At 52.6% G+C, this 140,043-nt stretch overlaps 3 protein-coding genes and 1 long non-coding RNA gene across 11 annotated transcripts in view; 2 read left to right on the plus strand and 2 right to left on the minus strand.

The window, feature by feature from the left end:
- The window catches only part of Diras1 (DIRAS family GTPase 1), a 7,101-nt gene extending 2,909 nt beyond the window's left edge, over positions 1-4,192 (plus strand). Inside the window, exon 2 of one of the 2 annotated variants that reach the window (XM_004865783.4) lies at positions 578-4,192. In XM_004865783.4, the coding sequence (XP_004865840.1) occupies positions 637-1,233 (597 nt within the window). In that variant the 5' untranslated portion in view covers positions 578-636 and the 3' untranslated portion in view covers positions 1,234-4,192. Of the gene's footprint in view, positions 1-522 lie in introns of both variants that reach the window. The other variant, XM_004865784.3, reaches the window with a different exon arrangement.
- Positions 4,193-9,427: 5,235 nt separating this feature from the next.
- On the plus strand, positions 9,428-119,881 carry Gng7 (G protein subunit gamma 7). Of its 6 annotated transcripts, XM_087201550.1 has the most exons (7): positions 9,429-9,531; positions 39,329-39,384; positions 65,148-65,238; positions 90,627-90,662; positions 112,424-112,539; positions 116,230-116,341; positions 119,434-119,881. In XM_087201550.1, the coding sequence occupies exons 5-7, from the start codon at positions 112,459-112,461 to the stop codon at positions 119,469-119,471; spliced, it is 231 nt and encodes a 76-aa protein (XP_087057676.1). In that variant the 5' UTR covers positions 9,429-9,531; positions 39,329-39,384; positions 65,148-65,238; positions 90,627-90,662; positions 112,424-112,458; the 3' UTR covers positions 119,472-119,881. The 6 variants fall into 6 exon arrangements, with proteins under 6 accessions (XP_021100524.1, XP_087057676.1, XP_087057675.1 ...); XM_087201549.1 differs by lacking the exon at positions 65,148-65,238 and having other exon boundaries at positions 9,430-9,531; XM_021244865.2 differs by lacking the exons at positions 65,148-65,238; positions 90,627-90,662 and having other exon boundaries at positions 9,428-9,531.
- On the minus strand, positions 64,506-65,837 carry LOC110345919 (uncharacterized). 2 transcript variants are annotated; one of them, XR_002389560.2, is made up of 3 exons: positions 65,665-65,837; positions 64,843-65,059; positions 64,506-64,661 (listed from the first exon to the last, which is right to left on the minus strand). It is a non-coding gene; the product is annotated as an uncharacterized LOC110345919 (long non-coding RNA). The 2 variants fall into 2 exon arrangements; XR_015447533.1 differs by having other exon boundaries at positions 65,556-65,837.
- Positions 119,882-137,463: 17,582 nt separating the features above from the next.
- Gadd45b (growth arrest and DNA damage inducible beta) lies at positions 137,464-139,526 on the minus strand. Its single transcript, XM_004865781.4, has 4 exons — positions 139,219-139,526; positions 139,013-139,114; positions 138,459-138,681; positions 137,464-138,199 (listed from the first exon to the last, which is right to left on the minus strand). Exons 1-4 carry the CDS (start codon positions 139,260-139,262, stop codon positions 138,086-138,088), a joined length of 483 nt encoding a protein of 160 aa, XP_004865838.1. The 5' UTR covers positions 139,263-139,526; the 3' UTR covers positions 137,464-138,085.
- Positions 139,527-140,043: the final 517 nt, after the last annotated feature.

The following is a 140,043-nucleotide window of genomic DNA, read 5'->3' on the forward strand; positions in this document are numbered from 1 at the left end:
AGCTCCAATTTGCAATCCTCCTGCTTCAGCCTCCTAGAGTGCTGGAATTATAGCCATGGGCCACTGCACCAGCTGACTTTAAGTCACCCCACCCTGTGGCTCCCAAGAGATGTAGGATGCTGTGAGCTGAAGAGCAGGGAGTTGTGGTTGTTGGGGACACACCGAGGCACCCATTGGGATAGGAGCAAGGGGAAACTGAGGCTCAAGATGGTGAGGTCTCAGAGCCAGGGAGGGGTGCACTGGCTGCCAGGAGCCCAGGGCCACCCTGGAAGAGAGCAGAAGCTGGCAGAGCCTGATGGGGGTCAGGTCAGCACATGTCCTGGCATCTCCATGCCTCCTCCAGCTCAGAGCCCCCTGGGGAAACGCGGGCCCCAGATTTCGTCAGGGTGAAGCAGCGCAGAGCCTGGCAGGGAGCCGGGCTGTAGGGCGGAACCGAAGTCAGCCACACAGCCGGGAAAGGGCCTTCCAGGACTCGGGACCCATGCCACTTTCTCCCCTCCGCCTGTCTCTCCTGGGCTGCAGCGCGGTCCCCTCCCTGGCCGGTGGCCTTTGGCGTCCGACTGTCCTCTCCGCACAGGGTCGGTCCGGGGTCCCAGCAGCCGGTCCGTCCCCCCAGCCAGCCGGCCAGCGGGGAAGATGCCGGAGCAAAGCAACGACTACCGTGTGGTGGTTTTTGGTGCCGGCGGCGTGGGCAAGAGCTCGCTGGTTCTGCGCTTCGTGAAGGGCACGTTCCGCGACACCTACATCCCCACTATCGAGGACACCTACCGGCAGGTGATCAGCTGTGACAAGAGCGTGTGCACCCTGCAGATCACAGACACCACGGGCAGCCACCAGTTCCCGGCCATGCAGCGGCTGTCCATCTCCAAGGGCCACGCCTTCATCCTGGTGTTCTCCGTGACCAGCAAGCAGTCCCTGGAGGAGCTGGGCCCCATCTACAAGCTCATCGTGCAGATCAAGGGCAGCGTGGAGGACGTCCCCGTCATGCTGGTGGCCAACAAGTGTGACGAGGCCCAGCGCGAGGTGGACACGCACGAGGCGCAGGCCGTGGCGCAGCAGTGGAAGTGCGCCTTCATGGAGACGTCGGCCAAGACGAACTACAACGTCAAGGAGCTCTTCCAGGAGCTGCTCACGCTCGAGACGCGCCGCAGCGTGAGCCTCAGCGTGGACGGCAAGCGCGCCGGCAAGCAGAAACGGGGCGAGCGGGCCAAGGGCAAGTGCAGCCTCATGTGAGAGCCGCCGCCGCCTCACAGCGACACCGACACCGACACCGGCACCGGCACCGGCACCGGCACCGGCACCGCCACTCGGACCTGCTCCTCCGCCGCCTGGGCCTCCTACTCCTCCTCCTGAACCGCCATCACCCGCCCCCCCATTTCTTCTTCCTCCTCCCGCATCCTGGCTGGAGAAGACAAGGCTGCCCACCCAGCCCTCCGCAGGCAGCTCGGGGGGCTCCCACCCGGCCCCTCCTGATGCTACAGCTCTTCTTCCTTCCCACCCCTCTCTCTGCCCTCCTGACCGATCTGGACTCCTCCCAAAGCCTGGAGCTGGAGGGGACTCCCGTGTCCTGCGGATGAGAAATCGGGGAGTTGGCAAAAGGAGCCTCTTGTCCCAGCGGGGACCAGAGAGGCTCCCTTTCTGAGGACCCGCACCTCTGTCCCCTGTCCCTCCGGTGCCCCTGTCACACCTGCATCCCTGCCCCCCACATTTGATCACTGTGACCTCCCAGGGGAGGGGGCTGAAATGCACATCGACCTCAGATACTTTTCTTCTTCTTTCTCCTCCCTGGTGTTAAACACGCACCCTGTGCCACCCCGTCCCCCTCGACCTCTGCCCGACCTGTGCTCCTCCTCTGGTCCCTGTCTATACACCAGGTGCAGGGGCCCGCGGGATGGGCCTCAGGCCACCAGGCAATAACCGCAGGGCCTGTGCAGCACCCCATCAGCCTGAACCCCCCGCACCCCGGGACGAGTGGACAGACACAGCACAAACCCGGGATGGTCCAGCCAGGGCCACCCCGGAGCCTGGAGCCTCAGGGCTTCCTGGACACTGCCCACTGGGGCCTGGCCCTTCCACCAAGAGAAGGACATTGGCATGGCAACGTGGCTACACCAGCATCCTGGTTGGGAATCTGGGGTGCTGGGGAGGGGGTGGCCAGGGAGATACCACCTAAGCCCTATTCAGGGCCAGTAGTTGGGACCTAGCATCACCAGGATGCATGGGGGCCCCGGTGGGACCCGCTTCCTCCTGCCAACCCTGCCCCAGAGATGGGGCCCCAGGAAGTGTCCCAGAGTCTGGGGTATCTGCAGCCATGAGAGGTAGGGTGTCCGTCAGTGTCTGGGTGACACTTCCCCGTGCCAGGGCTGTCGGGAGCCAGGTGAAGGTGGCTGTGGGATGACGTATTTGTGCACCTGTGTGTCTGTCCTCAGGGTGGTGTGTTTTGCACCTGTTATAAAGGCCCTGCTCATGTGTAGAGTGGGTGGTGCGGCCATTCGTGTACGGCTGTTGACAAGACTGGGTATTGGTGACTTATGCGTGTGAGTCTTTATACTTGTATGAACATGGCTGTGTTTTCAGGAGTGGGTGACGTGATTTATCTGTGAACCTGTTGTTCTGACTCTCTGAGGATCACTGTGTCTGCTCTAGTCTTGTGCAAGCTGACTCTGTTCAGAGTGTATCAGTCAGCCCGTGAAATCCACCAGTATGGCAGCCTGAAGCGACACACTCTTATGGTCTTCCAGCTTCTGAGGGTCAAGACCTGGGTGGGATGAGTTGAATTCTTTCCTTGGGATCTCACAAGGCCACAATGAAGGTGTTCACTGGAGCCAGGTGTGCTGGCACATGCCTGTCATCCCTGCATTCTGGGAGGCTGAGGCAGGAGGATCATAAGTTATAGCTCCCTTGGGCAACTTAGTGACTTAGCAAGTCCCTGTCTCAAAATAGCAAAATAAAAAAGGGCTTGGGACAGAGCTCAGTGCAAAGGCCCTAGATTTAACCCCCAACACCCCCCAAAAAAGCGCCAACTGAGCTGCGGCCTCATTTGAAGCCAGACAGGGAGGACCTGCTTCTGAGCTCGCGTGGCTGTCACAGAAGGTAGTGCCTTGGGGTTCCAAGACTGAGGACCTCAGTTCCTCAGTGGTTATCATGTGGGCCCCTCCATGGGGAGGGGCCCAGTGTCTCAATGTGGCAGCTAAGCTCGTAAGGCACAGTGTCTGGGAAGATGACCATTCAACTATTTTTTTTTTGGTACTGAGAATTGAACTTGGGTCCTTGCACTTGCGCAGCAGGCAGTGAAACCACTGAGCTAAATCCCCGGCCCATTCAACTTTTTATTTTCTTGTAGTCCTAGGGGTTGAACCCAGGCCCTCAGCACTGATCTCCATTCCCAGCTCTTTTTTATTTTGTTATTTTCAAGACAGGGTCTCGCTAAGCCACTAAGTTGCCCAGGCTGAGCTGTAACTTGGGATCCTCCTGCTTCAGCCTCCCAGAGTGCTGGGATGATTGACCATGTCTGACCTCTTAGAGGGGGTGAGGAAGCTGTGTGAGTGCGCGCGCGCAGTGTGTGCACCTGGCCTGTGAGGGAGATCTCGCGCGTGTGGCCGTGCGAAGAGGATGCAGGCAGAGAGAGCCTCCATGTCTGGCCTGGCATCTTTGTGATTGGTTTTCCTCATATTCAGGGGATTGTCCCCTCCACAGATGCTTCCCGGGCACACCAGAGAGGCAGGGAGTGTGTTTGCCTGTGAGGGTACCTGGGTGTGTATGGGCCCCCGAAGACCTTGCAGCCTCGTGTTGCAGCAGAGCTGAGCCCTGATTTCAGACGGGCCCAGGGACCCTGGCAGCTCCTGCTGTCCCCTCTCCTGGCCCCGGGAGTGGCTCCTGGCTGGACAGGGGTCCCAGCCCTTTCTCAGGGACACACCCTGATAGCACAATCCCCATGGGGCCGCCTGTCCCGGGCCTCTCCCATTCCTCACCCCAGGGTGAGGACATCTGCAATAGGAGGGGCTGGAGCCCACCTTGGCTGCGCCCATCCTGCCCGGGCATCCCTGGTGCTGGGGACCCTGCCAGGCCACGCTTGCTGTGATCCTGCCCCACCCTCCCCTGCATGTGGGAGCCCCCGCCGCCCGCCGTGGGGTCTGTGTAGCGTCCGCTGTAGACTTAGTCTTCCTGCAATAAAGACATGGATCCTATGTTGCCCAGCAGCTCAGTGCCCCTTCTTTGGGGTGGGGTGGGGGTCAGTTTGCCACCTTCAGAGGATGAGGGAGGGGATGGTGGGGAGGGGAGGGCTGAAGGGGGCAGAGGAGGGGAGGGAGGAGAAGGAAGTTCAGAGAACAGGATGGGAGTGGAGTGGTGCACACTGTCATCCCTGAACTCTGAGAAGCTGAGGCAAGAGGTTCACATTTGAGCCCAGTGTAGAAGAAGATCAATCTGGATCCCTAAAGAGCACTGGGAGTAGGAGTCCATGCCAACCTGACTTGGAGCAGACATTTGCACTGTCCCAGGAGGATCCTGGAAGGAGCACCAGGCAGGGGAAGAGCACGTGCAAAGGTCCTGAGGCCGGAGCCCTCCGTGGTTAGAGTGGCTGGAGGAGAGGGAGGGGAGGTGCAGGCACTCTCAGGTCAGCAAGGGTGAGATTAGGAAGAGTTAGGGCATTTAGGGCAAAGAGCCCTGCGGCACAATGGGAAGGTTCAGGTTTCCCTGTGTGGCCAGCTGAGGGGAGTGAGCAGAATGCTAAGAGCCCCACATGAAAACCTTTTCTAGTTTTTGGTGCTGGGGATAAAACCCAGGGCCTCCCTCATGCTAAGCATGTGCTCAACCACAGAGGTGCCCTCCCTTCCCAAGAGCCCCATTTTACAAGGTGCTGAACCTCCCAGGCCTCAGTTTCCTCATGTGTACAAGAGTCCAGCCTCACTATGTAGCCCAGGTTGGCCTCAAACTCATGGCGATCCTCCTGCCCCAGCCTCCCAAGAGCTGGGATGACAGGCAGGCACCATCATTCCCAGCTCGATATATTTTTAGCCCAAATAAAATTATTACTAAAGTATAAATAATATGTGAATGCAATTTTTGAGCCTTTTTCTTTAACAGCGATTGATTCCCAGGAAAGTAGACAGAAATGTCCCTGAAGGTCGTTCACCCTGCCTCTCCCATGATGACATCTTGTATAACTGCTGTGCAGCCTCCAAGGCAGGAAAGTGACACCATCCAGATTGTGTCAGTTTCACGAGAGGGCGCGGGGAGGCTGCATGCAGATTTACTGCACGTATCACTTCATGCAGCCATCACAATCAAGACATTTAAGTGCACGAAGCCCCACACTTCCTCCTACTCCTTCACACTCACACTCTCTAATGCAAAATTTGAAAAATATTTTTATTATTTTTTTGGTACTAGGGATTCAACCTGGGCCTTCACACTAAGCTCCATCTCAAGCCCTTTTTTATTTTTTATTTTGTTTGTTTGTTTGATTTTTGGTATTGGAGATGGAACTCGGGTCCTTGCACTTATGGGGCAGGCGGTGGAACCACTGAGCTAAATCCCTGGCCCTTTATTTTTTATTTTGAGACAGGGTCCCTGAGTCACTAAATTGTCCAGGCTGGGGTTAAACTTGTAATCATCCTGACTCAGCCTCCCATAGTGGTGGAACCACACATACATTGAGTCAGGTGTGGTGGCAGCATACATCTGTCACCCCAGCACTCTGGGAGGCTGAGGCAGGAGGATCACAAATTTGAGATCCACCTGGGCAACTTAGTGACTTAGTGAGACTCTGTCTCAAAATAACAAAATAGGGCCGAGGATTTAGCTCAGTGGTTTCACCGCCTGCTGCGCAAGTGCAAGGACCCGAGTTTGATCCCCGGTACCAAAAAAAAAAAGGAAGCATCAAAATAACAAAATAAAAAAAGGCTGATGATGGAGCTCAGTGTGAAGGCTCCCAGTTGAATACCCTGTACCAACAAAACAAAGCAAAACAAAACAAATGTGCATCGAAGGAAGTATTAACTTTTTTTTAAGAAATGGAGTCTCAGGGCCGGGGATTTAGCTCAGTGGTTTCGCCGCCTGTTGCGCAAGCACAGTGAGCCAAGTTCGATCCCCGGTACCAAAAGAAAAAAAAAAAAAAAGAAATGGGGTCTCACTATGTGGCCTAGACTGGTTCCAGCTCCTGTTAGCATCAAGCAATTTTCCCACTTCAGCCTCCAAGGATAAATATTAAAATTTTAAATAAAGTCAGGATCCCACATTGCTATATGAGCCTCATGCAAAAGAAAGAAAAGTGTGTGTGTATCTCATGTATCTATTTTTATGTATGCATCTTTAGATATCTATTCATCTTTATGTATTTTTTTGGGTACCGGAGATCGAACTCAGGTCCTTGTGTTTGCGCAGCAGGTGGCGAAACCACTGAGCTAAATCCTTGGCCCCCATCTTTATGTATTTTTAATTGTTGATTTTTTCAAGAAGTGGATTTTGAAAATATGACTGATGAATTTGCTTCCATTAAAACTAGAAATGTAGCGGGCCGGGGATTTAGCTCAGTGGTTCCACCACCTGCCTCACAAGCAGAAGGACCCAAGTTCCATCCCCGGTACCAGAAAAAAAACAAAAACAAAAAACTAGAAATGTAAAATTATAATACATTCTGCTTGGGCATAAATGAAGTATTTAAACTTTATAATGACATGGTAAAAAAATGATATTGTGAGTTTTTAATACAACTTCCTTTCAACTTTTCAATTTTTTAAACAACTTTAATGTTCTGAAAAAATCAACCATTAAAAAAATTCATAATTCTTGCTGGACACAGTGGCACATGCCTGTCATCTCAGCTACTTGGGAGGCTGAGGCAGGAAGATTGCAAGTTTGAGGCCAACCTGGGCAACTTAGTGAGGTCTTGTCTCAAAATAAAAATAAAAAGATTGGGAGCGTTAGCTCAGTGTAGAACACTTGTCTAGCATGGGTGAGGCTCTGGGTTCAATTCCCGGTATCATAAAATAAAAAACAGAAACATTATTATGGAAGAAAGTTTGGCAGTTAAACAAATAAACAACAAAAAAAACTATGCCAGGCATGGTGGCACACTCCTGTAACCCCAGCACTCTGGAGGCTGAGGCAGGAGGATTGCTGTGAGCTTGAGGGAGGCCTGGGGTACATTGGGATACTTTGTCTCAAAAAAAAAATAAAATAAAATAAACACACACTTACCATATGACCCACTAATTGCACTCCTGGACATGAAGAGAAATGAAGATTTATGTTCACACATAAATCATGTGTGTTTGTGGCAGCTTTACCTGTAAAAGCCAAAAATTGGAAAGAATAAAGAAAGCCTCCTGGGGTGGGTGGTAAAACCAGCCCACTGGTACCAGGAAATAGGGCTCAGGAGTTAAAGGGACAGGCTGAGGATTCAGCTCACGGCCAGTGCTTGCTGGTGTGCTGAGGCCTGGCTTCCATCCCCTGCACCAAGAAAACTAGACAGAAAAATAAGACAGGCATGGGGGGGGGGTGCCTTTAATCCTAGTGGTCTGGGAGGCTGAAGCAGGCAGATCTGAAGTTTGGGTCCAGCCTGGGTAATTTAGCGGCTTAGCTAGACCCTGTTTCAAAATAAAAAGGGATGGAGATGGAGCTCAGTGTGAAGCCCCTGGGTTCCATTCCTTAGAGAGAGAGAGAGAGACACGGGGGGGAGGGGGAGAGAAAAGAAAAGAAAACCTAAATATTTTAATCTGAACTTTGGATTTTAACCATGGATTTAGCTCTTCCAGGAAGTACACACATTTCAAAACATCCCATTGAACACCATGTATATAATTAAAAGTTTTCAATTAAAAAAACCAAAAAAAACCAAATCCAGTGTCTCATTCTCCACCAGGGCTCTGGACTGGCTTTGGAGCCAAGTCTTGACCCACTGAAGTGAAGCTGCTCACTTTACCCAGGGCTGCAGAAAAACTCAGGTTCTCCGGTTTTTTCGAGTCCTTGGAAATCTGGATTTTTTTTTTTTTGTACCGGGGATCAAACTCGGGTCCTTGCGCTTGTGAGGCAGGCAGCGGAACCACTGAGCTAAATCCCCAGCCCAATCTGGATTTATTTTTGTGAAACATTCTGATTTTTTTTTTTTTGACAGGGTCTCACTCTGTAATTCAGGGTGGTCTTGAACTCACTGTGTAACCCAGGCTAAAGTTAATGCTCCTGCCTCAGGCTCCTGAGTGCTGGTTAACTTTTTTTTTCTTTCCAGTATCAGTCGAACAGGACCTTGTCTTGCAAGGTAGGTGCAGCACCACTGAGCTAAATTCCCGGCCCCCAAGTGCTGGGATTATAGGTGTGTGCCACCATGCCCGACTCCTGATTTTAAAAATTATTTATTTATAAATCTGTCTCTCTGCTTTTGGTACTAGGGATTGCACCTAGGCCCTCAAACATGCTAAACACAAACTCTACCACTGAGTCTCAGCTCCACCCCCAAATATCCTGATTTTAAAACATTGGCAATAGATTTCAGTTGCACCTGCAGGGCCTCCAGTTTGCCACCCCTTTTTAGGCACTCTGTTCTCTTGGGGGTGTGCACCCAGGCAGCCTGTCCAGTCGCAGGTGGGAGGGTTGGTGCCCCGACAGGTGCCCAGTTACATGTTCTGCAAGAGAGCGGGGCCGACAGCTGGCGCCTAGAGGAGGAACAGAGCTTCCCACAGGGAAGACAGGAGCCCCAGGGAGCTGAGACCAGCAGCTGGGGATCACAGATTATCTGCCTTGAACAAAGTTCCTGAGGCCACAGAATATGGTAGCTCTATTCTCCTCTAGATGTGGCACACGCCTGTCATGGTAGCACTTGGGAAGCTGAGGGAGGAGAATTGCAAGTTCAAGGCCAGCCTGGATAACTTAGTGAGACCGTCTCAAATAAAATAAAAAGGGCTAGAGATGTTGCTCAGTGATAGCCTGTTGAGCATTCCCTGGGTTCAATCCTCAGTTCCAGGAATCATTTCATTTTCAAGCCTTATTCAGAGGGTTCCATGAGAGGGAGACTAGACAGTGTTCAAGAAAGTGGTGCTGCGGTTACTATTATTGACATTCTTCCCCGGGCAGTGAGCCTCCGGGGGTAGAATTCGCAATTCGAACTCCACGCCGCGCTCGGGATTCGAACGTGGGAACTGCCTTGACGTGAAGCAGTCACCTCTGGGAACCTGTTCCTCGCTCGCCTTGGAGTCCGCCAAAGCGTGCTGATTTGCATATTAGCATAACTCCGCCTTCCTCGAGCGTTCCCAGCACCCCCACGGCCTGCCCGGTGCCACTCAAGGCTCCGCCCCCTGCCCCGCCCGCGTTTGAAGCCCCGCCCCGCTCTCCTGGGTGCAGCCTACCCCGCTGCCTGCCTCCTGCCCGGCCCCCTGCTCCGGCCTCCGGCTTCCCTGCTCTCGATTGGTCATTTAGGGACGCCGGGCCCGCCTCCTGAGCGCAGGCCCCGCCCCGCAGAGGGAGCCAGTGCTCCCGGGCCGGGGCGGCGGGTTCGGCTGCGCGGCGGGGCTGAGGCGGCGGCGGGCCGGAGTGCAGGTGAGGGCGTCTCCGGCGGACCGGGTCCGCTGAGGAGGGGTCTGGGGCTGGAATTGGGGGTCAGGGTCAGCTAGGGAGGGGGCTGGAGTTAGGTTACCAGCTCAGCTGGGAAGGGGCTGGAGTCGGGGGTCCAGGTTAGCTGTCGAGAGGGTGGGGTCGGGGGTCGGAGTCAGCTGAGGAGGAGATGGAGTTGAGGGTGCAGGTTAGTTAAGGAGGGGACTAGGGGTGCAATTAGAGGTCTTACCTGGGGAGGAGGACAGGAGTTGGGGGGTCCAGATTAGCTGGGGAATAGGACGGGGCTGATTGGAGGGTCAAAGTTATTTGAGGGATATGGGGGCCTAATCAGTTGGGGGGACACTGGGGATGGAGCCTGGAGTGGGATTTGTAGGAGAGGGGGCTGCAGAGCCTGTGAGGAGGGCGTCAGGGTAGCTGGGGAGGGGGCTGCAGACAGCTGGGGCTGGGAGACTGAGCTGGCCTGCAGGGGTGATTGGAGGATTTAGGATTTGCTGGGAAAGAGCCCAGGGCAAAGTTAAGTCCACGCCAGGAAGGAGCCAAGGGGTGGGGGTGGGAGTCCCAGGCTTTTCCCAGGGGGTTTGAGGGGTGTCAGGGGCAGGGAGAGTGTGCCGCCGGTGGAGGAGGATTCGGAAGTTGGAGTGTGAAGGGAAAGGGTGTGGGAGGCCAGGGCAGAGGGGCAGGGGGACCTGGGGTCAAGTGTCTGCAGAAGCTGGCTAGAGAAAAGAGGAGATTGGACGTCTGGGGTCGCATTAGATGATCAGGCTTGAGGCGGAATCGCCTCCCTGTGTGTGTGGGGGGGTGGTGCTGATCATTCCATGTAGAGACGGGCAAGGGGCCAAGTGCCCCCGGGACAGTGAGCTGGAAGAGACAAGACATTGCCCCACCTCTTTCGGGACAAACATTTCGGGGCGCAGAAAAGCTGACATGGGTGACAGAATTTTTCAGGAGCGACAGTGGGAGTTTTGGGGCCGATGCTATTGAGTGAGGGCTGTGGGCGGCATTTCATTTTTCCAGGATAGTGGGGGCTGCTGGGGCTGGAGGTGGGTGGCTGAAGACAGGCGTGACGATCCAAAGCAGCAGGTCCCCGGCTAGGTCTTCAGATCGTTGCTAGGTGTCAGAGAAGCAACTGCCAAGTTCCTAAACTTGTTTGGTGCATGCAGGTGACCCTGAGGTCCTGCAGTGACAGTGTCCTGGGCTCTGGATGGCAGGCTCGTGTTCAGAGTTTGCCTCTGCTGTCCTGTCAGTGCCACCTCTGAGGTGTTCGTTTCTCCCCTGACAAATGGGAATAATAAAAAAGCTGAAGCAAGGACTCAACATTATAACTGCAAGCATCCCGTCTTGGCTGTAGAGGGAGGGGAAAAGGCTAGAGTGAAATGTTCTAAATGAAGGTTTCCCTTGGGTGGGGAGGAGAATGACTGAGGATAGGAGAGGAAACAGATGGAATTTGCTTTGAGTCCGGCCACCTTTGAGCACACGGGAGAATCACCCCAAGGGCTTCAAAAAAGTGTCTGCAAGAAGAGAGGGAGAGAGACGGGTATGTGTGTGGGGAGACCAAATATTTCATCATCGTCATTATTATTTCGCAATACTGGGGTTGAACCTAGGCCATCATGCTAATCTCCATCCTCAGCCCTTTTTATTTTTTATTTTGAGACAGGGTCTCACTAAGTTGCCCAGGCTGGGCTGACACTTGCAACCTTCCTGGCTCAGCCTCCCAGGGTGCTGGGATGACAGGTGTGTGCCACCACATTATTAAAAGGAGGGGGAACAAAAACTGAATAGGAAGAAGAATGTGAAGTCCAGTCAATGAATATGTGTATCCATTTAACCAAAGGCTGCCCAGGTCCTTCTGATTTAGGGGTAGGTACCCCATAAGGAATAATTCTGATGTGTACCCCTAGGGAACCATCAGGCTAGGAACAAGTTCTATGCTTGTCAAATATGAGCTTTAAACTTGAGTTCATGATACATTTGAGATTTCTCAACCTTGGCACTATGCACACTGTGGCTGGGTCGGGCTCTGTGGGGCGTCCTGGGCACAGGGTGCCGAGCAGTGTCCCGGCTCCCACTGGCCTCACACTAGAAGCTCCCCAGTTGTGATAACTGTAAATGTCCCCAGACAGGGCCCAGGGTCCTCTGGGGGCAGGGTCATCCTGGCTGAGAACCATTCTTAGAGGAAAAAACTTATTTTCCCATCTCAGCTGGGCCTAGTGGCTCATACCTGTCATCCCAGCACTCTGGGAGGCTGAGGGAGGAGAATCACAAGTTTGGGCCCAGCCTGGGTAGATTAGCAATTTAGAGTCTCTCAGGAAAGCTGGGGGAGGGGCCAAAGACAAGACCCTCATGTTTGATGCCAGGAAGTGTGGCCATTCAGATTTTGTGTTTGTTTAGTGCTCTCCTTTGGGGAGGAGGAAAGAAATCACACTGCTCTTAGAAAATTTTACATGCACTGACTTATTTCTACCTGGGCCTTCTGTGTGGCTTTTGAACTCTTATGTTCATTTGAATTTGTGGTTAATTGGCTGAGGTATCAAAAGATGCTCACTTTTATCATTGTTTCCCTGTTGTAGTTCAGGCTGGCCTCAAACTCATGGTGATCTTCCTGTCTCAGCCTCCAGAGTGCTGAGATCATAGGCCTGCAGCACTATGCCTGTGCTTCCTTGCCTGAAGCTTATTCTAAAGAAGGTTGAAATCTCTAGGTAATTCATGGTCTTACAGAGGAACTTTATTTAGAAAAATAACCATTGAGTAATGCCATTATTTTTCTGTTCTTGTCTCATGCTTAATAAAGCATGGGGTCCCATCGTTTGAAGGGAGAGGCAGCGAAACACGAATTCTCCTCACAGGCAGGGGACTCAGCCTTGTGTTTACTGAACAAAGCGTTTTCCTGCTACACCGGATAGTAACATAAAAAGCTTCTTTCTAATTCAAGGTGTGATAACAGATTTTCTCATTTGCATCTGGAAACAGAAATGGTTTTTTTTTTGTTTTGTTTTGTTTTTGGTACCAGGGATCAAACTTGGGTCCTTGCGCTTGCACAGCAGGCGCCGAAACCACTGAGCTAAATCCCCGGCCCTCAGAAATGGTTTTTTTATTCTTATTTTTTGTGTGTGCTACTGGGGATGGAATCCAAGGCTTTTGCACTGAGCTACAGTCTAGCCTTCTTATATTTTTTAAATTTTGAAATAGGGTCTCATTAAGTCACCCAGGCTGGGCTCCAAGTTGAGATCCTCCTGTTTCAGCCTCTCAGGGTGCTGGGATGACAGGCGTGTGCCACCACACCTGGTTTCATTCCACCCTTTGACTTGTCCTCTGTCCCCTAAAAGCTGGGTAAAAGTCACCATCTGTGTCCACATGGGAGAGGTGAAGGCTTGAGGTGGTGTGTCCTGGGTCACAAGCACGCCCCAGCTGCCTGCTCCTGTCCCCTCTTCCTTGTGGGTGGGCCACCTCTGTCTGGGCTCCTGAGGGAGGCCCCGCTGCTGTCTGGTCCCATCGCTGGGGGCAGTGGGGCTCGTGGGCAGCCCCGAGACACCTGTAGATGCAGTTTCCAGTTCTGCCTGAGAACCCTGTGAAGGGGAAGTCTTATATGTGTTTTCTTTTTAAAATAGAGGTCTTATTTGCATATCTTAAAATGCAGCCATTTTAAGCAGATAACTCAGGGATTTTTTGCGAGCTTATCAAATTGTGCAGCCATCACCATAAGCCAATTTTAGAACTTTTGTTCCCTCAGTAAGATCCCTTCTCCCCATGAGCAGTCACCTGTCCTCTCCCAGCCCAGCACCCCCCGAGTCCACTTCCTGCCCCTGGAGTCGCCTGTCCTGGGCATTTCCTAGCCATGGAGCCCGTGCTGTGTCCTCTGTGCCTGGCGTTTCTCACTGAACACAACATCCTCAGGGTCCCTCCACGCTGTGGCGAGTGTCACAGCCTCACTCTTTTTCCTGGATGAATAATATTCCAGTGTATGTGTGTCCCTCTGACCCTCCATCCCTCTGGGGACACTGGGCTGTTCCCCTCTATTAGCTGCTGGGATTGTGTCATTACTTAAGTGGCTTTGCCCTGGGAGTAGGTGACCCACTGAGCCGGGTTTGGGGTTGTTGGTGGGGGGGTGTTGTGTCCTGTCTGTCTGCACTCCTTCCCCACGCTGATGGTGCCCTGGAGCTCAGGTCTGTTCCATCCTTTGCTCAGCACCCCAAGCACCCGGATGTTGACCCCAGAAGGCCAAAATCAGCCCCTGAAGTACACACTGGCCTTTGTTTCCCCACCTCCTTACCGGCCCCTCACTCACACTGTGGACCGGAAGCTCCTCCTCTGGCTTTAGTGGCCCTATGTGAGCTGGTCCCAGATGACCTTGGGGGGAGGGTGGCCCTGGGCCGGGTCACCCCTTCCTCTGGTTCCTCCCTGCTCCCAGCAGCGCCCCCTCCGCCCCAGCTTCTTGGCCGCCCGTACCACTGTCTCCTGCATCTGAGCCACTTCTGCCTTCCTTCCTGTACCCAACAAAGGCGCGTTGTGGGCCCGCTTTAAGCCTCAGAACTTGTGCCAGGCCCCGGGAGCGCCACGTGAATGGGACGCTTGTGTGCGGCGTGGGGGGTGTGGGGATGGAAGCTGAGGCGTCGGGGCTGTCACAGGCTACTTGGCACTGCTGCCTCCTGGCTGTCAGCGTCAGGGTCTCAGGACGAGTTCCCAGGAGGTGCTGGGAGTGGGGATGTGAGAGAGGAATAGAGACCGAGCCCAGGCATCCTGGAGAAGAGGCCAGAGGGGGCTTCTGGTGGTGCCAAGCTGCCAGCACAGGGTGGGGAGGGAGCCTCGTGTGCCCAGGGGTGACCACCTTCCTACATCATTACCGTGGGTCAGCGGCCTGGACACGGGTCACATCCTAAGTGGGGGTGTGCTCTGAGGGGTGCCCTGGGCACTGCAGTGTGGTGAGCAGCGTCCCCAGCCTGCCCTGACCTAACCAGGATGCCCCCCAGTGTGACAGCCACACGTGTCCCCAGAACCATCCATAGCTGTCCCTGCTTAAGAGCCACTGCACTATTTCAGGCTATGACAGAACAGATGATTTAAACTAAAACTGTTTTATTTTTCTAACAGAGAAACATGGTTGCAATAGTGAAGTTCTGTTCCCTGCAGAAACAGTTCCCCCCCTTCTGCAAATGTGGATTCCCACACACATGGTGTCTCTCATTCTGTTTTGTTTTTTGTTTTTGGTAGCGGATATCGAACTCTGGTCCTTCTGCATGCAAGGCAGGTGGTGGAACCACTGAGCTAAATCACTGGCCCATGTCTCTCATTCTGAATAGCCGCTTCTCACCCAAATTTGGCCTCGTTGTGTGAGCATAGGTCTTAACTTGACCAAGAACAGAGGAGAAAGAATTTTATCTCCCAACAACCAAGATTTTTTTTTAAGGCACAGAGAATGGATCTGACAATCCTCCCCCGAGTATCTGTGACCGAGTGTAACACAAAGCAAGTTCGGGAACGTGGCTTAGAAAAGGAAGAGGGGACCTAACCCCCAGAGTCCAAGGACAGGTGGCGTCCATCAGGGGATTAAGAAAAGGGAGAACAGGGTTGGTCAGTCTTCAGCCAGCAACAGGAAGCTCACTGCTTCTGTCCTAGTCCCATGATGTCCCAAATCCGGGCTCTGACCTGACATAGGGACAGTCCTGACCCAGGGGATCCTAGGTGATGTCTGGGGACATTTGGGGTTGTCCCATCTTGGGGGCAGAGCTGCACTCTCTCTGGAGGCTTTGGGGCATCCTCCCCACCTCTCCCAGCTCACAGGGCTCTGCATGAGCCCCAGTTTGTGGCAGCCTTGCTCCAGCCTCTGCCCAGCCGCCTTTCCTCTGTCTCTGTCTCCTCCTCTCTTGAGGACACTTGTCATCAGATCAGGGTCACCCCACTCCAGGACAGTCTCACCTTGGCTTGACCATAGCTCCGTTTTCTTTGATTGTTTTTGTTTTTTGAAACAGTCTTACTCTATAGTTGAGGCTGGCCTTGAACTCACAGTGATCCTCCTGCCTCAGCCTCCCAGTGCTTGGATTACAGACATGCCCGGCTCCTAAGACCTTATTTCTAAACTGGTCCATTCCCAGGTGTTGAGGTCAGGTGGTTGGGACCACAACCTGTACACTCAGAGAGCCGTTCCCTGCTTCATGGAGGAGACACTGAGGCTTCTCCTGGGCTGTGTGCTCCTGGCTGCTCCATTCCCTTCCCTTTTCCCTCCCTCATCTGCCTTTTGGAATGACAGAAAATTAAAACGTGAACCCTCACCAAAAAGAACTCTGTCTCTGATGGGGGCCCCCTGAGGTACCAGCTGTGGAAGAAGTGGAGTGTGTGAGTTCATCGCCTCTGGGGTGGGGCAGGGACCCTGGTTCCTACACAGCCTCCCCAGAAGCACCTGGCCTGTTGTTTGCAGCGTAGAAAGAAATCAGGAATTTGAAGGTGTTCGGCAGCTAAATGCCATTGTCATTAAAGTGATAGGATTTCAGTGAGGGAAGGCTTTGGTTGTTGTTGTTGTTGTTTTGAGACAGGAACTCACTATGTACCCCAGGCTGGCCTCCATCTCCGGACGACCCTCCTGCTGGGAATACTTAGTGACCTGTCTGGCTAAGGACGGCTTTTTGAGTTGTGTGTCCCACTGTGCACACCAAGGCTGAGCTGTGCTCTGGGGGGGCGGGGGGCGGCGTGTCCTGGGCCTCACAGTGTGCTGAGCAGGGTCCCTGGGCCCCCTCTGCATCTGGCCCGAAGACAGTAGTCCCCCCAGTTATGATGTCCCCAGCTCCCCTGGGTGACAGAATGGCCCCTAGTGAGAGCCACTGGGTTAATTTATTTCTAGTAAAACTTTATGATTCTGTCATCACATGAAACTAGCTTTACTTTTGGAGCAGCCTCAGGCCCAGCCTCCTGCCCAAGGGTCCTTGGTTACCATCAAGGACACCCCACCATAGGTTCCCTGGATAGGTACCCATCATTACCCCCAGGCCACAGTTCAAATCCCCTCTACCCCTCTGTGCACTCTGAGGGTTTGGACAAAGTTGTACTGACAGGAATCCAATATTAGAGTATTCAAAGATTCATTTGGGTGTGGTAGTGCACGCCTGTCATCCCAGCACTCTGGGAGGCTGAGGCAGGAGGATCCTAGATTTGAGCCCAGCCTGGGCAACTTAGTGACTCAGTGAGACCCCATCTCAAAACAAAAAATTTAAAAGGGCTGGGGATGGAGCGCAGTGCTAATTTTACTCCCCTAGGAGCCCTCGGTGCCCACCTACTCACCTCAGCCTTGCTGCTGTTAGGTTTTTCTGTGCAAAGGTGGAAGTGGGGACAGTGACCTTGAGTGCTTTGGGAAGGACAAACCTGCATAGTACAGAGTTTTACACAAATGACTCTTCTGTGGTTTCCACCCTGAGAACCAGCTTGTTTCCCACAGAAGCACGAGTACTTACACCTAATTTTAAAGATTCTCTAAGCCATGTTCAAAAAGGCACAAAAGGAAAAACTAATTTTTAAAAGTTTATTTTATTTTTTAAGTTTGTGTTTGTAGTATATGCATGCTAGGTAAGTGCTCTGTCACTGAGCCACACCCCCAGTCCTCTTTAAATTTTACTGTGAGACAGAATTTGACTAAGTCTGTCAGGCTGGCCTGGAACTTGAGATCCTCCTGCTTCTTTCAGCCTCCCAAGTAGCTGGGGTTGCAGGTGTGGACCACTGTGCCCAGCAAAAAAACATTTTTGGCAGTACTAGGGATTGAACCCAGGACCTTCCCATTGAGCTACATCTCCAGCCCATTATATTTTTATTTTGAGACAGGGTCTTGCTAAGTTGCTAAATTGCTCAATCTGGGCTCAAACTTGGGATCCTCCCGCCTCAGCCTCCCAGAATGCTGGGATGACATGCATGCAGCGCCACCCCTTGCTGGCTGGAACTATTTTCCTCTTTTCTGCTAACCCTTGGGAGTGTGGCATGTGTTCTGCACCCAGAGCCTCTCCCAGTGTAGACAAGGGATCACGGGCACCTGAAGCCACCCTGGCTGGTGGCACAGAGGGAGCATCCGAAGGAAACGGAACTGCAGGAGGCCGGTGAGGACATCTCTGCACTCAGAGACCTTGTCGAACGTTTGTAGCACTGTCTGCTTTGCAAATGGAGACACCAGACACCTGAATAGTCCACACCAGGATCTTCCAGGCAGGTGAAGGAGGGAAGCTCCTCTCTGGGTGGCTGTGAACTGGGGTCCAACAGTTTACAGCTCTAAGTGAAATAAAAAGCATCTCATAGGGAGCCTGATTGGAATGCAGAGCACACTCAGGCCAGCCACGGGCGGCTTTGTTCAGGCAGAGCTGAGCCTCAGGATGGAAAGTTCCTGTGGTAAAGTTCCTGTGCATTTGTTTCGAATGAGAATCTTTGAAAGTTGGATCCAGCAGGGCCCCTGAGATTGTCTGGGCAGGGCTCAGCAAACCACACCCCACAGGCCATATCTGGCTTGCAGCCTGTTTTTATATAGCCTGTGAGCTAACAGTTCACATTTGAAGTTTTAAAATTTATTTTGGTGCTAGGGAGCATTCTCTCTCTCTCTCTCTCTCTCTCTCTCTCTCTCTCTCTCTCTCTCTCTCTCTCCCCCCCCCCCTCTCCTGTCAGTAGTGGGAACTACACCTCTGGCCCTTTTTACTTTTTACGTTGAGACAGTCTTTCTAAGTTGCCCAGGCTGAGTTTGAACTTGTGATCCTCCTGCCTCAGCTTCCTAGAGTGCTGGATTCCAAGTGTGTACCATTGCACTGTGCTCTTTTAAATTTTTGACACAGGGCTGGGGATTTAGCTCAGTGGTTTTGTTGCCTGCTGTGCAAGCGCAAGGACCTGAGTTCAATCCCCGGTACCAAAAAAAACAACAAAAATCCCCCAAAATTTTTGACACAGGTTTTCACCAAATTATGCCTGAGCTGGCCTTGAGTTTGAAAACTTCCTGCCTCAGCCTCTGGAGTACCTGGGATTCCAGGCCTGGTTTGCTGAGGCGGCCACATCCCATGGGAACTCCAGCTTAGCCAGGGTACCAGAGCAGGGTGTGTTAGGCAGGATCCCGCCACTGTAAAAAATGGCCCAACACAGGCTGATTTACAGAGAGGAAAAGTTTGTTTACCACACAGTTTTGGAGGCTCAGAGAACCCGATGGGCAGGCTGGTGGACTAATGGTTTGGCCTCTAAGGAGGGCAGCAAGTTGTAGTAGGGGCAGAGAGGGAGAGGGAGAAGAGCTGACTGGGGGCCTAGGTCCCCTTGAGGCCACACCCCCAGTGACCTAAAACCCTCAGACCCTGCCTCCTAGTGGTGACTCCGCCCCATCTCAGCTCGCCATTGGCCTGGCTTTATGCGTCACCCCTTGGGAGACACACAGATCATACCTGCCCAGCACACTGTGGTTCCCCACCCTGTGCCCCACAAACTGCGTCCAGTCCGGTCTCTGCAGTGATTTAAACTTCATGCTGTTTGACCCCTCCCAATGACACCTGTGTACCTTGACATCCTGTATGCTTCATTCTACCCACTGTGGCCACAAACACGAAAGGGAGTTGGGGTGCAAGGTTTTCCTGCTGGTTTGGTGCTTAAGCACCCCTGTCCTCCTGGATATGTTGGCAGGGGGCTTGGCCTGTGGGGACTAAAATGAGCATCAGGTGGCTGGCCAGCTGTTTAGCACAGCTTTGTGTAAGATACCACTGTTTTTTTAAAAAAGAAGGAAAGCAGGGTCTCTAGCATACACCTGTCATCGGATTCCTCAGGAGGCTGAGGCAGGAGGATCCTGAGTTCAAGGGCAGGCCGGACAACTCAGTGAGACCCGGTTATAAGATAAAAAGGGCTGAGGGTGTAGCTCTTGAGTGCTTGCTTAGCACACAAGAGGCCCTGATTCCATCACCGGCATTGCATAATAAAGGAGGAGGAGGAGAAGGAAAAGAAAAAGCTACAAATGTATGTCTTGGATAGGAGTCACCAGGCAAGCCCAGGCAGGCAAACCACCTTCCCGAGTCTGCATTCTTCTTCTCCTGCTTCCCGGGACACCTGACACCCCTGGCGGCACGGAGTTGCTGGAAAGCAGGGTGTGTGATGGGGTGGTGCTTGCAGCGGGGGCCAGAATGAGCCATCCAGGTTCCCCTGAGGCAGCTCAAGTGGGACGGTAGATAGGGCGCCTGGTGGTACTGTGTCCTTTCTCCAGTGGCCTCTTCTGGCTCAGCCAACAGTGACAGGGTGCCTGCTGTGGGTGCTGGGTGCTTCCTCCCCACCCACCAGGCCTTGTCTCTGAGGAGGACACCTCTGGGTGTTGGAGGTTGCTGTGGAGCGGATGTTGTACCCATGGGCCGTGGCATTGTGTTCTTCCGGCCGCTTTCCCTCTTAGCGCTCTGCCACACTGGCCCGAAACTGTGTGCTTTAGATTTTTTTCTTTTGCTTTGTTTTTTTCAGACAGGGTTTCGCTATGTAGATGAGGCTGCCCTTGAACATAGCCCAGGCCAGCATCAAACTCATGGCCATCCTCCTGCCTCAGCCTTCCGAATACTAGAGTGACAGGCGTGCTGTATTTTTGATTGTGGTAAATCACACCTAACGTTCACCATTTTATCCATGCTTAAGTGCACACAGTTCAGTGTCATTAAGGATGTTGACATGGGTGTGCCATTGTCCTCACTGTCCATCTCCATAACCTTCCCATCTCCCCACACTAAGCTTCTGTCCCCATGAAACAGTGACTCCCGTCCCCTCCCCACCCCTCGCCCCCCACAGGTCCACTTCCGGTCTCTGTGCTGGTGATCTGTCATGTGCCACTTCTTTTAGGAGCCAACGTCCTCAGGGCCCATCTGCCTTGCATTTGGCGGCCGAGAGAGCGCATTTTGTGTGGCTGTTCACCCGGCCCAGGCGCCTGGGCTCTTTGCACTCTGGGGCTCTTGCGACCCCGCACAGCTCCTGTGCGCCTGCTCAATCTGCTCTCATTAAACCCATAGATTTCCTCCCTGGGCCTCTGTGCCCTGTGGGATTTTTGTCCATTTCTAGCTTCTTTTGCAGCTCGGCCCTTTGGGGTTCATTCTGTTCATCAGCTTCCCAGCCCTGCCCTGAGTCCCCCTTCCCTCCCTCAGCTCACCCTGGGCAGATGCGGGAGCGGTCAGCCCAAGGCAGCTTTTATTTTTGGTACTGGGGATCAAACCCAGGGGCGCTGTACTACCCCTCAGCCATTTTTATTTTTTATTTTGAGACAGAGTCTCACTGAGTTGCCCAGGTTGGGCTTGAACTTGTGACCCTCCTGCCTCAGCCTCCCAAGTAGCTGGGATCATAGGTGTGCACCTCTGCCCTCGGTCTGTCTGGGTTTAACTCTGGCATGGTGACACTTAGGGTAACCCTTGGGAGTGGCTGAATGCTTGAGTCTCCTTTGAGCTCTCCAGGGACCTCCTGGCACTGTCTTCTGTAGCCTGAGCTTCTGTTTTTCCTTTGATCAGGAGAGAGTAGCAAGCTGTGTTGGGGGTAGGGGATGCAGCCCTTCTATTCAGAGATTTGCCCTTCCTGGTCCTTAGAAGTGTGGCCTGTCACCTTAATGGCACAAGGGACTCTGCAGATGGGGTCCTGAGAGGCGGACCATCCTAACAATCCAGGGTCCCCCTGAGCAGGCGCAGGAGGGTGAGAGGCAGAAAGAGGCTGAAGACCGGTGCTGCCGGCTCTGCAGACAGAGGACCTGTCTGCAGGAGCCTCTAGGAGCTGGGAGGGGCCTGGCTTTTTCCCCCCGGAGCCTCGGGAGGGAGCGGCCCTGCCTGTAGACCTCTGCCCATCAGACTGAGAGGGGACTTCGAGCGATGTTAACCCACTAAGTTAGCTGCTGCTTGTCATAGCAGCCGTGTCACCTCATGGGGCAGAGAACCATGCCGACCTCGTGGGACACTCCAGGCCTGATTTTGACCTCTGCGACCTGCTTCTTGTGTACCCACACGTGGCTCGGGAGCTGCTGCAGGCCAGGGAGTGCTAGGGCACCTTTGAGACCCTCAGCGACTCCTGGTGAGTCTTACCTTGGGACCTTGCCATGAGTTACATTAGCTTCTTTTCTTTTTTATTTTGCAGTGCCGGGGATAGAACCCAGGGCCTTGGCACTGAGCTACATCCTCAGCCCTTTTTCATTGTTTATTTTGAGACGGGATCTCCCTAAGTTGTTACATTGTCTAGGCTGGGTTTGAACTTGTAATCCTCCTGCTTCTACCTCCTGAGTGCTGGGATGACAGCACTGGCTTGCAGCGTCCTCTTATCTCTGTGATGGAAGCAGCCATGTTTCCCAGTCAGCCCAGGGGGAGCTGGCTGCCTTCTGCCCGAGCCTTCTAGTGTACACACGGAGAGGCTGCATGTCATTAGTCCTCGGGGAAACGCCTGTGGGACACACAGGGAGAGGCTGTTTCACACCCACTGGGTGGCTGGAATGAGAAGGCAGTATGAGGCCAGAACTTTGTGCAGAGATGGGAGTGCGCAGTGGTGCGGGCTCTGGGGAAGGAGGGACCGGTGACTCTTGTACAGGTTAAATGCAGCTCCCATCTGAGTCACCAATTCTTGTCCTCAGTATATATGTAAGGGAAGTGAAAACACACATTTGTGAAATGATTTCTGCAAGAATGTCCACAACAGCAGGGGCCAGGGATTTAGCTCAGTGGTTTCGCTGCCTGCTGCGCAAGCACAAGGACCCAAGTTCGATCCCTGGTACCAAAAAAAAAAAATTGTATTTTTTTTCCCAAATGCTACCCTAGACATGGACCAAAACAAGGAGAGGATTAAACGTGTTTGTGGAGACACCAAGGTAGAAGCCATAGCCAGGACAGGCCGGCTCAGGAGTTAAACTTGTGTGGAAACAGGAGGAATTGTCTGGAGAAGCTGTTGGTTTCTGGATGTGGAGAGCAGCCTAACAGAGGCCCAGCAGCCCTGAGGGAGGAATGTCAGGGTGGGACAGCAAAGGCCACTCCTCCTGGTGTGTTGCAGATGGGGAACCGAGGCCACATGCATGTCATTGCTCTGTCCAAGCTGAGCCCCCAGTGGGAGACCGAGTAGAGTTCGGTCCCCCCATGATGTGTGACCACATTGAGGAGGACCTAGAAAGACAACAGCTTACACAGTAACTGTCTGTGTTCCTGGCTTCTCTCTCCTGCTTGCTTGCCTGATTGCTTTTTCAGTACTGAGGATTGAACCCAGGACCTTTGCACTGAGCTACATCTCACCTCTTTTTATTTTCAGACAGGTGCTTGCTAAGCTGACCAGCTCTAACGTGTGATTCTCTAACTCGTGATTCTCTAACTTTTGATCCTCCTGCCTCAGCCTCCCAGAGTGCTGGGATGACAGCCGTGCATCTGTGGACCCAGCTCCTTTCTTACTGTTTTGACTCCACACCTAAGCCTGGCAGTGGCCAGTGCGTGACCTGAGGTGCCATGGCCAGAGTCACACTGCCCTTGGGCTCCACATCCATGGTCCCATGTGCATCCTGCAGTGACAGGGTTGTCGTCAGCCCAGGGGCCCGCCCTTCTGGTCAGGTCCTCGATCTTCCTAAGTGGTGGCCAGGCATAGGGGACAAGAGAATTGGAAACGTTGGCTTGAGGACTAGGGGGCTCACGGACTCTCTGTCAGGGCTTCGTCCTTGGAGCTGAGGGACACCCAAGCTGAGCCCTGTTTGTGGGACGGTAACAGAGCATAGAGCTATGCTCAGCTCACATACAAGGCCGTTTTGGACACCAGGCCTCGGACTTTCGCTCTGGGGGGCTACACGGTGCTGAGCACTGTCCCTGGCTTCCACCCGCCCATGTCAGGCACCTCCCCAGCTGTGACAACCACGTTCAGCTCCCATCTCTGTGGGACTCTGAGCTTCCGTGGGCTCAGCCCTGCTGGAAGGCCCTGCTGCTGTGCGCTCAGTGGCTCCCTGGCAGGATCCTCACTCCCACATTCACAAGTGTAATTAAGTAGCCCTTCTCCCTCTGCAGCAGTGACACAGATTTGGCTCTGTAATGAAGACGCTTCAGAGCTGAAGGGCAGTTGAGGCCAGGAGGCTCCTGGCGCTGAGACCCTTGGGAGATCTGGGCCCTGCTGGCTTTAGGTCCCCTCTGTGTCTTCCCACTACCAATGTGAAGTTAGACCCAAGTCCTACAAGGGTGGTCGGGAAGTGACACAGGGGCCCCAGGCCTTTGCCTCAGAATAGCCAACCACCCCTAAGAAGCCTGAGGGTCTCAACACACTGCTGGGTGTCCCCTGGAAGCAGAATCACCTCCTGTCCCCAGTTCCTGTGTAAGGAACGTGTCTGTTCTGTTCTTTCTTTCTTTCTTTCTTTCTTTCTTTCCTTCTGAGGCAGAGTCTCACTATGTCATTCAGGCTCGCCTTGAGCTCATTATGTACCCCAGGCTGGCCTTAACTTCACAGCAATCCTCCTGCCTCAGCCTTCTGAGTGCTGGGATGACAGGTGTGCACCACCACGCCTGGGTATTTTCTTGCATCCTGTAGGAGCCTGGGGAAATGTGTCCCCAGCAGTTCTTTGCATGGCTTTCCCTGAGCCAGTATAGGTCATTGCCGTCCTTCAGTCCTGTGCTTAGCAGGGGACCTCGTAATGCCTCATTTCCTAGTCTTCGGCCAGCCCCATTCGGTAGCTAACACTCCAGCACCTTGACTTCACAGTGGCCTTACCTACGTCTTACCATGCTTCCAGGTTTCTCCATGGGTGGCCATGAACTTGGCCTTGTGCATGGGACTCACCTGCCACGGTCTTTCTGTTCGTCGCAGCTGGGCCCATGGTGAGGACTGGTTGCCGCAGGGGCAGATATATTTGGAGAGTACAAAGTGGTTTGTAACCCTGTCAGATCTCTGTGTGTCCCAACATTGCCTGCCCCAAGTGTGCAAAAATCTGGATTTTCATCTCTTGTAGTGTCAGCTGGAGGGAGAGGTGTACTGGCAGTTCTGTTTTAAGAAAGGTGGTGTGGTTTTTATCAATTTTGTTTCCTACCTGGGTTGGTTTCTGATGAGCTTCAACCTCACGGTTGATAAGCATCTTGGAAATAGCCTTGTATCAGTTAGCTAGTGCTGCATAACAAATCAGCACCAACGTAATAGGTCCTAACAACACATACTTATTGTATTGCAGTTTCTTGGGTGGGGAATCTGGACAAAGCTTAGCTGGTTCCCTTTTTGTGGTCTCCTCTGAGACTCAGACCGGAAAGGACCTCCATCCTCCATCACTCCTGCAGCCATCAGCAGATTCTAGTTTCTTCTTGGCTAATGCTGCTCTGCATTCCTTGGCTGTTGTCACATAGGGCTTGCTGACATGGAGGCTTGCTTCCCCCACCGCCAAAAAAGGGTTTGCTAGGAAGATGAGACTCACAGGCCGGGTGTGCATGCCTGTCATCCTAGCACTCCAGGAGGCTGAGGCAGGAGGAATCCAAGTTCCAGCCCAGCCAAGGCAACTTAGTGACTTAGCAAGACCCATCTCAAAATAAAAAAATAAAAAGAGCTGGGGATATAGCTTAGTGTGAAGGTCCTGTGTTTGACCCCAGTACTGGAAAAAAAAAAAATCAGGAGATTTTTACAACATAAAAGCTTCCTTGTTCTCCCAGGAATTGGAAGAGCTGATGACCTTGTGCCACATCTAGGGCCAGGACAGTCACCTCTGATTGAGCCTGGTGTTTTCTCTGTCTCCAGGGCTCCCTGACCCTTGCTGCCTTGGGGTGGAACTTAAACTGGTGAGCCCTCTGCTGCGCTTGGGGCACTGTCCCCCTGCTAGCACATGGCAGCCCTTGATGCCCAGGGAGGCGAGGTGGAGTGAGGGAGGTGAGCAGGGCTGGTGTGAAGACATATGCAGCTAGCACTGGCCAGGGCTCCAGGACAGTGACATCTGGATGATGGGGTGGCCCCAGGACCTCCTCCAGGCCTCAGTGTAGCCACCAGAAAGGTGGCAGCTCACAGGTGGAAAGTTGAAACCTCAGATGGAGACAGGTTTGTGGTGGTCACAATTGAAGGGAAGCTGGTGTGAAGTAGGAGGAGGCTGAAGCACTGCTCAGCACCCTGTGGTGCCCAGGGCACCCGTAGCAGAGAAGGATTCAGGCCTGAAGTCCACAGCGTGGGGGTGGGGAGACCATGCATGAAGGTGACCTTGAGATCAGAGAGCTTCCTGTGACCCACAGCACCAGCATTCAGTGCTGTGCCAGAGGCGATAGCGCAGCACATTTCCTGGCTGGCACTGCAGGTCAACCTTGAGAGTCAGGGGAACCCAGCCTGTGGACCAGGGTGGCCACGAGCCAAGGCTCTGCTGCAGTAGTGAGCAGAGGCCTGTGCTTGGGGCCTCGGAGACCCAGCTCCATCCTGGAGCCAGCTGGTTCCGGGGAGCAGGTGGTGGGAAAGGTCAAGGCCACCAGTCCGGTGGTGGAGTTGGGAAGCCCATGGCTGGTCACCTTGGCCAGCACCAGGAGGAATTCCTCCCATCCCTGGGAGGCTCTCTGCTTCTTCAACAAAATATTAACTGAGAGTTCACAAAGAAGAGCTCAGTGCCGCTACTCAGGAGGCTGAGGCAGGAAGATCGCAAGTTCAAGCTAATCCTGGGCAAATTAGAGACTTAGCGAGACCCTGTCTCAAAACTTAAAGGGTTGGGGGGCCAGGGATTTAGCTCAGTGGTTCCGCCACCTGCCTCACAAGCCCAACGACCCAAGTTTGATCCTCAGTACCAAAAAAAATTAAAGAGTTGGGTATGTAGCTCAATGAAGGTCCAGGTTTAATCCCCAGTACTGCAAAAAAAAACCAAAAAAAGGTGTGTGGGGGAGCCTTGAAATGGTGAAGACTTTATGCAAAGCAACAGATAGTAAAAATTTTTAGCTGTGTAGGCCAAGAGGTCTGTGTGCAGCAGCTCAGCTCTGCCATTGCCATGCAAAAGTGCCATCCATTCATACAAAGGAATGTACATGGCTGTGTGTCAATAAAACTTTATTGACAAAAACAAGTGTTTGGCCAGATCTGGCCTGGGGCCATAGGTTTTCAACCCCTGCTCTGTATATCAGTTGCCCAGTCCAGAGGCCCTGCTATTACTTTTTACTTTTTTGCTGTGCTGGGATTAGAACCCGGGGTCCTGCTCATGCTAGGCAAGTGCTCGTCACTGAGCTACGTTTCCACCCCACCTTTTTTGTGTTGGATTGAACCCCCAGCCTTTGCACAAGCTACACTCGCAGCTCCTCTTTATTCTTTTATTTTATTTTGTTTCTAAATTTTAAGCAGGATCTTGCTAAGTCACTAAGTTGCACAGACTGGGCTCCAACTTGTGATCCTCCTGCCTCAGCATCCCTGAGTGTTGGGATTATAGGTATGTGCCACCATGCTGGGCTCCCAGCCCTTTTTCAAGAAAAAGTTTTATTTTGAGACATGGCCTTACTAAGTTGCCCAGGCTAGGCTCAAACTTGCAGTCCTCCTAACTTAGTCTGTGGGGTAGCTGGGGCAACAGATGGGCAGCCCACCCCCAAATGGATTTGACATTCTTGACGATGCCCTCTTTTTTGAGGCTGCCTCCTGGACAGGTGATACTGGACTGGTTTAATCCTCTCTCTGAGCCTCAGTTTCCCCATCTGTAGAATGAGGCTGTTCTGTACCCTGTGGGAGCATTGGATGGATTAACTTGTAGGGCAGCAGTTCTCATGGGGGTGATTCTCTCCCCAAGGGACAGTGGCTGTGCGTGGGGACACGTGGTTGTCACACTGGCTGTTTCCGGCATGGAGTGGGTCCTGGGTGGCTGTCACCAGGCTGGGGAGGAGGCGGCAGCGCCCCACCGCCTGCATCCCCCCCATTCTCAGCAGGCTCACTTCCCTCGCCGATTTGCATATCCTGTTTTTAGGCTCTTTCTCCTCTAGATTTTATATAATCAGCTCATTATGCGATGCTGTCACGGGAACCTAATGTTCCTTCAATCACTTTCTAAAGCGTTTTCTCTCTTAAGTAACTAATTGCCTGTCGTGTCTCTCTCTCTAATAAACTTTTCATTTTAGGACAGTTTTAGATTTATAGAAAAAAGGAGGAACTCAGTAGAGAGAGGTTCCCACTCGCCTGCCATCCAGCATCCCTGGTGATGACCACCTCGTGCTGACGTGGGACATCTGTCACAGTCACTAGGCTGGCGTTGACACACAGGATTCGCACAAGTCCGTGCTGCCTCTGGGCTCCCTTAGCTTAGCCTCATGTCTTCTTTCAGACCCAGTCAGGACGCTTGTGGAATTTATGGTCACCTGTTCCAGAGCTGAGACAGGGTCTCAGATCTTTTCTTCCTGGCTCTCTGAATAGTTTGAAAGAGGAGGGGGCTCGAGAGACTCCATCTACTGCCATTTGTGTGACGTTTGTCTCATGCTTAGACACAAGAAATATGGGGCCATGGGTGTGAGGGGAAGACCACAGAGGCCAGGTAATGTGGCCTCCTCCTCACGTATCTCTGGTGATGTTGTTTTATTTATTTGTTTCTTTTTTTGTGGTACTAGGGATTAACCCAAGGCCTTCATGCTGAGTTCCATCTCCGGCCCTTTTTATTTTTTATTTTGAGACAGAGTCTTGCTAAGTCTCTAAGTTGCCCAGGCTGGGCTCGAACTTGCGATCTCCTGCCTCAGCCTCCCAAGTAGCTGGGAAGACAGACATGCGCCAATGCTCAAAGCTAGACAGGCCCATTCTTTTATTTATTTATTTACTTATTTTAGTACTGGGGATTGAACTCAGGACCTTGCATTTGCCAGGCAGGTGCTGTGCCACTGAGTTACATCCCCAGCCCTAGACAGGCCCATTTTTTTTTTGGTACCAGGGATCAAACTCAGGACCTTGTGCTTGCAAGGCAGGCACAAGAACCACTGAGCTAAATCCCCAGCCCAGACAGGCCCATTTTTAACCAGAACACCATCCTGCGCCTCTGCTAGGAAAGACTGTGTGTCCCTACCCTGCACTGCCTGGAGACTCTGCCACTATTTTAAATGTGAATGGAGAAAAAAATTGGTTTGTACACATTTTCTTTCTTTTCTGGTTGCGACTTGGTCTCTTCCCAAGCCCCTGCCGTCTGCATGCCCATGCCTTACACTTCCAAGGGGCGGGGGCGAAGACGGCTCCAGAGCACAGCAGGGCGATTCTGTCCCCAGGGGACACAGATATCTGGGGACATCTGTGGCTGTCACAACCAGTGGAGCACCTAGCATGGAGGGGTGGGGAGCTGGGATGCGGCTCAGCACCCGAAGCCCCCAGAACGCCCCCCAGAGCAGGCCCCGCCAGTCCCAGTGTGCACAGTGCCCAGGAGACACCCCGCATTCATTGTTGGAAAAGCCTCCCTCTGCTCCTGCAGGCGGAGCGTGTAAATTGGAGGGTGGCTCGGGAGGGCCGCAGAAGCAGCGAGCTCAGAGAACTGAGGGTGTTGGTGCTATGTCCTTTGGCCCCGTCAGCCGTGTGGCCATGACCGTGACCTCCCCCTCGCCTGCACCCCACCTGGGCGGGAGCTGTCACCAGCCTCCGCTCTCTGCCTTGGCAATCAGCGCCTCGAGGTGACATATTTAGATGGTTGCCGTGGTGATGAGTGACAGCTTCAGAGATGGGACAAAAGACAGTGCTGTGTTTCTATATCCAGCCTCCAAGGCCGCGAGGTGCTTCTGCCACGTGCCTGGAATGTCAGCGTGGGATGACACAGGGGCTGTGACAGCCCGGGCCACCCACACATCCCTGAGCAGGAGTGCAGCCCCGGCAGGTGGGATTCATGCCTGTCACGGAGTGCTGGGTCCCTGGCTGTCCCTGCCCTCGAGGTTCATGTCTTAGGGCAGCAGGCTCAGCCCAGGGTGATTCTGTCTGCAGACATTGGATGATATCTAGGGACGTATGTGGCTGTCACACGGGGGGAGCTCCTGGCATGGAGCAGGAGGAGGCCAGGGATGCCACTCAGCACCCTGCAGTGCCCGGGGACACTGCCCCATCCCAGAGAATGACTGGGCCCCACACGTGCCATCACCCCGCAGCGATACCTGCTTTACAGGGGACCAAGTGACTCGGTGGCCCTGGGCAGATTGGGAACCAGCGCAAGACAGGCAACCCTGTAACCTGTGAAACCCCGGTGCTTCCCTTCCTTGGCTTGGCCACTCTGAGTGTCCATCCTGAATTCACCAGATATGGCAGCTGTCAGAGTCGTCAGCACATCCCACCCTACCGCCATTTCATCACCATCCCTGGGACGCCTATGGTCCCCTAATCCAGCCACTTCTCAGCTTGTCCCCTTCCATGCTCTCCTTTCCAGATAGGATTTGCATCCGAGCCCAAGAGCCACACTCCCAGGGTGATCGGACTGAGTGACCCAGGGTGGGTGCTGGCGGCTTGTTCCCAGGGTTTGGGACAGGGGTGACTCTGGCCTGGGTTAATCCCTACTGGGTCCTTGAGGTGGGACATGGCAGGGTGCTGCCAGGGATGTGGGAAACCCGAGTGCCCTTGTCCAGGCTGGTGAGTGAATCCGGCTCATCAGATGTCAGTGCTAGGTCCTCTCCTTCCCTCTCTCCTCCACCCTGTCTTCTAAAGTCAGAATCCTCAGCCCTTGCCATAACTCGTGGTTTGTATCTTTCACTTGCTCTTTTAGTTTTTCACTTTTTAAAGTTGGTTATACAGGTGAACAGGTTTCCTTTGAGCAGATTCGCACATGCGCATAACATGCTTTGAGCCCTGCGCCCCTGCCCCGCCCTCCACCCTAGTTCCACAGTTGGGGGTTCAGTGTGTACACTGCGTTTTGCTCGCAACCATCCCACCATTACCCATGCTGACACCCCTCCCTCCTGCTTCCCCTCCCTCTTGTCGATCATCGGCTCCCTTCTACTTTCCCATGGTCTATAGATCCCACATTACAGGGAGAACGTGCAGAATTCTGACCCTGGATTATTTCACTCAACTCCACGGTGTCCGGACCCATCCATTTCCAGCCAAGGAATGTCGCTCATCACAAAAGCCCTGGGTCCCATCGGCAATGCCACAGCTAGAGGCCCAGCCCTCGAAGCCAGCACTGTGTCCTGCTCAGCCCTTTGCAGAAAGGCAGCTGGCCATAAGGGAGGTGGCAGCAGCCGACGCTCTGGCCAGAGGTATTTGGGAGCGCTGTACTCCCTTTGTGACTTTTCCTATACGACAAATTATTCCAAAACCAAAGATATTCCAAAAAGAACATTGCGGGCAGAATTAGAGAAATCCTTCCAAAGCCAGTCATGAATTAATGACCACCAGGAGCATTGCCTTTTGGTTCTGTGGACATCCTTTGAACAACGTCCCCAGCCATTTGTATTTTTTATTTTGAGACAGGGTCTCACTAAGTTGCCCAGGCTGGGGTTAAACTTGAGATCTTTCTGCCTCGGCCTCCCAGAGTCCTGGGATGACAATCATGCGCCACCACACCTGCCCTGCATTGTCTTTCTTTTTTATTGTGGGTGCTATTTTGTGATTTTGAAGACAGTCATTGAACAGTTACTGGGATGGACGCTGCTGTATTTGGGGGCCCCCAGGCCCCTAAAGATTCCAGCACACGAGATCTACCAATATCGTTTTTGCTATATTACTGTACTCAGGAAACTTTAGGATTTGTCCTGTGATCTGTGCCTGGAGTCCTAGGCCCTCCAGGCTCCACTGTAGGTCAGGGATAGCTTGCTCTTCCTGTCAAGGGCCCGAGTATAGACATGTGGCTTGCGGATCACCTGCTCACTGCAGAATACTGAGCCATCCCCAGATCTGGTGAAGGCAGCCAAGGTGACTTGTGATGAACAGCCTGGCTGTGTACCAATAAAACTTTATCAGGCCGGGGATTTAGCTCAGTGGTTTCACTGCCTGCTGTGCAAGTGCAAAGACCCGAGTTCAATCCCTGGTACAAAAAAAACCTTTATCAACAGAAGCAAGCAGTGGGCCAGGTTAGCCAAGCCCTTGTCCCTTGTGTAGTTCAACTTCTGCCCTATCTAGTGTTTCTAATTGGCAGGCTCAGTCCCTAACGAGGAGTTTGTGCTGGAATCAGGTCCTGATTGTGCCCTTTCTGACACGTGACCCTCAGCCACTTGCTCTCTTTCTCACTGACTCAATATTGTCATTCCCAAGAAGTGAATAATAATAATGAGTTATAATTAAATATATAATTAATTCTTGCTCAGTTTTTTTTTTTTTCCACAAAAAGTGAATAGGGCTGGGGGTGTAGCTCAGTGACACCGCACCTGCCTGGCAAGCGAGTGCAACGTCCTGAGTTCAATTCTGTGGTACTGCAACGCATACACACACACAAACACACACACACACACACACACACACAGTGAATAAAGCTGGGCATAGTGGCCTATGCTTGTCATTCCAGCACTCTGGGAGGCTGAGGCAGGAAGATCTCAAGTTTGAGCCCAGCCAGCCTGGGCAACTTGGCCACTTAGCAAGACCCAGTCTCAAAATAAATAAGAGAAAGGGCTGGGAATGTAGCTCAGTGCAAAAGCCCTAGGTTTAATCCTCAGTACCAGAAAAAAAAAAGAGAAATGAATACCATGTGTTTGGAAAATTAAATGAACAAATATATTTATAATTTTTCCTCTAAGAAATGAGTAATGGGCCAGGGATTTAGCTCAGTGGTTCCAGCACCTGCCTTGAAATCTCAAGGTCCCGAGTTCGATCCCTGGTAAAAAAAAGAGAAATGAATAGTAATATGTGTTCTGATAATTAAATGAGCACATATATATGTATATATGTATGATTCTTAGCATACAAACTGCTACCCGTGTGTTCAAGAAGTCTTATTTTTATTCTGTTGTTGGAGTGGTTTATTTAAATACAGTCAGACACTGCATAGCTGCTTCACTTGGTGGTTCCCATGTGCGATGGTCCTGAACCTTGCATGTGGTTGTGCAGCAGGCTACTTGTGTATGTTTACATAGGGATGGGTGATGTTGGCATAGTGATGAAATCACCGGAGAACCTACTTCTCAGGATGGATTCCTGTCATTAATCTGCCTTGACTGTAGTCTCCTCTTGTATTAGGTAGCTAGTGCTGCGTAACAAACCAGTACAAATTCAGAGTCTAGAAATAGCACTGTGTGGCTGGCTGTCCCCTTTCCCTTGCCTTAGTGTCCTCCACGCCGCTGGCTAAGCTGTGGGTCTAAGCAAGACAAAGTCGCAGTCATGTGGTCTGTGATACCGGTGACAGCCCATCTCCTGGCCCACCTACTTCCTGGACAGCGCCACCCACAGGTGTGACTGCCAAGAATCGATGTCATTGGCGGCCACCTTGGAGTGCTCCTGACCTTGTGATGGACAATAGTTAATTTGTGTCATTAACCTTTTCCATGTGCGGTGCTGGGATGGAACCCAGGGCCTGTGCCTGCTAGGCAGATGCTTACTGTACCCCCAGCCCTTTTTATTTTATTTTGAGACAGGGTCTTGCTGAGTTGCCAGGCTGGGCTCAAACTTGGCGATCCTCCTGCCTCAGCTTCCAGAATAGATGGAATTGTCAGCATGCGCTTCATGCCTGGCATCTCTGGTCTTTTTGGTAACAGCCATCCTTACGGGGTGAGATAATGTCTCAGTGTGATGTTGCTTTGCATTTCCTTGATGATTCCGGGTGTTGAACATTTTTATTCATACACTTATTGGCCATTCCATTGATCTTTTTGTGAAAAAATGTTTATTCTGGTCTTTTTTCATTGCTAAAGTCAGGTTATTTCTTTTCTACTTACCAAGTTGTGCTTTTCAATATCACCTTTGTCTTGGGATTCAGGAGTGGCTGTCTCAGGGTCCTCCCTGTATTGGGATTTGTGTTTGTGGTCAGTGTTTAGTCTTTGTCTCAATCCATCAACTGGGTCATCTCAGCCCCTTTCACAGCTGACAACAGAGTGGAACAGCTGAGTCCCCACAAGTCTGGGCCACACCACAGCTGACTTTGGAAACAATAAGCATGATTCTAATGCTTTGTGGTATTATCTGTTTGTTGTTGTTGTTGTTGTTGTTGTTGTTTTTTAGTTTTTCAGGCAGGGTCTCACTGTGTAACCCAGGCTGGCCTTGAATTCGAGGCAATCCTCCTTCCTCAGCCTCAAACATGCTGGGATCACAGGTGTGAGCCACTATGCCTAGCTCTTGAATTCCCCTCCTCCCCTTGAAGTTTTGAATTAATGCTGCCTTAGTTACTTCTCTCCCACTGCTGAGACAAAATACCCAACACTTAAAGGAGGAAAGGTTTATTTGGCTCACAGTTTGTAGAGGTTTCAGTCTGTAACTGGCTAGCTCCAAGGCAGGGTGGTGTGGCAGAGGGGCAGCACAGGAGAAACAGTTCATGATGGGGAAAAGGCAGCAAAGCAAGCAAAGGACAAGACAAGCCTCTTTCTGTCCCTGGATCCAGGCTACTGGGATTAGGATGGTGCCAAACCAATTAGTGGACTGATTTTTCATCACCCATCCTTAATGTCAGCATTTCACCACCAGTCAATCACACACTCTAGATTCAGCCATCTCTGAAAAAGCCCCATCTATGACTGCCTGAGGCTTTGGGGGACCATCTAGACAAAAGCCACAAGAAATGCTGACTTTTCATCTAATCAAGAAACCAAGCAGAAGAAACCAGCATTTACCAAACTTTTTGTCTCTATTCACCTTCACCCACCCACCCTACAACATTTTTAGAAGTTTCTGCCCTGATCTGCCTCCTCCTCACCAGACACAGGGGCCACCACTCCCCAATACTCTGTGGAGTGGGGAGGGGACAGTAGCCACTGTCACATCTAAGACTCCCCTGCCCTGCCCGAGACCCCAACACAGCTGTCAGTGTGGGACGATTCACATGAACTCACGGCTGAGGTGGAGGCTGGGCTCAGTGGGGCAGAGGTGTCTCCAGCCCTGGCTCCAGGGTGGATGCATCAAAGCGCCCTGCTCACCAGGGGACTTGAGCGCCAGCTGCCCTTTGTCCCTCTCTGCCTCTGCCCTGCGGAAGGGTGATCAGGACCTGGTGACCAGGTCTACGTGACTTGGACCTGAGTCCCAGGATGGAGGACACAGCTGGGGACAGAGCCAGGGAGCGGTGTGTGGCAGAGGAGTGACAGGTTTTAGGCTGTGGCAGCTCCTTGTCCCTCTGTGTCCACTGCCCGCCCCCCATGGCACTGATCTGCTCTGGGTGTCCCAACCTGGGCCATGCTGCATTGCTTTGGGGGCAAGGTCTGAAGCAACTGAGCACAAAAAGGGGGACATGGGAAAGGGGACTGGGGCTCGCAGAGCCAGCTCCGCCTGACCTTTGCAAGGACAACAAAAGCTGTCCCTTTGCCCTTGAGCCTACTAAGGTGGGGCCGAGGGGACCTTGAGCCACCAGGGGCCGGGTGTCCAAAGGAGGGGGTGGGTCAGGCAGTCCCAGGTGGCATTAGAAAGTTCTGGAAGGAGAGGACGGGGAGATCGGGGGTCAGAAATCCAGGGCACCAGGTCAGCTCCAAACAGGGCATGGAGCTGACTGGGGCTGGGGACACAGGACCCCCAGGGAGGACAGTTCTCTGGTTCTAGGGTGCATGGTGCCCGGGGGACCCTGGGTTCCTTATCTGGGATAAAATCAAGCTCACCGGCTGCTCCGGAGACAGCAGGACACATCCTGAGGGCCAGCTTCTGGGACTGACCCTCGTCCTTCCCCACTCTGCCTGGCCGTCACCCTGGGTGGCGCCCTGGGACCTGAGCAGGGAAGGTGATCTTGGGGCCCAGCTAACCCTGCATCTCCTGCCCTGTCCCCTGATTTCCCAGCTCTGTGTGGGCAGTGCAGCCCCAGGGCTGGGGACTGACGGTGCAGCCGCCTCTGTCTCCAGTGTCTTGGTGCTCAGAGTGTCAATCTCCTGAGCTTTGTCAGAATGAGGAGCCACATAGAGCAGCCTGGAAGAGCCGTCCCTTAAGCAAGGGCGACAGGGAGCTTTTTGTTCTCCTTTGTCACGATGCGGCTGAAGCTGGCACCCAAGGCCCAGCACTTCCTGTGGTGCCTCCCAGGGCCCCGATGCCTCCGCTCTTCTGCTTGCTCCATGGATGGGGAGGGTCCACGTAACTATGGTCACCTTGCTGTCTGCATGTGCATCCTGAGCCCTTGTGACCCCAGCTGCGGGACTCCCGTCTCACCTGGGGACCCTGGGCTTGAAATCACGTGGTCGTCACAGACACAGGGTCTCTTCGGGGTCTGTGGAAATTGCATTTATCTTAAGAGCTGCTGAATTACACACTTTCAAAGGGAGACATTTAGCCAGGCACTGCCGCATGCCTGTCATCTCAGCTCTCTGAGAGGCTGAGGCAGGAGCATTGCATGTTCAAGACCAGCCTGGGCAACTTAGCGAGAACTTGTCTCAAAATAAAAAGGGGCTGGGGAGGGAGCTCAGTGCGAAGGCCCTGGCTTCAGGCTGCTACCATTGCAGTGACATCTGCCCCCTGTGGTTGGTCCCCCTGGAGGCCTGGGGCAGCTTCTACCTGGCTGCCCCCCCCCCCCAGTCCGGATGGCCGTGCAGCCCCAAGCCCTGTGCTCTCCTCTCTGTATCCTGAAATCCACACCATTCCTGGTTTAATTGTACACTTTGAATGGATGGCCTGTATTATGTGAACAATGTGTCTCAATAGGGTTGTTCAAAACAAAAAAGATCTTTACCATTCAGTCTGTATACTCAATATAATAGATTGGCCTCTCTCTTTCCTGGTTTTGACACTATCACATAGTTTTGTAAAGTGTCACTATTAGAGAAACCGGACAAAAGGTACAAGATCCCTCCATGCTGTCTTTGCAACTTCCTATGAGTTGCAATTGATTCAAGAGTTGAAAGCAGAGTTATATGCATAGCCAGTTCCTGTGAGGTGGAGACATGGAGTCTTGGCCTCCAGCAGCTCTGTGGGGATGCTGCTCCAGCCCTTTCATCATGCATCCCTGCTGACAGCTGCTGCCAGGGCCACCTTTCTTGCCTTAGGGCCCCAAAAGCACCAGTCCCAAGAGGAGGATCTTGGTTGAGCTAATCTTTCAGGCTTCCCTTAAGGGCAGTTCAGAACATTTCTGCAGCTTGGGCGCCACCTGCAGTTGACAGTGGCTATTTCAGCAAATTAACTGGAGCTCAGGAAAAACAGTGCACCCCAGCATTTATTTATTTATTTATTTATACATTTTTAAATTTTTTTCCCAGTACTGGAGATCGAACTCAGGAACTTGAGCTTGAAAGGCAGGCACAGCACCACTGAGCTACATCCCCAGCCCTCCAGCTTAGCATTTTAAAAAAGAAAAAAACCCTGAAATTTTTAATTAAAAATATTTTTTTCAGTACTGGAGATTGAACTCAGGGCCTTTGCACTGAGCTGCATCCCCAGCCCTTTTGTTTATTTTGAGATGGCGTCTTGCTAAGTCATTAAGTTCCCCAGGCTGCATATGAACTTGCCATCCTCCTGCCTCAGCTTCCCAGACTGCTAGGATTACAGGTGGGCACCACCATTCCTGGCCAGAAAAAAAATTTTAAGCTGGGCCTGGTGGCGCACACCTGTAACCCCAGCACTTGAGAGGCTGAGGCAGAAGGATTGCTCCGAGTTTGAGACGAGCCTAGGCTACATAGTGAGTTCAAGGCCAGCCTGAACTGCATAGCGAGACCCTGCCTGAAAAAAAAAATTACGATGTTATTTTAAATGAACTTTTCTTTTAAGGTGCTGAGGATGGAACCCAGGGCCTCATGCATGACTCCCTGAGCCACACCCCCAGCCCTAAAATGAGCTTTAAATTTTAGCATCAGTTTACAATTTCAGAGGAGTTACAGAGAACATCAGAGGGTCCGACCAGCTTTGCCGGGTGTCCTGTAGCAGCGGTCCCCAATCTTTGGCACCAGGGACCGATTTTCTGGGAGATGATTTTCCCACGGGTGGGGAGGGGTGGAAGGTGGCACGGTGATGATCCCGCGCATGCGCAGTTCACAGCGGGTTTTTCCTCTGAGAATTTAAGGCCAAGCTGATCCTGCAAGAGGCGGTGCTGGGCAGTGATGGAAAGATGGGAGCGGCTGGAACCAGGCAGCTTCGCTCTCTGCTCACCTGCTGAGCCGCCCTGCTAGAGACCCCTGTTGTATAGAGCTTCTCCACCTGCATGTGTCTAAGGTGTTTTTATTGTGGGTTTGGGGCAGAACACCCAGAATTGAAGCGCTGTTCTTGTTGTATTGTATCTGGTGAAGCCAGAATTTATTGAAAACTGAGTATACGCACACACAAAAAAAAACTTTATAAAAATGATCTCATTTAGCGGGGCATGGTGGCACACACCTGTCATCCCAGCACTCGGAGAGGCCGAGGCAGGAGGATGGAAAGTTCAAGCCCAGCCTCCACAATACAGCAATTTAGGAAGACTCTGTCTCAATGAATGAAAAAGGGGTGGGGATGTAGCTCAGTGCAAAGGCCCTGGGTTCAGTCCCTAGTTCCACACAATAAGTAAGTCACCTCATTCTGTCCTTAGGAAAGGCCAGTGAGGCTGGGTGTGGCCCTGGCTGGCCGAGGAGGATCCAGACCAGCCCCCTCCCCCCACGCCTGCTGTCTACTCTGGGTAGTAGCTGAGCTGGGGACAGTTTTCCGTGGACCTCGCTCCATTTCCTGAGCTCAGGCACCAAATTCCCAGCCTCCTTCCCCATGTAGCCCTGACCTGGCCACCAGTAAATGACATGACCACCTTGCCAGCGGCCAGCCTCGGGGTCCTGGGCCCTGCGTTCCGAGGGCTCCCCGTGCCGTGTCTGGTGGTTCTAGAGCTCCCCAACTCAAGGCCCCCAGCCACTTCTTGTCATATATGGGGTCACTGGGGTCTCCTGGGGCGTGACTGTGCCCCAGGGGATGCTGGGCCATGGCTGGGGACGCGTGCGGCCGTCACGACTCCCGGAGCTGCTGGCACAGAATGAGTGGAGGGCAGGGATGCCATGCAGAGCCCGGGACGCACCAGAGCACATGCTGGCCCGAGTGTACACAGGGATGGAGACACTAAGCATGAATTATTGGGGGGGTGTCAGGGTCCCAAGACCCTACACAGTGACCTTCTTGGGGGGTCCAACTCGGCACGTGGTCGTTTGTATAGCAACAGCACCCGAAGCAGAGCCAGCCCTGGGAAACGGCGCCTGGGCTGCTGGGAGGCCGGGCGGGGATTGCGGAGCTCTCCTCCAAGGCGCCACCTGCTGGTCGCCCGGACGCGGTGGGCACAGAGCGCTGACTCAGCTCTCCTTCCTCTTGAAGCGCCAATCATGCAATTGAACATCTTTTCACCAACAACAAAAGTCACGTGACCGGCGACCCTCAGGTCCAATTTACTTTCAAACACATGGAAGAGTCACAGTATGGCGCTGTGCACCACGAGTACACCTTTCTTGCCAAATTGTCTTCTTATATTTAACCTCTGTACTTTTTTTTTTGATACCGGGAATTGAACTCGGTACCTTGCTCTTGTGAAGCAGGGGGCAGAACCACTGAGCTAAATCTCCAGCTAACCTCTGTACTTTAAAGCCTACCACTCTCCCCACAGTTAGGCAGAGGGACTCCAGGGCAAGATTCTCCAAAAGATTTCTATCATGGTCTTTGCTGGGCACTCTGGGAGGCTGAGGCAGGAGGATCACAAGTTTGAGCCCAGCTTGGGCAACCGAGGGACTTAGCAAAACTCTGTCTCAAAATAAGTAAAAAGGGATGGGGATGCAGCTCAGTGAGAGGCCTTGGCTTTTATCCCCAGTACTGCAAAACAAACAGATCTCTGTCACTGTCTACATCTAGGCTTGTACCTTTCTGCCACCCTTGGCTCCTCCCACCACGGGCCCCAGACTCATGCACTGTGTTTTTCCTCCAGGGAGTGAAGCTGTGGAGCCGGGACCTTGGGCTGGGGACTTGAGGCCTCACGCACAGGTAGGTGCCCTGATATTTGTCTTTGCTCTGTGTACCACGATCGCTTGGTGCTTTTGAAGCCTGGATGAGAACAGGAGTTGGGCTGTGTCCTGGCTGTGTTGGGACGAATCCAAGGGCTGGTCTCCAGGGACAGCAGGGACTGCGATGGTGCCTGGCTGCCGACCGTGCGTCTCACCGTGAAGTGAGGGTCACAGCATTGCAGGCTCTGGTCTTGGGGAAGCCCAGACAGTGTAAAAGCAGAAGTTCGTGGCCGTGCCACCTGCCTTTCGGTTGTCCTGATGCCGTCCCAGAGGGGTCTGCAGGGAGCTTCTGTCCTCTGCCTCCTTCACCTGGTTTCATGAAGGGCAGTAGTCATTGCCGAGGGCAGAGCTCAGTCTGGGCCAGGATCCAGAGGATACAGAGGACTGAAATGTGTTGTCTTAGTCTGTTTTCTGTTGCTATAACAAAGTGCACGAGGCTGGGTATTTTATAAAGAAAAAGGTTTCTTTGGCTTCCAGTTCTGAGGGGAGAGTGATGCCCGCACCTGGTAAGGGCTTCCTTCTGTATCACAGCAGAGCAGGTGGCATCCCACACAGGAACTTGGGGAAAACGTGAGTGTCGTGTGCACAAGAATCACACAGCCAGACACACAGTAGGGGCCTCTTGGTTTTTTTAAAGTTTTGAAACAGGGTCTTGCTAAGTTGCTAAGTTGCCCAGGCTGCATTTGAACTGGCATTCCTCCTGCCTCAGCCTCCCAGAGTGGTGGGATGACAGGCATGCACCACCATGTCCTACATGTTTAACTTTGTTTTAAGTTTCTGATGCTGGCAAGGCGTATATGGGGGCGCTGAGCATGAGAGGCCAGGGAACCTCACCGCCACTCGTGGTCATCTATGTCAGGCTTGGACACAGTTCTACTTCCTGTAAAAATGGGGAGGGGCATAGAAAGCAGACCAAGGCCCCCTAAACTGCCTTCTACATGATGACCATCATTATGGTCTTTTTGGTTTTTTTTTTTTGGTACCGGGGATCGAACTTAGGACCTTGCACTTGCAAGGCAGGCGGCGGAACCACTGAGCTAAATCCCCAGCCCATTAAGGTCTTAATTCTTAAATTATTTTATTAGTATACTTGTAGTACTTAATGTTTGCATTCCTCCTCCTCCCTCCATTTCTTGGTCTCCTTTCCATTTGAGAAAGAACTATCTCCCTACTTCCTATTATCTACCTTTTATTTTGCTCTTTATGTACACTTTGTATTTCTCATATAGGAGAAACCATGTGCTATTTAAGCTTGTGTATTCAATTTGTTTCACTTCACATTATGGTCTCAAGATGCACCCATTGTTCTACACATGACTCAGAGTCATACCCCTCTGTGTGTAAATACCACATTTTCTTTCTCTACTCATCTGTTGATGGATATTCAGTGGTACTTCAGTTCACGAACTCAATTCTCTCCACAATTCTGGTCGCAAACTGAACTGGACGAGAACCAAATCAAATTTTCCCATCAGGTCAACATTGAATTTAACCACTGAACTTGATTTCGTTCTCGCCCAACTCAGTTTGTGACCAGAATCATGGAAAGAATTGAGTCTGTGAACCGAGGCACCACTGTATCTGCTACTTCCAAGATTTAGTTATTATGAATTGTGCTGCTGTAAACACAGGTATCATGAATTGCATTTGTGGATGTACACACCTAGAGTTTTAGATCAGCAGGATTTTTTTTGTTTTTGAGGGTCTGGTACATGCTAATCAAACGTTCTACCACTGAACCATACCCCAGCTCTTGAAAAAACATTGTTTTTTATGGTTGCTTTTTTTTTTTTTTTTTTTTTTTGGTACCAGGGATCAAACTCGGGTCCTTGAGCTTGTGCAGCAGGCGGCGAAACCACTGAGCTAAATCTGCGGCCCAAAAAAACATTGTTTTTTAAGACAGGGTCTCACTGAGTTCCCCAGAGCTAAATCTGCGGCCCAAAAAAACATTGTTTTTTAAGACAGGGTCTCACTGAGTTCCCCAGGCTGGGCCTAGACTTGAGATCCTCTTGTCTCAGCCTCCTAGAGTGCTTGGATGACAGCTGTGAGCCACCACACCTGGCTCCTTAGGGGCTTCTGACATGAATTGTTGCTGTGTTTTTTACAGACCTTTCCACTGGCTTTTAAAATATATATATATATATTATATATATTATATAATATATATATATATATATATATACATCAGGATTCTCCATTGTCTTTTTTGCATCATTCTTCACATTTTAAGATTATTTAAAAAATCCCCTGTACCTTGCTTTGGCTGCAGGCTTTACGCTTATGTCTTTACTTCCCTTGTGGGTCTCACTAGGGTGATGCGGACCCCACCCTGGACACTCAGGACACTGGGTAAAGAGGGAGACACGTGTGGGTCGCCCAGGGGCGCAAAGGGGGTGGGGCCAGGAGTGCCGCTCAGCACCCGAAGGGCCCGGGACACTGCGCAGCCAGCACGTGCCTCTAAGGTCAGTGCCACAGTGGCTGGGACGCCCGGTATGGGGCCAGGGGTCGGTGCTGGTGCCGAGTGTTCTGTTACGCAGTTACCCTTTCCTGCGGGAATCTTCGGAGAGGGCGGCCAAGGCTGCTCCTACTTTGTCAACAAACAGCCGCCGCGTGGTGTGAGAAGCACACACAGGCACCATGGACTCCTCACCCTGCGGGGCCCGCGGGGGATGGGACGAAGGCTCCGCGGGCTGCCAGATTCCCGCAGGGACCTCTTTGCTAAGTGGAAGTCTGTCTAGGACAGCCAGTATGTCACCAAGTGAAGCTACAGTCTCAGGCTCTGATCAGCGGCTTTGACTTTCTTTTAAAGGGTGGGAGTACGCCTGTAATCCAGGTACTAACTGAGCCTGAGGCAGGAGGGTCTCAATTTCGAGCTCAGACTGGGCAATTTAATGAGACCCTGTCTCCAAATAAAAAAATAAAAAGGGGATCGCTTCTCGGCCTTTTGGCTAAGATCAAGTGTAAAAGAATAAAAAGGGATGCGGATGTAGCTCAGTGCAAGGCAGTGGGTTCCATCCCCACTACCCCGACCCCCCAACACACACTCCTGCCCCCCACCCCCACCCCGGCCCAGGATTGTGAGCTTGCGCTGAGGCGCCTGGCGCCGCTGTTGTAGGCCTGTAGTTACCAGCTGTGGCCAGCAGGGGGCAGAGGAGGTCCGTGAGTTCCCAGGATGCGCCTGATGCCCGCGGGTGGGGGTGGGCGCAGGTGGCTGTACCTGTGGCCCGCCAGCTCCACACCCCCGTTGTAAAGTCCTGTGATCAGCCTCTCTTCTTTGTGCCCAGTACTGAGCTGTGCCGTATGGGGCCGGGGACCCTCAGTGGATGAGCGCTGCTCGGCCTGCTGCTCGCCTGTCGTCGTCCTCGCGGAGCACAAGGGCTCTGAGGCCTGCACAGCTCAGAGCGGCTTTTCTGAGAGGTCCTTGTCCCCGGGAGGTAGGGACCGGCTCAGCTGGAAGCACGGGGAGGTTTTAGGCCCTGGTGCTGCGGGCGCCCCCCCTGGGCGGGCGTGGTGCAGGCACCGCATTAGCAGCCTTCGCGGGCGACCTGTTCCCAGGCGCAGGCGCCGAGGGAACAGTCAGAGCCTCACGGGGCTCCCTGTGCTCACGGGCGCGGGTGCCCGCAGAAAGCACGTACAGTGCGTGTGTGATTATGGGGCGCTGTGCCGACCCCCTCAGGGGCCTCTGCGGCGGCCTGGAGCGCCCCGGCCCTGGTTTCTCCCCAAAGCCTCGCTTCTCCCCTGAGGCCGCTGCCTGTCCCCGGGGAACACAGCAAGCTCTGGGGACGAATGTGCTCGTCACAGCTGAGGCAGCGCCCTGCTCTTCTGAGCCCTGTGGATTCGGCTTCTCTCCTAGGTCTATGATTGCTTCCGCTTTTCCTGATTTGAAAACCGAGGTCCAGAGAGGTTCTTGCCTGCGATCCATGGGCGGGGAACCCACCGGTCCCGCTGGCGGAGCCCCCGGCCATCACGCATGCGCACATCGTTTAGCTATGCCGGGCACAGCCCGCGCCCCCGCCCTGCGCCCCAAGCCGGGAAGGTGCCCAACTCTGCAGGCATCGGATTCACGGCCACGCAGCCTGCACTGACTCAGCACACGTGGGGGTGACAGTCACGGACGATAAGGAGTCAAAGGCTGGAGGGCCCCGGGGGAGGCAGGAGAGTGGGCAGACGGCATCGCATCATGCACGGCGTATTCACAGCTCTGGCCACTGCCCAGGAACCGGGGCGTTGGCAGACGAGGGCTCCGTATTGTATTTTCTGTCCCCACCGCATTCCCGCAGTTAGTGCACACCCACGTGCTTGTCCGCATCTGTCTGCAGAAAGCCTCCAGTGTGACAGAGCAGACACATGGCAGATGGGGAAGCCACAACCTAGCGGGCCAAGGTGGCATCTGCTCAGGAGCTGCAGGCAGCCAGGCTTAGTGGCACACATCTGTCATCCCAGCACTCTTAAGAGGCTGAGACAGGAGGATCTCAAGTTCGAGCCAGCCTGAACAACTTAGTGACTCAATGAGACCCTGCCTGAAAAGAAAAAATAAAACGGGCCAGGAGTGTAGTTCAGTGCAAAGCCTTGGGTTCAATCCCCAGTACCGGAGCAGCAGCTGGGGGCACTGTGGAAAGGGCTCCCATGCCACCATGGGGTTGAGGACCACGGAAGCCCAAGTAGGTACACCAAGGCCCACCAGTGCCGGATGTGCTGAGGCCACTCACCAAAATGTCTGCCTTGGCTTTCTTTATTTGTGGCTTTGGCTGATCATGGCTCTGAATTACTGTACTTTTTTTCTTCTTTACTGGAGATTGAACCCAAGGCCTTTTGCTCTGAGCTGCATCCCTACCTCTTCTCTGTTTTTCATTTTGAGACAGGGTCTCACTAAGTTCCTATATTGCCCAGGCTGAGCTTGAACTTGTGGTCCTCTTGCCTCAGCCTCCCAGAGGGCTAGGATGACAGGTGTGCACCCCCATGCCAGTGAAGAAGACAGCTTTGACTAACCTGCACTGTTGGCTGGGTGTGGGGGCACCTGCCTGTCATCATAGCACTTGGGAGGCTGAGGCAGGAGGATCACTGTGAGTTTGGCATCCACCTAGGCTACCTAGTGAGATCTTGTCTCAAAACCCCCCCCAAAAATAAAATAAATAAACTGTACAGCTTATTCCCTTGTCACTAGTGCTTCCCATCTTGTTCTGTCTCTGGCCCAGGGGCCCACCCAGCAGCAGTCCTGGTCACTTTTGGTCATGAAGTGTCCTCAGGCTCCTCAGGGCTGTGATGATGCCTCTGTCTGTCCTGTCCCCAGCACCTTGACCATCCATGAAACTCCAGCCGGTGTTCTGTGGAGCCCTTGATCAGGTTTTCTGTTTTCATGTGATCAGCCCGAGGTTATGAGATTTGGGGACACACACAGAGACAGGGGACCCTCTCCTCCCATCCTATCAGGATCGCCCCCCACAATGTCACCTGTGAGTTGCCCTCGACTGTCTGGTGGAGGTGGGGTCCTCAGGTGTCCCTGGGGCCAACCTGGCTTCCTGCTCTGTTCTTTGCCAGCTGGCCCCTGAGTCCCACCCATGCTTAGGGGAGGGGAAGTGATGGACCCCACCTCGTGGATGGGGACAGCTGCTTTTTCCAGGCAGAATCCTTCCCAATGACCTGCTCAAATACACATTGTAACTTTCTTATTAAGAGCGCTACATGGTCCTGTCAAGTAAAAGAACCAATATCCCAGTCATTTCATTCTTCCCAAAGTCCCTAGTAATCCCACACCAGCCCCTTATTCTCCCTGCATGTAAAGAGATGGGTTTGGAGAAAGTCCCAGGGTGGTATTTAAAAATAGCAATAGAGGGCCAGGGATTTAGCTCAGTGGTTTTGCTGCCTGCCGCCCAAGCACAAGGACCCGAGTTCCATCCCAGGTACCAAAAAAACAAAATAGCAATAGAGGGCCAGGGATTTAGCTCAGTGGTTTCACTGCCTGCTGCGCAAGCACAAGGACCCAAGTTTGATCCCCAGTACCAAAAATAAAATATAAAATAGAATAGAATAAAATAAAATAAAATAAAATAAATATAGCAATAGCTGGGGATGGTGGCCCATGCCCTGTCATCCCAGCACTCTGGGAGGCTGAGGCAGGAGGATCACAAGTTCAAGTTCACCCTGGGCAACCTAGCAACTCACCATGACCCTGTCTCAAAATAAAAAGTAAAAAGGGGTGAGGGTGGAGCTTAGTGTGAAGGCCCTGTGTTCCAACCCCAGTACTGCAAAAATCAATCAATAAAGATTCCCTCCTAAGATGTAAAAATCAAGGCATAAAATACATATCGCTTTGGTGTGTGTGTGTGTGTGCGTGTGTGTGTGTGTGTGTATGTGTTGCGGTGCTGGATGGAACCTAAGGCCTTGCCCAGGGTGGGCAATCACTCACCACTGAGCTATACCCCTCACCCCGAGATGTTTTGGGGCTCCACTCAAAGAAGAAAGACATAAGAGAGATCACTGCAGAAACAGGTGCCCTGGGAGCAACATCCCTGGGCCTTTGAGTTCAGCAGTGTCAAATCTTCATCACCAGCTGTTTTTGGCCCCTGCCTGCTTTTCTGAAGAAAGGTTTTTGTTTTTTGTGGGGATTTTTGGTACCGAGGATCGAACTCAGGACCTTGCACTTGCGAGGCAGGAGGTGGAACCACTGAGCTAAATCCCCGGCCCTTGAATAAAGTTTTATTGGCACATAGCCCCACCCATCCAGTGGCACAGCGTCCACCTGGCATTTGCTCTGAGTGAGGTGTGGGGAGGTGTTGGATGGTTGCCATAGAAACTGCCTGACCTGCACAGCCCAAAAATATTCTGTGCCTGTCCTTTTAAAGGAAAAGTTTGTTGGCCCTGCTGTAGAGAGGTCCCTTTCAGCCTGTGGTGGGGCCCTGGCTGTGTCTCTGTCCCTGGTTGTCCTCCTGCCTGGCCACTGTCCCCACCTGCATGGTCTTCAAGGAGCCCTGCAGCTCAGCACAAATGGCCCTGGAATCAGCTCCACCCCTGCTTTTGTGAATAAAGTCCTCACCTCCACCCCTTCTCTGCTCTGAGCTGTTCTTTTCGGGCACAGTTGTCCTTATTTGGCTAGAAGCCCCAGAAACATGAGAGGCTACGTGGGCTGGTTCCTCTCCTTCTCCTTTCCTGCCTCCTTTCTCTCTGAGCAGTGGCATTTCTAGGGTCAGTCGGCTTCACTGAGAAGTTGGTGAGAATAGGAAAGATTTGTTAGAATTGGAGTGGAAAATTGAGGCCCCAGGCCAACTCCCGCCCTCAACTTCATTTTTTTTTTTTGGTACCAGGGATTGAACTCAACTTCATTTTGCATAAGTAAAGTTTTATTGGCACACAGCCATGGCCCCTCATTTATTGTGATTGCCTACTTATTTATTTATTCATTTATTTCCAGTACTGAGGTTTGAACACAGAGCCTTCACATTGAGCTACATCCCCAACCCTTATTTATTTATTTAGGTACCGGGGATCAAACTCGGGACCTTGCGCTTTCGAGGCAGGCACCGGAACCACTGAGCTAAATCCCTGGCCCCCCTTTTTGTTTTTTTATTCTGAGACAGGGTCTCACTAAGTTGTCCAGGCTGGGCTTCAACTTGGGATCCTCCTGCCTTAGCCTCAGTCCCTGCCTCTCAGAGGTGGCTGTATGGAAAAGTTGTGTATAATAAACGCATGGCTCTCTTCCTCCTTCTCCTCCTATCCTATGCCTATCAGCTAGTTGTTGCTGTGTAACAAAGCACTATAAACTGAGCAGCTTATAAAACACTCATTTATCAGCTCACAGTTCTGTGGGTTGGAAATCTGCCTTGGCTGGGTCTTTACATTGGTCTTCGCACACTCCCGGTCTCTCACTTCAGGAGGGCTCATTCACCTGGTTAGTTCAGGCCCATCAGGAAAGCCAACAGCAGACCTTATTTTCCTCTTCAGATTCCCTTCTTCCATAGAAAAGTCTAATTCTCCTCCTTCCTTTTTTCTTGCACACTGGAAATGGTGCCCGGGTGCACAGGCTGAAGCTGGGAGTGCCGTGGGCTGTCACTCCCAGGGTTAGGTTGATGTCAAGGGCTGAAAAGGATTTTATAGATGTCATAAAGAGCATTGTTCCACCTGAGAAATTTCATGAACACCAAAGCAGCACTCCAAACAATTCTAAGCAATATCCTAGAAAAAGACAATGAAGGTCACAACTCCATGAGGCCCAACAGAGGGAAGCCACCAGGCAAGTCAAGAAACTAAAGGGAATGGGGGAAAAAATAAGAAATAAACGAACCAACAACAGCAAAACATCATGACAAGGATGAGTCAATATCAATTATAACTATCAATGTTAATGGCCTCAATTCACCAATCAAAAAAAATAGACTGACAGAACGGATTAAGAAGCAAAACCCAGCAATATGCTGTATACAAGAAACACACCTAACTCAAAAGGAAATTCATAGACTGAAAGTTAAAGGATGGAAAACAGTTCTCCACACGACAGGAACCCAGAAAAAAGCAGGGGTAGCAATCTTATTTGCAGACAAAGTAGATTTCAAACCAAAACTAATCAAGAGCCACAAAGATGGTCACTACATACTTGTGAAGGGAACAATCCAAGAGGAAGAGATGACAATTATAAATACATATGCACCAAATACTAATGCCCCCAACTATACAAAACAAATATTAATGGACATGAAAAATCAAATAAGCACTAATACAATTGTAGTGGGGGACTTCAATACCCCACTATCACAAATAGACAGGTAATCTAGACAAAAAATTAACAACGAAATTCTAGAAATGAACCAAGCTATTGAACAAATGGATTTAATAAGTGTTTACAGAGTGTTCTGGCCCACAAAATCAGAATACACATTCTTTTCGGCTGCACATGGGTCATTCTCCAAAATAGACCACATGCTAGCTAATAGGACATGTCTAAGTAAGTGTAAAAGAACTGAAGTTACCCCCTGTATATTATCAGACCATAGCGCAATAAAATTGGAGGTCAATAACGTAAGAAACCGCCAAACTCCCACAAACACACAGAAATTGAATAACATCCTCCTGAACAACCAGTGGGTCACAGAGGAAATTAAAGAAGAAGAAATTAGACAGTTTCTACAAGTAAATGATAATGCCAGTACAACATACAGGAATCTATGCAACACAATGAAAGCAGTTCTACGTGGGAAATTCATAGCAGTCAATTCCCATATTAGGAAAACAGAGAGAACTCAGTTATATAACCTAATGGAGAACTTCAAGCTCCTAGAAAAAGAAAAGCATAACAAACCCAAAGCTCATACAAGAAAGGAAATTATAAAGATCGGAGCAGAAATCAATGAAATGGAGACTAACAGAATGATACAAAAAATTAATGAATCAAAGAGTTGGTTTTTTGAAAGAATAAATAAAATCGATAAACCTTTAGCCAACCTTATCAAAAAAAAAAAGGAAAGAAAAGGTTCAAATCCATGCAATTAAGAAAGAAAAAGTTGAAGTCACAACAGACCCAGCAGAAATCCAGAGGATCATCAATACCTACTTTGAGAACCTGTACTCTAATAAAATGGAAAACACAGAAGAAATGGACAGATTCCTAGATACATACAAATTCCCAAAGTTAAATGAAGAAGATATAGAAATTCTAAACACCCCAATTACAATGAGTGAAACTGAAAATATAATAAAAAATTTACCAACAAAGAAAAGCCCAGGTCCTGATGGCTTCACTCCTGAATTCTACAAGACATTTAAAGAAGAACCAATGCTATTACTCTTTAAACTCATCAAGGAAATTGAAAGGGAAGCAAGGCTTCCAAATTCATTCCTGGAAGCAAGTGTTACTTTGATTCCAAAACCAGGGAAAGACCCAACCCAAAAAGAGAACTACAGGCCAATCTCCCTAATAAACATAGATGCAAAAATCCTCAACAAGATACTGGCAAACAGAATACAGAGGGTCATCAAGAAGATCATACACCATGACCAAGTTGGATTTATCCCAGGGATGCAAGGATGGTTCAACATTCATAAATCAATAAATGTAATACACTACATTTATAGAGTCAAGGACAAAAACCTTATGTTCATCTCAATAGATGCAGAAAAGGCATTTGACAAAATCCAACACCCATTCATGATAAAAACGCTACAGAAAATTGGAATAGAAGGTCTTTATCTCAACCTGATTAAGGCTATCTATGAAAAACCAACAGCCAACATCATACTAAATGGTGAAAAACTGAAAACTTTCACACTAAAATCAGGAACAAGACAAGGATCCCCACTATCACCACTCCTGTTCAATATAGTCCTGGAAACATTAGCCACAGCAATTAGAAAAGAGAAAGAAATAAAAGGAATAAAAATAGGAAAGGAAGAAGTGAAACTGTCATTATTTGCTGATGATATGATACTTTACATAGAAGACCCAAAATATTCTGCCAAAAGGCTTCTAGACTTAATCGACAGATTCAGTAGAGTAGCTAGATATAAGGTCAACACTCAAAAAATAATAGCCTTCTTATACCCAAATAGCAGACTCACTGAGAGAAAAATTCGAGAAACAATTCCTTTTACAATACCATCCCCTCAAAATGAAATATCTAGGAATCAACCTAACAAAGGAAGCAAAAGACCTCTACACTGAAAACTACAGCACTCTGAAAAAGGAGATCGAGAAGGATATAAGAAAATGGAAAGACATCCCTTGTTCCTGGGTAGGAAGAACCAATATAGTGAAAAACTACTTCCAAAACTACTATACAGATTTAATGCAATGCCGATTGAAATTCCAATGATATACTTCACAGAACTAGAGAAAACAATACAAAAATTCATTTGGAACCAGAGGAGACCTAGAATAGCAAAAGCAATTCTAGGCAACAGAGACATAGCAGGGGGTATCACAATCCCCAACCTGAAACTATACTACAAAGCTACTGTGATAAAAACAGCATGGTACAGGCAAAGAAACAGACCCAAAGATCAGTGGAATCAATTAGAAGATGCAGAAACAACTTCAGACATACCTAGCCACCTCATCTTTGAGAAAGGAGCCAACCACCCTCATTGGAGGAAAGATAGCCTATTTAATGAATGGTGATGGAAAAACTAGATTTCAACCTGCCAAAGATTAAAACTAGACCCATACCTATCACCATGCACTAAACTAAGATCAAAGTGGATTAAAGATCTAAATATTAAGACAGAAACACTAAACTTGCTGAAAGATAAGTTACGTAGAACTCTTGAAGACATTGGCATAGGAAAAGACTTTATGAACAAAACCTCAGTATCATGGGAACCAGCACAAAGAATCAACAACTGGGATCTCATCTTATTAAAAAGCTTCTGGGGCCGGGGATTTAGCTCAGTGGTTTTGCCGCCTGCTGCGCAAGTGCAAGAACCCAAGTTCAATCCCCGGTACCAAAAAAAAAAAAAAAAGCTTCTGCACTGCAAGAGAAACCACCAAACAGAGCTAAGAGACAACCTACAATATGGGAAAAGATTTTTAGCAGCTATACCTCAGACAAAGGTCTACTATCTAGAATACATAAAGAATTGAAAAAATCAGACCCCCCAAATTCAAAGACCCAATTCAAAAATGGGCATCTGAAATGAACAGACATTTCTCAGACAAAGAGGTGAAAGCAGCAAATAAATATATGAAAAAATGTTCAACATCACTGGTCATTTGAGAGATGCAGATGAAAACAACACTGAGATTCCACCTCACCTCAGAAAGAATGGCTGCTATCAAGAAATCAATCAATAACAAATGCCTGCGAGGGTGTGGGGAGAAAGGAACCCTTCTCCACTGTTGGTGGGAGTGCAGACTGGTGCAACCACTGTGGAAATCAATATGGAGATACCTCAAAGAACTAGGGCTAGAGGTCCCATTTGACCCAGCTATCCCCTGCTGGGGATCTTCCCCAAAGAATTAAAAGAATCATACCACAGTGATATATGTGCATTCATGTTTATAGCAGCACAGTTTGTAGTAGCTTAAGCTTGGAAACAGCCCAAGTGCCCATCAACTGGAGGCTCGATAAAGAAGGTGTAGGGAACAGGGAAAGGGGACGTTACTGGAACCTCTGCAGGAAGTCCTAGTCTCCTGCGAGCCACGGTAGCGCAAGGCGAATTATAGGAAAGGTAGAAAAATGAGACTTTGAGAAGAAGCTGAGCTTTGGATCTGATCAGTGCTGCTCTGGGCGGCAAAGACAAAAGCCCCCAGCTTTCAGGAAAAACAAATGTAACAAATGACTTGCAGAGAGTTCAGTACAGCTGGTGTAAACAAGATGTAACAACCCAAGAACAATGAGAAACTGAGTAGATGAAGATTTTGTTCCTCCCAGGAGTCTTCAGCTAGTGTAATCTTGTCCTGGAGCATCACAACATCACCAGATCATTGAGGTCTCACTTGTGACCGGAGGCCAAAATGGAATTATGTCTCAAAATGCCATAGCTAACCTGTAGGCAGGAGAGTTAGGCCTAATCAAATGGGTTTTCCCTAAAATTATGTAGCATTGCTCCCGACAAGATGTGTGTTTTTTTATGAAATGGAGTACTACTCAGCCATAAAGAATGAGAAACTAGAGACATTTATAGCTAAATGGATGCATATTGAGGCCATACTCTTAAGTGAAATAAATAGGACACACGAGTAAATACCAAATAGTTTCTCTAGTGTGAGAAACTGAAAGTGTAAATAAAGATTAAAATGTTTAAAACGAATAATTGATAATTTGAAATAGGAAAAGGTCCAAAGGTGTAGGGGTGGCGGGAGGAGATGGGGAAAGGGAAGAAGGGAAAGGAAAAATTATGAGAAATGGAAAAAATGGAAACAAAGTCTATGTAAATAGGGAAGGGTGGAGGGGGTGAAGGGCGCATAGGTAATGGGGGAAAAATAACTAAGATACATCATGTACAGGTACAAGCACCCAATGATAAATGTAAGTGTATTGTATACCTAAAATGTACCAATAAAAGATTTAAAAAAAAAAAAAAAGAGCGTTGTTCGGGTGGCTGTGAGCTAATGCGCCCACTGCATGAGTCCATGGGAGAGACTGGAAGCACATCCAACGCCGTCATGTCTGGAAGTGGGGTGGCAGCACCCGAGCAGGGGGCAGGGGGCAGGAGTCATTTTCCCACGGGCCCCAGCTTTCAGGCTGCAAGACGATGCATTCTGAGACCTTCGCACAGTGACGTGAACATGCTTTGTGCTACACACAAGAGTGGGTGCGCTGGGAGATTTTGTCATGTGTTTCCACCACAGGGCAGGGATGGGCAGGAAGAGAGTGAGGTGGTCTGAGCAGGCCCAGAACTTTCCTGTCAGCCTCGAAAAAAGCAAATAGCTGCCTGGTGTGATGGCGCATCCCTGTCATCCCAGCACTCTGGGAGGCTGAGGCAGGAGGATCACAAGTTTGAGTCCTGCCTGGACAACTTAGTAACTTAGCAAGTAACTGTCTCAAAATAAAAAATAAAAATAAAAAGAGCTGGAGATGGAGGTCAGTGGGAAGGCCCTGGGTTCAACCCCCAGTGCCACAAAAACAAACAAAAAAAAGCAGCCAGTTTGTAAACAGCCTGTGAGGGCTGTCGGGCAGAGACCCAGAGTGACCTCCAGTTGAGCACTGAGCCCCACCCGACAGCCAGCTCGAAGACGGGGTCCTTTTCCCATATGGTCATAGCAGCAGCCCAGCGAGGCTGGGAGGAGGACCCTGACTTCGAGAGCAGACCTCAGTGCAGCCCATGGCGAGGGTCAGGCTTCGGAGACTGAGAAGAGAACGCAGCTGAGCCGAGCCTCGTGGGCACTGCGTTACCTGCTCATCTGTGGTGATTTGTTTTTGTTTTTTTGGTACCAGGGATCGAACTCGGGACCTCGCACTTTCGAGGCAGGTGGCGGAACCACTGAGCTAAACCCCCAGCCCTCATCTGGTGGTGATTTGTTACACAGCCCAGCTGACAGACACACCTTCTGCCTTAGCTCCATTCCAAAGATGACAAAAGAGCAGAAATCGGCTAAGTCAGTTGCCCAGAGCTGTGACTGTCACCCAGGCCAGACCACAGGCTCTGTAAAGTCAGGGATCTGGTCCAACCCCTCCAAGATATTTAGAGAGTGAGTGAAAGAAAGAATGAACCAAGTGTGGTGCTGCACACCTGTCATCCCAGCTACTCAGGAGGCCGAGGAAGGAGGATCTTGAGTTTGAGGTCAGCCTGGGCGACTTGGCAAGGCCATGTCTCAAAATAAAATTTAAGAAAGACACCGGAGGCTTGGCTCAGTGTGACAGTCCTGGTTTCAATCCCCAGTACTGCAAAACTAAGTAAATAAAAGGCAGGATGGGGTGAGGAATGGAAGGCGGGGGGAAGGAGAGCACGCTAGAAGACAAATCCTCACCTGACTGGTGACACAGCAAGGACAGTGACCAGAACTTCAGCAGCACAGTCAAGGTGCCTGAGGAGATGACAGACGACAGCTGAGTCAGCTGCTGGCAAGGTCTGAGCTCAGCACCTCCTGGAACGTGATGCTCTGTCCTCTCGCCCTGACTAATGAACGTCTCGGCTGATTCACAGCTGTGCTTGTAACGGGAGGCCAGCTGGGACCGTGCACCCGGGTGCCCTGAGCCGCCAGGAGAGAAGCAGAGCAGGTCTGGCCAGCTGCCAGCTGTGACTGTCCTTGAAGCCGGAGATAGCAGGAGACAGGTCGGGAGGGCAGTGTCAGCAGGGACTGGCTCTCGGGTGCCTGGAAGCTGTTCACCTGAATCCTGCCTGGCCACGCTGCAGGGCACCAGGGGCTCTGTGGGGCATTCTGGGCACTGCAGGGTGCTGAGCAGCATCTCCAGTCTCCGCCACTCCATCCAGGAGCTCCCTGAGTTGTGACAGCCACAGATGTCCCCAGATGATAGCCCACGGTCACCTGGGGGCAGGATCACCCTGGGGGAGGCCCCAGATGACCGGACCAATGCAGGCAGCCCTGACCTGGTGCCCACTCCAGAGGCTTCATCAAGGGCTTCCCGGAGGAAGTGTTATCAGAGGACACAGGAGCAGAGGCTGGACCAGGTGCAGGATGAAGGAGACAGCAAGAAAGTCATGCAAGATCGACCATATTTGACCCACAGGCAATCGGGAGCCATCCAGGGTTCCAGGCTCACCCGAGACTACCGTGAGCTGTCTTGAATCCAGACTTCTTATCTGCAGATTAGGAGGCCGGGACTGGCGGGAACCGTGGATCCACAGGCACCCAGCAGAAGCCCCTGTCCCCGGGCTCCCAGCTGTGCACCCAGCAGGAAGGATGACGCACTTTCTGTGCATCTCTTCTGGGGCAGAAGTTTTCCTGACTCTCTCGGGGAGGTTCCAGTCGGGCACATTGCAGGCAGCTGGTGACACAGCTGCTGGAGGAGCTGAGGCTGCTCTGAGTCCTCTCAGGCAAAACCAGACAAAGCAGTAGTAGAGGCTGTGAAGGGAGCCGAGCCCGTTGTCTCCACCTCAAATTGGGGTAAAGTACTGGGGTTGGAACCCAGGCCCTTTGCACTGAGCTGCAGTCCCAGCTCTTTTTATTTTTTATTTTGAGACAGGGTCTCCCTAAGTTACCCAGGCTGGACTCGAACCTAAGATCCTCCCAGAGCAAGGGATGACAGGCGTGTGCCACCATATCCAGCTAAAATTTGCCATTTTAACCATTTAAGCACCCAGCTCAGCAGCGTTAAGCACATTCCCTTGGCTGTGCAGCTGTCACCACCATCCACCTCCAGAACGCTCCATCTCCCCAGTCTGAGCCTCTGTCCCCATGAAACACTGACTCCTGTCCCCTCCTCAGCCCCAGCACCCCTGACTCCACTTCCTGTCCCTGGAGTCGCCTGTCCTGGGCGTTTCCTGTCCGTGGAGCCCACACTGTGTTCCCTGTGTCTGGTGTCTCTCACTGAGCACAGCATCCTCTGGGTCCCTTCACACTGTATGAGTGTCACGGCATCGCTCCTGTCCTGGATGCATAATATTCTAGTGTGTGACTGGACCTTGCTGTGCATCCGTCTGTTCATTTGTGACACTGGAGCTGTTCCCACCTCTGGCTGTGGGAGCCCTGTGTCACTGGGTCTCTCCTGAGATCTAGCGCTCCGCATCCCCAGGCCCCTGCAGCTGGTGATTTTCACAGGGTGCACTGTGCTCTCTGCACAGAGCTGCTCTCAGGGCTGTGGGGAGACTGGACAGCAGGTGTGAGCCCCACACCGACCCTGGCACCCTGCCCGGCCTGTGGCTCGTTGTTTTTTCTTACCGGGGATCCAACTCGGGGCCCTGCACTTTCGAGGTAGGCAGCGGAAACACTAAGCTAAATCCTTGGCCCTGGCTCATGTTGATGATAATAATCTGCCATGATAAAAATGTGCAAGTTGAGTATGGTGGCACACACCTGTAATCCTAGCACTCAGGGAGGCTGAGGCAGGAGGATCACAAATTCCAACCCCGCCTGGGCAACTTAGTGAGACCTTGTCGCTGGGGATGCAGCTCAGTGTGAAGGCCCTGGGTCCCATCCCCAGTGCTACAAAACAAACAACAAGGAAGCTAGCGTGTGGTGGCCACTGAAGGCCAGGGCGGCTTGTCTGCTCAAGGGACCAGGCTGGGCCGAGGGGAGGAGGGGGCTTCTGGGGGTGGGGGCCGAGCTCGGTCCTCAGGAGCATCGGGGTGTGGCAGGGGAGCAGAGGGGTCCGTGAGCACCTGGTTGCTGCTGTGACACAGGGCCACACACTGAAGGGCCTAAAGTCAGGGACATTTATTCTGTCTCAGTTCTGGAGCCTGGAAGTCCGAGAGCCAGACCTGCACCGGGCTGAGCTCCCTCCGAGGCTGAGGAGGCGTCTTCCTGCCTCTCCATCAGGGGTTCTGGGGGTCCCTGGGGTTGTGGCCCCATCACCGGGTCACTGCTTCTCTGCCCATCCCCTCTCTCAGTTCTGAGTATGAAACCAGCAAGGCCTTTGGACTGAGCCACATCCCCCAGACCCTTATAGGGTTTATTTTGAGACAAGGTCTTGCTCAGTTGCCCAGGCTGGGCTGGAACTTGGAATCTTCCTGCCTCAGCCTCCGGAGTAGCTGGGATGATGGGTGTGCCCCACCATGCCTGGCTTCAGGGACACCCTGCTCTGGGCTGACCCCATCTTCAGGACCCCTGTGTGCAGGGCACTCCCTGTCTGCAGATGAGGTCTCTGTCTTCAAGGGCCTCCATACGGGAAGTTAAGGGACATAGTTCAGGCTGTAGTAATCCTCCCTGAGGTTCTGGGTGAATGTGAATTTGGGGGATGCCACTGAGCCCTGTGCAGGGGAGGTGGGGTGCATTCGGTCCTCAGTAAGTGACTGGAGTGTGCAGGAGGGGAGCAGGCGGGCAGTGTCCCCAGGAGGAGGCCACTGTGTGGCCCCGGATAAGGGACCAGAGCACCCTGCCCAGGTGTGCAGGTGTCAGGTTCTGGGGAGGACCCCAGAGCAGAGCCAGGTTCCACCCTGGAAGCCTGTTCTCTGCAGGAGTTCAGCCATGACCCTGAGAAGCCCCTGAGAAGCCCCTGAGGCTGGGTCGACCTTGAACTCTCCTTTGGGACCTTCTTCAAAGGGCACAACAACCCCTTGACCCCCATCACTGGAGATTGAAACCAGGGCCTTTGCATTGAGCTCCATCCCCGGTCCTTTTTACAAATTTTATTTTGAGGGCTGGGGATGTAGCTCAGTGGTTTCGCCGCCTGCCTCACAAGCTCAAGGACCCAAGTTCGATCCCCAGTACCAAAGAAAACAAATTTTATTTTGAGGGCCAGGGATGTAGCTCAGTGGTTTCGCCGCCTGCCTCACAAGCACAAGGACCCAAGTTCGATCCCCAGTACAAAAAAAAAAAGTTGCTAAGTTCCCCAGGCTGAGCTGGAACTTGCAATCCTCCTGCCTCAGCCTCTCAGACCACTGGGATGACAGGAGTGTGTCACTGCATCTGGCCTTGAGGGATGGATGGAGCACCGGGACTCAAAGCCTGAGGACCAGGCCTAGGCTCTGCCTCTTGGGCTCCCCGAATTACCCCATTTCTTGTCTAGGGCAGCAGTTGTCAACTGGGGCAGTTCTGACCTTAGGGGACACATGTCTGGGGTCACAAGTGGCTGTCACACCATAAGCTCCTGGCAGGGAGCAGGTGGAGGCCAGGGACGCTGCTCACACCCTGCGGTGCCCAGGACGGTTCAGGCTGTGTCTCAGGGCCAGGCTCCCCCACGCTTGAGCAGGGCAGGGATGCATCTTCCCAAAGCTCTGTTGCCCCTTCCACCAGGCCCTTCTGCTGGGGCTCAGGGCTGGCCCCTCCTGGGCCCTCTACATCACAGACCACTCAGCCCTGCCCCACATGCAGGGAAGGGACTTCCAGCCCCATCTATCATGCTGTTCCCAGGGGCAGCAGGGACCCCAAAACAGATGCATCCCAGTGCCACAGGGCCTGGGGGCGTCTCCGACCTCTTGGCTGCACACTGTCCAAAAGGCTTCTCTCCAGGATGCAGGATGGTGCCTGCCTGTTCCTGTGCGAGTCCTCTTCTCTCCACTGCACAGGATCAGTACTTGTCACTTTGGGGTGGCAGCTCTGATGTCCCTTCTGTGACATCCTCCACCAGCAGCTCACCTCTGAGCTCTGTGATTTCCAAGTGAAATGGGCTATTTTACAGGGTCACAAGGATGGCATGAGAATGTTTGTGTCTCCATCCCTAGCTAGTGACCTCCCCTCCCTGGGCATTGTCCCCACCAGGGATCGGCAAACTTTGTCCCTAAAGGCCCAGGTGGTCCCTAGTGCTCACTTCAAGGGCCAGAAACTGCCTGTTTTCCAGGGATTTAGCTCAGTGGTTCTGCCACCTGCCCCGAAATCTCAAGGTCCCAAGTTTGATCCCCGGTACCAAAAAAAACAAACCATATTTCAGAAACTGCCTATTGCCACTACTGGGTCAGCAGAGTAAAAATAGCTGAGGAGGATGTGGTTATGATGGGGCGTGGCCATGTGCCAGTAAAACTTTATTGGTACAAACAGGAACTCTACAGCCCGGCTGCTGCTGACCCCTATTTCAGAGGGTCCCCTCCCCCATCGGAGTACTAACCACACACACCTGCCATCCAAACACTCTGGGAGGCTGAGGCAAGAGGATCGAAAGTTCCAGCCCAGCCTGGGCAATTTAGCCACTTAATGAGTCCCTGTCTCAAACTAAAAAAAATAAACAGGGTTGGGGTGGAGCTCAATGCACATGCCCTAGGTTCAATCCCTAATGCTCCAAAATAAAAACAAAACATAGGATCTCCTATGGAGGGACCAGCATGGGCTTGATTCATTCCTCAAATGGGGACGTGGGGTGTCTAAGCTACATTTGGACCCTAGGATTCGTGGTAGGCGATTACGGGCTACAGAGTCTTCTGGGGTCTGTGGGATCCCCTAACCCAGGAGGTCTCGGCCAGAGTGATCCTGCCTTGCAGGAGATCCTGGGCCATGTCTGGGGACACGTGAGGGTGTCCTGGCTGGGAGCTCCTGGTATGGAGTGGGTGGAGGCCGGGGATGCTACTCCACACCCTGCTGGGCCTGGGACCTGGGGCGACCCTGTGAGAATGATCCAGACCTGGTGTGCTCAGCACGCAAGGGAGAGATTGATTCAATTATTTTTTTTTAAAGTTAAATTTTTTTGCATTGTACTACTAAATTATTAAATTGATGCAGGGTTTTCTTTGTTTGGTTTGGAACCCAGGGCCTTTGCACTGAGCTACACCCCAGCCCCTTTTTAAAAAATAATTTTTGTTTTAAATTTTGAAACAGGGTTTCACTAAGTCGCTAAGTTCCCCAGGCTGGCCCGCAACCCAAGGTCCTCTTCCCTCACCGCCTCGCTCACCCAGAGGCAGGTCTGGCTGGGCCCTCCCTCCTCAGCTGCACCCATTCCAGCTATGCCCCGGCCCCGGGCCCACCGTGCGCACTCCGCCGCTGCAGCGCGTGGCCGCCAGGGGGCAGCACAGCCCACCCGTCGGCGCGGTCCTCGCAGCGCGCCGGGCACCGGCGGTCTAGACGCTGGCCAGGCGGAATTCCTGTCTCCTGAAGTCAGCCCGCGCGCAGACGCTCGCGATCCGCGCCCAGTCATCGCCGCCCACCTCTCGTTTCCGAGCCTGTCTCGCCAGGCGCTTGGGTGAGGGTCGGGGTGGGGAAGACTCTGGCCCTGCACCCTGGGGACCCTGGCTGCTCAGAAGGCGGATAGAGAGCGTGCGGTCCGTAGCCTCTTCCCACCCCATGCCGGCTGCCGGGCCCTGCACGTGGGGCCAGGTTTGAGTTTCGGTCCTGTGCTGTCCGATGGGAACGGAGAGGCTTGGGTTCAGAGCGCTCGCTGGAGGCAGCTGTCCGCACCCAGCTGGGCTGCACCCAAACCCTGCCCGGAGAAACGCACCCAGGGCCCCGTCCCTTGCTAGCCTTTGGCAACTTTTATAGATGGGTTTTTCTCCCATCAGCACCGGAGGTTGAACTCGGGGCCTTTGCACTGAGCTCCATCCCCCGCCCTTTAAATTTTTTTACTGCGTTGTCCAAGGTTGTCCAAATTTTAACCCTCCTGCCTCAGCCTCCCCCCCCCAGTAGCCGGGGTGACCGCCATGCACCATCGTGGCCCGGTGGGATATCAGCTTTAACTCATGCCATCTGCAATAGCCTGATTTCGGTCATATTCTGAGGTTCTGGGGGTCAGGACTTTCACATATAAATTTGGGCACACAAATCACAGATCTACACAGCAGAGCTGGCCTGGAGCCAGGCAGGGCCCCTGCTGGGAAGGCTGCTCTGTGCTCCCTCTGCCTTGCTTTCTGGGAGCCCTGATCCTGCCCAGCCCCAGGAAGGAGGAGCCAGTCGGGGCGGCCGAGGACACAGCCATGCTGCTGGCTCCTCGGTGGCCTGGGGCCAGATGGGGCAGAGGGAAGTGCCCAGTACCATCTGCAAAACAGATACTGTTCTGAGAAAGTGCTATATGCTTCCTCGAAGCTTGTGGGAACGGCATGGTGGGGGCTCTGCTAACCTGGGGAGAGGCCGGGGGGCTCCTTGCCTCCCGTTTTGGCTCAGTCTGAGGTCCCCGGAGGGAGGCCTTTTTCTCCCTGTGCCCCGGCAGAGAGTGGAGAGAGTGCCTGGGGGGAGGGGCGGGGAGAACAGAAGGACACAGACAGACGTGCACGGGACAGGTCTCAGGAAGGATGTCACAGAAGCCAGCACGCAGGCGCACGGGGTGTGGTCTAGGCCAAGGTGGGCTGAGGAGGGTGGGGGAGGGGATTGAAACCGCCCCCAAAGAAATAATATCCAGAACCAAAAAAAAAAAAAAGAAAAGAAAAGAAATAATATCCAGATGTGTCCGAGACAGCCACGACTCGAGAAGACCCCAGCCCTCCAGTGGCCGAGAGGCATGAGCACAGCCACACGGGTGTGGCATGAAATAATGCCCTGAATCCCAGCCACAGAAAGGAGTGAGGCCTGATACCACCGCAAGGATGCCGTGCTCAGCGAGAGACGCCGGACACAGAGGACACAGGGTGGGGTCCACGGACAGGAAACACCCAGGACAGGCAACTCCTGTCCTGGTCACCTGCCCTGTGAAGTGACCCTGGTCCTGCTCTGGCCTTGGTCACCTGCCAGGGAGGAGCTGGTGTCCTGTGTCCCATTGCAGCGCTGCAAGAGACAGGAAGTGGACACACGAGTGCTGGAACTGGGGAGGGGATGGGTGACTGCTAGGGAGGTGGATGGGGCTTCTTTTGGGGTGATCCAGTGTTCTGGAATGAAACAGAGGTTGTACAGTGTTGTGAATGTTCACTTTAAAATGGTAAATTTTGCTACACATGGTGGCACAGACCTGTCATCCCAGCACTCTGGGAGGCTGAGGCAGGAGGATCACAAGTCTGAGCCCACCCTGGGAAACTTAGTGACTTAGCAAGCAAGACCCTGTCTCAAAATAAAGAAAACATAGGGGCTGGGGATTTAGCTCAGTGGTTCCACTGCCTGCCTTGCAAGTGCAGGGACCTGAGTTTAATCCCCGGTACCAAAAAAAAAACAACCATAAAGGGGTGGGGATGGAGTTCATTGTGAAGGCCTTGGGTTCAATAACCAGTACTAAAAAAAAAAAGTAAATTTTATGTTATGCAAACTTCAGCTCAGTTTTGTTGAAGTGTGTCTAGAGGAGCCCAGCTTTGGGGCTCCTCAGTCGTGGCTGTGTCACCAGCGTGCAGGGGTCTGGTGTAAGGAGGGCTCAGAGCAGCAAGGAGACCTGAGGAGCAGAGGGAAGCCAGGGCCCCGGCTGCACTGTGTCTGGCGTCTCCATCCTGCCCCCAGGACCCTTGCTCAGCGCAGAGACCGAGAGGCACCGGGCACTGCCCTGGGTGTCAGGTGGAAGCCGGAGCTCCTGGTCCCATGAGGCGGGCACTGTGGGCAGACAGGACCCTCGCTCACAGGGACATGTGAGCCCACTGTCTCCAGATTCCAGATTTGCATCACCGGGGCAGCTGGACGTGCGCCACCTGCAGCTGCTGCAGCTCCGGCCTGCACAGCCACCTCTGTCACTTTGTTCTGCCAGCCATACCGGGCCCACACTTGGGTTTCTGTCCTGTGCAGGGAGGCAGGGCCTGTGTGGGCAGAACATCGCTGAGTCACATCTCTCCATGGCCTTTGGGGCTCCCCCCTCACAGCCCTCTCACCTCCCCACCTGCACATCCTTCTGACTTTTAGGTGTTGGAAGTCACATGGTCCTCTCTGGGTCACAGGGGTGGCGCCCAGCAGGCCCTGCCTGGCCTTTTCTTCTCCCCGCCCCCTGCCTAACCTTTCTCTCAAATGTCACCTGATCCTGTCACCAGAGCGAGCCCTGAGCTCCTAGGCTGCATGCAGGCTGCACCATGTGGCCCTGGTCACCTGCCAGGGAGGAGCTGGTCTCCTGTGTCCGTGTTGCAGCACAGCAAGACCTGCTGTGGCCGGAGCTGTCTCCCTAAAAAGCCCCTCTGTGCTCAGGGCTTCCTCTGCTCCGTGCTGAGTTCTTGAACCTCTTCCTGTTTCGGTTGGTGGCACCTCTGCCACTTAAGTGAGAGAGGGGAGGGGAGGGTCCAGGCACCGGGCTGGGCCTCGGATGGAAAGGATTCCCATACACAGCCCAAGTGGCTTTATTTCTCCTTCTATTAAAAAAATCATTGTATGTTATGGTATGTGTGCAGTTTGTAGTCTGCAGTTTTTTATGCAACATAAAATAGGTGTACCTTTAAGAGTACATTTGATTTTATGGTTTACATTTATCAAGTAACTTTCTAGAACAGTCATCTATCCAGTATATGTTCCTACGGAGTCCACCCTTGGTCTCTTTTGGTTAAATACTCCTATTAATTACTGAATTACTTGATGTGTGGAACTCCTAGACCCACTGGGAGGTAAGTCGATACCACCAGGGCCTGCCAGATTTCCTCTGAGGAGTAGCAGAGCGCGACTTCCTCACCTCCCAGGATGTCTGAGGGTCTCTACTACTACTAAGCTCAGACTGTAGCTCAGGCCACTACATAATTAAATTTCTACTTGTCCTGATGACACTTCCAAAATAGTGTTGGTATATTACAGAAGTTTGGTATTACGTTTCAGCTTATCTCATTGATTGGGTTGGTTGTTTGTAGTTTCAGTCCTGTGATAGCTACACTGGATTCATGTTCCTTTGCAGTATTTTGAGTTAGATGGTGTTTGGCAGAACGGCAATAAGGTTTTTCCTCATTTTCCTTTCAGAAGGACATGAATATGTTGATTGAAACTCCTTTACTCCTTATCACCTCTAAACCAACATCTTTTTTCATAAATGTTGGTTGTGTTTGTCCAGGTACCTTCATTGTAACTCGTGTAATGTTTATGAATATCTGTATCTTAGGGCTTTCATAAATGGCTAGTTGATATTCAGAAACCTATTTCTGTGTTTTGAAGGGTGGGAAAAAAACCCTAAATGACAATTTGAGAAAGGCATATTCCTTCCAGACTCTAACTAACGTGTGGGAAAATACTTTTGCAATGAAAAGCTTGATAATTTACTGTGACAAGTAACCATTAGTTTATCAAAACTAACTTGTATACTAATAAATCTTTGCAACAGTAAAAAAAAAATTTTTTTTTTTTTGGTTTATTGAGACAAAATAAACTTTGTAGACAAAATAGACTTTGTAGTGCAGCCTGGCCTTAAACTCCCCAGGCTGGCTTCAAACTCATGGAGATTCTCCTGCCTCAGCCTCCCGAGTGCTGGGATTACAGGCATGTGCCACCACACCTGACTGTAATTGTTTTTCTTATGACCTTGCAATTTCGAGGTAGGCATGGTGCCACTGAGCTAAATCTCCAGGCCTCTGTAATTGTTTTAGAGCCTAACTCAGTGGCATTAAGTCCAGTTGTCCCTTGATATCAATGGGAAGTTGGTTCCAGGACCCCGTTCCCACCAGTACCCAAATCCCAGGACGCTCAAGTCCCTTCCTTAAAATGCATAGTGTTGCGGATGCAGCGATGTGCACCTATCATTTAAGCACTGTAGGAGGCTGAGGCAGGAGGATCCTAAGTTTGAGGCCAGCCTGGGGAACTTAGGCTGTGTCTCAAAATAGAAAAGGCTGGGAATATAGCTCAATGAAAGAGTGCTTGCCTATCATGTGTGAGGTCCTGGTTTCCAGCTCCAGTACTGTAGAAAGGAAGGGGGGGAGGGAGGGAGGTGAGAAAGAGAGACAGATCTGACTCATACATACAGAGAGGAAAAAGGCTTCTAACACTGGAGCAGAGGCTGGAGCGATGGGGCCACAAGCCAGGGACACCCAGGGCCCCCAGGGCCCAGAAGCTGGGAGAGGCGGGAGGATCCTCCCTGGGCCTCTGGAGGGCGTGCCCCAGCCCAGGCCTGGCCTTTGGACTTCTGGCTTTGGAACTGTAAGAAATAAATCTTTGCTGTTTCAAGCCACCAAATTCATATGATTCGTTTCAACCGCCACAGCAAGCTCATGCAGACCACTAAAAGGATGTGGACGCGAGCAACTGAAAGAATCATTCATCTAAATAAATATCCAACCAAATCATCCATCCCAGGATTCAGTTGCATTCTTGAGCCCACTAAGTCCTAATTTTATTTATTTATTTATTTTTGAGGCAGGGGCTTACTGTGTAGCCCAGGCTGACCTCAAACTCCTGTGGTCGTCCTGGCTCAGCCTCCTAAGTACTGGGATGACAGATGGACACCACGATCGGCAGAGGATTGTGTTCTGTACTCTGTTGTCTGCCTGGGAAAAGCATGCACATAGGAGACACGTCAAACAGGGACACCCCCTCATTCATGCTCAGTTCCCCATCTGTACAATGAATCTAACTGAGAAAAAACAACTCTAAAATCCCCGCCGCCCCCAACTCCCATGAGAAATCTGAGAGTGCAGAATGTGAAGGAGTGGAACTCCTCCTACCCACCTGGCCATCCTGGCTTCCGTGGCCCAGGTAGTTGGAGGGCTGGGTTTGCTTGGTTCAGCCACTGGGTCTTGGCTGGTCTCCCAGGCTGGCCTCCTGATGCACGGCCCTGAGCTTGCACTTCCCAGCCTGGAAAGGTGGCATTCCTCGGGCATCTCTGCCTGGCATTTCTGGCCCACAGAGCCCTGGATGTCTGTGCCTGCTACCTGGCTCCCTGCAACTGGTGGAGCCAAAAGGAAGAGCTTGGTTTGAAAGGCTATAGTTTTCTTCAAGGACAGCAAAAATGTTTATCCTCTCTCTCTCTTTAGAAATAAAAACTGAACCTGGGTGCGACAGCGCACATCTGTGAGCCCAGCAATCTGGGAAGCTGAGGCAGGAGGATCTCAAATTCCAGGCCAGGTTGGGCTATTTTATTTATTTATTTATTTATTTATTTATTTATTTATTTATTTATTGTACTGGGGATCAAACTCAAGACCTTGCACTTTCGAGGCAGGCATGGTGCCACTCAGCTAAATCCCCAGCTCTACACTATTTCTTTATTTATTTTACTTTTTGGAGACAGGGTCCCACTATGTAGTTCAGGCTGGTCTTGAATTAACTATGTACCCCAGGCTGGCCTCAAACTCAGTGATCCTCCTGCCTCAGCCTCCCAAGTGCTGGGATTACAGGCATGCACTACCATGCCCAAGGAAACATGGGCAATGTAGCAAGACCTTATCTCGTGAAGCTCAGTGTGAAGACCCTGGGCTCAGTCTCCAGTGCTGCAAAAAGAAAAGTAAAGCTGCCCTCCCTCACGCAGGAAGTGCTGGGCAGGTTGCCAACCATGTCTCTTGCACTTTCCGGGGCGGGGACCTCCGACCAGTCTGCTGTCCCGTGCTCGGCCCAGCATTGCTGATAATGGCTCCTACATCTTCTAGGGGTTAAATATCAACCAGGCTATAAAAGGCAAATCTGAGCGAAGAAAAAGGGCGGGCGACAGGAGCCACCCCCCCAGCTCCGCCTCCGGTGCCCTGTCCGCGCGTGCGTTAATTGAGCTCCTGGACCTGGGCGCGCGCTGGCACTATTGCGACTGCGCACGATTGCGATTGCCCAGCGTCTCTGGGGTCGCAAGCCCGCAGCCCCGCACCCCGCGCCCTGGGCCCCGGAGTCTTGGGAAAGGCCGGTGCGGCTGGGGCTGCGCCCAGGCTGGCGACTCCCAGGGACCACGAAGGCAGGCGGGGGCTGAGTCCGGCTCTCGCCCTTCGCAGAGGTAGGGCCTGAAGCCTGGCTTGCGGCCTCTTCTTGGAGCCCCGGGGCTTCCGTCCCTGGGGTCCTCCAAAAAAGCTGCTGCAACTCCTGGGAGCTTAAAATCACCTAGGGTTCTGCTATTATTATTGTTGTTATTATTATTACTATTATTATGTTTAGTCCTGGGCGTTGAACTCAGGGCCTTCATGCTGAGCCACACCCTCAGCCTTTTTTACAGGTTTTTGTTGTTGTTTTTTTTTTGAAGCCGTGGATGGAACTGAGGACCTTGCGCTTGCGGGGCAGGCGGCAGAACCACTGAGCTAAATCCCGGGCCCTTTTACAGTATCTTTTGAGACACGGTCTCACTCAGTTGCCCAGGCTGGGCTCCAACTTGAGATCCTCCTGCCTCAGCTTCCAAGTGTCGGGATTACAAACGTGCGCCCCCATTCCTGGCTCTGATGTCCTTATGAAAAGATGAGTCAGGGCCAGGCATGGAGGTGCATGGCTGTAATCCTAGCACTCTGGGAGGCTGAGCCAGGCGGACTGAAGGTTAGAGCCCAGCCAGGGCAATTTAGCAATTTAGGAGGAAAGAGCCTGTCTCAAAATACAAAGTTAATTAAAAGGAGCGAGGATGAGACAGTGCAAGGCCCCTGGGTTCAATCTCCAGTACTACAAAAAAAATTACTATGTTACTTTTCCTTTAAAAATGTAGTCCCATTAAATTTTTGTTGTTGTATTTTGAGACAGGCTCTCCCTATGTAGTCCAGGCTGTCCTTGAACCTAATATATAGTCTAGGCTGGCCCTAAACTTGCAGTAATCCTCCTGCCTCAGCCTCCCAAGTGCTGGGATTACAGGTGAGCACCACCATGCCTAGCTTTTAAAAATATTATTTTACCATTTAATGGATTACATTAATATTCGGTGGGATTATACCTAGAACCTAGGGTAAACACAAGCAGTTTGGGGCACTCAGTAGCTTTTATTATTATATCTACATAGGATATACACTTTGATAGAATAGCTTTATTGAAATACATATCATGCAATTCACTTAAAGTATACAATGAAATGGCTTTTTTTTAGTTCCAGAACATTCCATCACCCCAGAAGGAAGCCCTATCCATCTCCATAGCAGTCACCCCATCTCCTTTCCAGCCCTGGCACCCCCAAGTCCACTTCCTGTCTCTGGAGTCACATGTCCTGGGCGTTTCCTGTCCGTGGAGCCCATGCTCTGTTCTCTGTGTCTGCCCGTCTCTCACTGAGCACGGCGTCCTCAGGGTCCTTCCACGCTGTGGCGAGTGTCTCGGCCTCATCCCTCTTCCTGGCTGAGTGATATTCCAGCGTGTGGATGGAAGGATGGATGTTGCTGTGTGTCTATCTGCCCATTGATGGACACTTGGGTTCTTTCCACTTACTCAGACTGATGCTGTCATGAACATTCCTCCTCATGTTGTCATTGCTCTTGGGCAGATTCCTGGGAGTGGAATTCCTAGTCCTAGGGCTACTCGCTGCTTAAGCCCTTGAAGAATTGTCAGGCCATTTTTCAATCAGCTGTATCATTTTCTGTCCCCACCAGCTCTAGTTTTGCCACATCCTGGCTGATGCTTTTTTATTTTCTGTTGCTTTGGTGATACCCATGCTGATATGTGTGAAGCAGTGTCTCCCATGGTTTCGATTTGCCTTTGCCCAGTGCCCCATGACACCAAGCAGCTTTTCCTCTGATTCTTAGCCATTTGTGTATCTTCTCTGGAGAAATGTCTTTTCATATCCTTTGCTCTTTTTCAAATCCTGGTGTTTGTCTCTTTATTGTTGAGTTATGAGACTTCTTCATATGGTCCAGAGCTACATTTGATTTGCAAATCCTTCCCCCGTTCTGTGGGGAATCTCTTTACTTTCTTGTGGTCATCCTTTGAAGCATAAAAGATTTCATTTTGATGAAATCTGATTTACCCATTTTTATCATGTTGCTTGTGCTTTTGGTGTCAGATCTAAGATTTTGCCTATATGTGGATTAAAAAAATTTTTTTTTGTATTATAGGTTTACAGGTAATAGCAAGGAAATCTATAAGGAGGCCCCAGTGGCCCCTCCACAAAGTGTCTTACACAACTATGGTACTAGTGCAAATCCAGGAGGCTGACTGGAACAGTGCATGGAATTCATCTGGATTTCACTGGTTTTACATGTGTGTGTGACTGTGACATTTTATGAAACATACAGCCTCAGGAATTTTTTTCTCAGAGTGTCAGTGGGTCCTGAAACCAAAAACTCAGAATCACCAGCACCAAATAATAATTTCAAGAATCTCCCTCATCTTGATTCTTCATCTACCTTTTGAGGCAAATGTAACCACTTGCTTCTTTTACAGATGAAAAGCCAGAAAACAGATTCAAAATCACTTTCCTAAGGTCCCACAGCCAGTGATGCATGGCAGTTGGGTTTGTGTGGGAACTGGAGCCTCCCACCTCTTTGCTGCTAGAAGGTGGTTCCTCCAATTTAGCCAATTTTGGAAGAGTCCACTGTACTGTCACCTGCAGAAGCAGATGGCTTGCAGGTAGAAGCCATGTGTTTGAAAATAGTGATAGAAATAGCATTACCCACTGGAGAGCTTTTCACTTAGCGTTTTTGAGATAGACTGAATGAAGGAATTGTGAGTTGCATCTCCCATCTCGCTGCAGGTGTGCACCCTGTGAGTGCCATCGCAGAATGGTAGGTAAACGAACGAACTGTAAGTTGCATCTCCCATCTCTCTCTGGGTGCACACCCTGTGAATAGAATTGCAGAATGCCAGGTAGAATTCTCCACTCTGTCCAAAAGCCTTCTTTGTGTTTTATTGTCATCCAGCTTTTGATGGTAGAGGTTATGGCATTGACACTCACACTGTGACACTCACCTTCAACCCTCCAGCCTCCGAAATGCAACGGGCACCTCCTGATTGCAGTTATCTCAATTTTCCCAAATTGAATCCTATCGAAAGTGCATTAAGAACATTCACAGAGAGGCCGGGGATTTAGCTCAGTGGTTTCGCCGCCTGCTGCGCAAGCACAAGGACCCAAGTTCGATCCCCAGTACCAAAAAAGAACATTCACAGCGAGGTTGGGGAAAACTGAAGATCCAAAAGATGGATCAGGAAGCTTGGCTTTGAGGAGAAGAGACTATTTTCAGTGTTATTGCTGTCATGACCACATTCCCACTCACTTACTGCTCATTTCTCTAAAGTTCTGCCCAAATGCTTCCAAAGTAATTAGGCATCTGGAGGCTGCAGATGGGAATTATTCCACCAGCCATAAAATGAGAAAAAGAACAGACTTTATTACTTGCACAATGCTTAGTGGGTCTTCTGCATCCAGTACTGGAGATGGACCCCAGGGCCTTTGCACTGAGCTACATCTGACCTTTTTTATTTGGAGATAGGGTTTTGCTAAATTGCCCAGGCTGGGCTCCAATTTGAGATCATCCTGCCTTGGCCTGGAAGGGTGCCGGGATGATAGGTGTGCTCCACCACACCCAGCCCTTTTCCCCAGTGGTGAGGGGAACTCTGTCTAGAGGATTGCTGCCCCCCAGAATCTAAGAACTGCAGGTGAGGCAGATCCTTGGATTGTATGGCAGGAAGTTTGTTTCTGTCCTTCTGGGCACTTGTGTGACATTTCCTGCGCCTCCAGACTGTCTCTGAGCTGTGATGTTACCAACCAAACCTGGGCACAGCGATCACTTGATGCCTTAGCAGAATTGCCCATTCGTCCTGGACTTTGGTAAGAGCTTGGGCCCAAGGCCCATCAGCAGAGCTCCCAGCTGTTCAGAAAGCCCTTAACCTGCTGTCCTTCCTGGGTGTGGGCAGCACACGCCTGTCATCCCAGCACTGTGGGAGGCTGAGACAGGAGGATTTCAAGTTCCAGCCCAGCCTGGGCAAATTATGACTTAGCAAGACCTTGTCTCAAAAAAAAAGGGCTGGGGATGGAGCTCAGTGTGAAGACCTGGGTTCCATCCACAGTAGCACAAGTAGTCTGCAACCCGCTGGATTTATTGTGCCTCATGTAGCCAGCTGGGAGGAGGAGGGGTCAGCCCTGTAGTCTTTCCTCCACCACGCTGGAAACCCGGCTCCTCCAGGAGGCAAACACCGGGGGTGGGGGGGGGCGGGTGTCTGCGGCAGGGACTTCGGAGGTCACGACCCAGCCCCGGGGGGCGCTCAGGTAGCACCAGGGGCGCCAGGCAGGGTCCCCAGGCTCGTGGCCAAGGACGCTCTCTACCAACTGCAGGAAGCACGGCCCCCCTCCCCGGTGACGGTGACGTCTGCCTTTCCCACCCAAGGCGCCCCCACCCCTGCTAGGTGACCTCATCGAGCCGCCGCCCAGGGGAACTATATGCTAGAAACGGAGCTTTCCAGTTTCTGGAGCTGCTTCCAAACACTATGCTTTTTTCTAGCTTGATGTGAGCTGGGAGTTACTCAATTTCTTAACCTTAAAAAATATTGCAGAAGTAACATTGGCTCACTGTAAGTCAGAATGGGCTCCAACTTTTTGTTTGTTTTTTTTGTTTTGTTTTTTGGTTTTTTGGGGACTGGAGATCAAACTCAGGTCCTTGCACTTGCGCAGCAGGCAGCGAAACCACTGAGCTAAATCCCCGGCCCTTTTTGTTTGTTTTGAGACAGAGTCTCGCTATGTAGCTCAGGCTGGCCTCAAACTCGTGATCCTCCTGCCTCAGCCTCCTGAATGCTGGCACTGCAGGTGTGGGCCACCACGACCGGCTTTCAGACATTTTTTTTTCCACATGATCATGTCCATTTTCAGCCTTCTTTTACAAACTGCTCATCAAAACTAAAATAATGATTGGAATGGATTTAGAGACATCAGATATCTGGTTCATTTGATAAAAGGTGCATGTGTAGCAATATTATATGTTTGTATGTCTCATAGGGCTTTTTTTTTTAAAAGGAGAAAAGGTTTATTTAGCTCACAGTTCGTAGAGGTTTTAGTCCATAATTGGCTGGCTCTGAGGCAGGGTGGCATTGCAGAGAACAGTACACAGCGGGCAGAGTGGCAAAGCAACCAAGTTTTTTAGGTTTTTGTTGTTGTTGTTGTTGTTATTTTTTGGTACCAGGGATCAAACTCAGGTCCTTGCACTTTCAAGGCAGGTGCAGTGCCATTGAGCTACATCCCCAGCCCCGTAGGGCTTTTGAATATTATATAAATGTTTATGTATCATAGAGTTTTTCATTTTATACAGTGCTGGCAATGGAACTCAGGGCCTCAGGTAGCAAATGCTCTACAACCCCAGCCCTTTTATATTTTATTTTGAGACCAGGTCTCACGAAGTTTCCCAGGCTGGGCTGGAACTTGTGATCCTCTTGCCTCAGCCTCCCCAGTGCTGAAAAGACAGGCGTGCTCTACCAGGCCCAGCCTATGGCATGTTATCTAAGGATTTAACATCCGTGGATTTTAGTATCTTTGGGGATCCCAGAAGCAATCCCCAGATACTGAGCAGGGACTGTACCACCTTGAATCTCATCACATGACTGCTTTGAGCACTGGAAATACATTTGCATGGGTTGGGGATTTAGCTCAGTGGCACTGTGCCTGCCTTGCAAACGAAAGGTCCTGAGTTCCCTCTCTGGTACAAAAAAAAAGAAAAGAAATACATTTGCAGATGGCAAGGAGATGCAATGATATGAATCGTGATTAAGAGCCAGAGCAAAAAAGAATGCAGCTGGGCATGGTGGTGCATGCCTGTCATCCCAGCACTCAGCAGGCTGAGGCAGGAAGATCACTGCAGGTTCGAGGCCAGCCTGGGGTACATATTGAGACCCTGTCTCAAAAAAATCCAAAAAGAAGGAAAGAAGGAAAGAAAAAAAAGAGAAAGTGGGTTGAGGGTGTAGCTCAGTGCAGAAGCCCAACTCCCACCCCCAGTACATACTGAAAAAAATAAATAAATCAAGCCTTTTAGGGCGAGCCCAGCAACTCCCTTACCGTGAGCTTGGGTGGTCTCTCCTGGCGCTCTGCGCTTGATCCTCTCAAGCTTTTAGTCTGTGCTGTTTTGTCCTGCGTGCATGTGTGTGTGTGTGTGTGTGTGTGTTTTTCCGCTGACGGGAGGAAAGGGTATTGGTTTTCTTGAGCCCTTCTTGCTTAGTTCGTCTGTCATATTGTAAGAAGCAGGAATTCTATGACAAAGAGAAAACTTTTTTAATTTATTTTTTATTTTTTGGTACCAGGGATCGAACTCAGGTCCTTGTGCTTGTGCAGCAGGCGGCGAAACCACTGTGCTAAATCCCCGGCCAAGAGAAAACTTTTTTAAAAATGTGATAGCCATACTTCTCTGCCGTTAATGGGTTTTTTTGTTTTTGTTCTTGTTTTTTTGACTGGGGATCCTGGGGATTGAACCCAGGGAGTGCTGAGCTACACCCTTACCCCTTTTTATTTTATTTATATTTTATTTTTTTGTACCGGGGATGGGACTTAGGACCTTGAACTTGTGAAGCAGGCAGCAGCACCACTGAGCTAAATTCCCCGGCCCCACCCCTTTTTATTTTTTATTTTATGACAGGTTCTCGCTAAGTTGCCCAGGCTGGGCTCAAACTTGGTGATCCTCCTGCCTCAGCCTCCTGAGTAGCTGGGATTACAGACATATGCTACTGTGTCCAATTTAAAATTTTTTAATTGTTTTGTTTTGTTTTAAATCAGCAGTTACCCTGCTTCATCCTTTTGTTTTGTTGGAGACAGGGTCTTGCTATGTAGTTCAGCTGGCCTTGAATTCACTCTAGCCTAGGCTGGCCTCACATTTGTGGTAATCCTCCTGCCTCAGCCTCTCAAGTGCTGGGATTACATATGTGCACCACCACACTTGGCTCATCCTTTGTAATGAGGGTACTCCTGTATATAGATATAGCAGAATTATTTAAAGGATACACTGCTAATATTTCTGTTTTTCCTGCATACATTAATAATATAACAAAAGCATTATTGTCTACATAACTTTATGAATGTGTCTCAAGAGTTCAGGGAGTAAATTCCTAAAAGATGAAATGCAGAGTCAAAGGGAAGTTTGCATTTGAATTTCTGTTAGTCATTGATGACCTTCCAAATTTACATCCCAGCACTGAGAGGCCGAGGCAGGAGGATGGCAGCAAGTTGAAGGCCAGCCTGAGCTACATAGTGAGTTCAAGCCCATCTGGAATACATAGTGAGACCCTGTCTCAAAAAAATAAAAACCAACAAAAAATACCCCCCCCCATTACAAATACTAGAGATACTAGAAAACCTTGAAAATACCAAAGGTCAGGCAAGGTTTGCCCTGAAGTTACCCAGCCTGTACTGGCTCTTGGAGATGCCTGTAGGCTACAACAGCCCTCTCAATCTGTAGGGTGCAGAGGTCAGAGCCTGCAAATGCCCTGCAGTGTCGCTGGCGTCTTACAGGAGGGGACACAGGGAACATGTCAGCAAATATCGCCTGCATGTAGGAGTATCCCTTACAAACCTCGTAAGAAACGCCAAGGAGGGTGATTAATTTTAGCCCCCACTGGTCAGTTCATGTGGCTCTGGCGTGTGGCCCGCTTGTCTACAGCTGAGCCTGCCCATGGAGGAGGTGTCTGTGAGGCTCTCAGGAGATGCTGAGTTGCTAGGTTACCAGGGAATCACGTGCTTGCAGTGTCCACGCTGGGAAAAAAATACGTATTGACATTTTTAAAGGAATAAGGAGAGTATTGGACCAGGATTCGCAACTCCTGGATTCTAGTAGCAGTTCTGCCATTTCCAGTGTGTATGTATGGATGGGTTGGTGGATGGATGGATGGATGGATGGGTGAGTTGGTGGATAGATAGAAATACAAACATAGATGTCAACTTCACTGAAATTTAATTCACATAACTTCTGTATCCTAATTTCCTCATGTATAAAATTTGGGGAAATGAGAAATTGGAATTTGAAAACTGGTCTCCCACTTTCCTTACTTGTTCTGTTTGAACCCAGGGCCTTTGCACTGAGCTCCATCCCTAGCCCTTTTTATTTTTAACTTTGAAACAGGTCTTCCTAAGTGGCCCAGACTGGGCTTGAACTTTTGATCCTCCTGCCTCAGCCACCTGAGTGATATTTTTTTTTTAAATGATGCTTTTAACAACTGATTCATTTGAAAAAAAATCCATTTGGATGAAGGGCTCCATCTCTTGATAATGTAACCTATGGTTTATTTTCAGATACAAGTTTTTTTTTTTTTTTGGAACCAGGGATCAAGCTCAGGACCTTGCCCTTACAAGGCAGGTGGCGGAACCACTGAGCTAAATCCCCGGCCCACCTATGGTTTATTTTCTAACACCTTGGTTGAGATAAAATTTATATACTCTAAAATTCACCCATTTTAAGTGTGTAGTTCAGTGGATTTTAGAACATTCAAGGGTTGTACAATCATCACCACTATCAATTTTAGAACATTCCCATCACCCCAAAAGCAAGCCCTGTCACATGAACAGTCCCCCATCTCCTTCCCAGCCCCAGCACCCCGAGTCCACTTCTTGTCTCTGGAGTCACCTGTCCTGGCCGTTTCCTGTCCACGGAGCCCACCCTGTGTCCTCTCTGTCTGGCGTCTCTCACTGACCATGGCGTCCTCAGGGACCCTCCATGCTGCACCATATATTTGGTGCAGTTTGTGGGGGGAAGGTGGGATTTTGAGGCAGGATCTCATTATGCAACCCAGGCTAGCCTTGAACTCACAGCAATCCTCCTGCCTCAGCCTCCCGAGTGCTGGGAAAACAGATATGCACCACCATGCCCGGCCTGGTACAGTTTTAAATGGCCATGCACGTGGTGCCACTTGTGGTATAGAGACCCCAGCAGCACTCAGTGTACTCCGTTGTCCTTCCTGTGCCCCTCACCTGGATGTGGAGAAGGGGAACAGATTCAAACAGGGAGGCTGAAGCTGTTCAGGGAGCCACACCAGAGGCTGGCAGGGAAAAGCAGCTGGTGCAGTATGTGGCGTGAACAACTGTCTTGGGGCTGAGTTCTCTGAGTGCTGAGACCAGGGCTGGTCATGGAGTTTGTAGTTCCCACAGCTCGGCCAAGCACAGATGCGTCAGCGGGCAACTCGGAGCGAAGGTCAGAGGAGGATGGAGAAGAAATATGGCCCAGACTTGAGAAGGTCGCCAGGGCTGGCGTTCAGCTGGGATCCTGTCCTTTTCCGAGCAGCCCTTTGACCACCCTGCCGGTGCTTTGCAGTTCTCCAGCTGTTGACTTTAGAAGAACAACAAAGCTCATGACATGCCTTGCAGGCCTGTTTACTACCTGTCCCTTTGCAGAGCCCAAAATTATCTTTGTTGTCTCATGTGGTCTCCAGGGGAGCCAGGAGGGTGGGCAGGGCAGGCAGTCCCAGTCCCAGCCCCTGTGACCCCGCCAGACTGAGGAACAGGGCTGCTGCCTGGAACCATGGTGGGGTTGCACAGGCAGCAGCCTGGCTTGGGCCTTTGCAAACAGAGAGGCGGGTCCCACTTCCTTCCCCATCTTTCCTGCTAGCAAGTGGGGACTTTTATTTCCACTACTAGGGATGGAACCCAGGGCCTTGCACATGCTAGGCAACCACTCACCACTGAGCCACGCTCCTAGCACTTTTTATTTTTTATTTAGAGACAGAGTCTCACTAAGTTGCCCAGGTTGGTCTCGAATTTGGGATCTTCCTGCCTCAGCCTTCCAAGTCACTGGGATTACAGGTGTGCACCATTGCACCTTGCTTTGTGTTTGTGCAGACATGTTTGGGGTTTTTTTTGGTACCGGGGATTGAACTCAGGTCCTTGCGCTTGTGCAGCAGGCAGCGAAACCACTGAGCTAAATCCCCAGCCCAGACATGGTATTATTGATAAGCATCTTGTCTTTTTGGGGGGGTACAGAGGATCGAACTCAGGACCTTGTAGTTGCGAGGCAGGTGCAGTACCACGGAGCTAAATCCCTGGCCCTAAGCATCCCGTCATCTGCTGTGTGGTGCGCTTGTAGTCATGGGCTGTGCTTCTGCTTGGAGCCTGGTTGGGAGAGTGCCCCTCCATTCCTGGGTCAGGGAGTACAGTCACCCCAAAGAGGTGGGGTTTTTGTCTGCATCGGTTGAGAGGACCGTGTGGGTTTTGTTTTTTATTCTGTTGATGTGTTTGTGTATTATGGTTTAGATTTAAAATGTGCAAGGGAGCCAGGGATTTAGCTCAGTGGTTCCAGCGCCTGCCTCGCAAGTATAAGGTCCTGAGTTCAATCTCTGGTACCAAAAAAATAATTTTTTTAAAAAATGTACAAGGAGGCATGGTGGTGCACACCTGTAATCCCAGCCCTTGGGAGGCTGAGACAGGAGGATCACTGGGAGTTTTAGGCCAGCCTGGGCTACATAGTATACATAGTAAGTTCAAGGCCAGGCTGGACTGCATAGGGAGATACTGCCTCAAAAAACCAAAACCAAAAAAATTATATAGAACTATAGACACACACACACGTTCACATATACCTGAGATACCTGGGGACATTTTGATAAGTTCTAAGCATTGAAGATTGCAACGATGTCAGTTTTTCCTGGTTGCTATAGACTAAATTCTTTTTAGTGGTGGGGATGGAATCCAGGGCCCCCTGTGTGCTGGGTAAGTGCTCACCATTGAGCCACACCCCTGCCCTCTGAATGTCTGCCCCTCACACCAATTCCTTGTTGAATTCCTGTCCCCCAACAGGGTAGTGTTTGGAGAGGGAGTCTCTGGAAGGCGCACTGGTCAGCTTTTCTTCACTGGGACCAAATCCCTGACATATACAACTTTAAAGAGGAAAGGTTGATTCTGGCTCATGATCTCTGAGGTGTCAGTCCATGGTCAGCAGCTGCAAGGCAGAAACATCGTGGCAGAAGGGTGTGGAGGAGTGGAGCTGCTCCCCCTCCGTCAGCCAGGAAGCAGAGGGATGGGAAGAGACACGTGGAGAAATGTCCCCTCCACAGGCCCAGGGACCCACGTCCTCCACCTGTGGCCAACTCCTGCCCCACTGAGCTAGGAACTTGTCATTGGATGAATCCTCTATGAGAATAGCACCTTCCAGTCCCGTCCCCTCCTGGGGGCCCTGCCTTGGAACACAGGAGGCTTTGGGAGCCTCTGTGTGATTAAGTTTGGATGAGTTCCTGAGACCAAAGCCCAGGGGGGATCGGTAACCTCAGAAGAAGAGACCAGAGCTCTCCAGGCCATGCAAAGATGCAGCATTAAGGTGGCCATCCAGTAGCCAGGCAGAGAGTCTTTGTTCCCCCCAGCCCTCCTGGAACCCTGGTCTCAGACTTCCAGCCTCCAGAACTGAAAGAAGTAAATGTCCAAGCTGGGTGAGGTGGCTCACGGCTGTCAGCCCAGCACTCTGAAAGGCCAAGGCAGGACAATTTCAAGTTCCAGCCCAGCCTGGGCAACTTAATGGGACCCTGTCTCAAAAAAGAAAAAAATTAAAAAGGACTGGGGATGGAACTCATTATAAAGGCCCTGGGTTCAACCTCCCAGTGCCAAAGGGAAAGGAAGGAAGGGTTTGTTGTCGATATGTGGATGAGTGGAACAGAGTAGAAGATGCAGAAACAGCCCCAGGCACATTCAGTCATCCGATCTTGGACAAAGCATACACTGGAGGAGAGGCAACCTCCTTCACAGATGGTGCTGGGAAACCTACACACATACAAAAGATGGACTCTAAACCCGCATCTCTCACCAGGCACCAAAATCAAACTGGATCAGAGACAGGAATATTAAAACAGAAACACTTAATATGCTGGAAGAAAAAAGTAGGTAAAATTCTCGAAGATACAGGCACAGGAAAGGACTTTCTAAACAGAACCCCGATTGCACAAGATATAGCATCAAGAATCTACAAACAGGATCACATCAAATTAAAAGGCTTCTGCCCCAGGGAGGGAAGCAAGAGGAAGCGACAACCTATTGAATGGGAACTGGCTACTTCTCTGCCAGAGGGCTAATATCTAGAATTTACAAAGAACTCAAAAAAATCAGACCTAACCAAATAAAAGACCCAATCAAAAAATAGGCAACTGAAATGAATAGACATTTCTCAGAAAAGGAAGTACAGTGGTCTATAAATAGAAGGAAAAAGGCCCAACATCGCTGGCCATTAGAGAGATGCAAATTAAAACAACACTGGGATTCCATCTACCCCAGAAAGAACGGCTATCATCTAGAAATACCAAGCGCTGGCGAGGCTACGGGAAAAAGGAGCCCTTCAACATTGCCGGTGGGAATGTAAACTTGCACAACCACTATGGAAATCAATGTGGAGAGGCCTCAAAAAACTAAAACTAGAAATTCCATTTGACCCAGCTATTCCCCTTCTAGGTATCTGTCCCAACGAGTTAGAGACATCATATCACAGCGATCCATGTAGCACAATTCATAATGCTAAACTTTGGAAGTGGTCCTTATGTCCTTCAACAGATGAATGGGTAAAGAATATATGGCAGAGGGGCTGGGATGTAGCTCAGTGGTTCCGCTGCCTGCCTCGCAAGCGGAAGGACCCAAGTTTGATCCCTGGTACCAAAATAACCCCAAGAATATATGGCATTTACCCACAATGGAGTACTACTCTGCCATAAAGAAAAATAAATTTGAGTCATTTGTAGGAAAATGGATGTACCTTGAGACCATAATGTTAAATAATCAGACACTCAAGTGTCAATATCACGTTATTTATCTTATATTAGAAATCCAAAGCATAAATAATATGTATATTTTTTGAGACAGGGTCTTGCTATTAGTTGAGGCTGGCCTTGAACTCACTATGTATCCCAGACTGGCCTCCAACTCATGGCAATCCTCCTGCCTCAGCCTCCTGAGTGCTGGGATTACAGGTGTGCACCACTATGTCTGGCAATTTTTTAAACACAGTAAAAGAGAGACAATAGGAAATAGGGGGTTCTTTTGCAAATGGCAAAGGGATCTGCATGACGGGAAAGGGAGGAAAGCAGAAGAGGAATCAAAAGAATTAAGATATTTTAAAAATCTCAAGGGACTGAGTGAAAGAAAAAAAAAGGAACAAATGTCAATTTTTAAAATTTTTTAAATTTTTATTTTTCTGGTACTAGGGATGGAACTCAGGACCTTGCTCCTGCAAGGCAGGCGTGGCACCACTGAGCTAAATCCCCAGCCCTAAATGTCTATTGGTTTGTTGGTTTTTTTTGGTACCGGAGATCGAACTGGGGACCTTGCGCTTTCGAGGCAGGCGCCGGAACCTCTGAGACAGCTATAGTTAATAGTTGTGGTATTAACTGTAATTATGCAACCTGTCACCCTTAAGGACACACCTGAGAACTCTCTAGGACTGCCTATCTGGCTTTTTTTTTTCAACTTCCTGTGAAGCTATAATTATTTCAGAATACAAAGTTTGTTGGTTTTTTTTCAAGCAGAAATTAAAAACCAAAAGTACCTTGGGGAGTTCAGGAGGACAGTGGCCCAAGTCAGCAGTGGCCCTGGGTGCTGGACCCTTCTGCCCTGAGGCCACACGCCGGCAAGCCTGTAACTCCGGAGCATTTCTGGTTGCTTCCAAGCAGCTGGGTGGCCCCACCTGTGACATTCGGGGACCTGGAGAGTCCTCCACCAGGAACCATACTGTCAATGTGAGGCCAGCAGGTGGGGTGAGTTTAGGGGGCCCTCTGCACCCCTTCCTGCTGAGCTACATGCCCACCCCTACCCCCTTTTTGAGACAGGTCTTGCGAAGTCTCTAAATTGTTCAGGCTGGGCTTGAACTTGCAATCCTCCTGCCTCAGCCTTCCAGACTGCTGGGATTGCAGTTGTGTGCTGCCATCTAGGCTACACCAGAACTTCCTGCTCCTATCTAACTGTAACATAGTCCCCTGATCAGTCTGTCGCTACCTCCTCTTCCCTTCTGTACTCCCTACCCATGGTAACTACTGTTCTACTCTCAGCTTCTGCAGGAGGTCAAATTTTTTATGTTCTCCATACTGGTAGGGGTGAGATCAGGCAGTATTTGTCTTTCTGTGCCTGGGTTATTTCACTCAACACAATGTCTGCCAGTTCCACCCATGTTATTGCAAGTGAGAGGGTTTCATTCTTTTTATGGCTGAATAGTACTCCACTGTGGCATCCCCTTTATCCATGCAGCCCCCGATGGACACTTAGGGGAAGGACCCAGCCCCACATCTTTGCACAGCATCCAGGGAAGGACTCTGTATTCATTATTTGGAAAAAATAAATCTGATCCCTGCTCCCAGCAGGCAGCAGAACACATCCTGAGGGCCCAGTGACCCTCAGTGACCAGAGGACCCGACTCCCAGGACTTTGTGCTTCCCACTCCAAGTATGGATGTCACTGCGGGCACTGGCCTAGGATCTCAGCAGGGCGGTGATCGCAGGGCTGCAGGGGCTCTCGGGGTCTATGGGTTCCCCTGACCCAGGGAGCTCCCAACTTGGGGGGGCTGGCTCTGCCCCCAGGGACCCTGGGTGGTGTCCGGGGACATCTGTGACAGTTGCGCAGGGGAGCTCCTGGCCTGGAGCGGGCAGAGGCCAGGCATGCTGCTCAGTGCTGCAATGCCCAAGACGCCCCTAGAGTTGGCCGGGCCCAGTCCCTGGTGCTGAGTGGGGAACCCCTGAGCAGGTGCTGGGCAGGGGCCATGGAGCCGTCACCCTCCCGGACCTGGGACGCCCTCCCTGCACCCCAGGCACCCACCAGGGCACGGGAGCCTGAGGCCCCAGCTCGCCCCTTCTCTCCTGGCAGCGACTACCAATGCGCCCCTTGAGGTCCCCGCTGTGCGGCCCCTCTGCCCCGGGTCTTGGTGGGGGCACCCGTGTTCCCCTCTCCGCTGTTCCCGGGCAGTGTCAGATCTGACGGCTTCGGGTGTAGGGTGCGGTGGTCTTTCCCAGGCCTGGCAGCCCTGCTTCTGCAGCTGGGATTCCCATCAGAGGTCACCGTGGAGGGGCCGTCTGTCTGTCTGCGGACTGAAGGCATGTGGGAGCCCTGATTTTCCAGGCAGAGTCAGGACGTGGGGAGGTTAGGAGAGGTCAAGTGTCAGGAGAAACACCGTCTCCAGCTGGAGATCGTTTGGTGTGAGTAGAGATTCTTGTTGGGTGGGGGTTTTTGTTTTTGTTTTGAGACAGGGTCTTATGCAGTTCAGGCTGGCCTTGAACTCACTATGTAGCCAGGCTGGCCTCGAACTTGCAGCAATGCTCCTGCCTCAGCCATCAGAGTGCTTGGATCTCAGGTCTGCACCACCACGCCAGGGTTCCAAGTGGATTCTAAACTGGCTCTCAGGAAGTGTCTCCCACCTGTCTTCACCCCAAGACATGGGGCCACAGGAAAGCCTTGTGATCTGGTGCCCCCAGGGACCCTGGGAGGGTCTGGGGACATTAGTGAGTGTCACAACTGAAGATTCGAGACTATCTCGAAATAAAAAATAAAAAGGCCTGGACGTGTCACTCAGTGCAGAGGCCCTGGGTTCCATCCCCAGGACACGAAAGGAGAAAAGGTGAGGAGGTGGGGGGGGGGGGGAGTTGTGTTCTCTCCTATTTGAGAAAGACATCAAGGCGCCCGTGAGCATAGCTGTCTGACAACTCTCTCCCCACCAGCCCAGACTCCTGCCGGCCACCCTCCCACATTTATGGGCTGCTGAGCAGATGGGAAATTCATCAGGCCCCTGAGCACCGCCCGGAGTGTGGGAATGAGGCACCAACAGAGGCCTCACAGCCGGGATGGTGCCGCCCTGTGCCCGGTCTCTCGCAGGGCTGGGAGCCCCCACGCCTGGCCAACCCCAGCTCCACCCCCGATAAAGGGCACGGAAGGTCAGGTTTTGAGAAAATCAAAAGAAAGTTTATATAAAGCTTCTGTTTATAAATGTAATACGGGCACCTTGTTGTAAAGTATTCAGACACTGGGCGCTGTGGTACACACCTGTGATCCCAGACATTCAGGAGGCTGAGGCAGGAGGATCACAGGTCTGAGGTCAGCCTGAACGGTGAGTGAGACCTGTCTCAGAGTAGAGTAGTAAAAAAGGCCGGGGTGTCAGCCAGTGTGGAGATAACCATGCTACCATGTCTCCTGGCTATCCTCCTCTCTTTTCCGTATTGTTTCAAAATTATCAGAAAGATTAAAAAATACAGTAGACCTTCAAGTTACAACTGGGCTGATATACGAACAACATGGGTTACAAACGGACTTTTAGTTTTAATTTCCAAACAAAGTCTTGAGTTACATCTTGAATGCTGGCCACTTATGCTTCCAGATGGCCTCAGATATAGCTTAAACCCTTACAGAGTTCTGGAAGAAATATTACAACATCCTTTCCTGTGTGGGGTTAATTGAGAAATCCTGGGCCAATGTCTCTCTAAGGACACTGAGATCTGCCTGGAAGAAAGTGTGGCCTAAAATTATACAGGAGAGAGACTTTGAAGGCAACTGACCAACTTGAATTACAACCAGCCTTTGGGAATGAATTGAGTTTGTAAGTCAAGGGTCCACTGTAGCAGAAGGAGAACCACATACTTTCTGCTCAAATGTGCCACGGTTTATAATTCTTCCATTTTCTTTAGTCTCTGTCTCTGTCTGTCTGTCTTTCTGTCATTTGATTATTTGATATATGCATACAAACATGTATGGTTGTGTGTGTGTATGTGTATGTTTCTCTCTGATATATGATGGTCCAACATACTGATTTTTCTACCTTACAATGCTAAAGGTCTAGGCATTTAGTAGAAATGTATTTTGAAACCAGGTGTGGTGGCACATGCTTGTAATCCCAGCACTTGGGAGGCTGAGGCAGGAGGATCTCTATAAGTTCTGGGCTACACAATGAGTTCAAGGCCAGACCTTGTTTCATAAAAACAAAAACAAAACAGGAAGCTGACTTTGCTGCCATACTATTGACTGAGTACAGGGCTCATTCACATCCAGGTGCCCAGCGTGGCCTGGGCCACACCCTGGCCCCACAGGCATTTCCACTCCGTGCCTTCCCATGGCTCCTAGGCCTTCCCTCTTCCTCAGCCACTGGGAACTGGCCGCATCTTACAGGTGACAACTTCGACATCAATCCACAAAGCTATGCCACCTTCAGGGGAGCCTGCACCTTATGCCACGTCAGGGTTCAGTCCTGATCCTGCAGCTCTGTGAAGCTGAGGGACCCAGCCCAAGTTGGGGGGCTTGTGTGTGGCTGATCCTTCTCTGTCCTGACCTCGGGGAAGGATGAGGAATGACTGGTGAGCTGCAGGGGCCCATGCATCCCTTCTCTCCAAGGAGGGGCAGTGAGAAAGCAACACCTGCCAATGTCTGGGGCTGGGCATCGGCCCCTCAGCTGCCATGCAGGTCTCCGAATCCACTCTGCTCGTCTGGGATGAGCCTGTGCTGAGTGGGGTCTGGGATCCGAAGTGGAGTGCAGGGGACAGGGTGAAGGCTGCCTGGGCTGGAGGCCTGGGAGGGCCAGGAAGGCCCCCTCAGCCTCTGGAGGGCACTTGGCCCCCACAGACCCTGTTCTCAGACTCCTGGGCTCTCGAATGAGAGGGAGCGAATGTGTGCAGTTTTAAGGGCCACCCCATCCCCTTTGTGGCACTTGGTGGTAACGGCCCCAGGGCACTCAGAATTCCCAGGTGGGACAATCACGCCTGTCATTTGCATGCTGACCAGAAAGGCACCTGCCTTCGGGAACACAGACCCCCCACCTGCTTGCCACCTGCTCCCTGTAGCATCCCCGCCCAGCTGCGGTTTGAGCCCCTGAGTCCCCAGGAGGGTGACGGGTGGTGGCCTGTGGCCGTCCCCACTGCCCCCGCCCCCTTACTGTAAACACTTGCAGACTGAAGCAGGCGGAACCCGCCTGTGCGCCGGCCCCAGCACGTCCCTGCACTGCCCTGTGACCTCCACCGTGCACCTGCCACCCCTTACCCTGAGAGGGCTCTGGCTGGTGCCAAGCGTGCATCCATCACCCAGCTGCCACCTCGGTCCCCTGAGCCAGGGACACAGTGACACCATGGGGGCCAGCCTGGCTGGCGGGGCTGACATCTCCAAGCAGGAAGCACCTCAGGCCTGGCCTCAGTGGACAGGAGCCGAATCCACTGGCACGGGCTCAAGTGGAGCAGGGACATGGGGACCCTCCAGGGCCAGCTGAGGGGAGTGATTTGCATTCCTGGGATATTTTTCCCTCGAACCGTTGCTCCTCCTCCTGGCCATTTCCTGGCTTCTCCCTGCTCAGACCGCTGGCCTGGCAGAGGGCCAGGCCTGTGGTTTTCCATGCAGGAGGTCAGGCTGGGATTGCAATCCTCCCAGCCCTGAAGCCCAGAGCCATGGGTTCGAGGCCCCACTCTGCAGCCTCCCAGCCGTGTGGCCCTGAAATCCTTCAACATGGAGTTTCCCCACCAGACACATGTGGGGCTGTGATTCTCAGCTGAGGAGCTCCTGTCCCGGGGTGGGCAGAGGCCACCGCTCAGCACCTGCAGTTCCCAGGTCGCCCCACAGAGGAGTCAGGGGCACAGAGAGCTTTCCCACGCAGGCCGGGTTATGACAGAGCTGTGGCCATCGACCATGAGCAGCCTCAGGCATGCACGGCTCACAGGTCCCCTTGGCCCTTCTGACTAGCAATTCACCACACAGGGAGGGATTCAGCCAAATAGGAAAACGTAGCGGGCGTGGTGGTGCACACCATCATCCCAGCACTCTAGGAGGCTGGGGCAGGAGGATCAAGAGTTCAAGCCCAACCCGGGCAACTCAGGGACTTAGTGAGACACTGTCTCAAAATTAAAAGTAAAAACAACCTTGTGACACACCCAGAATGACATGTGATCAGGTATGGAGCACCTCCCTCCAGCCACAGCAGCTGTGTCCCCTGACCAATACCACCTCTGGTCATGCCCCAGTGGCATAGCTGTCCAGAACCTAGAAGGGCCAGAGCAGGATCAGAGCCCAGCCCAAGGTCAAAATGGGGCCAGGGTGGCAGCAACGTCCCAGGCAGGAGATGGGTATTAGGGGACCTCTCCAGAGGGGTTGCGCAAAGACAGTGTGCCCAGCTGGCGTTAATTAGGGACCTGGGCGTGGCTTGGACCCACGCAGTATCCTGCAGCCTGGTGTCTGCTTTCCCCGCCTCTTCCATCCAGCCACCTTTTTGTTTGTTTAAAACAGGATCTTGCTGTGAGCTTCATGTTGGCCTCAAACGAATGGTGATCCTCCTGCTTCAGCCTCCCAAGTGCTGGAATTACCAACTGGGTCACATTTTAGAAGATCCTGAGTTAGCAGATGTTTGGTGAAACTCTGCTTGCTGGCCTTGAAGAAGTCAGGGCTACATCCTCTTTGCAGGGACCTGAGAGTGTCCCCAGCCGACAGCCAGCCAGGACACAGGGACCCCGGTCCCACAACCCCAGGGAAGTGACAGGTCTCACAGGCCCATGGGAGGAGTGGGTCCTGGGTGAAACCAGAGTAAGAAATGACCCGCTGCCTGGTGGCCTCTCCGCCCAGCCCTCTAGGTGGTCCTTGCCCCCACCCTGCTGATGAAATTCCAAGATTTAGCCAAGCTCTAGGGCAGGAGGGGGTCCCAGTGACGGAATGCAGAGGGAGAGAACTACGGCCAAATCCCGGCCTGCTCTCCAGATGTGTGAGGCCCGCTGCCCGCCCCTCAGCCGCCCTGTCTGCCCTGGGCTCAGCTCATGAGCCCTGGAGGGAGCATCCCAGTGGACTCCCAGAGCCCCGTGCAGCCCTGGGGAGGGCTCGGCTGGGATCAGGGCCTGCTGGTTGTTGTCACTGCCTGGGCTGCTTGCCGGCACGTCACAGTTGCCGGTCGTCACCATCACCAGAGGCCTCCTGGCTGCCACCACCATGAGCTGGGAAATTCGGTCTCAGGGTCCCATGGCCCCATGACCTTGGCTGCAGGAGCTGGTGTGTGGGGGACGTGTATCTACGTGTCTGCATGTGCACCACTCGGTAGCCGGCTGCTCCTGTCTCTGCCACGGCCTAACAGCTTTCCAGATGGGTCCCAGAGGATGGTCTCAAGGGACAGTTGAAAACAAAGACTCCAGCCACCATTTCTTCCCTGGGTGGAACTAGGGCCTTTGCATGGCGCTACAGCCCCAGCCCTATTTATTTTTTGAGACAAGGTTTTGCTAAGCTGCTGAGCTTCCCCGGCTTGGCTGGAACTTGAGATCCTTCTGCCTCAGCCTCCTGGAGTGCTGGGATGACAGACACGCAGCATGGCTCCGGGCTAAAAAAATTAAATTTTTTTTTTAAAAGGTTAGAAAAGAGAGAATAGAAAGTCTCAGCTGCAGGCTCCAGGCTCCTGCTGTTCCTCCTAGGGACATGTGTATACCATTGGCAGTGCTGTCAGGAGTAATGGCAGGGTGATCAGGGCCGGGTACTGCAGAGCCACCCCTCCCCCAGCAGTGGAAAAGGACGCCCAAACCAGGCTCCCCTCTGAGAATGATGCAGCCTCCGGACACTTTCAGCTCCTCAAAGCGGCAGAACCTGGAGCTGCAGCCCCTCACAACAGCTGTTCTCCAACACCCGTGTCCATCACATTACACTGTGCCCTTCTGGTCCCTTCCACCCTGCATTTGTACTGTTGCACAAGGCAAGTGGGTGTAAATGGTCCACATTTAGATCATTCTCAGCAGATGACACAGAGAGACTTGTCGAGGGACAGGCAGCTGTGAGGAAATAGGACCCAGAAGGGACCCTGAGTTTTGTGGTCACACCTCTCATTGCCCCCTCCCCCACTCGAGTCCCCTGTTAGAGCAGACAGTGATGGAAGAGGGGCCTTGGTGCTGTGACTACATGACATCCGGTAATAAAGGAACCAGCTTCCTTTTGACCAGCATAATCCTGCCCAGAATGTCACATGTGAGGATGAACAGCACCTCATGCATTATCACTACTGCATAATATTCCTCCAAGAGATAAATGTTCCAACTTTGGTGGAACTGTGTTGGAGCAACTTTCTAAAACTAATTGCTTTGGCCAAACTACTAACCGGCAGGAGTTATACCAGGGTTTTTGGGGGGGGGGGTTTGGGTACTAGGGATGGAACTCGGGTCCTTGTGCCTTCGAGGCAGGCAGAGGAACCACTGAGCTAAATTCCTGGCTGGAGTTATACCAGTTTAAAACCCTACCAGCAGCCAGGTGTGGAGGTCCAAGCCTGTAATCCAGCACTTGAAGGCTGAAAGAGCCCAAGTTCAAGGCTAGCCTGGGCAATTTAGCAACTTAGGGAGACTGTCTCAAAAATTAATGAATTAACGGGCTGGGGATTTATCTCAGTGGCGCCTGCTTTGAAAGCACAAGGTCCTGAGTTCAATCCCCGGTACCAAAAAAAAAAACATTAATGAATTAAAATGAACAGAAGAGAGGCTCCACATGACCAGAGATCACCCTCATTCTGCTGACTCCCCTCTTATTGTCCCCCCGCCCAGCTCCACACCCAAATACCACCTGAGTTTCTTCCAGTGTGTGTTCTGTGATGTCACTGTGCCATCTGCAGGGGTGGGGGAGCCATGTTGGACCAGGCGAGAGCAGGCAGGCAGGGATGTTCCAGCCACGCTGAACAGCCCATGCTAAGAGCTAAGCGCTTCCAAGAAGTGACCTTGGAACCCTAAGCAGGCATGGAGGTGTGACCCACTTTGAGGGACCACGGGCTGTGGCTGGGGACACGTGTGGCTGTCACACTGGGGCCCGGACGGGTGGAGGCCGGGGACGATGCTCAGCCCCTGCAGTGCCCAGGACGCCCCGAAGAGAAAGCCCTGCCCCAGTGACCTCAGTGCCCAGAGCAAGACCCTGGTTCCCTCAGTGTTGACATCCACAGAGCTGCCTGTCCACAGCCAGCAGGGACGCCCGGCCTCTGCCTGACCCCTTACCAAGCCTTTACCACTCCAGGTCTTGATGGGAGGGCTGTAAAACGCCACCAGGGGCGGCTCCTAGCGGGATTTAAAAATACAACCTGCTCACGCAGGTGCAAGGGCCAGAGTTCGATCCCCGGTACCAAAAAAAAAACAAAAACACCCTGCTCTTTGTTCCTCCCTCCCAGCCCTGCCAGGGCGAAGGGCAACAAAAGCAGAAGTGGCCTCGAGGTGCCAGCTCTCTGGGAGGTGGCGGGCAGCACCCAAGGGACCTTTCTCTGACAAAGTCTCGAGCCTCACTTCTCAGAAAGACCGGGGCCCAGTGGGCAGGTTGCTAGGAAATCAGGGCATTGGGGGGCCTCACCCGTCCTCCTGCTTACACACACACTTGCACACCTGTGTGTCCCCACCATCCTGCACACACCCAAGTAAACGGGGCTTCTGGAATTTTTCTCCTTTTCCTTTAAAGGTGAGCAGTCGGGCGTGCAGCGGGGATCCTAGCAGGAGGCCTCTGCTGCCCTCCGGTCTTTGTCTGAAACCAGATGTAGTGGCACACACTGATCGTCACAGCACTCTGGAGGCTGAGGCAGGAGGATCACCATGTTCGATCCCAGAGACCCTGTCTCAAAAAACAAAAAGGGCTGGGGTGTAGCTCAGTGGTAGAGCACCCCCAGGTTTGATCCCCAGTGAGGGTGTATCTGTAAAGTACAAGGTACAGGCAGGAAATTCACATCACAATGAGATGTCCTGGATGAGACCCTGGGTCAGCAAACACATGCTAGTGACATTCAGAGGAAGTGGCAGCTTCTCTTTTGGGGGAAGAACTGAAGGTAGACCCCAGGGCCTTTGCACTGAGCTACATTCCCAGCCCATGTTAATTTCAAGACAGGGTCTCATCGAGTTGCCCAGGCTGGGCTTGAACTTGCGATCCTCCTGCTTCAGCCTCCAGAGTGCTGGGATGACAGATTGCACCACCATGGCCGGCTGAGGTCTGGAGCCTAATACCTTCAGCAGGAGATTGGGTCCTATGGTCTTGGCACTCAGTGCCTTATTTCCCTGCATCTCACCAGCCCTTCCTCTAAGGCAGAGCAATTTTGCATCCCAAGGGATCCCTGGCCATGTCTGGGCACAAGAGTGGCTGTCAGCACCATGGGAGCTCCTGGACGGAGCAGGTGGAAGCCAGGGAACCACCTGCAGTGCCCAGGACGCCCCGCAGAGCATGCCTGGCCCCATTGTGCCCAGCATCCGGGAAGGGGAAACCCTGGGCCACCCCAGCCCCATCTTTCTGTGCTGAGCACTGAGCGCCCCCACCGGACCTGGACCCTCCTTGGCCTCTGCTCTGCTGCCACCAAAGGTACAGGGCTGCGCAGAAAGCACCAGCCCAGGATTGGCCACCTTCTTGTGTCGCTGGAAAAACCCCATCAGTTTGTGGAACAGCAAATGTTTGTAAAGGAAGAGGGGCGGGGCCACTCACGGAGACCACAGGGACCTCCGGCCCACGGGGAAGCAGCTGGGCCATGTGAGCTTGGGCTCCAGAGCTGCACAGGAAGTCGGTCGGGCCGGGCCTTGCTGATCTCACGGGGTGGTGGAGGCCTCTGCTGCCCTCCGGTCTTTTTGTCCGAAACCAGGAGGCCGGCGCTGGCCTTGGAGCAGGAGAGGGGTGTGGCCCCAGGCTCCCATGTGCCCGGCATCCGGCCGCCCGCCCTCCCACCCCACCCCGTACACCTGTCATCCCTTCCCTCTGGGATTAATGGCTTTGCTCCCAACTTCGCAGTTTCTACCTCTCCCCTCACCCCAGCATGTGGCCAACATAAAGGGAGAAAGCAAAGATGGAAAAGCACCCAGATGTGACAGAAGGCTCAGTACCGGAGTATTTTGTTTTTCTTCTACTGCAACAGGCTGATATTGTGGACTCTGACCATGGGTTAGGGGTCCCAGAAACCTGAAATGGAATAATACCAGTTCTGGGCCAGGGATTTAGCTCAGTGGAGTCACTGCCTGCCTCTCAAGCACAAGGTCCTGAGTTTGATCCCTGGTAACAAAACAAAACAACAAGTTCTACAAGAAAACTTAGCCTTTCTTTCCCCATTCTGGGGGGGGAAAAAATAGCAAAGCCAATATTCTGAATGAGCCATTGTAAAGAATAAGATCGAGGCCGGGTATGATGGCATATGCCTGTAATCCCAGCATCCGGGAGGCTGAGGCAGGAGGATCATCAAGAGTTGGAGACCAGCCTGCACTATGAAGCAAAAGTGAGACCCTGTCTCAAAAAATTAAACAAAATTGCTGGGGATTTAGCTCAGTGGTTTCGCTGCCTGCCACGCAAGCACAAGGACCTGAGTTCGATCCCCGGTACCAAAAAAAATAATAATAATAAAATAAAACAAAATAAATGCTGGGGATTTAGCTCAGTGGCACCACTCCTGCCTCGAAAGCGCAAGATCCTGAGTTTGATCCCCAGTACCAAAAAACAAAATAAAACAATAAAATCAAGCCAGGTATGGTGGCGCACACCTGTCATCCCAGCACCCGGTGTGGCTGAGGCACAGACATCGCAAGTTTGAAGCCAGTCTTGGGCAACTTAGAAAACCCTATTTGAGAATTTAAAAATATAAAAATATAAATGTAGCTCAGTGTGAAGGCCCTGGGTTCACTTAACACTATAAAAAAGAATAAAGCTGATTCTCCCACATTCCCCACATGTTGGAGGGCAGCTGGAGCTAGGTCTCTGTCCCAGTAGTAATACTGATTTTCTCCCTCTCTTTTTTTAACAATAGGACCTAACACAGTGCTTCCTGGGAAAACAAATAAAGGTATGTTGCATTTGTATTTTCTTCCACAAGCTTGCCTTCCTTTGTTTTATAGAAAAAATGGGGAAAGGAAAGAAAAAACAAGCCACTTATTTTATTTTCCTGGTGCTGGGGATAGAGCGCAGGACCTTGCACAGCTAGGTAGGAGCTCACCACAGAGCCACGCCCCACCCCACACCATGGTGTTTCAGGTGCTCGTGACACATGGGGAGGTTGTGTCCCCAAAAATGAGCTCTGGGCTCCCAGAGTTGGAACCCCAGCCTGTGTACCAGCTCCACCACTTTTGGGAGGAATCTCTGTCACCTTCCATCATGAACATAATGCTCTCCACCTGGCAAGAATGTCGCAAAGATGAAACCAGGCAATAAAAATTTTTAAATGTTGAACCAGTGTGCCTATAATCCTAGCACTCGGAAGGCTGAGGCAGGAGGATCACCATGAGTTCCATGCCAGCCTGGGTTCATAGTGAGTTCAAGGCCAGCTTGGATTACACAGCGAGACCCTGTCTCAAAAAACCAAGGAGGGGCCAGGGATTTAGCTCAGTGGCACCTCACCAGCCTCAAAAGTGCAAGATCTTGAGTTCCATCCCTGGTACCAAAAAAAAAAAAAAAAAAACGGGGTGGGAAAGCACACAGCCTAACACCTGGCATCTAAGTCTATAATTTAGTAATTTGTGTATTTCTAGGAACTTGCTGTCTATTTCATGTCAGCTGCTGAGTTTGGAATTTGTTTGGTAAAGTTGTTCGTAGCATTCTGTTATAACCCTTTTAATTTCTGAAAAGTCCATATAATGTTTCCTTCTCATCTCCGACTTTAGGTTTTTGTGACTTATCTTTTGGGGTTTTTTAATCAGCCTAGCTAAAGATTATGAAGCTTTTCAAAGAACCAGCTTTTGGTTTCTTGGATTCTTGTTTTTTTATTCTACATTTCATCTTATCTCCCTTCTCATCTTTACTATTTCCTTCCTTTCAGTGTCTGAGTTTCAGTGGCCTGCCCTTTTCTGGTTCCCTCTGGGTCCAATTAGGTCTGGTTTTGAGATCTTTCCTCTTTCTCCCTGGAGATGTCCTGGTCACTGGGACCAGGTACTTAAGGTTCAGTTGCATTTTCGCTTCTTGGGCTCAGAGAATTTCCTAACTTCCCTTGTGATTTCTCGGTCCCAATGGTTGTCTAAGTGCTGTTTAATCCCTATATGTCTCCTGATGAGTTTGGGAAGGAAAGAGGAGTCAGGTGGGCTTCTCACCAGGCGTAGTGGTGCACGCCTGTCATCCCAGCACTCTGGGAGGCTGAGGCAGGAGGATCACAAGTTTGAACCTAGCTGGCACACTTTAGCAAATTAGCAAGTCCCTGTCTCAAAATAAAAGATAAACAGGGCTGGGGATGGAGCTCAGTGCAAAGGCCCTGGCTCAGTCCCCAGTACCACAAACAGAAAAGAGTGGGCTTCTGTCCCAGGTTGCCCGCTTCCTGCAGGTCAGCAGGTTTTGGGGTAGGGAGCCCGTCCTTGACCAGACTCACTTCCTCACTGCTCTGTCTCTCTGAACGCCTGCACCTGTATGTAGGACTGCAGGGGACACTGTGAGCTCCAAGGACACGAGGCCTGACCAGCAGTGGCTGTGTGATCAAGGGCTGGAGGGGTCGACACAGGAAGCTCCCACCCCCCATGATAGCTTCCTGAGGTCCCCGGAACAAAACTACAAGCTAGGGAGTGCTTAAAACAACGGCCATGATGGGCCGGGGATTTAGCTCAGTGGTTCTGGTGCCTGCCTTGCAAGCGCAAGGTCCTGAGTTCAATCTCTGGTACCAAAAACAAACAAACAAACCAACCAGAAAACAATGGGCATGAGCCAGGTATGGTGGCACATGCCTGTCATCCCAGCATGGGAGGATCACTGTGAGGTCAAGGCCAGCCTGGGCCACATAGCGAGACCTGTCTCAAAAAAAAATCCCAGCCCGACTAGATTCTATCAATTTTTTTTTTAAAAAAACCTTGTCATTTTGTTTTACATGGCTATTTTGCATTCATGTGGGGGTTTTGTTTTGTGGTACCCAGAGCCTTCACACGGATCTACATCCCCAGCCCTTTATACTTATTAAATTTTGAGACGGGCTCTCCCTAAATTGCCCAGGTTGCGCTCCAACTTTCCATCTCTCTGCCCCAGCCTCCCAGAGTGCCCGGATCACAGGGTTACCCACCACTCCAGAACATTTTGCACAAAATAGGCTTCCTAGATGACTGAGCTGCCGATAACCGACCCTTTCCCCCTTCCATTTTGCTCCTGAGGCGATGCGGTCTCCTCCTCCCCACCCCCAACCCTGCCCCACACACCTGACCGTTACCATGGTGATGGAGACTGTAAGGATTTAACACTGCTCACAGCAGGCCACCTGCAGGGGATTAGGCCCCCACTGTCACACCTGCCAGGGTGATGGTGACAAAAAGCCCCAGCGATGATGACATCAACCAGCTGTAGCCCTCTGACCCAGCCCCATGCCATCCTCGGCTGTCCTGGCCATCAGGACACTGCCCGCCTCCCCTGTGGGTCCCCCCCTTCCTCTGGCCCCCTGACCCCAGCGGGCACCTCAGCAAGTGGTCACCTTCATCCTGTGGCCCAGGCCCTGCTACTCTGCCTGGATTCGTTACCCGAGGAGCCCCAGGGCGCAGATTTCATTGTCCCCATTTTACAGGTGGGGAAACAGGCTCCACGTGAAAAGATAAGACAAAGGTGGGGCTGGATTTGAGCTCTTGGCTGTTCCCTCACTTAGCATCTAGTGTCCTTGGGCTGCTTGTCCAGCTGCCCTCTGGCCGAGGTCCCCAGAGCCCTCCAGGATCCCTTTCCCCGGTGGGGACAGTCACAGCAGCCAGGAGCTGAGCGAGAAGGTGTGGGGAGTGGCACGCTTTAAAAAGTGAAGAGGGGGCTGTACACAGTGCTCATGGCCCGGACTTGCAAGAGCCCAAAGCAGGGAGAATTAGGTGTCCCTAGGTGGTGAAAGGATGCACGTAGAATAGCTGTCCCACACAGTGGATTATTACACAGCCTTGAAGAGGAAGGAAATTAGGGCTGCGCATGGTGGTGCATGTCTGTCATCCCTGCTACTCAGGAGGCTGAAACAGGAGAATCACGAGTTTGAGGCCAGCCTGGGCAACTTAGCAACTTAGTGAAAAGTAGAAAAGGCTGGAAATGTACCTCTGTTTAGAGACCCTGGGTTCCATCCCCAGTACAAAAAAAAGAAAGAAAGGAGGAAAGGAGGGAAGGGAGAGAGGGAAGCAGGGAGAAAAGCAATGCTTTGCCCCTTCTACCACCACACGAGCAGGCCCCGTGGCTGAACCCATAGGCCCTCACCAGTCCCTGACCTGGGCCCTACAGCCTCGAGCACTGTGAGCAACAGACCCTAGCTCCGTGTGCCGTTTGCTCACTGAAGCCCGAGGAGCCTGAGACACCCAGAGTCCCTGGCCTTGGGGGCCTCCTCAAAGTGGCCTCCAGCCAGCCAGCGAAGGGCGAGAGCTGGGACAGAGGCCAAGGAGCACCTCCTGCCTGCATCCAGGTCTTGGGGGCTGTGGCACTGCGGCACTTCCTGCGTGGCCCCCTGCAGGCCGCTCAGCCCGCCTGCTCCATCCCCTCCTTCCTGCAGGGATTCTAAGCACCAAGCACCCAAGCTGTCCCTGTCATCCCTTCTCTGTGACAGCCACAGGGGACCTCTGCACTTCCTGGGCTGGCTCAAACTCGGCGGCATTTCCACATTAGCAAGAAAAGGCGTCATGGAATTTGAACGGGGGAGAAAAGGGGATGTTGGCGTGCGCCGGGCCACACGCTCCATCACGTTGTTAGAGATTCCATGATGGTCATCCGAGCCCAGACGGATGCACTCAGGAATTGTGCACACGGAGCGCCGGCCCCCAGGGTCCTCTGTGCCAGAAGTTCCCCAAGAGGAAGCAGAATCTTACAGGTGACTCCAGTGTGACCCCAGCAAGGGGCTGTCTTTTTTTTTTTTTTTTTTTAATTGCTGGGGATGGAGCCCAAGGCCTTGCACACACCTGGAAAACACTCACTGTCTCTTATCTTGAGACAAGATCTCGCTGTGTTGCTAGTTGCCCAGACCGGGCTCAAACTTGAGATCCTCCTGCCTCAGCCTCTCTGACCCCAAACCCACAGTACAGGGCTGCAGCTGTTGAGTCAGGTCCGAGGGCCCTGGCTGCAGGCTGTGTGCCCTGGGCAGGCTGTTGCTTCCTGCAGAGGGGACTGGGAGGATGCACTGTGTTGGGAACAGGCCTCTGAGCACCTGACCGCTGCTGACTCCAGGAGGGCCCAGAAGCTCTGTGCTGGGCTGCCTGGCTCCCAAGAAAGGGACCCCTGGAAGCAGCACCCTCAGGAAACTCAGTGTGGTAGCCCCCAGCCAGGCCCTGCTGTCCAGGCCCCCAGCTCCTGGGGTGCACCAGAGTCAGCAGATTTACAGCCACAAAGGATTCGTTCCCCCACCGCCGCCCTGACCATGGGGCCTGGGTCCACATCACCTCCAGGAGAAGGGACTCTGCAGCTGGGCTAAGTAATGGACCCTGAGGGGGTCGTCCTGACCACCCTGGACCCAACATCCCTCAGAGTCCCCTGAGCGGGTGAGAGAGGGTAAGAAGCTGAGAGAGGCTGAAGACGGTGCTGCCAGCTCTGCAGATGGAGAGGGGGGCTGCAAGCCAAGGGCTGCAGGCGCCTCTAGGAGCCAGGACAGGGACTGGGTTTTCCCGGAGCCGTGGGAGGAGCAACCTCACCACCTGCACCTGGATTCCACCCTGGGAGGCTATGTGATCACTTTGTGGTTTCTTACAGAAGCCATAATATTACCATGCACGAGGAATTCCCAGGGCGGCTGTGACCAGTAGATCCTCAGAGGGCATGACACTGAGGGGTCCTTGCAGGTTGTGTAGGAGCTTGTCCCAGCCGAGGTAGGAGAGCCCAGTAGAGCGCCTCTCTTTCCAGCCCTTTAGCTCCTGTAGGAGTTGCATGCTCTCTAGGCTGGTGCTGCCCCTTTGCCCTGGCATGGGGCCAGGGTGACAACATTTCCTCCCTGCCAGGAAGTGCAGAGCAGAAGTGACAAGAGCCACGGGGGCTGTGTCTCCCTGCCCCTCTCCCAAGATTACAAACTCTCACATGACCGCGGTCACCCCCCTGGCCTGTGAGCCAAGAGGGAGCAGAGCCACCCCCGCTAGGGCCAGGGGACAGACAGCAGCCTTTTCTCCTGCTCCGTAACCACGGTGACCAGCCTGCTTCGTCAGCCTCTGTCATCGAAGACCTCACTGTAGAACAAGCCGCCCCATTCTTGGGCTCCATGGGATCTGCTTCGCTGATCTGTTTTTCACTTTCCCGTGGGCACCTCATTCTTTCCCCTTCTGCAGCCCCTTCTAAATATAGCCGCACAGGGACCGATTTAGCCCGAGAACAAAGGGACCTCGCTGACAGCCGGTCACAAGACTGTGTAGCAGCCTGGGAGCCGCTTTCCCTCCGAAAGGTCTAGCCACAAGGTTACCGGCCCTCATGTGGCCCCTGGCCCTCACCCTGGTCCTGTGACCGTGGCCCTGGGTGCTCGGGGTGTGGGTGACAGAGTCTGGGTGGTGCCTGGGCACCTGGTTGCAGGGAGGTCAAAGAGGCTTGGGGACACCCATACCTGTCCCTGTGTCCTCAGCATGTGGCCGGCTCCCTGGGTCGATGTTCAGGGCCCAGCTGGCACCCAAGCTCTGTGTAGTCCCCACTGTGGGTCCTGTTGGTGACACTTGAACCTGCAGAGGGCAGAGGGCACGGCAGGGTCCCCATTCCCCACATGGCATATGTGTCCTTCCTGGGGTTCCTCAAGGCCATGGCCCCTGTCTGCTTTTTTTTTTTTTGGTACCAGGGATTGAACTTGGGACCTTGTGCTTGCAAGGCAGGTGGTGGAACCACTGAGCTAAATCCCCGGCCCCCCTGTCTGCTTTTGACTCTGCCTTTTTCTGCAAAGTCTAAGCCACTGTCTGTCTCTCTGGGCTCAGGAGATTTGAGGCCAGGCATGCTCTCAGGGCATCCTGGTCCTCCACCCGCTCCACACCAGGAGCTGCCAGTCACAACCACAGATATCCCCAGAGATCGTCTGTGTCCCTTGGGGGACAATCACCCCTAGCCGAGATGCCCTGGGTTGTTCCAGCTCACCAAGTGACAGCCAGGCGGCAGAACTAGAACACGTGCCGCCACAGGGGAGAGAACAGGGGTTCAGTAACCGCCAGGGACGGCGGGGGGTGGGGGGGAGTAAACTCACATCACTCCTGCATCGCTGGCAGGGCCGGGAGAGGGCAAGGCTACTCCGCAAAGGTTTGGCAATTTCTTTTTTCTTTTTTCTTTTTTTTTTTTTTGGTACCGGGGATCGAACTTAACTTGGGTCCTTCTGCTTGCAAGGCAGGTGGTGGAACCACTGAGCTAAATCCCCGGCCCAAGTTTGCCAGTTTCTTAACAACAACCAAAAAACCAAGCATGTACCCCATGACCAGCAACCCGGACTGGACCCCACTGAGAACCGCGTTCCCTCCGGCCCTCTGCTCAGCGCTTCCTGGTGCACACCGGCTCCCGGGCCCTGCTCTCACGACTGTGTGATAGGCGCCACGGAGGAAGGAGCCCAGGGACCCCGGCTGCAACCCAGCTACAGTCCGGGTGCAACTTGTTCCCAGCAGTTCGTCCCGTCCCTGCCCAGCCCGCTTCTCTCCGAACTGCACTTGGGGTTTGTTTGGGCTTGGATCTCGTCCTCTGTAAACACCGCCCTCTCCTCTTGTTTCTGAACCCCGTGTGCTGAGGCCTAAGTGCGTCCCCACCTCTGCGTGTTCGTCCCCTGCAGGATCTGGCTGCAGATTTTTGTTGTTTGGGTTTCTTTTTTCCCCTGCTTAATTTTGGAATGGCAGGCGGCAGCCAGGGCGGGATTGCAGGGCCTGAGGGGAGAGAACCCTGGAGCTCCAGCTGTGTGCTGTAGGGCTTCTGCTCCCGGAAGTTCATTTTTGTTTTCTTTCAGTGCTAGGGATTGAACTCAGGGCCTTTGTGTTGAGCTCCATCCTCAGCCCTTTATATTTTTTTTATTTTGAGTTAGGATCTCACTAAGTTGCCCTACCTGGGTTCAAACTTGGGATCCTCCTGCCTCAGCCTCCTAGAGTGCTGGGATGACAGGTGTGTGCCACCACGCCTGGCTCTCTGGAAATTTTAAAGGCAGATGAAGGCAGTATCTGTTCTCTCCAAGGGCAAGGAGTCACTGCTGCTATGGGTTCCCCCCAGCTCACGTGCTCCAGTCCACCATGCAAGTCTTGGTTAACCTTGGATCGGGAGCTGGCAAAGGGAGCCACCTTAAGGCACAGCCACCAGGGCCGAGCCAGCTGGAATGCATGGACTTCCTGTGCCATAGTGGAGGACAAATGCTGCACTTAGAGCCTGTTTACAGGAACCTACATCTCAGGCTGATCCATGAGACCTCATCAGCTCCCACCCCAGCCCTGTGTATCAGCTAGTGGCACTTTGAAACAAACCAGGCAAACCCACCAGCTTCAAGTAATGCCTGAACCTCAGTGAGCTCACAGTTCTGCAGGTCTGGAGTCACAAGGGTGACAAGGAAATGGGAGGCCAGCTGCCATGAGCCTGAAGTCTTCCAGTCTCATTCAGTTTGAGAATGTATTTCCTCAAAGCTTTAGGACTGAGGACTCCAACCGTTGTGGGCTGTCAGTTCTTAAAGGCCTTCTTCTCAGTCCTGAGCATGGACCCTCCATCCTCAAAGCCAGCCACAAGAAGCTCCCATATAGAATCTCTTTCCAATTCTTTCTTCAGTACTGTAATTTTTTTTTTTTGGTACCAGAGATCGAACTCGGGAGCTTGCGCTTGCAAGGCAGGTGGTGGAACCACTGAGCTAAATCCCCCTCCCCGATCCATTTTTCAGGAAGGGATCACCTGATTAGGTCAGACCCAGCCCAAGTGATCCCCTTCTTAAAGCCAGCCCTGCCATTAAGCTATCCACAGCCCACCTAGTGACAGGTCTCACCCACACTCAGGAAGAGGGCTCACACAAGGTCAGGGCGGTCACCCGTGGACTTCATCAAAATTCCCTGGTGTGCCAGCTCTACTATGAGCCCACGTTGGGATGTGTCACTGGGTATGTGGGGAAGGCTAAGTGTGACACAACCAGGTGGGAAATGCTGTGTGGTTGGCCAAGCAGCCCCCAGGAAAGGCAGGGCCCCTGTGCCCAGCAGAGGGTGGCTGCTGTGGACAGGTGGGACGGGGCCACCTTAGCCCCAGGGGGCAGCAGATCACAAAGGAAGCCACATTCCAGTCGCCCTGGCAGTTCCCTGTTTCCCACACACCAAAGCTCCAGGAGAAGGATGGATGGAGACTCAATATTCTGCTCCAGAGGTGACTCAAGCCAGGTGATCCTGCCCCAGAGGACACTGGGTGACATGTGGGGACATGTGTCGCTGTCAGGACTGCAGGGGAGGCCGGGGACGCCCCACAGAGCTTGTCCGGGGCGTGCACAGAGCCCAGCAGGAGCCCTGCTCCGTCCCCTGTCCTACTGTAACGAATGGGGAGCCGGCCAGGGAGGAACCACCTCCTCTGTGCCATTTCCTGAAGCGGCCAGAGTGGCCAGAGAGCCCAGCCCCGGAGCCTGGCTTCCTGTCTCAGAGTCTTCCCACATTTCTTTCATCCTGTGACCCTGGAAGTTGGCACTGGGTGGTCTCTGGAAGCTTCGTGGTAGGGCCCCGGGGCTGTGGTGTCCCCAGAGCAGCCACCCAGCTCCGCCCTGGCCCAGACCAGAAAGGTGCTCAGCAAATGAGGCTGGAGGAGGAAGGTGCTGGCAGCCGCTGAGTGTGCAGAATAGAAAATCCACAACTCTAGGCTGCCATCCTGGGCCGGAGACCACACCGACCTCGCCCTGACCTACCACCTCGTTTGTTTTGCTTTGTTTGTTTTTTGAGACAGATCATGATCACTATGTAGCCCAGGCTGGCCTCAAACTCAAAGCCATCCTCCTGCCTCAGCCTCCAGAGTGCTGGGATGACAGAGGTGCGCCACCACCTCTGGCTCGACTTGCCCTCTTCTAAGCCAGGCCAGACCTTGCTTTACACCACCAGCCCACGAGGCACCAAGGCACAGTCAGCCAAGCGCATTCCTCACATTCCTGTCCTTTGACGCTGCCGCCCTGCCGCTCCCGCAGCCTCCCGCACCTCGCACTCGCTCTCCGTGTCTGTGTCTGCAGCCAGCCGTGGCGCTTCCCCAACTATGAGAACAATGTTCGGAATTCAGGGGGATCGCCGGCAGTTTTGCATCTTGCTGTCATTCTTCCCATAGAGCGGGAAAACACCTCAGCCGTCAGCGGTGGCATCACAGCCCGAAAAAGGAGACGTTTGTTACTGCAGGAAGCCGTTCGGCTCCCAGCCTGGCCCGGCCCGCGAGCCGGGAAGGCTAGAGCTTCTCCGGGCCAAACCGCAGAGCCCGGCTGCCCTCGGACTCTGACACCGCCCCAGGCCTGACGCCTGCTCTGGGCCCTGTGCCCCACGGTGCCTAGAATTAGCCCAGCCCCAGGGGGCCCAAGGACCCAGCTGCCAGGGCCCCCACGCCCCGGCTGCGCTGAGAACGTTTCTTTTCTTTTTATTAATAAACGTTTATAGTGCTTACACATAACACATTTTAATTCTTCTTGCCCCTTTCCCTGCCCTCCGTCCATCTCTTGGCCCCTTTTGCAGAAGACCTAGCTCCCTGAGCTTTGTAAACAGGGGGGGGGGGTGGTGGAGGGAGGGCAGGGGAATGGGGAAAAACAAGAACCAAGATGCATCGTGTACAGGTACAAATCCCCAGTGATGAAGGTGATCATAATGCATACCTAAAATGTACCAACAAAGTTAACTTAAAAAAGATCTATCTCCCTGTTTCCTATTGTCTATCTTTTATTCTGCTTCTTAAATTTATTTATACTTTGGGTTTCTCATATAAGAGAAACCATGTGGGGCCGGGGATTTAGCTCAGTGGTTCCGCTGCCTGCCTCGAAAGTGAAAGGTCCTGAGTTCGATCCCTGGTGCCAAAAGAAAACCCCCCCAAAAAAAGAGAGAGAGAGAGAAACCATGTGATATTTAAGCTTGTGCATCTAATTGATTTCACTTAACTAAATGGCCTCAAGGTGCATCCATTTTCCTACAGAGGACTTGAGTTTATTCTTCTTTTTTTTTTTTGGTACCAGGGATCGAACTCAGGTCCTTGAGTTTGCACAGCAGGCGGCGAAACCACTGAGCTAAATCCCAGGCCCGAGTTTATTCTTCTTTATGGCAGAGTAATACTCCATTGTGTGTAAATACCACATTTTCTCTAGTCACCTGCACATGGGCATAAGGCCGATTCCAAGATTCAGCTATTTTGAACTGTGCTGCTATAAACATGGGTGTGCATGCATCACTGGAATATGCTGTCTTTAACTCTTTCAGGAAGATACCTGGAAGGGGAATAGCTGGCTTGAATGGAATTTCTAGTTTTCGTATTCGAGGAATCTCCATACTGATTTCCATGGTCATAGCAGGAGTGAGCACCCACTTGGTAGGCACAGACTACGTCAGCACTCCTCTCCCCAAGACAGAAGAATCTTGCCAAGTCCCACAATTTGATCTGAGCCTGACAGCCTCTCCCTGCACCCTGGGGGCTACGCTCTGATTGCAGACAGAAGCAGGCCCCGACCCCCACAAAATGTAAACCTGAATTTCAAAAAGAAAGTGAACATGGGGGATGGGGGTCTCACTTGCCAGGGTCTCCTCCTCCAGTGTCTTCAAGGAACAAATGACCTTGTCAAGCCCTGGAGGGCAGTTGCATCAGAAGCTGGCAGGACCCAGGTGTGGTGGCCCAGGCCTCTCATCCTAGCACTCGGGAGGCTGAGGCAGGAGGATCACAGATTTATGCCAAGCCTGGGCAATTTAGCAACTTAGTGAGACCCTGTCTCAAAATAAAAAGGGCTAGGCCTGGAGCTCAGCATTCTCAAGGTTCAGTCCCCAGCACCACAAAAAGGATGGTGGTAGTTTTATTTCTTTTTTTTTTTAATTCCTGTTTTTAATCCATTCCTGCAATTCTATAGCTTGAATATACCCCTGTCTGATTCTGGGCCTCAGTTTCCTTGTCTGCAAAATGAACCTAGCCACCCTCTAGCTCTAGAGTTGCCAGACTTTATTTGTAAGCCACAGGGCTCTCTTTAGAATATAGGAGGATTGCCACAAGTTCCAGGCCAGCCTGGGCTATATAGTGATTGCAAGGCCAGCCTGAATATATAGCAAGACCCTGTGTCAAAAAAAAAAGAAGCTGAATGTGGTGGAGAATGTCTGTAATCTCAGCACTCAGGAGGCTGAGACAGGAGGGTCACCGTGAGTTGAAGACCAGCCTCAGCTCCATAGTAAATCCAAGGCCAGCCTGAACGACATAGTGAGACCCTGTTTTAAAAAAATTCTTCAAAAAAAGGAAAAGGTTATTTAAAACCAGGTGCCGAGCTACATGCTTCTTGTCCCAACTACTTGGGAGACTGAGGCAGGAGGATTCCTTGAACCTAGAAGTTCAAGGCCATGCAGGTTACAGAATGTTTCTATCACCATCATCTAACATGTACTTTTAACGCCTGGTTTCTTTTGCTTAACAAAATGTTTTCGGGATTCATGCATGTTGCTTCATTTATCATGAGTTTGTTCTTTTTTATAGCACAGTAATATTCCATTGCACACATCATCATGGTTTATTTGAGTACTGTCTTGTTTTTTGTTTTGTTTTGTTTTTGGTACCAGGGATCAAACTTGAATCCTTGAGCTTGCACAGTAGGCAGCAAAACCACTGAGCTAAATCCCCAGCCCAAGTATTGTCTTGTTGACAGACATTTGGGTTGTCTCCAGGTTTTGTGGTCATGCACAGAGACTTATGAACATCCTGTACAAGTCCTTTTGTGGAGCTATGTTTTTATTTATCTTAGGTGAATCCTCCCTGCAGGAGATGCTGTGTCATAGTGTAGGTATGTGTTTAGCCTTCTGTGAAATGGCTAGACCAACTCCTCCAGTGATTGTGTCATTCATACTCCCATCAGTACTGCAGGAGGCTTCTGGGTTTTCCACATCCTCCCCAGTATTTAGTGATGTCCATCTTTTTATCTTTAGCCTTCTAGTCTTTATGAAGCAGCTCTTGTTATAGTTTTAGTTTGTATTCCCTTTGTGACTAACCATTGAGCACTTTCCATGTGCTTATTGAACATTTCTCTGCCAATTTGTAAGATATTTCTCCTGCCTGAGGTTCAAGAGCTTCTTGAATCTCTGGTTGGGAGAATTTTTTTTCCTTTGGTACTGGGGATGGAACTCATGACCTTGCACTTGTAAGGCAGGGGCAGTGCCACTGAGCTAAATCTCTGGCCTGGGAGACTTTCTCTCTTTTTTTGGAGGTACCAGGGATTGAACTTAGGACCTTGTGCTTTCAAGGCAGACGGGGTGCCACTGAGCTAAAACCCAGGCCCTCCCAGGAGAATTTCTATAAGATTATTCTGCCCCCTTCTCTCGTTCCTTCTTCCAGAGTTTCAGTGGCACGTGTAATAGACCCATGAAACCCATCTCTCTTTTACCCCATCCTCTGTAGTTTCTTCCCCTTTGTCTTCATCTTTATTCTGGATATTTCTCTCTGATATATCTTACTAACTTCCATTTATTCCATTGAGTTCTTACAGTTCAGACATTACAGTTTTCAGATATTTACATTTTGGACATCCCCACAGGTTCCTTTCTTTTTTTCTTAATGTTATCAATTTGCTGCCCAAAGCATAATCTCATCTTTTTATCTCCTCTCACATAATTAACACAGTTATTGTAATCTCTCAGTCACCTTTGGTGTATGGAACCCCAAGCAGGGGACTCTATTTGGATCGCCTGTTTTATCTGCTAGTTTTTGTTCATATGGTCTTGTTACCTTGTATGCCTGGTTATTTTTCATTTGCAGCCAGGTTGCAGGTTTGTATATAGAAATAATCCAAGGCCTGGGATGATGCTGTTTTTCTCCAGAGACTTTATGTTTATTTCTGTCCAGAATCTAGGGCCACCAGCCGTTTACAATCACCTCAATCCAGTATCAGGGCTTGAGATTATTGGAAACCCAGCTGAAGTCATCATGGTGACATCTGTGTCCTGTTCACCCTTATCTTGGCAGTGCTGATTTATCCCAGCTCTACCAAGGGGGACTTTGTCAAGCTCTCTCCCCTCAGCAGGTCCTGTCCCATGCCTTCTCCGTAGCCTGATGAGGTCAATAGAAATAAGACAGCTTCTCAGCAAATTCTCCACCTTGGCAAACGTAGCCAAAAAGTCAGACTCGATGCCGGGACAGTCATCGCCCCCCAGATCCTGGCTGGAAATTCTTCACCACCCCACTGACCCTCCAGCACCTCCAGCAAATCTTTGTGCTTTGTTACAACTTCTCTAGTTGTACCCAGCAGGAGACTTTGACCTTATCAGCTGAGGACTGTTGGGCAAGGCAGAATCTAAAGATAGTGAGCTTTGTCCAAAGTTCACATGGTTTAGGTCAACTTTAATGTGGGTCACCTCCATCTCAGGGCCACAGAATCGCAAATAGGACCACAGCCTACAGAGTGATCCCCATACTTTCTGCTTGATGAAGCCAAGATCCAAGTTGGGAGCAAAGTCAGGATTCAATCTCAGTTGTCCATTTTTGGAAATGTACCCTCTACCTTCAGGGACTGGCAGTGGCCTCTACCCCTTGGAATGAGGTCCCTGGGATGACCTCAGCTCTCTCCCAGACCTGAATGTTCTGTGGAGCCAGTTTATGCAACTCAGGTTCGCCAAAGGACTTTTGCTTCTAATCATAGTCATGAAGACTGAGGTACTGACCCAGCATGACTAATCATCGTGGGTGCTCAGAACCAACAGAGCTTGGAGCAATCTTGCCTCACCTTTCTTTTATGGCTCAAGCCAGGAAGGGACTGGCTTTAATTCATGTATTAAGTCAGACAGCACAGAAATGGAGCATTTTAGGAAGTCTGGCTTCTGGCCTTGTTGCTAACTTCGTCCATTCTGATTTGTAAGACAGTCAACTGTCAGCTCCAGCCTGGGTCAAGTCGGGTGGGCTGTGGCAATTTTTCTGCACCACCCGGCCTCCTCCTGCTCAAGCCGCAGAGGCGTGGCCGCGGTGAAAGCAGGAAGGTTTCCCAACGGCTTCCAGCAAACCGGCCCTTCCACCTTCGCTGGGTTCTGCTCTCTCTGCCTCTTCAGCAGCTGTGTTTGTGCTTGGCGGTTGTCACCAGTCCCCGAAAGAGGGCCCTCGTGTGCTGCTGGTTTTGGGGACCCACATTCCCATGCAGAGACAGGAGGCCCATCCCCCCCGACATCCCAGCTGGTCCTTGCCCCCGGAGGAGACTTTGTGTGCTGATAAGTTGACCCCTGTTTCAAAACCAGCTTCTGTTTTTATTCAGTGCCTTTGCTTGGGGCAGGAGGTCAGCCAGGTTCAAACCCTTCACATTTCACCTGCAAACCTCCTTCAGGTGACTTCTCAGAAAGGTCTCTGACTCTGGCCCCAGGGATCAATGTTGTGGTTGTCACAATAGAAAGAGAGCTGCTCAGGCCAGGGACGCCTGGCCCAGGAAACAGTGTGGCCAATGTCCCCATAGCCCTGATGGCCAAGGACCTCGAGGACAAGGGTGCACTTGAGGGTCCCCCGGCGGGGTGGGGCAGCCCTGGACATCGGATTCCTCCACTGTCCACCACCAAGTCTGCCCCGCTTTCTCTGCAGCCGCTGCAGCCCAGCCTTTCAGGAGAGTCGCAGCTGGGACTCCTGAGTGTGTGGAGGGAGGGTCAGCAACCCTGGGCGTCCTGTGGCAATGTCCCCTGCCATGCACTGTCACCTTGGTGCGGGGGAATCTGGACTGTTTTTGAAACTGCCCCTGAGTCTATAATTACTTCAAAGTTAAATTAAAATAAATGGTAAAAGTTAAACTTATAACAAATTATATAAGCATGTAATGAATATGTATATTAAAATATAAATACATCACAAATATACATGAGTATAAAATTAATAACAAAAACTGGACAGAGGACCGGGGATGTAGCTCGCTGGTTCCACCACCTGCCTTGAAAGTGCAAGGTCCTGAGTTCAATCCCTGGTACCAAAAAAAAAAAAAAAACACTGGACAGAGGTGGTGCACACCTATCATCCCAGCACTCTAGGAGGCTGAGGCAGGAGGATCCTAACTTTGTGCCCAGCCTGGGCAACTTAGCAAGATCCTGTCTCAAAAAATTAGAGGCCGGGCATGGTGGCTGGGACATATCTGTAATCCCAGCATTCAGGAGGCTGAGGCAGGAAGCTCACAGGTTCAAGACCAGCTTGGGCTACACAGTGAGTTCAAGTGACACCCTGTCTCAAAAAAAAAAACAACATTAGAAAGGGCTGAGGATGTAGCTCAGTGTGAAAGCCATGCACTGCTAAGTAAACAAACAAAACCATTTTGTGTCATATATAGCTGATGAGAATACAAAATAGTGCATTGGTTTTGAAAACTGGAAAAATATTTAACTTATAAAGTTACACTGATAAAGTTAACTTATAAAGTTAAACATACACCTGCCCTAGGAGGTAGAAATCTCACATCAAAGAATTCACCCAGGGCCTGGGATTTGGTTCAGTGGCACCGTGCCTGCCTCGAAAGTGCAAGGTCCTGAGTTCAATCCCTGGTACCAAAAAAAAAAAAAGAATTCACCCAAAAGATATGGAAATCTATGTTCCTACCAAAACCTGCACCTGAATGTTTATTGCAGCTTTACTCACAATCTCTGGAAACTAGAAGCAACTCAACTGGGCCCCCCTTGGTTGGTACTTTGTTCATACTCCACATTTTTAGTTACCACTTCTTTTGTTTGTTTATTTGTTTGAGACAGGCTCTCGCTATGCAATTCAAATTGGCCTTAATATAGCCCAGGCTGGCCTCAAACTCACAGTGATTCTCCGGCCTCAGCCTCCTTAGTGCTGGGATGACTTGTGGCCTGGCTGCATTATTTACTATTTCCAATGGTTGCTTAACCTCCCGTCAGGAAAATGCCCCACTTGTCCTCCTGTTTCACAATACATGATTTCCATCTAACTTTTCACTATTGTAAAAAATGTGTTAGTAGGCTGGGCATGGTGGTGCACACCTGTCACCCCAGCACTCGGGAGGCTGAGGCAGGAGGATTGCTGTGAGTCTGAGGCCAGCCTGAACTACACAGTGAGACTTGTCTTTAAAAAGGAAAACAAAACAAAAACACAGATTGAGTCTTAGAGGGGTTGACAAAACCAAAGAGGCCAGGACAGTTACATCCTGACCCGATTTCCTGGTCAAGGTGACAGTCTTTCTCCAGTTTCACAGGTCACAGGTGAATAAAATTGTAGCCTGATTGTCTGATGTGCTTCCCACAATCACTAACAAGGCCACTCTTTGCTAACACTGTTATTTACTGGTTCAATGATGTCTGCTTGGTTTCTTGTTGTTGTTGTTTATTTGTTTTTTGGGTTTTTTCCCAAGGCTAGGGATGGAACGCGGTCACGCACTTGCTAGGCAATGCTCACCCATAAGCCACAGCCCTTTTTAATTCTACCTTGACACAAGGTCTCACTAAGTTGCCTGGGTTGGACTTGACCTTGCCATCCTCCTGCCTCAGGCTCCCGAGTAGCTGGGATGCCAGGTGTGGCCCACCTCAACCGGGTTATCTGAATGACTTGATAGATGAATTATTTTCGTTTGTCCCATTTCTTGCCTTCTGAGTGGGACCTGGCAAAGCCATCGTCACCGCAAAGACTTTTTGATGTGCTTGTCTCAGTAATATTTCCTGGGTCAGCAGGCTTGGGCTTTTGTTTTATTGGTGTTTGTCCTGAAGTGTGAAGTATTGATCGAGGATCGTAGCTCTCAATCATCTGGACTCCCTCTGTGGCCTTGGTTGCTAGGTAACCCCTCTGGGATGGAAAATGCTGGGTACTGTTTGCCCCTAACTTGTGTATTTTGGGTTGGTTTTTTTTGGTATCAGGGATCGAACTCGGGTCCTTGTGCTTGCACAGCAGGCGGCGAAACCACTGAGCTAAATCCCCAGTCCTTATTTTGGGTTTTCATCCAATGGCTCTTTACAAACTGGGGAGCTCCTGGTGCAGAGTGGGTGGAGGCCAGGGACACCAACATCTGGGCCCAGTGTTGTAGCTGAGGGGGCTCTGAGCGACCCAGATGTTCTCTACACTCCCAGCTCCAAGTCCCACCCGGTCCCTGTGCTCCGGCCCCGTGTCTCAGCACAGCTCTGTTCTACCTGTCGGTGGGTGTGCTGCACCCACTTGGGTCCCCTTCCCTCCCACCCATGGGCTACCCTGCAGGACCCAGCTGAGCGCTGGGTGCAGCTCCCTGGCCTTCAGCTCGAGGCCACCGAAGGGCCTGGCAGCATCTGTAAAAACCTCAACCCCAGGTTGTGCCCCAGCCTCACCAGGCCTGGACCAGCCCGGGGCCTTTGCCGTGTGCTCCGGGCCCAGAACTCTGCTTACCCAGGCAGGCCTGGCCCGGGTGGAGCTGTTGCCATCATGAGGCCCTGTGGCCACTGTGGTGAGGAATGTCCCCACTGACTCAGCGCCACCGCTGCATGTTTTGCCAGTGTTGACTTGGTCTTTGGCGGGGGCCATGGCTGGTCCATGAGTCAGGGACCAGCCAGGGACACCAGCCATGGCGGGATGTCAGGAAGTGGCTGCATGGGATGCAGGTGATGCAATGAGTGTCTGAATCACATCTCAGCACAAGCAGGCACACGTGCACATATCTACATGCATGCACACGCATGCTCACACTCAGGTACACACATGTACACAGACACGCACACAGACACACATGTTATGCACAGCACGTGTTCTGCCAACACACAGGCACACACCTGGGTGTGTCACACTGCAGACACACTTGTACCTGCGTGTGCATACACCGGCATGCCCATCATATGCACATGCTGCTGCAATGCACAGAATCCACACTCAGATGCACATGAACAGATCTGCTTATGCTCATGTGCACACACAGGAAAGCACACAAACGTGCACGGTACACCTCCACTCGGACACACCCCCACCTGAACACACAGAAGCAAATGCGTGCACACACAAACATGCATGCAGAATGTGTCCTGCATGCTGGGAGCCTCTGTCGCTGGGCTGGCTTCGGGGAGAGAGGGGTCCTGGAGTCCTAGGGGACACCTCTCGTGGATGCTGAATAGGACCCCTCCACTGGCTTCCAAGGAAAACAGCCACGGGGCCAACCCGTTTGTTCCCTGCTGGGATCTATATTTAGCGCTGAGTAATTTAGGTATTTTAAGCCGAGGCCAGGGCGGTTTTCCCTGTGCTGGGTGCTGTGTGGCTGCTTTGAAGCTGGGGTTGAATCAGATCCCTGAAGCCCACACGGCCTCGGCTCTGGCGCCCACACTGCCTTTCCTGCCCCCGAAGGGAAGGCGCTGGATGTCTGCCTGCCTCCCAGGCAGCCAGTATGGGGCCAAAGGATTTTTTCTAAACTGAAACTGTGATTGGATCCTGTAGATTGGCATCCACTTGTAACAACAAATAACAGAGAAATTCTGTGTAACATTCACCCAGCTATCCTCATAGTAACGTATCAAACCGTGGTCAGTATCAACACCAGGATGTCAAGAAAAACACAATGGCTTCCTACTCTGATCTTCATAGGTTTTTTTGTGTTTGAGACAGGGTCTTGCTAAATTGCCCAGGCTGCACTGGAACTTGTGATCCTCCTGCCTCAGCCTCCCAGAAGCCTGGGAAGACAGAAGCCCAGCTCCATCTCCCTTTTATACAGAGACCATCTCTCTCCCCAGCCCCAGCCCCACCCCCTCCCTCCCTATTCCCTGACCACGGCCACTGCTCCTCCGTGCAGGATAAATGGAATCCTACACGCTGTCCCCGCCCTCCTCAGCATTCCCCGGAGATCCATGCATTCCAATTTATAGCCAAGTAGGAATTTTTCCAAAATCTGAACTCTGTCTTTACTTGTCTGCGGCTACCCAGCTCAACCAACTACAAAGCAGACAGCGATGTCAAACGTTAATGACAGACACTGAGTGCTGCGTAATTAACTGGCTGAGCGTCTGCCTGGCTCGGACTGGGGCTCCCAGGACTCCAGACCTGGCTCTCCACGGCCCCCACACCTGGCCGGCTCCATTGGGCACTCAGCCTGTGAAACACCGACCCATGGCAGGGCATGCTCTGTGGGGCGGCCTGGGCACTGCCGGTGTGCTGAGTGCCGTCCCTGCCCTCGGCCCAACAACTGCAGCACCCGATATCCAACACCTGGTGTCCCAGGGATGGGGAAGAATCACCCTTAGTTGAGATGTCCTGGGTTGAGCTCATCAAATAAAAATTGGATGCAAGAAATAGAATTTTTTTTTTGTTTTTTTTGTTTTTTGTTTTTTGGGTTTTTTTGGTACCGGGGATTGAACTCAGGTCCTTGGGCTTGCAAGGCGGGCAGGGGAACCACTGAGCTAAATCCCTGGCCCGAGAAATAGAATTTTTACCTCCTAAAGCAACAGAAAAGATCTGTATAACTCAATTAGAAAAGTAAATTACTATCCTTCATCCACTGCTGGTGGAACATGGGCCTGCCACTCTGCAAACAGTTTGAAACTTACTTATTAATTGAGACAGGGTCTCCCTATGTAGTTCAGGCTGGCCTTGAAGTCACTGTGTAGCCCTGGCTGCCCTCAAACTTGCATCGACCCTCCTGAGAGTTTTGATTACAGGTGTGTGCCACCATGCTCAGCTAAACAGTTTCTTTACACACACACACACACACACACACACACACACACTACAGACTACCTGACCAACTGACTGCACTCCTCAACATTTATCCCAGAGGAATAAAGAAGCCACACGAATGTTAATAGCATCTATAGCATCTATACTTGTGGTAGATAAAAACTTGAGTTGACCCTCAAATCTTGCGGAAGTTGGGCCCAGGATTTAGCTCAGTGGTTCTGCTGAGCCTGCCTCGAAAGCGCAAGGTCCCGAGTTTGATCTCCAATACCAAAAAAAAAAAAAAAGAAGAAGAAAGAAAGAAAAGAAAAAAAAAATCTTGTGTAAGTTGATTTCTCTTTGCAGTAGGAGGGATTGAACCTAGGCCCTTTGCACTGAGCTGCATTCCTAGGTCCGTCTCTTTCTTTCTTTCTTTCTTTCTTTCTTTCTTTCTTTCTTTCTTTCTTTCTTTCTCACTTTCTTTCTTTCTTTTTTGAGACGGGTGTCTCACTAAATCACCCAGGCTGGAATTGAACTTGGGACCCTCTTGCCTCAGCCTCCCAGAGTGCTAGAATGACAGGTATGTGCCACCACGCCTGCTCAGGTGGATATTTTCACCAACTGTGGTCCATCTGTTCAGTGAAATACGACTCATCAATGAAAAAGAGCAAAACTATTGATACATGCAACAGGCTAAGAGAGATCATCAATCCCAAAAAGCTACACTCTGTATGGTTCCATTTGTTTAACATTCCTTAAAAGACAAACTATGGAACAGAACATCTGAGTGTTTTCCAGAGATTTGGGATAAGGATAGAGCTGGGATTCTCGGGAGAAGCCATCACAACCAACCACAGGACATACCCTGGGGACAGAAAGGTTCTGAACCATGATTGGTTGGATCACAGTCGAGTTGTGCTACCCCACGATGCTAGGGTGCTAACACTGTTGGGAACCCAGTGGTCCCCATAAAGATATTGAGACCCCTCTTCAGCATTGCTTAAAATTTCACATTGTCAAGTCTGGTGGCACACACCTGTCATCCCTGCTCTCTGGGAGGCTGAGGCAGGACAATCGCAAGTTCAAGTCTAGCCTGGGCTTCTTAGTGACTCAGAGAGACCCTGTCTCAAAATAAAATTTAAATAAAACAGCCTGGGATGGAGCTCAGTGTGAAGGCCCTGGGTTCCATCCCCACTAGCCCCACCCTAGAAAAAGAGGGCGATTTGTACACAGACATGCAGGAGAGACAGCTGTGTGAAGAGTCGGTGACATGGCCACAGCTGAGGGACAGCTGGAGCCCCAGACACTGGGGAGGCCAGAAGTGTCCTCCAGCCCCTAGAGGCAGCTTGGCCCTGCACAGACCTACACCTCGGGCCTCTGGGGTCCAGGCTGCGGGCAGATGAATTCCTGCTGTTTTAAACCACCCTCACAGCCCGGGGACCCCAGTAGGGCCTTTGCAGTTTCTTACCCAGCCCCTCCCTGCACCGCTTTCCACCAAAGCTACTCTGACCAGGAAATGAAAGTGAAGCCTCTGGCTGGGGCCCACCCAGGGCAGCCAGGTCAAAACCGAGGTCACAGGGGGCTGGGGATTTAGCTCAGTGGTTCCACCGCCTGCCTCATAAGTGCAAGGTCCGGAGTTCGATCCCCGGTACCAAAAAAAAAAGACCCAGGTCACAGCCTGGCTCGGCTGCCTCACAGGGGGAGCCGCCCGCTCCACTGTCCCAGGCTGGGCCAGGCTGAGTCGCCCGGGGAGGGGACCAGGAGGGAGCTGGGGCCTCAGGGACAGTTGTTAGCTTAATCCTGAGCACTGCGCCTGTCACGTGGTGAGTGGTCACAAAACACTGCAGGTTCCCCAGGTGAAGGACAGAGGCAGGTCCAGGTCCTCCGGAGAAAGGGCGACCCAACCAGGCTCTGCAGCGACTGTTCCAGTCCCCGCTATGGAGGGGACCCCACCAGCTGGCTCATGTCCCTCTGCTCATCCCACAGCTCTGCACGCCGGGGACCCAAACTGATGGCCAACGATGTCAGCCACTAACAATGTAGCGCAGGCCCGGAAGCTCGTGGAGCAGCTACGGATCGAAGCCGGAATCGAGCGCATCAAGGTAAGCCAGGCCCCCGGAACAGCGGGGACAGCAGGAGGAGGGAAGACACCGTGGGCACGCCTGGCTCACAGCAGGCTCTCTGCAAAGCGGGGCTCAGTTGCAGGATGGAGTTTTGCTATGTGAGCCTCGGCCACCTGCTTGGCCTGGCTGAGCCTCCGTTTCTCAGCGGAAAGAGGCAGCTGACAGAACAGCTCCATGTCAAGTTCTGGCGCCACAGGCTTTGTGAACACAGTGGGACTACAGCAGGGCTGCCCACACGCCTGCCCTCAGACTAGCACTTTCTCTTCCGGTCCTCGTCCACAAAGGATAGATGACAAACGGCAATAGAAGTTATGATGCAGCCAGGGAAGGAGGGGCCAGACTTCTCTTTTCCTGGGCTGCTTTCTATGCGTCTGCAGTGTGCACTTTTTACAACAAGCCTGCTTGAGTTTTGCACTAAAAAAGACAAAGGAACAGTACTTCCTGCTTGAGGTTGCTGAGCCGGTCAGGAGACGCAGGGTGAAGGAGGAAGTTCACAGTGTGGCGGGGATGGGAAAGGACCCTAAAGAATAAAAGTTTACTAACATGAAGCTTGCCATCTTCCAGTGTGAGGCACGTGGTGCATTTGTGATGTTGTGTAACCACCGCTTCCATCTGGCTCCCGAGCATCTCATCACCCCCAAAAAGCCCCATCCCCATGAGCACATACCAGTCCCCTCCCCATGAGTCCACTTCCTGTCTCTGGATTCTCCTGTCCTGGGCATTTCCTGTCTGTGGAGCCAACACTGCGTCCTCCTTTTCTGGCATCTCTGACTGAATACGGGGTCCTCAAAGTCCATCCACACTGTGATGAGTGTCACAGCCTCACTCTTCTTCCTGGCTGATTTCTTCCTTGCTGAGTAATATTCCACTGTGTGGATGAACATTGGTGCGTTTATGCTGATGACTCTGAAGTCCCCACAAAAACTGCAGGCCTCACACACACATCCCTTCTCAAATGCCTCTGTCCCCCAGGACACCATGGCCTGTATCAGAATGGGGTTCACAGCTTTCAGAATGCCCACTTGTCAACCTGTGCCCACACTGCTAAGGACAGCAAGCACTTCCCATGGGCTGTGTACTGCCCCAGGACACAGGTGGCCTGCAGCAGGAGAGGACAGGCTGGCCCCAGGGAGAAGTCCAGGAGGCCCTGCCCTCAGGGACCCACCGTGCTGGTCAGAAGTGGAGCAAGTGGACGGACAGGGAGGGTGCCTGCCTAGGTCACATCCCGTACAGTGAACCTTGGGCTGGCTGGCAGCTCATGCACAGCAGCAAGCATGGTGTGGTCATGGGCCGGGCCGCCAGGCTTAGGCATGGCCACTCTGTGACATTTGCACAGATCTCAGAGTGCCCTGGGTCTGTGTGAGGAGCCCTGTATGTGGAGAGGGACAGAGAGACATTGGCTCACTCTAAGGGACTGGCTCCTCTGTGGGCTCAAATGTGCAGAGCAGGTGGCAGGCTGGAGCCTGGGGGAAGAGTGGAGATCTCTTCTCAAAGCCCAAGTCCACTTGGAGGGGCCTCTGTGTTTGCACTGAGTGCCTTCACCTGATTAGATGAAGCCCACCCACCTCGCAGAGGCTAACCCTTCTCTACTCTATTTAAATGCCCATGGGTCTAAAACATTCCAGAGCTGGGCACAGTAGGGCAGTGTTGCCATGCCAACACTCGGGAGGCAGAGGCAGGAGGATCATGTCTTTGAGGCCAGCCTGGGCTTCACAGTGAGACCTGGTCTCAAAAAAAAAAAAAAAGGCCGGGGATTTAGCTCAGTGGTTCTTTTTCCTGCTGTGCAAGCGCAAGGACCCAAGTTTGATCCCCAGTACCAAAAAAAAAAAAAAAAGAAAAAAAAAGAAATCTAAAAATAACTTCCCAGCAATATCTAGCATAATATTTGACAAAAAAAAAAAAAAAAAAAAAGCTAAGCCCCTTGGTCTGGGCAAAGGGACCTATAATGTTGTTGGTCCCCTGTGTAACCATTCAGACCTGGGAATGTTAGGACGGGGTGGCTGAGTCCCCCAGGTGCCCCCAGGGAGGGACGGAAGACACACCCCACCCATGGGGCCCCCATTCCCAGCATTCTCGGGGGCAGAGAGAGAAGCCCCAATTGAAGTGGTTTCCTCTGTGAGCTGTGCCAGCCCGAGGCCCCACCCCCCGTTTGATGTCAGGAGGAGCCGAACCCTGTCCTCCACCGTCCAGGGACAGCTGGTGACAGCCAGGCACCCTGGGAAGTCAGGACTGAGCCTCTTTCCCCTCCCAGTCCCCTCTGAGTTTTATGATCCCCAAAGTGTCTGGGCCATGGGAGGAGGGGCTGCTGTAAATGTGGGGACCCCGGGCGAGAGCCACCCTACTCTTCCAGGTCTGGACACTGTCCCCAGCTTGGACAAGGACAGCAGTCCCAGCCCAAAGCCCGGGCAGCGCTGGAGAGGGGCAGTGTCCACTGTGTGTCCATTGACAGTGTCCCCAGCTGGCGGAGCCCTGTAGACCCAGCCCATGCTCCGAGGTACGGGGGGCAGCGTCCAGGATGAGGCTCCCAGGGTCCTGTGGGTGTCACAGGGTGGCTGAGAGTAGACACCAGGTGCCCGGTGTCATGTTCACAAACCAGAGACTGCGGAAGGCCACTGGGCCCCCCGCAGAGACAGTACTGCAGGGCTGTGATCCAGGGCGGGTGAGTGTCCCCAGGTGCCAAGCCGGTGACACCTGAGTCTCAGCATGCCAAGCCTGCCGGGGTGAGCACGGGAGCCTAGCTAACAGCACTCCAAACAGTGGCCAGGAGGGGCAGGGAGAGTGGCAGGGGCTGGGGATACCCTGCAGCAGAGGGCAACCAGTGGCTGGCCTCGGCGGGGTCCCCAAGTCCCCAGCAGGCTCAGCTGTGACAGAGATGTATTCAGAAGAGCTTATCTGGTCCTCACTGGCGGCCCAGGGGACCAGGCTGGGACCAAGCTTCCCTGGATGGTGTCAAGCAGGCATGAAGGCAGGTGGGGACATCCCTACGGAGTCCCTTCTTGGGCCAGAATGAACTTGTTTTTCAGTTCTGGGAATCAAACCCAGGGCCTCTGCACTGAGCTACATCCTCAGCTGTTTTTATTTTCTATTTTGAGACAGGATCTCACTAAGTTGTCCAGGCTTGATTCAAACTTGGAATCCTCCTGCCTCAGCCTCCCAGAGCCATGGGATGACAGGCATGCACCCCTGTGTCCACATCCTCTGGTCTTAATTGTTCACTGAGCCCCACCCAAGCCCCCACCAGTGATGTTTAGTACATTCTTAGTGCTGTATTACCACCACCTCCATCTAGTTCCAGAGCACCCCATCACCCCAAAACCAGCCCTGTCCCTATGAGCAGTCACCCATCCCCTCCCAGCCCCGGCACCCCAAGTCCACTTCCTGTCTCTGGAGTCGCCTGTCCTGGGCATTTCCTGTCCATGGAGCCCACACTGCGTCCTCTGTGTCTGGCGTCTCTCACTGAGCACAGTGTCCTCAGGGTCTGTCCACGCTGTGGAGAGTGTCACAGCCTCACTCCTCTTCCTGGCCATGCAATATTCCAGCATGCCTACGGACCCCAACGTGCATGCCCATCTGTCCATCCATGGAGATGCATGTTGTCCCCACCCATTGGCTGTAAACGTGGGATCCGAAGTCCTTTTCACCTCCCCTCTCTCCTTGTGCCGCGCACAGGTGTCCAAAGCTTCATCGGAGCTCATGAGCTACTGCGAGCAGCACGCAAGGAGCGACCCCTTGCTGGTTGGAGTCCCTGCCTCCGAGAACCCCTTCAAGGACAAGAAGCCGTGTATTATTCTATAGCTCTTCTCTCTCCCCCTCTCCTTCTCTGTCTGTCTGTCTCTCCCTCTCCCTCCTGCAAGGCATCATCTGAAACTTAGTGCAAACAAAACATCTCAGTCCCCTAAACTTTGGGTCCCAAAAGAAATGCCTGTGCTCCCCTCCTGCCCCGAGGGGATAACACCTCCACGCCCAGGGACGCTGGGTCTTCTCACCCAACAGAGCAGCACCCCTGGGGGGCTCCCAAAAACAGAGATGGTGGCTTCCAGCCTTTCCCCCATGAGGAATAACTGGACCGCCCCGGTGCTGTGGTGACGATTTTGGAAAACTCTCCATGGTGCAGAGAGTGGAGGGGGAGGACTGGGGAACAGATCCAGGGACAGGAGGGTGATCTCGCTGCCAGCCGAGAGGCCTGTGATGCATCCGTGATGCATCCACACCGGGCGGCTGGGACACTTTTTATTTTGTAAGCAGAGGTCAAATGAGGGGTGAAGGGTTGACATCAGGAACTTCCTTCGGGGGAAAAAGTCTCTCCTTTCCATTTAAAACATTGTGACCGCAACCCACTGAAACAGGGCCGGGTAACACAGAAATGGGCTTTCGGGTGGGGAGGGAGCTGCCCAGGAAATGTCAGTCTCTCCATGGCCTTGGTCATTCCACAGCCACAGTCTCCCCCATCCCAGCACAGAAGTGGATTCGCTGGAAAGCGCCAGCACCAAGACCCGGCCGGCAGTTAGCAGCCTGCTCAGTTCTACTTCTGCCCATCACCAGGGCTTGCTTGCTTGCTTTCATTTTATTGGGGTTGGAGGTGGCACTAGGGATGGATCCCAGAGTTTTCCCACTGAGCTCCATCCCCAGCCCTTTTTTTTTTTAATTTTTGGTACCGGGGATCAAACTCAGGACTTTGCACTTGCGAGGCAGCCGCGGTGCCATTGAGCTAAATCCCCGACCCAAGGCTTTTTTATTTTTTGAGACGGGATCTTGTTAAGTTGTCCAGGCTGGGCTCCAACTTGGAACTCTCCTTCCTCAGCCTCCCAGAGTGCTGGGATGACAGGCATGTGCCCTCACGCCTGGCCAAAAGTTGCTGAATTATCTTGAAGTAGCTGTGAAGGACTCTCTGAGCTGAGGTCCTTTGTGCCAGACGCGCCAGCAGCAGCTGTGCTTGCTGCCATGTCCATCACCCTCAATGGTTTCGCTTTTCAACCCTGTAGGACCCGGGCCCTTCAATGTGAGGACAGGAGAGAGGTCTGCTAGGCTCAGGGTCTGCGTGTCAGTCCCTCCCACCAGCCTGGCAACGTAGGATGTCACAGGGTGGGCCCAGGGGCCAGATCATGACAAGAACAGAGACAGATGGCAGCAGGAAGAGGCTTCATGCACACCCTGCCAGTGTCACCTGTAGCCACACCTGGGATGCACCCTAAGCAGCCCAGACCCCGATCTGCCCTGGACCCTGGAGTCCCCAGTGGCTCCGCCACAGAGCTCAATCCAACAGCAAACAGAGAGAAAACTAGCCTGGCTCTGTGGCCCAATGGACATCAGAATCCAGGCCCAAGCCAGGGTGATCCCTGGACAGTTGCCCAGGTCACCCATGCTACCAGTAAGATGAGGCCAGCAGCCTCAGTGGATTCCCCAGTGCTCCTGGGGCAGCAGGCACTGCATCCCCCGTCACCAGGGCCCATCGGGCAGGACACAGATCAGAGCCAGTGCAGTGCCCAGGCTGCCCGAGCCCCTCTTCAGGGGCTCCGTAGGGCACAGGGTGCCAGTGCAGGCCTCTCCCTGGCACTGCTCTCTACGGCTGGTCCGGGAGGGCCAGGGGCTTTGGGGAGCCCAGCTGAACTGGGAGAGGCGCAAAGTCTCCCCAAAGCCGCATGGAGCTGCTAGCAGGTGGGGCCGAGCGTGGCCTCCCCATCCCTGCAGAGCCGGGGAAGGGACAGAAGGGCCGACCCCAGGGCCTGGCAGGGGGGGTGCCAGAGCCTACAGGTAACCACTGCTGAGGGGCAGGGACAGGCACGGCTCCCAGGGAGGAAGCCCCCAGCCCAGCATCATTTTCCCAGGGTCCATGTTGGTCCCCATTTCTCTTTCAAAGAAGCCTTAATACTTTGAGCACCCACCCTGCTGTCCTTCCTCCCTGCATCTTGGCCCCGTGTTGGTTGGCAGCGCCCTGTGGGCCCAAACCCTCTCCTCCTGTCTGACACTGCCCTGCAGGACTGAGGGAGGGGAGGACACATGTGCCGAGCCCGGCCCCACAACTGAATGTCCGCACAAATGTCGCCCGGGAAGCTGCCACACTGGGGGGGAACAGGGGGGTCCGGGCCTCTCGGCTCAGCTCTGCGGACCCCAAAGGGGGATCCTGAGCAGGAGTCAGGGAGCGGGGTGTCTTCCCACACTGGGCACACTGAGGCCGGAGGAGAGGGCAGGCTGGCATCTTCCTCAAGCCGGCCCTCAGCTGACTTCCCTGCATCACCCCGGCCCCTCCATGCCCCACATCCTTCTCCAGGTGCCACCACCCTGTGCCCGAGTCTGGTGACCAGATGGCCACAGCCTCAGGCCTCAGGGAGGTGGTGAAGGGCAGAAGCCTGTGAGTTTCTTTCTAAACAATCCTTTTTCCCTACCTCCCTGTTACCGTAAACCCAGCACCCTCCCACACAGAAGACAAAGGGACTGTCCTCCCTCCGCTTTTTTTTTTCTTCTGTGTGATACAGGGATGGAACCCAGGGCTTTCACACCGAGCTCCAAGCCCAGCCTTTGTTTCATTTTTTATTTTGAGATAGGGTCTCACTAAGTTGCTTAGTTGCCCAGGCTGGGCTGGACCCTCCTGCTTCAGCCTCCCAGAGTGCTGAGATGACAGGTCTGTGCCACCGCTCCTGGCTTGTCCCTCATCCTTACAGCCTGGCCCAGAGCTTCCCGGGGCTCCTCCAGTGAGGGTGCAGGCAGAGGGGCCACCACACCTGGCCGAGCCCCCTTCTAGGCCAAGGCCCAGCAGCCCTGTCCTTTGCCCTCCCTTATACTACGAAGAAACTAGAACACGCCTCCCTGTCCCCAAGGTGAACCCCACTCCCAGGCCAAGAATGAAGTGGCTCTGTTGTGACCTCCGGCCTGCAGGGAGGGCGGAAGGTGCTGTCTCTCTGAGGAGTCCCTGACATCGAGGCGGGCTGGAGCCACCCTGCTGCCAAGGGCCTGGGCCTGCCTGAGCTCAGCAGGGACAGGAAAAGCCCGCCAGACCCCTGCTCAAGCCTGACCTGAAGCCACCTCCCGTCCCTGTCCTTGAGCGCACTCAGCATGAGCTGGCCTTCGGCTGGGTCCCACACAGAAGCCATAGGACTCTGCGACTCGGCTCCTCTCCATCCTCGGTCATCGCTGCCAAACACCGTCCATCCCGGGGCCCCTGTTTCCGGCAGCCCTGTCCCTCCTGGCTCTGGAAGTCCCTGGTGTTTCTTCCTGAATTTTTAAAACTACACGTCCCGCGCCCACTCCCTCGCAGAGTTTAACACCATGTGGAATTGTTACTACCACCCCGTTCATACACAATAAAATGCTCACTTTTCCTTTTCCCAGCTCTCCACTCGTCCTTCAGTTCCAAGCCGGAGCACAGGGCATGGGATAGCCGTCCCCAAGGCCTGCCCAGCCTGGTGGCACACACCGGATGCACACAGATCTGACGCTCAGCCCCAGTGCACTTTCGGGGCTGCAGCGGAGCTATTTAGGGAGCCGCACACACCTGGGCTTGTCGTGCACAGGCCTGCATTGTTTCGGTTTTGCCTCGCTCTTTTTTGCTTTTTTATTTTATTTTATTTTGCAGTACAGGAATTGAGCCCAGGGCCTTTGCACTAAGCTAAATCCCCAGCCCTTTCTAAAATTTTTACTTTGAGACAGGGCCTTGCTGAGTAGCTCAGGCTGACTTGAATTTGAGATCTTCCTGCCTCAGCTTCCCAGAATGCTGGGATAACAGGCGTGTGCCACCACCCCTAGCTGGTGCTAAGGTCTTTTAAAGGCCGAAAGGGTAGAATGGTCTCAATCCTACCTCCTTGGCATGGTGATTTCCAACTACCTGGAACCCACCCTGGACCGTTCAGCTGCCCCTGGGGAGAAGACCTTTGAGAACCAGAGCTTCATTTCCTACCACAGTCAAAAGTTAAAAAAAAAAGTTAAAAAAAAATTTTTTGGAGACTGGGTTTCACTGTGTAGTTCAGGCTGGCCTTGAACTCACAGTGATCTTCCTACTGGAATTATAGGCGTGTGCCACCACATCCAACTACAAGTTAAAATTTTAATAATAAAATCTTCCAGCCAGGCATAGTGGTACACACCTGGCACCAAGCTACTTGAGAAGCTGAGGCAGGAGGACCAAACTTTTTGTGTGCCTTTTTTTTTTTTTGGTACCAGGGATCAAACTTGGGACCTTTCGAGGCAGGTGGTGGAACCACTGAGCTAAATCCCTGGCAAGGGGGACCAAACTTTTGAGGCCAGCTTGGGCAACTTACTGAGACCCTGTCTTAAAGTAAAGAATAAAATAGGCTGAGGGTATAGCTCAGTGTTAGAATGTCCCTGGGTTCCATCCATAGTACTGGAATAATAATAATGATAACAATAAGGCCGGGGGTTTCGCTCAGTGGTTCTGCTGGCTGCCTTGCAAGTGCAAGGACCCAAGTTCGATCCCTGGTACCAAAAATAATAATAATAATTTTTTTAAAAAAACAGTGAAATCAAATGGATAATTCTGACCTCTGAGGAGAGAGGAGCTTTGTCTACATAAAACCTTTATACATTTGACTACAGCATTTTGCCCAGTGAATTCCCTTTGTGTCCAGTAAATGCTGCTGGTCCACCAGTCGCTTAGTATCTATTGGATCAACTATCACAGCTTGCCAAGCCAGATGTGGTGGCACACACCTGAAGTTCCAGCCACTCAGGAGTCTGAGGCAGGAGGATTTCAAATTTGAGCCCAAACTGGGCAACTTAGTGACTTATCAAGACCCTGTCTCAAAATAAAAATTTTTCAAAGGCTGGGGCTAGCTCAATGTTGAGTGCTTGCTTGGCATACGGAAGGCCCTGAGTTCGTCTCCAGCACCACCACCAAAAGAAAGAATCTCACAGTAGACCCTATAGGCCATAGCAGAGCCGGTTCAGAAAACAGCTTGAGGTTAACCTAGGACAGCAAAGCCAGGAGCGAACAAGTGGGTGGCTTAGCCATGATGACTGCAGCTGGCAGTTTGATCGGGGACATGGTCTCCAAGTTAGCAAGTCCAAGCCAAAGGTGGAGGGGCAGCCCCTGGGGCCCTGGCCGCAGAGCCCACGAGCGGTCGCCCAGCTGCAGGAAGTCAGAGCCATCCCCTTGCAGAGCCAGATCAGCAGCAGGCGGGAGACAGATGAGATTTCAGGGCCAAAGGAGGACCATGCCGCTCCAGGCCAGCCCCAGAGTCTGCAGGCCTCATAGAAAGCCCGCAGCAGGGCATGTTTCCAAACACTTCTGAGAATTTCAAGGCCATGATGGCAAGGCCTTAGAACCAGCCAACACCGGGCCCTGGGTGACTCAGAGGTCACATGCCCATTAGGTCCGCTCGCCTCAGCCACCAAAATACCTTCCAGGCTTCCTAAGGGCTTTAAGCTCTCCTAGGGCAGAAAGAAATTGAAGCAGATCGAAGTCATCAAAGGTGGAAACCTTTCTTTCAGAAAGGAGCGCCAGGAGTCAGATCCACAGGGACAGGAAGGAGGAGGACGGTGCCAGGCTGGGGAGGGGACGGGGGTCAGCGTTTCCTGGGACAGAGCTCAGCTGGGGAGATGGAAAGTCCTGGAGGTGGGTGGCGGGGCCGGCACAGCCGAGGGATGCGCTCGATGCCACTGGGCCGGGCACTGAGGGCTAAAGTGGTTAGTTTTCTGTTGTGCTTCTTTTACCACTAAATAAATCAACCCGACGTTCACCTGAATGACTAGAACTAAAAACTTGGTTTTAGTGGGGATTTGCAGCAGCCAAAGCTCTCCGAGGTGGTCGGCGAGAGTATGTCCTTGCACTGCCACTTGGCACAGGGCTTGCCACTTTCCTGTGACACCGGACACACCCATGCCATGACCCAGCATTGCTACCTGACTATTTACCCAAGGGAAAGAAAAACACACCACCAAATGTCTCGGAAGGAATGTTCAGAGTCAAAAACTGGAAACATCTCAGGTATTCATCTGCCAGGCACAGTGGCCCCTAGCTGTCATCCCAGTAGTCTGGGAGGCTGAGGCAGGAATATTACAAATTAGACCCCAGCCTGGGCAATTTAGCCACTTAGTGAGACCCTGTCTTTTGTTTTGGTTTGGTTTTTTCCTTTTTCTGGTTTCTTTTTTGGTTTGGTTTTTGTTTTGTTTTGTTTTGTTTGCGGTACCGAGAATCAAACTCAGGACCTTGCACTTATGAGGCAGGCATGGTGCCACTGAGCTAAATCCCTGGCCCTTGGTTTGGTTTTTTTTTGGTACCAGGGATCGAACTCAGGTCCTTGCATTTTCACAGCAGGCAGCGAAACCATTGAGCTAAATCCCTGGCCCTTTTTGTTTGTTTTGAGACAGAGTCTTACTGTGTAGCCCAGGCAGGCCTCAAAATCACAGCAATCCTCCTGCCTCAGCCTCCTAAGTGCTAGGATTACGGTTATGTGCTACCGTGCCCAGTGTGGGACCCTGTTTTAAAATAAAAAATAAAAAAAGGTGAGGATGTAGCTCAGTATAAGAGTCTTGGGTTCAATCTCTACCAATGCAAGAAAAATAAAGTGCAGGCTAATGTTAAGTGCAGTAACATGGACAATCACAGAAACGTTATGCTCAGGGAAATAAACCTTATGGAAGGAGGGCAGAATGATCCCATTTACATGAAATTGTGGAACAGCCACTACTGAGCACATGCAGCCTGCATGATAACAGGACACCAAAACATCCACATCCTACTCCCAGAGGCTGTGAATGTGTTATAGGAAGTGAAAGAAATTGTAGATGGAATTAAGTTAAGGATTATTTTTTCTTCTCCAAAGCTGGGGATGGAACCCAGGCTTTTTGCACTGAGCTGCATCCCAACCTTCTTATTTTTTATTTTGAGACAGAGTCTTGCTACATTGCCCAGGCTGGTCTGGAACTTTTGACCCTCCTGCCTCAGCTTCCCAGAGCACTGGATGATAGGCGTGTGCCACCACGCCTGGCCAAGTTAAGGATCTCCAGATGGGAGATTATTGCGGATTATCTGAGGTGGCCCAGCATAATTACAGGGTTTTATGAGGGGGACAGGAGGGACAGAGTCAGAAGACGAGACAGGATAGGGGTAAGAAGGTGGAGTACATGAAGTTACGAGCCAAGGAACACAGGAGCAGCCCCAGGCACTGAAACAGACACCGAAACTGGGGAACAGTCAGCTTGCAAAGGCGACCCCTGCGACCCCAGCTATGTGACATTCTGCAAAAGGCAAAGTTATGGAGTGGGTAGAAGAGTCCTCTGAAACCAAGCCAAAGAACCTCCGGATTATAGCAAGACACCTCATAGCTATGCCTGGGCCCCCTCAGGAGCTGAGGCTGGTGCCAGCAGCCTGTCCTTCACCTAAGTCAAACAAGAAAAAGATAATGGAGCTGAGTGTGGTGGCACACACCTGTCATCCCAGCACTCTGGGAGGCTGGAGCAGGAGGATCTCAAGTTCAAGCCCAGCCTGGGCAACTTAGCAATTGAGTGAGACCCTGTCTCAAAATAAAAAATAAAAGGGCTGGGGGTGGAGCTCAGTGCAAAGGCCCTGGGTTCAGTTCCCAGCACCATAAACACATACAAAAAAAATAAAAAACCAACCCCAACTTTGGGTGACACAAATGTTCTGCCCACGACCTCCCCCAGCTGCAGGAAGGGCTGGAACCTGCCCTCCCCCGACACTCAGCTGCCACATCTGTCCCCCAGCCTCACCCCGGCCACCCCTGGGCAGCCACCTGAGCAGGGAGGAAGGGTGTGCTCTCCACATCTCGTTCCCTTCCTGAGTAGCACGCTTGGGAACAGCCCCCTGTGGAAGAGCGCTTGGTTTTCCTAAGACTCGAGCTTGGGCCAGGGATGGTGGACCCCCCCCCGCCATGGCCCCATTTCCCATGATGATGACCAGAGGGCTGGAAGGAGTGGTCTGCCAGCCCCTGAAATCACTCTCAAAGAGACAGCAAGATGGCACTGAAAGGGACAGGAGAGGCAAGTGTTGCCACAGACTGAGGTCTGAGACTTCTGGTAACTCCTGGCTCCTGTTTCCTGGTCTGTGAAGCTGGGCCTGCAGGAGGCATGAGAGTTGAATGCTGACTTCCCCTCTGGTCAACCTGAGGCTTCCTCTGCATTTCCGGCTGTTTCTTTCGAGGTGACAGCTGTCTTGCAGCCTTTCTGTGAAGGGGCCTGGCTAGGCCCTGGCATCTCAGCCTCTCTGCCCTGGTTCTGGATGCCAACTTCAGTTCCCACTTGAGGACAGGTTCAGGGGGTCAGAATGACAGAGGACAGCCTCAGAGGTCAGGGCCGAGCCTAGTGGCTTCACACCTTGCCCCAGGTTTCTGGGAGGGATCATGGTGCTGTGATAGCCAGAACCTGCTCCTCAGACATGTCCTGCACACCTGTGGGCTGGAAGGTATGGGTCCCTAACCTGGGCCACCCACCGCGAGGCTCCACCCCTGTGTGTCTTCGCAGAAGGCTCCACAACAAGAAGGGCCCACAGAACCCAACCCTAAGACTCGGCCTCTGATTGGCCAAGGACTTAATGATGCTAAAGATAGGAGACTATAGGCATGCACAAATACAAGGGGCGCAGCTTTCATCATGGGTCCTCCCACCCCAGGCTGTATAAAAGAATCAGGGGCACGTGGTTGAAGCACGCACAAAGGCTACCTGAGGCCTGCTCTGTTCCTACCCTCCTCTGTCTGCCCCTCTGGTCAGTGCAATCTTTTGTTTTTTGTTTTTGGTACCAGAGATTGAACTCGAGACCTTGCGCTTTCGAGTCAGGCAGCAGAACCACTGAGCTAAATCGCTGGCCCTCGTCAGTGCAGTCTTAACACAGCAGCTTATTTGTCACCTCTGGTTAGATTCCTTCTGTGACAAATTAGAACTTGTGGCCTAGTCACCCATAGGACTACCATACAGCTATTTTTAAGTATGATTCAAATATGAGACATACTAGAAAGTTCTTTATTATGAATACGTTCTAAACATTGCATGGCACATATTTATAGTAAAATTATTTGTGGTTTATCTAAAACTCAAATTTAACTTAGGCTCTTGTATTTTACACGGTAATCTTGTTTATAAGCATTCAGCACTGTGACCACGTGACTGACACCAAGGGTGGCTCTGTGAAGGTACACACAGGTCCGGGGGCCCTCACAGTCCAGTTCCCAGGCAGGTCCGATGAGAGAATGTCATGGTCGGTCAAGGAATGGCCCCAGAGATATCCTTGTCCTCATCTGTGCAGCCTGCAAGTGTTTCACAGACTTTGCACTTGGGATTAATGGTCCTAAGATAGGAGATTGTCCTGGAGTATACTGGGGCCCAGTGTCCCCAGGGTTCCCCTGAGCAGGTGTAGGAGGGTGAGAGGCAGAGAGAGCCAGGGCCTCCGGGTGCCTCTGGAGCCAGGGTGAGGACAGGTTCTCCCTGGAGCCTCGGGAATAGCAGCACCTGCCACCTGCACCTTGGTTTTTGGTCCAGAAAGATTGATTTGGGGCATCTGATCTGCAGACTGTTAAGAGAAGAAGCTTGTGTTGTTTGAAGGAATTTATTGGCAGTGATCTGTCACGGCAGACGTATGAATCTCACAAATACTTGTGGGATGAGCAGAGACTGAATGAGTGTGCAGGAAGCAGCTCAGGAATACAGTGTGGGTCAGAGCGGAGAGTCAGGAGCCTGTGCTGGCCACCGTGTGTCACTGTCAGGAGACCCTGGGCCTGAGAAGTGACTGCTGGCCCTCAGTTTCCTGATCTGGAAGCTGGGCGGCTCACACCAGCCTGGCAGACTGTGTGGCATAAAGACCCAGAATGGCCCCCTGGGCTTCGGCCAGACTTATTTCCATGTCCTTCCCCCGACCAGGACCCTGTTCTGAGATCTTTAATGTATCCATTCCTATTCTCACTAGCAGCATTGTGGTCCCCACCCGATTCTGAAAGGTGGTCCAGAGAGGTAAAGCAAGTGCCCCAAAGTGACCCAGCCATTCAGAGGTAGAGCCCGGCTTGTAATGAAACCACCAGGGAATGAACCTAGAGGCACCGCACTCTCACCGCCCTCTCTGTGCCTCAGTTTACTCCCCCTAACAGCTCTTCCCCTTGGGGACAAAGGACCACCCTACCAAGAGGTGTAGAGCTCAAGATCCGTTCTCAGCAGAGCAGAAGCCTGCGTGACAGCCGGGAAAGGAGGGGAAAGGTCAGAGTCCGGGAGCCCCACCCTGCCAGAGAAGGAATTCAGGTGTGGGGAGGCATGGAGGCCCGAAAGTCTCGCTCATCTGGAACTTGGGACACCTCCCTCCCCAGCCAGGAGACGTGGGGCCCCCTGCCCTGCCCTTTCTTTCCTGAGGAGACTGTGTGGGGGTCAGGGCGGGGAGGGGGGGAGGAAGAGGGCGAGGAGGGTGGCCAGCCTGGGTGGAGGAATCCCCAGACCGGCTAAAAATAGCCAGGGAACTGGTTGCAGCCCTTTCCCTAAATAGAAAGCAGCCCAACAAAAGGCCAGGCCGGGTGGGCAGCTAGAGAGGGCGGGTCTTGAGGCAAGGTGGCCGCTGGGGACCCTTCCCCCAACAGTCCCACCCCGGACCCCTCCCTACTTCACCCCAAGTCCTCCCAGGGCTGGGGGGGCAGCAGGCCAGGCTGGCCGCCCCACCTCTGGAGGGTGCAGGGACCCTAGAAAGCGTACCTCCCTCCTTCCCCAAGATCCCAGCCCCAGGACTGCTGACCTGGGCACTGGGAGGACCCAGCCACCCAGGCTAAAAATAGCTCTCGCCTACTCCCAGGCTATATTTAGAATCTATTCACCTCGGCAGCGTCCACAGAAAGACAGCCACCAGGCACACCCCAGCTGACAGGCTGGACGCCCTGGCTCCGGTGTGGGCACAGCCTCTGGTCGCCACAGAGACCAGAGATAGGGAGGGACCCACAGCGTGGACAGATCTGGCCTCAGCGCCCGGCTTGCTGGGTGGCATCAGAACACCCACAGGCCCTCTCTGAGCCTCTGGTGCAGACGAGATGGGTGGCCAGGTGTGATGCCACATGCCTGTCATCCCAGCACTCTGCAGTGCTGAAGCAGGAAGATCGCAAATTCAAGCCCAGGCTGGGCAATTTATTGAGACTTAGTCGAAATAAATTAAATTATAAAGTTGGCTGGGGATGTAATTAAGTGCGAAGGCTCTGAGTTCAATCCCCAGTACGGCCACTATTACTACTAATACTAATAATAATCCCAAATAATTCAAGTTTTAAATCCAGACAATAAAAAAAAATCCCAGCACTCTGGGAGGCTGAGGCAGGAGGATCTCAAAGCCCAGCCTGGGCAGCTTAGCAAGACCCTGTCTCAAAATAAAAGGGGCTGGGGATGTAGCTCAATACAAAGTCCCTCAGTTCAATGCCCAGTAGGTGAGAAAAAGAAAGCCGCTTTCTTTCTCCAAGTGCCCCCTCCGCGGGATCCAGCAGCGGAGGGGGTGACGTCATCCGCAGCCTGGCCCAGCTCCCGCGCGGCCGTCACGGGCGCTCCTGCGCCAGGGAATCCCGGCCCCCGCGCGCCGGAGGAAACCCATGACGCCAGCGCCTGCCGCCCCAGACTTCCGGGGAGGGGCGGGACAGGGGCGGGCCGAGTCCCGCGAGGCCGCCCCACCCCCACGTCTGCCCGGGAGCGAGTGCGTTTGCTCCCCGCCACCCCCACTCGTGCACAGATGCACACAGACGCCTGTGCACGGACGTTCTGCAGGCCTGGTGTGTAGGCATGCACGAGGCCCTACGCGAGTGTGTGCAAGCCAACAGCTCTGGGCCCGGCCCGGAGTGCACAGCGCTCCAATGTGTGAGGAGTGGGGACTTGGCCTGATTCTGCAAATCCTGGGGCCGAGGAGGGACACACACACACACACACACACACCCCTCACAGACTCTCGCTCTGCAGGTGCCCGTGGCCTGTGGGCGTGGGGCCTCTGCGATGACTTGGGAGGCTGTTAGCTGTCTCCCCAGCAGTCTGGGAACTAATTACTGTCAGGACGAGACGGCTAGGCTGGGAAGATGAACACATCCAGCGTCTGCGGCCCGTCTGGTCTGCAGCCCCTGCGGCGGCGTCCCGGGGCTGCGGGCTGTGGCGCAGCCCTGGTGGGGTCCGGCACGACCTTGGTGCTGTCCGGTGGCGGCGCCCGGGAGAGCCGCGCACGGGAGAGCCGCGCACGGGTCTGCAGGCCCCCGGGCGGGGTGGGGGCGGGGAGCGCCGGTGCTCCTATCTGCTGTGTATGTGTGAGCGAGACAGGGAGGGAGGGTGGCGACTGTCTCCAAGAGCTAAGATGGGTAATAACCCTGTGTACCCCGTAAAATCATGGCTTCCCAGACGCCCACACCCCGCATTATCCAAGAGGGGTGAAAATTCAGGAGGTGGGTGCCCATGGCAGCTGTTCTGCACAGCTGAGTGCATGCTCTGAGCAAGTCTCTCCCCGTGCTGGGGATTATGCTCCAGAGAGTGCTGAAAGAGGACAAGCCTGACGGACACCAGACACAGAGGACACAGCATGGGCTCCATGGACAGGAAACGCCCAGGACAGGCGACTCCAGAGACAGGAAGTGGACTCTGGGGCTGGGTGTGATGAAGAGGGACTCACTACAACAGGGACAAGAGAGGACTACTGCGACCAGGGAGGTGTGTTACATCTTGATCGTTTGATAGTCGCCACTGGATGTTTGTCAAAATTCAAGTTGTACATTTAAAAAGTATGAATTTAAGCCAGGTATGGTGGTGCACACCTGCAATCCTAGGGAGGAGGATTACAGTCTGAGCCCAGCCTGGGCAACTCTTCGACTTAGCAAAACCTTGTCTAAAAATAAAATAAGGGCTAGGAGTGGTAATCCCAGCACTCAGGAGGCTGAGGCAAGAGGACCCCTGTGAGTTCAAGGCCAGCCTGGGGTACATAGCAAGAACGTGCCTCAAGAAAGCAAAAATATGTAAAATCAAACAAACACATGCACACACAGACACACTTCCACCCAGATACCCATGTGCAAACACATACAGGCACACACACACACAACTATGGACGTGCATGCCAGCCAGCAGGGCAGGAACCCCATCAGGGGACAGGAAGCAGCCTTCAAAGAAGGAGCAGATGCGGCTGTGTGGCTAGGACTGGGTCTCTGTCTCACCCCTATCCTGTGTGTCCATCCATCTTCAGAAGTGGCCTCTGCATCTGTCCCCAGGGAGGACTTAGCCTTCCCTCCCCAGAGCTCCCACCCACCCTACCACCCCTCCCCCTCCTCCCAGTGAGGTCCCCACCTTTCTGTCCCCACCCCTGCAGTGCTGGTGCCGGAGCCCTGGGAACTGACTGTTTCTGGGAGTGAGAGGAGGGCCGGTCATCTGGTTCTCATAATGCGCCCCCCCACTGGACAGGAAGACCCTCCCCTCTCGTCCTCAGTTTCCCCTCAACTGCAACGGAGAGGGTTTCTAAGGGTGTCAGAGCTGCTTTTCCAAGACACGTGCCCTGCACAGATTGGACACCACCACCCCAGCTACCTGTGTCCACAGCGGTCTGCAGCCACAGCCTAAAAGTCCCAGACACTCAAATCTTGAGAGGGATGATAGAGGGGGATCTGGGCTCACCAGGCCCCGGGAAGCCCTGGACCCTGGACCCCTGTGGCCTTGCAGAGGAAGCCAGGAGAGGGGTGACACTGGCAGATGGCAGGGAGAAAAGGGGGGGAAATAGTGTGTGCAAATAGATGTCCCAAGCCGGGTGTGGCTCATGCCTGTCATCCTAGCACTGAGAGGCTGAGGCAGGAGGATCACTGTGAGTTCAAGGCCAACCTAGGCCAATTAGTGAGTTCAAGGCCAGCCTGAATCACACAGTAAGACTCTGTCTCAAAAACCAAAAATAAATAAGTAAATAAGTGTCAATCCAGGAGGCCTTGGCTCTCATTTCCACTGGTGAATAAATAAAATTGGACTCTGCTGCTTTTCCTGATTGGCCAGAAGGGACTCACAGGTGCATGGTAGTGAGAGGTGATTCCTACTCCTGAAAGCGTCCCTAATGTCAGCTCCTAGGATGTTTCTGGCATTCATGGTGCACAAGTTGCTGGTACTAATGGGCACCGAGGGCTTCCTTCCACATTGATGTTAACCAGACACTGACCAGGTGCTGGGGGCACGGGGTGTGCATAACAGCCATCTCTGTCCTATTGATTTGTGAGGAGTATGGGCCCCACCCTCCGCAGGGCGACTGCAACACACAATTGTGAGTGCGCGTGGATGCACGAGTGTGCAGGGCCCAGGACAATGCGAACACATGCGCATGTGCACCGTGAGCACTCAGGTCCACCCGGGCCCTGTGTGGACCTGTGCAGGCTGCCAGCCGCGCCCATCCTCCAAGAGCGCCCAGGGCAGGTGGGGCTGGGCAGGAAGCCGCTCCCAGCTGCTGTGCCCAGTTTCAGGGAAGCCAGGGACTGGCACAGTGCCCATGGAGACTGCCAGCCCTTGCATCTGCCCCCCCCCCGCGCATTCTCGGAAGACCAGAGGCTCGGCCCCCTCCTCCCCAGAGTGCACCTCCCAGGCCACACCGAGGGTGCCACGTCACCCCTGCAGCCCCCCAAGTCACAGCTACAAGAGATTCAGCAGAGCAGCGCCTCTACCCTAGAGGGCTAACCTGAGGGACACCAAAAGGACCTTTGGAGAGGGGGTGGGTGCCCCGCAGGATGCTTCCCACCCAAATTGGCACATACGCCCTTCAGGTGGATCTCAGGACAGAGTGGATAGTTGTTTTCTAGATTTAGGGATTTGCACTTTTGGGGGGGGGTACTGGGGATTGAACCCAGGGCCTTTTCACTGAGCTACATCTACAGCCCTTTATATTTTTATTTTATTTTATTTTATTTTGATATTTATTTTCAAGACAGTGTCTTGCTAAGTAGCTAAAGTGACCAGGCTGAGTTTAAACATGAGATCCTCCTGCCTCCGACTCTCAGAATGCTGGGATTACAAAGACAATTTTTTTTTTCTCCTCCTCCTTTTAAAAACTTTGGGGGGGGCTGAGGATTGAACCCAGGGCTTCCCATGCAAAGATAACCTCCTTGCACTGAGCTACACCCCAGCCTTACAGTGAGCGTAGAACTTGAAACTGTCTGAGGCACCCTTTCGGACTGGACTGCACACTAGGGTGCGTGTCAGAACGTGGGTGCAGGCGTTGGCTTGCATAGACGTGGCTTTTAGAAAGCGTGGGCTGTCTCTGCTCAGGGCTCTTTTCCAGTCCATTTGTGAGTCCTTCTGTGTCCTGGGCAGGTGTGAATATCCCAGCGACTGCGCAGAGTAGGCCTTGCATGTGAGGAAAGTGGCTGCGAGCAGAAGGTCATGCACTCGGGGGTCCACCCAGCGGGGATCTGCACGTAGGATGCAGCTGCACACACAGTAGACTTCGTATGCAAGAAAGCGGCTGCACATAGTAGGCTCCAGGGCGGCGGCCGCAGCCCGTGCAACTGAGCACGCACCCGGGCTCCGCGCCTCGCGGTCCGGCCGGGCAGGTCAGGCAGCTCCGCGGGGCGTGGGGCGGGAGGCCTGGCAGGGAGTCTATTCCGGGCTCTGGCGTGGTGCCCGGGCCCTGCGCGCCAGGCCGCCCGGGGCAGGCGCCTCACACAAGGAGGGTCTGTGCAGACGCCCGCCTGCCCGCCCGCCGGCCGCCGCCGGGGCCGCCGAGGGCGCGGAACACGCCCCTCCCGCGCGCGCCGCAGACTCCGCGCCTGGCGGGCACCAGAGCGGGCCTGGCACCGCACACTCCGGAGGGGGTCGGCGGCCGGCGCGGGGGCTCAGAGTGCACAGGCTGCGCGCCCAGGGCGCACCGGGGAGGGGGCGCTGGAGAGGTCCGCAGCCCCCACAGATGGGGACACCAGGGGGCAGACCCCCGAGTTCGCGCGCTTGGAGAGTTCTGTCTCTCGCGTCCCGCCCCTGTCTCCAATTATCCAATTTAAGGAGCAGGGAAGCTGGGACTCTTGCCTGCTGGGGAGGGCAGGAGGGGCGTCTGGGGCCCAGGTCAGCGCCCCTTTCCGCCCCATAGTGTCTGGCGAGAGGGCGGGGTGGCGGGAGGCATAATGAGCGTTCTCGGGGTGGCCCACTCTGCAAGAACGCTCGGTTGCAGCGTGGGAGGGCCGCTCGCCTTTTCCCGGTATTGGGGGGGAAACTGAGTCAAGCTTGTTGACCCCTCGTGGCTAATAAATGGCATGGACGGGATGCAGACGCAAAGCTCAACTCGGCCGCGACGCCTCCCTGGAGGGTCTGAATTCTGCCCTTGCACGCGGTGGAGGGATTTATGGTGCGCCTGCGGTGTGCGCAGCACAGATGTCTTCCCACACTGGCACGCCTGTCATCCCAGGCTTGAGGTCCCCGGTGCGTGTGCTCGCGCCTGCAACAGGCACGGGCGCGTGAGGAGGAGGGTCTCTGCGGACAGCTCCCCTCCCCCTCCCCGGGGGCCTGGAAGAAGCTCCTCGTCCAGAGGAGGGAATGGGGTGGGAACCGGAGGGGTGAGGAACAATGAAGGAGAAGAATAGGGAGAAGCGGGCGAAAGGAAACCCGCCCCTGCCCCTCCTCCAATTGTGGCTGCGGTGTTGCTGTGTGGCTGGAGGATCCCATCGGCCTTCGGATTTGTGCCTCTTCGGGTCCTTCTGGGTCTTGGGGCGGTCCTGGGACACCTTGGCTCCCTGGGACGGCAAGCTGTTTGTTCTATGCTCACCACCCTGGGGGTTTGGGGGGCTCCGCAGCTGCCTCTTTGCAGGACCCCACTTCCTCCAAGCAAACCCACTCCCTCCTCTCCCTCCTCCAGCACCCAGGCTGAGCCCTTCCAGATTTCAAACAACCTAGGACAAAGGCCACACCCTGGGAAGAGAGGTCCAGAGGGGGAAAATCACCTGGTGGAAAGGACCTTGTGACAAAGGATGGAAGGCTGGAGAGTGCAGTCCTGGGTACCTGCGGGCAGGAAGTCCTGGTGGAGGCTTGCAGAGGGGTTCGGCCTGGGACCAAGGCTAGAACTGTGTCAGAAGTCAGGAGGAAGCTGTCCCCAGGCCGCCTCTGGATTCCTCCTGCAGCTTCCTGGCAAAGGGGACACAGGGTCTAGGAGAGAGGTCAGTGTCCCTGGCACCTCGATGCCATGTGACCTGGCAATCGAGAGTGTGCCTGTGCGTTGCCAGGGCACCCAGAAGTCTGAGAACTTCTATGCAGTGGGTGAGAGGATCAGGTGTGGCTCCACAGTGAGCACTCTTCGTGTGGGCACCAGGCCCTGGGTTCCAGCCCCAGCACCATAAGGAAAATAACAAAAAAAATGAAGCTGGGCCTAGTGGCACAAGCCTGTCATCCCAACACTCGGGAGGCTGAGGCAGGAGGATTGCTACGAGTTCAAGGCCAGCTTGGGCTAGATAGTGAGACCTTGTCTCAAAAAACCAGAAAAACAGGGCTGGGGATTTAGCTCGGTGGCACCGCATCTGCCTCGAAAGTGCAAGGTCCTGAGTTCAATCCTTGGTACCAGGAAAAGAAAAACAAAAACAAAAAGCAAGACAAGAACCAAGGACAGAGTTAAATATGTCATTATAAAGGGGGCAGATGGGAAAGGGGAAGCGGGCAGAGCTACTGAGAACCTCAGCTGTGCCCAGCCTGGTGGGCTTCTTGGAGGGGGAGTTGCATGGGCTGAGAACACAAAGTGAGCAGGCAGAGCATATGGAGCCTGGCCTGGGTCCTTGTGTACAGCAGGCAGTGATCCTGAATAGGAGCTCAATGTGAACTTTCCATGCCTGACCTAGTGCCTCCGGGTGTGTGTCCTCACCCACATGGTGCTGGTATACTGCTAGGGTCCCAGGCACACAATCGGGGACCACACCAGGGCTGACCATGCAGCTTCCAACTGCAACCCCAAGGCACCTGCAACAGACACAGGCCCACAACATGCAGGCACCAGACAGCACCAGACACAGAGGACACAGCACGGGCTCCATGGACAGGAAACACCCAGGACCGGTGACTCCAGAGACAGGAAGTGGACTTGTAGGTGCTGGCGCTGGGGAAGGGACAGGTCTGCCCATGGAACCAGGCCTTTTTTGGGATGATGGGAAGTTCTGGAATTAGGATGATTTCACAGCATTGTGAATGCTGCTGACTTGCATGCTTTAAAATGATTAATTTTATGGTATGTGGATTATATCTATAATGATATATATGTATCATATATATCTGTGAAAAAAATTCTAATTTTTTTCTTTTTTTGTTTTTTTTTTTTTTGTTGTTGTTGTTGTTGTTTTAGAAAAGGTCTTGCTATGTAGCCCAGGCTGGCTTCGAACTTCTGGTGATCCTCCTGCCTCAGCCTCCTGACTGCTGGGCTTACAGGCATGCACCACTGCACTGAGCTTTCCATATCTGTCCTCGTGCACATGATTCTGTGTCTGTGCACAGAACTTGTGGCCACATGTGCTGGGGGCAGTGTGTGTCTCTTTGACACATGTGGAAAGTGAGCCCAGAGAGGCTGGGAGATTTGCCCAAGGGAAATGGGTGAAGCTGGGATTTGAACCCTGTGCCAGGAAATACAAGGGTGGACGTGAGCATGCGACAGCGTAAAGAGACATTCTGTGCATGCCTCTGGGTGTGCACATGTGACTGTGCAGCAAGGAGCATGCCATAGTGTGTGCGTGCATTTCACACCCGTCTGCCTGCAGCCTGAAGCAGACATGGCCAAGTGTGGTGTCCTCAACTCCAAAGAACACACGTGGTATCCTGGCACCCTGTCCCGAGGGCGGGACTGAACCCTGGTGACTTTTCACTGGCCTAGCGTGAACTTGAGAGGAGATGCAGCCTCCCATCCACGCTCTGGGGCTTCCCCAGGGCTCACTAGCCAGGCCCCAGCTGGTAATCTCAGGAGGCTGGGGCAGGAGAATCACCAAGGCCAGTCTGGACTACATAGTGAGACCCTGTCTCAAAAACAAAACAAAACAAAAAGAATAAGCAAAACAGACAAAATCAGGAAGTGTCTCAGCTGGATCCTGAGCCACAAGAAAAAGTCAGCATTGCTGACTGTCTTAGTTATAATTTTGAAATTTTGTTCACCATAGGTTTTCTCTGCATTCATTGGAATTTTTAAAATACTGCCTGAAAACGTCCTGGCCCACTGAATTTTTAAAAAATGTATTTATTTTGCAGTGCTAGGTATTGAAGCCAGGGCCTTTGCACTGAGGTCCGTCTGCAGTCTTTCTTTTTTTTGAGACAAGGTCTTACTGTGTATTTTAGGCTGCCCTTGAACTCACGGCATTCCTCCTGCCTCAGACTCCTGAGTGCTGGGATCACAGATGTGCACCACCATGCCTTGCTGCCCACTGAATTTTTTTTTTTTTTTTTTTTGGTGTCAGGGATCGAACTCAGGACCTTGAGCTTGCAAGGCAGGCTCGGTGCCACTGAGCTAAATCCCCTGCCCTGCCCACTGAATTTTTAATTTTACACAGAAGCTGTGCCTCACAAAAGTCCCAACTCTGCCAGTTCACAGGGTGGCTGTGACAGGATTGTAGGTCACCCTGGAAATTCACAAACCCTAGTAAGGGTGCAAGTAGTGACAGTGTAATTATAGCCGGTTGTTTTTAGACTTTCTATGTTGAGCATATATAATCCAAGGGTTGCAGTCATTGAGCGAAGGAATGTAGATTTCAGTGCCTCCCTGAACAATCCACAGGGTATATTATGTATTATTCCCATTTTTTAGAAGGGGAAACTGAGCCAGGAGAGGTTCACCCCCTCCCCTCTCTGCACCCTCGGGTCTCACCCTGAATCTCTCCCTCCTCCAACCCTGTGCCTGAACCCCTAAATTCTCTGGGCTCCCCTTCTAGCTCCCCTATATCCCCTACCCCCTCTTCCATCCCTTGAACCCCTAAGACTCCAACTAATTCACCCTATCCAACTCCTGAGTTTCCCGCCCACTCCAGGCTCCCTCCCCTTTTGGGGCCTGTGGTCTCCCCAGTTAGGTCCCCTCCCCCGCCCCAGGAGGGATCCCCGTCCCTCCCCGAGGCTTCCCCTCCCCCCCTCGCGGGGCTCCCCCAGCCCCGTGACTCCCCCAGCCCAGTGACTCCCAAGCTCCCAGGGGTTTCCCCTGCGCCCACGCGGGCTCCGTGGAAAGGTCGCGGCCTGCGGTGGGCCCCTCCCCGCCCCTGTACTTCTGTTTCCCAGGCCTGGAGCCGAGAGGACCCCAGAGGCGCGCACCCACCCTGGAGGCGCGGTGCGGGGAAACTGAGGCTGGGCGTGCGCTGGGTGCCCCGGGAGGGGCGGGGCGGGGCGGGGAGGGGGGGGGGAGCGGCGCCGCGCCAGTAATTTCTGGAGAATTAGATGGCGACTGAGTTTCGGTTTAGCAGCAAAAGGCAGCCCGTGCCAAGCCCGGCGGGGCTGGGAGGCCGCTTCCTGGGGTATTTTCCTGCTTGTTGATTTTAGTTTGGGGAGAGCTCGAGAAAAAACACTTTTTCTTTGGGGCAATTAAGAGGTAGAGGGCTGGTCTGGGTGGCTGTGGGGTAGGGGAGGCTCTTCCGGTAAGGAGGGGAGCCCCCACAGGAGCGCCTCCGCAAGGCCGGAGACCTCGCTGTGTGGTCCCAGGGGTCCCCCTCCCGCCTGAGCCTTGGGCTTCGGTGCAGGCTGGGGGTCAGGGCAGCAGCCTGCACTGTCACCCCGGGGTGGGGAGGGCGCCAGCGTGGGTGCAGAGCTTGGGGCTGGCAGAGCAGCCGGTAACAGCGTGGCACGGTGACCAAGTTTCTTAATAAACCCTTAATTGCTACAGGGCAGGAGGAAGAAAGGAAAAAAAAAAAAAAAGGCTAAGATTTGTGGAGCTGGGTGGTGGCGCCTGCCGCCAGGGAAGAAGTGCTGTCGCTGCAGAGGCGCCGTGCTGCTAAATGGGGACGTAAGTGACACTTCCTGGTGAGCTGGAGGGGCGGCTCACCTAAAGCACACCAGGACCAAGAAGCTTTAGAAATTTATTACAAGGCCAGCATAGTAGAAATAAAAATATAAGTCTGTACGCTTCCCGGCTCTTTCAGTGGTCCCCGAGTAACAAGAAGTGCAAAGTAACAAAATAGATTGTCTCTGATTTGCAAGCTGGGAGTTCCTGGGTACAGAACAGCACAGCCCCAGCTCCCAGCTGCTAGTCCTGCAGAGGGCTCGCCCTCGGTCATCCACATTTCGTCTGCAGATGTCTCTGGTCTCCAGAAGGGTGGGGAACTCCGTGGTTCTCCCGATCCCCGCAGTGTCCGTGCCAGCCCTCTGTGACACTGGGAGAAGGCAGCTCCTCCCTCTGGCTGCTGCGTCCCTGAGGCCTGGGCTCCCGGGTCCCCTTCTCCTGCTGGCCCGGGTCCCTGCTTCTCCACTTCTCCTCTCTCGGTGGCCACCTCGGGAGATGCTTCTGGCTCTGTCCCCCTGCGGGGGGAGGTGGTCGCACATTCCCCTCTCCTCGTCCTCAGTCTCAAGTGACTCTGCCCCCATGGTCTCATGGGTTGGGTTGTTTTGGGGGGTGTTCTGGTGGGGAGGGGATCAAATATTTATTTACTCATTTTCGGCAGCAACAGGTTTTGTGGCTAGGAGGCCCTCAGCGTTCCTGCAGAGAGATATAGGGGACCCACTGATTGTTGCCCCGGCTCTCCTGGCAGTAACTGGCCACTTCCACCAAGCCGTGGCTCTTCCAAGCATCCGTGTGCGGGTTCTGGGGGGAGAAAAAGGACAGTTTCAGAGGGAGCCCCCGGGAGTGGGTGGGGAACATCCCGTCCCACCCCCTCTTCGGGAAAACAGGCAGGCTGCAAATAGTTGCCCAAGTGACGAAGCCCTGTACCTCGGCCCACGGGACATGCCAAGCATGGCTGGGCGCTGAGCTGGTACAGGCCGGCCGGCCGAACTCTTTGTTGACAAACAGGAACCCAGGTAGATGCCCGGGCGGGGCGGGGCGGGGCGGGGGCCCAGCTCACCGTGACCAGGAGGCAGTGCAGGTCTCGGGCCTCGGTGGCACCCTGCGTCTCAGCCGGCTCTCCCAGCAGCTCTGCCAGCCGCTGCATGCCCGACACCCTGACGATGTCAATGTCGTTGTCGCAGCAGAAGGATTGGATGAGCGTGAAGTGGATCTGCAGGGCGATGTCATCTTCTTCCTCCTCATCAATGGCCAGGAGGCAGAGGACCACGCTGTCGGGGTCCCTGAAGGGGCGGAAGGGAGAAGGTGGGTCAGGTGAGGACGCCACAGGAAGGGCCACTGAGGGAGCACCGAGAGGGCTCAGGGGCTAAAAGAAACCGAGGGAGGGAAACTGCAAGCTGCTGGCGGCGGGACAAGCAGGACCAGGGCTCACAGAGACCTTACAGGTGAGTACTTGCAAATGACCAAGTGTCAGAGTACTGCTGCAGCCCCTCCCCCCAAAGAGCCTACAAGACAGGTTCACAGCGGGGAGCATCTGGAGGCGTCCCAGCCCCACGCAAGAGCCTGCAAAGCGGAGGGCTTCCCACCGCCCCAGTCGGGGAGGGTCTGACTCACACATTCATCAGCTTGGCCGACTCGTACACCCCCACAGTGAGGCGGTCCTGACGCTGCGCGGCCACCAGCAGCTCCTCCACCGCGGCGGTCACCGTCTGCATCCTGAGGACACACCAGGAGGATCAGCGCCAGTGGTGCCCCCGAGCAGCTGCCACCCGGCCCGGCCCGGCCCAGGCACCTCCGGCGGCGGGGACCCCGGGACTTACTTCTGAGCCGCATTGTCGCACGTCACGAGCTCCTCCAGCGTCATGGTGCAGTTATAATCCACAATGATGCGCCCTACGACAGTCCCCAGGGAGAAATTGCAAAATCCGAGCCAAACAGCTCCAAATCTTCCCAAGAAGCTTGAATCTTCCAAGAGCTTCCGGTGGCAAGCAAAATCCCCTTCAAAAAGAAAAACTGAAAAAAAAGTAAAAGAGCTTGCAAAGTCTTTAGCGAAAATAATCCAGGGAGCGGTGAAATAAAGCGTCTTCCTCCACAGTTTGAGCGATCTGAGCCGGCAGTAGCCGGCGCCACCTTTTATAGACTTGAGGGCTGGGCGTTACCTGGGAAGATACTGCACACTTCTTCCATTGGCGGAAAAACAAAAGCAAGAGTAGCAAACGCTATGATTGGTCGGCGGCGAGAAGGGGGAGGAGCGCCTCGCAAGGGCGCCCCACGTGGGGGCCAGAGCTGGGGGGGCCGAGAGTGCCAGAAAAGAAAAAAAAAAACAGAAGTTTTTCTCTTGATTTCCCGGCAGCCGCGCCGCGGTTCGGGGCGCGCGCGGGATTTCCAGCGCTTGAGGCGGCCTGGACTTTCGGGGGGGGGGGGTTGGAATCCCCTCCTTGTCCCCGGAGAGTCCCAAGCCCTAGCCTTTCCCAGGCTCTACTCAGGGGGCTTCCCGGGGAAGGGGCTCGCTTTGCAGCCTGGTCCCTTCCAACCGGAATGGGGGGTGGGGGGCTTTCTTGGCCTTAAAGACCCCAGTCCCTGGGTGACTTAACTTCCCAAGGAATGCACCCCCGGCCTCACTGATTGGAGGGGGCACACAGTAA

Source organism: Heterocephalus glaber, unplaced genomic scaffold (genome assembly GCF_053883595.1).
Source record: "Heterocephalus glaber isolate CG9 unplaced genomic scaffold, H.glaber_assembly_v1.0 deba00001760, whole genome shotgun sequence".
NCBI lineage: Eukaryota > Metazoa > Chordata > Mammalia > Rodentia > Bathyergidae > Heterocephalus > Heterocephalus glaber.

What these genes read in the sequence shown, in the direction of transcription:
- Gadd45b (XM_004865781.4), bottom strand. Translation starts at nt 139,262, where the DNA reads ATGACGCTGGAGGAGCTCGTGACGTGCGACAATGCGGCTCAGAA. An exon ending in TCGGCCAAGCTGATGAATGT is followed by an intron (nt 138,682 to 139,012) that starts GTGAGTCAGACC and finishes CCGCCCCTTCAG; the next exon opens with GGACCCCGACAGCGTGGTCC. An exon ending in TGCACTGCCTCCTGGTCACG is followed by an intron (nt 138,200 to 138,458) that starts GTGAGCTGGGCC and finishes TTCTCCCCCCAG; the next exon opens with AACCCGCACACGGATGCTTG.
- Gng7 (XM_021244865.2), top strand. Translation starts at nt 112,459, where the DNA reads ATGTCAGCCACTAACAATGTAGCGCAGGCCCGGAAGCTCGTGGAGCAG. An exon ending in CCGGAATCGAGCGCATCAAG is followed by an intron (nt 112,540 to 116,229) that starts GTAAGCCAGGCC and finishes TGCCGCGCACAG; the next exon opens with GTGTCCAAAGCTTCATCGGA. An exon ending in CTTCAAGGACAAGAAGCCGT is followed by an intron (nt 116,342 to 119,433) that starts GTATTATTCTAT and finishes TCCGGCCTGCAG; the next exon opens with GGAGGGCGGAAGGTGCTGTC.